The sequence below is a fragment of the Silurus meridionalis genome, chromosome 5, assembly GCF_014805685.1.
Source record: "Silurus meridionalis isolate SWU-2019-XX chromosome 5, ASM1480568v1, whole genome shotgun sequence".
Lineage (NCBI taxonomy): Eukaryota > Metazoa > Chordata > Actinopteri > Siluriformes > Siluridae > Silurus > Silurus meridionalis.
Window position 1 is genome coordinate 6,874,090 of NC_060888.1, and position 124,020 is coordinate 6,998,109.

The 124,020-nt window shown below is 38.7% G+C and overlaps 8 protein-coding genes across 11 annotated transcripts; 5 read left to right on the forward strand and 3 right to left on the reverse strand.

The window, feature by feature from the left end:
- The first annotated feature begins 662 nt into the window (after positions 1 to 662).
- si:ch211-159i8.4 (matrix-remodeling-associated protein 5) lies at positions 663 to 11,285 on the forward strand. Its single transcript, XM_046848941.1, is given in 7 exon segments — positions 663 to 856; positions 1,215 to 1,344; positions 1,643 to 2,033; positions 2,922 to 3,119; positions 3,122 to 6,172; positions 7,117 to 8,020; positions 8,545 to 11,285. Coding segments are annotated over 7 exon segments (6,777 nt in total). The 3' UTR covers positions 10,454 to 11,285.
- A 1,972-nt stretch (positions 11,286 to 13,257) lies between these two features.
- Positions 13,258 to 16,651, forward strand: rab33a (RAB33A, member RAS oncogene family). The gene is made up of 2 exons (XM_046848945.1): positions 13,258 to 13,636; positions 15,943 to 16,651. The coding sequence occupies exons 1-2, from the start codon at positions 13,388 to 13,390 to the stop codon at positions 16,387 to 16,389; spliced, it is 696 nt and encodes a 231-aa protein (XP_046704901.1). The 5' UTR covers positions 13,258 to 13,387; the 3' UTR covers positions 16,390 to 16,651.
- Positions 16,652 to 22,822: 6,171 nt separating this feature from the next.
- On the forward strand, positions 22,823 to 28,148 carry selenot2 (selenoprotein T, 2). The gene is made up of 6 exons (XM_046848946.1): positions 22,823 to 23,155; positions 23,733 to 23,843; positions 24,898 to 25,024; positions 25,187 to 25,274; positions 26,552 to 26,698; positions 27,343 to 28,148. The coding sequence occupies exons 1-5, from the start codon at positions 22,941 to 22,943 to the stop codon at positions 26,671 to 26,673; spliced, it is 663 nt and encodes a 220-aa protein (XP_046704902.1). The 5' UTR covers positions 22,823 to 22,940; the 3' UTR covers positions 26,674 to 26,698; positions 27,343 to 28,148.
- A 1,837-nt stretch (positions 28,149 to 29,985) lies between these two features.
- On the forward strand, positions 29,986 to 35,230 carry rnf4 (ring finger protein 4). The gene is made up of 8 exons (XM_046850540.1): positions 29,986 to 30,118; positions 30,531 to 30,611; positions 30,802 to 30,925; positions 32,662 to 32,738; positions 32,857 to 32,869; positions 33,107 to 33,230; positions 33,486 to 33,537; positions 34,479 to 35,230. Exons 2-8 carry the CDS (start codon positions 30,600 to 30,602, stop codon positions 34,626 to 34,628), a joined length of 552 nt encoding a protein of 183 aa, XP_046706496.1. The 5' UTR covers positions 29,986 to 30,118; positions 30,531 to 30,599; the 3' UTR covers positions 34,629 to 35,230.
- Positions 35,231 to 39,083: 3,853 nt separating this feature from the next.
- fgfrl1a (fibroblast growth factor receptor like 1a) lies at positions 39,084 to 79,794 on the forward strand. The gene is made up of 7 exons (XM_046850332.1): positions 39,084 to 39,560; positions 39,873 to 39,970; positions 58,932 to 59,204; positions 75,760 to 75,837; positions 76,958 to 77,242; positions 77,937 to 78,290; positions 78,501 to 79,794. Exons 2-7 carry the CDS (start codon positions 39,907 to 39,909, stop codon positions 78,890 to 78,892), a joined length of 1,446 nt encoding a protein of 481 aa, XP_046706288.1. The 5' UTR covers positions 39,084 to 39,560; positions 39,873 to 39,906; the 3' UTR covers positions 78,893 to 79,794.
- Positions 79,795 to 87,986: 8,192 nt separating this feature from the next.
- On the reverse strand, positions 87,987 to 97,884 carry LOC124386246 (probable E3 SUMO-protein ligase RNF212). Of its 4 annotated transcripts, none has more exons than XM_046849975.1 (13): positions 97,707 to 97,884; positions 95,847 to 95,958; positions 95,266 to 95,327; positions 95,092 to 95,166; positions 93,448 to 93,504; positions 93,308 to 93,366; positions 93,162 to 93,221; positions 92,985 to 93,043; positions 92,355 to 92,388; positions 91,458 to 91,500; positions 91,157 to 91,220; positions 88,880 to 88,949; positions 87,987 to 88,388 (listed from the first exon to the last, which is right to left on the reverse strand). In XM_046849975.1, the coding sequence occupies exons 2-13, from the start codon at positions 95,953 to 95,955 to the stop codon at positions 88,238 to 88,240; spliced, it is 843 nt and encodes a 280-aa protein (XP_046705931.1). In that variant the 5' UTR covers positions 95,956 to 95,958; positions 97,707 to 97,884; the 3' UTR covers positions 87,987 to 88,237. The 4 variants fall into 4 exon arrangements, with proteins under 4 accessions (XP_046705931.1, XP_046705930.1, XP_046705929.1 ...); XM_046849974.1 differs by having other exon boundaries at positions 92,355 to 92,415; XM_046849973.1 differs by having other exon boundaries at positions 87,987 to 88,385; positions 92,355 to 92,442.
- Positions 97,885 to 98,885: 1,001 nt separating this feature from the next.
- si:ch211-255i20.3 (transmembrane emp24 domain-containing protein 11) lies at positions 98,886 to 102,322 on the reverse strand. The gene is made up of 5 exons (XM_046848801.1): positions 101,946 to 102,322; positions 100,944 to 101,038; positions 100,738 to 100,863; positions 99,324 to 99,470; positions 98,886 to 99,220 (listed from the first exon to the last, which is right to left on the reverse strand). Exons 1-5 carry the CDS (start codon positions 102,073 to 102,075, stop codon positions 99,071 to 99,073), a joined length of 648 nt encoding a protein of 215 aa, XP_046704757.1. The 5' UTR covers positions 102,076 to 102,322; the 3' UTR covers positions 98,886 to 99,070.
- Positions 102,323 to 102,442: 120 nt separating this feature from the next.
- spon2b (spondin 2b, extracellular matrix protein) lies at positions 102,443 to 106,173 on the reverse strand. The gene is made up of 6 exons (XM_046848800.1): positions 106,016 to 106,173; positions 105,269 to 105,512; positions 104,844 to 105,067; positions 104,331 to 104,522; positions 104,056 to 104,239; positions 102,443 to 103,217 (listed from the first exon to the last, which is right to left on the reverse strand). Exons 2-6 carry the CDS (start codon positions 105,495 to 105,497, stop codon positions 103,030 to 103,032), a joined length of 1,017 nt encoding a protein of 338 aa, XP_046704756.1. The 5' UTR covers positions 105,498 to 105,512; positions 106,016 to 106,173; the 3' UTR covers positions 102,443 to 103,029.
- Between the last annotated feature and the right edge of the window lie 17,847 nt (positions 106,174 to 124,020).

Genomic DNA, 124,020 nt, shown 5'->3' on the forward strand with positions numbered 1-124,020 from the left:
TGTAATTACGTATCCAAAGTACTATGATTTATTATGGCTATTATGAGTCAAACACTGATTGATATTTATTAATATTATCATGAGCCCAAAACCTTCAAAACTATTTGCGCAAATGAGGCCACGGGTGTTGTGGCAAGTTTGAGTCAGGAGTTTCTTTCATCATTTATTCCTCTTAAAATGGTTTGCTTGCTGTTGACACTGAACTGTATGTTGATGATAAGTAGATACCACCAAGCAGCAATCAAAACAAGTTTATTACGGAGCGTGCACTTGAACCTGACTGGTGGCTTGCTGTGTGTTTGACCAGTTAAGTTTTGTAGTTGAGTAAAAAGTTATAGATTCCAAAGATATTTGACTATGAAATGAGTAAAAGTCTCCCCAAATGGAAATACTTCAGTAAAGTACAGATGCCTAAAAAGCTACTTAAGTACAGTAACAATTTACATTTACTTTATTACTGTCCACCACTGTGTGATATTGACATTTCAATTGACACACTTCCCTTATGGTTCTACACAACAACAAAAAAAAAATTTCTTACCAAGTTAGCATCCTGATAACAATATACTCTTGTGTCATACCACTAGATTTTGTAATCTGTGCATGAATGTATATTTACATTGATTTCCCATCCACAGGCTGGATGATGGCATGAAAGAGACATGGCTCCTCTGGGTGTCTCTGCTCCCTGGCTGAAGGCAGCATTGTATCTGCTGCTCCTCATTTTGCCTGCTTGCGTGTGTGTGTGCCCGAGGTCCTGCAGCTGCCCCAACCCCAAAGAGGTGCACTGTACTTTTCGCCATCTCCTATCTCCCCCGCGGAACCTGCCCAAGGACACAGAGCGAGTAAATCTGGGGTAGGCATGATATATATATATATATATATATATATATATATATATATATATATATATATATATATGTGTGTGGCCACTTGCTCTTTACCGTATAAGATTCAATAAGATTTGTTGTGTGCATGCATTAAAACCATGAAAACGCTAAAGAATGCATAGTGCCAGCATGAGCTGCTAACTAGGAAATGACTAGCAGCTAACACTGGCGCTTAAAATATTTTTAAATTGTTTAAAAAATGTTGGCATTTGAAAATATATAATTGTAGCTAATGTATTTTGCATACTTTCATACTTATCAGCATTATCTGACTACAAATGAATCTTTTTCTATTCTTTTTCATGTAACATATCTCCCATGAAGCTATAATAGCATTGTGGCTGTGGGGACGTCAGATTATGGACATCTACACCAGCTAGAGATGATTATGTTGCATGGGAATGAGATCAGCACTGTAGCTTCAGGATCTTTTTACCAATTACGTTCCCTCCAGGTGTGTGTGTATATATATATATATGCATATGTGCATGTAAGCTTTCTTGAATATGTCTGTGCATGCAGAATCTATAACAACTTTGTCATGAATATGTTTTAATGTGCAGAAAAATACAGCATTTTTATTTCCTTCTTTCAGGGGTGTTCAGATTTATCCACAAATATCCACAGGTGTGGGTCCTGCTTGTTTGGAAGGAAATCAGGACCCACACCTGCCCTTTGTGGAAGACTAGACACCACTGCCTTAAGTATTACCACAAAACTTTCATATATGGTACAATTGTTTTTCCTTATAGATATTGAAGCTGAGTTACAACAGGCTAACAAGAATAGAACCCAGTATGTTTGAGGGCCTGACAAGCTTGGTTCGCCTTCATCTAGACCACAACCTAATTGATTTTATTGAGCCTTTCTCTTTTAATGGACTAACATCACTGAAACTGCTTCAGCTGGAGAGCAACAGGTTGCAGGATCTTCATCCACACACGTTCACCACAATCTCTCTTCTTGGGACATTCTGGGGTTCAGGCCTACGGCACCTGTACCTAGCAGACAACCAGATAGAGTACTTGCTGCCCGGTACATTTCAACACCTGAGCAGACTTGAAGTCCTCTCTCTGCATAACAATCCGTGGACTTGTGACTGCCAAATCCTTTGGCTTTTAGAATGGCACAAGAAACATGATGGTGAGATTTCAACACCTGCCATTATTATCATGTTGTTGTTCTTTATTTTGGTTCAAGTGGGCTATAAGTGTTAATCCTGCTGCAGTATTTAAGCTTATAAATTTAAGTTCACTCTTATATTGTAAGTGTATTCATTTGTATTCATTTATAAATTTATTTTAGTCATTTATAGTGGGAAGAGAATACCCCCTACAAAAGTACTAAAAGAATTGAATCACTAATAATTTAATCAATAAACCAATCAGGCATAACTTTATGGCCACTGATCAGGCATAACATTATGACCACCTGCCTAATTTTGTGTTGGTCCCCCTTTTGCTGACAAAACAATCCTGACCCATCAAGCATTAACAATAAGTTCTTTAGCAATTTAAGCTACCAAACACATGGGCCTGCCTTCTCTCCCCACGTGCATCAATGAGTCTTGGTCGCCCATTACCCTGACGCTGGTTTACCACTGTTCGTTAGCACTTTTGATACATACTGACCACTGCAGACCAGGAACAGCACACAAGAGCTGCAGTTTTGGAGACGCTCAGACCCAGTCGTCTAGTCATCACAATTTGGCCCTTTTCAAACTCACTTAAATCCATACGCTTGCCCATTTTTTCTGCTTCTAACATGTAAACTTTAAAGACAAAATGTTCACTTGCTTGCTTAACATATAAAACTCTTAAACTTTCAACATATAAAACTAACAGTTGCCATGATGAAGAGATATTTAGTTTCATTCAAACTATAGGTCAGAATGTTTTAATGTCAAAATTTTATGCCTGATCGGTTTATGTACATAAAAGAAAAAAAAAAAGCATAACAATTGCCACAATTATTTTCCAAACGTTATTTTGGTCAATGGATTTACAGAAAAAATGCTCTGCTTCCTTACAGGAGTGATTAGGTGCAAGAAGGAATCATCCAGTGAGACTTGTGCTGTCTGTGCTTCACCACAACCTCTTAACAACAGCCAGATTTTCCAGCTTTCAAAACAGCAGTTGGCCTGTGACAGGCCTTTGATACAATCCCCACTGAAGCTGGGCGAGTATAGTGCATCAGAGGACCAGGAACCAGACCTTCCATACACCAAGGACTTGAGCGTCCACTGGGCCACTTGACGTTCATGTTGTCTGACAGCCATGGGAACAGGGCCCATGTGGCTTGTGATGTAAACCATCCAGTTGAAGGAACCTCCATGGTATGGGAGAAGGTGAAAAGGTCAGATGATGTGGCAGTGAATGTAACCTTATTAACGCTGCTTGAGTGTGAGATTGACAGGGATGAGCTCCAAAACCTATGGAGACTTGTTGCATACTACTATGAAAGTCCAGCCACCTTGGTGCAAGGAGCGAGGCATGAAAACACTTCAAAGGTGACCTTTCAGTACTCCCAGGTCTCAAACGAGGACTCTCCTTATTTTACTGAACTCAAAGGACATTTAATGGCTGAACCAGCCTGGTTGTTGCAACCAAAGGTTACAATTCAGTTAAACAGACACAAAACAACAACAAAAAAACTGGTCATGAACTTTTCTACATTTATATCGAAGCAGATCAATGGACGAGGAGAACAAGAAGATATCGTCTCTTCTTGGGCTATGATTCTAAGAGGAAACCTGGGAAGGATTCAAATTGTGTTGGAGCACTCTGAGGCCATTCTTAACTGTAATATACTGAGTTCAGGGCATCTGACAGTTGAGTGGATGCTTCCAGATCTTACTACTTTGGACAAAACAGATTCCCACAGAATTACATCAGACCACAACAGATTAGTTATCAAGAACACAAGCTTGTCTGACAGTGGACTCTATCACTGTTTTGTGCGTACTGAGACAGGAGTAGACATTGTTTCATATAGGCTTATGGTTAGGGAACGTCTTCTCAGTCCTAGTGACCTAAATGGAAATAAAATTTCTTTGGAGAATGGAGAATACCTTAGTCTTCCCTGTTCAGTTACTTCACCACAGCCAATTGAAACAAGATGGTTCCTACCAAATCATCAGATTCTAAAGGCATCCATTGAAATGGGTCGAATCTATGTGTCACAAAATAACACTCTGGTCATAAAACAAGTAAAAAATGAAGATGCTGGGGAATACAGCTGTTTAGCTGCTAACATCCATGGAGCAGATATGTTGTCTCATTTGGTTGTTTTAACAGATGAAAAAGAGGAAGACGTCACAGGTGTTAGCGTGGTCAAGGGTAAATCACCACTGTATGGCCAGGAGGAGGATGCTGAGGGGTCAGGATACCAAGAAATCAAGCAGTTCACTGTTACACAAACACCACCCAGGGTACTCGGAAAAGATAGGAATGCAGGTGGACCTCATCGGCAGGGTTTTAATAGAAAAAAGATCAATGAGAAAGTGAGGAAACCAAATAAATCAGTCAAACAGCTTGATCCAGGCCGATGGGCACAAATCTTAGCAAAAGCCAATGCTAAAGTCTTGACTGTGCAACCAGTAACAGCTATGACAACAGCAGCCACAATAGAAGTGCAAACAACAACAACAACAACAACTACACCCACTACAACCAGCACAACTCCAACCACTGCTGATCCTGTCACTCTTTCTTTTACTACCAGTGCTACTACTAATAGTCATAAAAATAATTTCAATACTAGGCAGATGGTACCGTCCAGTAACAGAAAGCCTACAGACCACAATTCACCACACCAAACAAATGTCCATCAAAATCCTGATGATTTAAAAATGTCAAAAATGGCTTCAATAAACCTTTACTCAACCACATTATCTCCTATTAGTTTAAACGTGCGACCTGTGACAAAAATTGAGAAACCAAAAACAGAGGAAAAAATAAGGGTGAATAATCGCATACCCAACACAAGACGAAGACCACAACACAGGAGAAGACCTCAGTCAAGAAGGCCACAGAGACCAATGCGTCCCCCACCAACAGAAGTAACATTCACAACTGTATTAACTACAACAGCTCCTGAACATCTCATCACCATAGACACTCACTCTGAAACTACAAATCAGAGACCTGAAAGAAAACCACTTACAGATTCAGATATTTTAAGTGAACATGGACCTCAAATCAAAAACAAAGTAGACATAACTGTGAAGTCTCAAGCTAACAAAAAATCTACATTACCAAAGGAAATAAAACTTACCACTACAACTTCTGAGGCTCCTGTTATGCTAGTACTAACACAAGATAAGTGGCATGGACAAAAAAACATTGAGAACATTTATTGGAGTAGCAGCATAGCAAATAAAGAATATAATAACCAAAAGATCACAAGTACAAGTTCTCCTACTATTCAAATCACTAACATTAAACCTCCTGTATTTCACAAAGAGCCAACAACCACAGACAAACCAACCCTGACCATAAGCCACAGAGTGGAAATTCCATTAAATAGACCTGAAAGTCCTGGTTTGCCTGTCCACCCTTGGTTAGCTCAAAGAAAAAAACAAATATTAATTACACCTAGGCCGTATACCACTTCTTCCTTATGGACTTATACTAAACGCATTCCAGCCTGGCCCAGAGTTCATGAATCACAGCATCAACCTTCAGAACGAACCTTGCATTCAGTGCATTCAAGTGGAAGGAATGCAGGGTTCACTAATCGGCCTGAAATCACAGCACAAACAGCGAACCCCACACCTTACATCCCGCGGTCATCAGCAACCCCCCTTCCAAAAACTGTAGTACCACAAAGTAGCTCATCCCATGTAAGGGACTACTTGCTCTTTAACAGGCTTCGAAACCGATACCGACAATCCCAGATTGACGCCCAGCGTTTAGCCCAGTCGGGAAAGCTAGTTACTTCAAAACCAAGAATTTACCAGCCCACTCTAAAACTACATCCAGCCCCAGATTATCCAAGTATATACAAACCTGTAACACCCCCGTCAATTATAGCAACTACTAGCAAACCACACTCCACGGCCAGCATACTATATGGCAGTCGCTGGCACTACAGTAACTTTCAACCAAAGAAATTGAGCACTGCTCTGCCCTTTCCAAACCTGATGGGGAGTGGTGTCAAGCCAAGAATAATGACAGTTGACTCAGCTGCTGTGTCTGCGCTGGCGGAAAAAAATGTTCTGCTGCGTTGTCAGGCATCAGGAGACCCCAAGCCTGTTATTTCCTGGACAAAAGTCTCTACAGGTAGGTAACCAATATGAATACAGGGTATACACTATATGGCAGACATTTTGTGGATAACTGACCACCACATTAATATGTGCTTTTGAATATTACATTCACTGGGGATGAAGAGAAATCCTGCTTAAAAGATTTTGAAAAATAGAATGTGGAATTTGCCAATTTAGGCACAAAACCATTAGCAAGGTCAGGCACTGATGTTTGGAGAAGAGGTCTGGGGTGCACCTCTGAGCATTCCAGTTGATCACAAATGTGTTCAGTGTGGTTGAGGTTAGGGTTTTGTGCAGGATACTTGAGTTCTTCCATGCCAATGCTGGCAAACCGTGTCTCACACTGTGTACATTGTAATTGTCATAAAAACAGATTTGGGCTAGGCTAGGAAACTGCCATGCCATAGCATGCAAAGACATAACGCAAATTTGGGTGCTTACCACTTTGTGGTGAATGTATGAGAAAAGGCCCTTGGGTGTGATGTTCAGGTGTCTATAAATGTTTGGCCATATAGGGTACATACACAATATATAATCTGTAACAAAAGTGTATGATAGTTGATTATACACCAAACAGGCATAACATTATGACCGGTGAGTGAATAACACTTTTCCCTTTATCATGGCACCTGGTAGTGGGTGGGATATATTAGGCAGCAAGTGAACCTTTTGTCCTTAAAGTAGTTGTGTTAGAAGCAGGAAAAATGGGCAAGAGATGGATTTGAGCGAGTTTGACAAAGCCCAAATTGTGCTGGCTACACAACTGGGTCAGAGCATCTCCAAGTCTTTCAAAATTTTCACAAAGATGAACCATTATACATCAGAATTTTACAGCACCATAGTGAGAGTTGTGCAAATTTTAAAACAATACATTATATACACCTGTTAATTTGTGTCTGCTTATTCCTCTTAATACAGCAACAGTACTCAGGTTCCCTTTATATATGTCCCATACAGGTGCTACAATTCAAGCCAGCACCAAACATGGACAACGATTTGAGGTTCTTCCAAATGGTTCCTTTGTCATAAAGAATGTACAGTTGCAGGACAGAGGTCAGTACCTTTGTACTGCACAGAACAAGTTTGGCTCAGATCGCATGGTGGTCACTCTTATTGTACAGACAGAACCTCCCAAAATAGAGGGCCCCAAATACAGAGAAGTCTCAGTGTACATGGGGAAACAAATAAGCTTGGATTGCATTGCAGTAGGCAAGCCCCAAGCACAAGTCTCCTGGATTCTTCCGGACAGAACCATAGTGCGGGACTATATGCTTCCTGATCGACCCATCTCACTTTTTCCAAATGGAACACTCAGCATTCAGTCAGCAAACTTTTCCACTAAAGGCAACTACAAGTGTATTGCCAGTAATGCAGCAGGTGCTGACACTCTGACCTATCAGCTACACGTTGCAGCATTGCCACCAACGATCAAGGAAGAGTCCTCTGAGAGTTTACACATTAATCGTGGAAGAAGTATCTCTGTACACTGCACAGCAAAGGGAGAACCTGAGCCTCTTCTTAAATGGATTCTTCCTGATGGTTCTCAACTGAAACCTACACAGTTCATAGGGCGGCGTGTCTTTGTTTTCCCTAATGGCACACTCTACATCAAGAGTCTCATCCCTGCGGATGCAGGAGGATATGAATGTTCGGCCACAAATGTGGTTGGGCTTGCTCAAAGAGTGGTAAAGCTGGATATAAGGCAGGAGTCTGCAGGTCTTTGGAAAGGTCCGTCTCAACAGCATAGTGTTTCGGCTATGTATGGTTCTACAGTGTTCCTACATTGCCCTGAGTCAGCTGACTACCACAGAGGTACGGTGTGGAGGCTGCCATCTAAAACACTGTTGGAACATCAGTACAGGTATGAACATATCGCAAACAAACAAAGTAAACAAAGAAACATTTATATTAGAGTTTGAATTGCATTATACTGTTATTCTATTGCATAACTTTCTACATAAATACTTCACAAGCCACAGGCCCACTAGTGTATCAGGCAGGATTCTGGACAAAACACAGCGGGTCAGAGATAATTGAAAACACACCTGTTTATACTGGAAAAATATATCGTCATTATTGTTATTCAAACAATGTCTGAAAACCATTAAGCAATCTATAGCATAGGACAGGAAACTCAAATAAATTTGGCTGATCCAGACATAACAATAATGATGTGGCACACAGGAATTTCAGTATTTATTGAACTTCAGAATCACTTCACATTGCATAACTTGCAACAATTGCAAATGCATGCCTCAATTTTACATAATTTCCTGCTGAACATGTAAGAAAACTATTCTGCAGATGTCCTTGAATAATAAAATAACAACAGTCATACAATTTATAAGAGACATTTTTACATTGTGCTTTCTGATTTGTCTCTAGTCCCTTCAGACACATCAATGCTTTCCCTAATGGTACACTCAGGATCCTGCAACTGACTGAAAAAGACAGAGGAAGTTACTTGTGCATGTATCAAAAGCCCAATGGAGAGGATATGGAACTATTTGAACTCGAGGTCCTGATGAAGCCACCTAAAATAAAGAACATGGGCGGTCAACAAAAGAGAGTTACAAATGGTGAGAACTTCCTTGTGGATTGTGTAGCTTCAGGTCTTCCAGATCCTGAGGTGTCTTGGAGTCTCCCTGATGGAACGATGATAAACAATGCTCTCCAATCAGATGACAGTGGGACTCGCAGCCGTCGCTATGTTATATTTGAGAATGGGACACTCTTGTTGCCACATATGGGAAAAAGCGATGAGGGTGATTACACATGCTATGCAAAGAACAAACTGGGAGAGGATGCAATGAAAGTGAATGTCCAAGTTGTCCAAAATTCACCCCGAATTTCCTCCAAGGACCAGGTTTTTCTCAGTTTTCCACTTGGCCAATCAGCCCATCTGAAGTGTGATGCTACTGGTGAACCTCTACCTGCAATTATTTGGATTTCACCAAATAATGAATTGATAACTTTATCTTCGGTCAAATATCAAATACTCAGAGATGGAACACTGATCATAAATAAGGTCACTTTGGCAGATCAGGGCAAGTACACTTGTGTTGCAAGAAATTCTGCTGGTGATGACATTAAGAATGTAAAACTCCAGGTAGAGGTAAGTGAGCCATATATTAATGGAAAAAGTGGACGAACTGACAGTAGACTTTTGGCAGTGTCCTATCAGACAGTTTTGATGCACTGCAAAGCCGATGGCATGCCTGAACCCCAGACAATATGGACGACACCTTTTGGTATGTCTCTGCCTGTACCTTATGTCGGAGGCAGATTCCAAGTGCATAAAAATGGTACTCTTGAATTGCGAGGCATCCGGAAAACTGATGAAGGCAAGTTTCTGTGTGTGGCCAGAAATAACCTAGGAGAGGCCACCCTAACAATTGACCTTGAAGTAGCATCACTTGCTGAAAAACCAAGCTTCCTTATTCCAAATATAGAGGTGCTGTCTCTTAAACCTGATGAAAACGAAATCCTTTTACAGTGCCAGGCTATGGGAAAACCCAAGCCAGAGTTTGTCTGGATTCTGCCCAACAGCACAGTGCTGGTTCCAGGAATGAGACTAAAAAGATTTGTTCACTCTTTGGAAAATGGCAGTTTGCATATTATTCAGCCAGTGCCCAGTGACAAAGGTGTTTATCGTTGCTTGGCCAAAAATGTTGCAGGACAAGCAGAAAAACGCTACGCTCTGGAACCTGGAAGGAAGCCTCAAATTCGAGGTACACCATCACCTATGAAGATTTCATATGGACAGACATTAAACATGCCATGTACAGTGGAAGGCTGGCCCCAAGCAACTATCGCATGGACTCTTCCAAATGGTTTGGTATTGGACAGGCCTCAAGTTATTGGACGAGTTGCCTTTCTATTAAATGGAACCCTTCAGCTTAGGGAAACTGCAAAATCTGATAGGGGTACTTACATTTGCAAAGCCACTAACACATTTGGATCATCAACACTGTCTTATCCTGTTACTATTATGGTACTTCCACCACAGATCACTATTGCACCCCCATCCATCATAAAAGTGTCTAAGGGTTCTCCAGTGACACTAAAATGCATTGCTTCTGGTACTCCTAAACCAGACATTTCATGGACCCTGCCTGGGCGTACCACACTTGTGCCCAATAATCGCTTTACCTCATTAGGTGGAATTTACATGACAGAGGATGGTAGTTTGGTCATTCAGGATCCTAGTCTTATGAACTCTGGAATTTATAAATGTAATGCTAAAAATGCCTTGGGAATGGATTTCAAAGCAACATACCTTCAGGTGAACTAAGCATGTGAAGGAAAAAATGCGTTAATCTGAAGTTAAAACGGTTTATAGATATGGACATTATATTCCTGTAAACCAGTGTAAATAGAAAGCTGCGATTCATGTTCCTGGAAAAATCTCAGCAGTTTACAAATGGGCATTATCTTTCTTTCTTCTTAAAAAGACTAGCATGTATTGTTGTAGCCTTTGGTTGGGAACCAACACTCTAACGTTCTGGAGAACCCATGAGATTTTTTTTTTTTTTTTATGTTTGTATTTAATTTATGAAAATATTAATTTGTACATGGAATTATTCATCTGCCGTTTAGACACTTACGCATCATTGGTTTAAAAATGGAAAAAAAAAAAATGATACACAAGTTTGTATTTTCATTTGAATCGTTTCTGCTGTTTATATGCAGTGTAAATGTATGTCCAGCAAACAGCATCAGGATGTAATCCATCTACAACAACACAGCCTTTCACTGTTGGAGTAGAAAGGAAGCCTTGTAGGCATAAATGTTACCATTGTTCTGACAGCTCTACCAAAAACTATACACAAGCAGCCGATTCTGTAACAGAATAACTGCTAGAGAAAAGGTTTTGGATTGGCACATTTTGAATGACCCTAATAGAATAATTTGAAGTGTAGCTCAAAATCAATAATTAAGTTGATGTTCTGCTTTTTGTGAAAATGTTTATTACTGCTGTTATGTTGTAATTCAATGTGAATAGTTTATCATTTTGCCAGATGGCCTGAGCAGCCTCTTATACTATGATTACTTAAAGAATGACTAACATTATGTGATTGTACTCATAATGTGATTGTTTAAAAAAAAAAAATGAACGCTTACAGTTTGACTGCCAGACATGGGGTATTTTCTTTTTTTTATTAATACCAAGTTATCGAAGCTGAAATAACTGATCAGTGAGGTGGTCTCATGAGTGGCATTTGCCACCTTTGAAATAAGTCTTGCAAAATAATGGAGCTGTAAGTACATCAAACCCAATACGTTTACGGAACTATAGATGAAGCAAATACATTAATATTACAATACAGTTTTAGATAGACAAACAGACAGACTGTAACAGTCTAATGTTTGGACACACTGTTTCTTTTAGTATTTTATTTTGTACATTAATGTACAATAATATGAATAGTTTTAAATACAACCCACGAAAAAAAGAACACATAAATATGTAGTAAAAATTCATTTTTTTGCACATTTTGCACACTCTTCACATTCTCTCAGTCAGCCTCATGAGGTAGTCACCTGGAATGGTTTTCCAACAATCTTGAGGAGTTTCCAGAGTTTTTGTTGGTTGCTTTTTCTTCACTCTCTGGTCCAAATCATACCCATCCACCTCAACTGGATTTAGATAAGATGATTGTGGAGCCCAGGTCATCTGATGCAGTACTCCAATAGCTACAATACAATAGCTCTTACATAACCTAGATGTGTGTTTGGGGTCATTGTCCTGTTGGAAACAAATGATGGTCCTTCTAAGTGCAAACCAGATGGGATAAAATGTCACTGCAAAATGCTGTGGTAGACATGCTGGTGTGCTGAAGTGTGCCCTCAATTTGACAAAATCCCCAACAATGTCACAAGCAAAGCACCCCCGCACCATCACACCTACTCTTAGCATTTATAGGATTTAGAACTAAAAATCTCAGATTTGGACACATTATGTTAAAGGACAGTTTTCCAATGATCTAATGTACATTTCTCTTGTTTCTTTGCACAAGTTTCTTTTGAAGTAATGGTTTCTTTCCCACCAATTCGACCATAAAACCTGCAGTCTCCTCTGAACAGTGGATTTTGAAATATGTCTGCCACTTAAACATTTATGAAAATTGTCAGTTTCTGAGGCTGGTAATTCAAATAAACTTCTCCTTTGCAGCAGAGGTAGCTCTTGGTCTTCCTTTCCTGGGCAGAACTCATGACAGCCTGTTTCATTATTGTATTTGATGATTTTGGAGATTGCACTTATGAATACATTTAAAGCTCTTTTGAAATTGTGCAAATTCAGTGAACTTCCTTTCTTAAAGTAATTAACTGTCTTTTCTTTTTACTGAGGTTTTCTTGCTATAATATGGATTTGTATAGTAGTTGTAGTAGCACTAATAGGGCTATAGCCTCTGTACCCACCCTTTCCACTGCACAAGGCAACTGATGATCTAAAGCACATTAAGATACCAAAAAATGTCAGAAATGAACTCTTGACAAGGCACACCTGTGAATTGAGAACCATTTCAGGTGACTACCTTGTTTGCTATGAGTCGCATAGCATGCTATGAGAATGATATGAGTTTGCCAAGCTGTCAAAGCCAAAACTTTGTTGTTTAACACTTGTTTTGTTTGCTACTCAATTCCAAACGTGTTCTTTCCCAGTTTGGATGTCTTCAGTAGTAATGTAAAATGTTGACGATAATAAAAATAAAAAATAAACCCATACTAAGGGGGAGAAGGTGGGTCCAAATTTTTGACTCTTATACTGATAAACCTTTGACTTTTGACATGTTCTCAACCTGAAGGACCTGAAATATCAAATGCACTGCATATTTTAGTGTTTTTCCTGTTTCCAACACAGTTGAAACAAAATGTAAAAAAGAAGAAGTTTATTTGCCACAAATTAGACCACAGAGAAATTCTTGATCATTTTTTATAGTGCAGTGTCAGCCATGATACATGGAATAGGGCTAAGGGCCTTGCACAAGGCCCTAATACATAAATCTATATGCATTTGAGACCATATTCATCTTTTCAACATTGCACTAATGGTCATTCACTTGCCTGCCTTGAACGAAGGAGCGGATCTGAGCCCAAACTGTTCTCCTTCATCCGTCCTCCACCAGAAAGCAGATGCCGCCGTGCACGAGCACGCGAGGGCGGGCAGGCGTGTGCGCGAGGGCGCGCGCGCGCGTGCGTGTGGGTCGAGCATCACTTCGCCGCGATGGCGAACGAAGCGCACGGGCGCGGAGAAGGAGCCGGTCTTGCGTCCGACTCCCTGGAGCTCAGCACGTCTCTCGAGCGCAGCGTGCAAACGCGCATCTTTAAGATCATCGTGATCGGCGACTCGAACGTGGGCAAGACGTGCTTAACGTTCCGCTTTACCGGCGGCGCTTTTCCGGATAAGACGGAGGCCACGATCGGTGTGGATTTCAGAGAGAAGGCGGTCGAAATCGAGGGTGAGAGGATCAAGGTGGGTCAATGGAAAAAACAAATGCGTGCATAAACAAAACGAAAGGACGATGCACCATATCCATCATGTTGCAATGGATTGGATGTTCGCTTCCGTGGAAATTTTACTTTCTTTCCCTTTAGGTTTACACTGAGATTCGCGTTGCATTATTGAATAATTGATGTTTGCTTTAACAATGAAGGTCTACAAAATACCACTTGCCTGAAAGCATGTCACTGTTAAAATGATGAACAATCTGTTCATATAGTGTTTTCATGCATATACTGCATTGGCAAACCTACATCAAAATACCAAGCACAAACTACTACAGATACTGATTCTGATGTTTATTAAACCCTAGATTCAGGTTGACATTAGATCATCGATATCGTCTTGGTGTGTCACCGCTTGAGTCAGCTTGGAAAATCACTATCATGCAATGTTTCGTTTATCTTCTGTAAACATTTGATTATGTTCGGGATGGTGATGTATCCAGATCCATAACCTAGCCCTAAACTTAAAATAGAAAAACAATTAGACCCTCATTTATTGTAGCATTCGTGTAGCCAATCCACCTACCAGTAAGTGGAAGAATCCAGAGAATTCAGAAGAATCTCACATAAATACAGTGAGAACATGTAAAGCACTGAAAAGATGGTGTCTTGGAGAAGTGGAGTTGTAATGGTTAAGGCTTTGGATCACTAACCAGAAAGTCAATGGTTCAAGCCCCAGCACTACCCACAACATTGTTCTACGACCTCGGTCATTTGTACTTCAAGCTATTGTGCTTTTATACTGTAGGTGCTGAAACAAGTACATTGTAGGTTTACTCTATATCAGTGGTCCCCAACCTTCTTTGCGCCACGGACCGGATTAATGTCGGACAATATTTTTCAAGGACCGGTTCAGTGTCGGACAATATTTTTCACAGACCGGCCTTTAAGGTGTGGTGAATAAATATAACAAAATAAAATGATATGACCGGCATAAAAACTGGTATTTTCTCAATATAATAATAAATGTGAATCCATAGTGTTGTTTTTTGTCGATTTTGCTAGCTTAGGGGTTTTAATTTAGCGTTAATGTATTATGTGTTAGCGGCCGGAGCAGCCCCTTTAAGAAGGTGGAGGATGGAGGTAAGACATGTGACTGAGGCATCTTGACATGCATCAAAAGTGATGCATAGACAGATGCTACGACAATCCGGTCATTTTCCAAAATAAGACATCGTTCAGAATCAGATAATAAATGAAACGGAAATAATGTAAGTTATGTATTCTTCCTGTAGGTTCCCCTGGTGGTCTAGTGGTTAGGATGCGGCGCTCTCACCGCTGCGGCCCGGGTTCGATCCCCGGTCAGGGAACCAACCGCAGCCACTTTCAGTGCCGGGCCCAAGCTCAGATAAATGGGGAGGGTTGCGTTAGGAAGGGCATCCAGCGAAAAAACATGTGCCAAATCAAACATGCGGAGGATCCGCTGTGGCGACCCCTAATGGGAGAAGCCGAAAGAAAGAAAGTTTATGTATTCTTCCTGTGTGGCCCGGTACCAATTGGGGGGTTGGGGACCACTGCTCTATATAATGTTTGTCATGTTATCCTTTACATTTATAGAATTTGCCAGACGCTCTTGTCCAGAGTGACTTACATTGATCTCATTTTTACAACTTAGCACCTATGGGGTTAAGGGCATTGATTGAGGGACCAGGAGAACATTACCCACAGCATCACCATTTTACTATCTCCGTAATTTGTACATCAAAATACTGTGCTTTAACCAGCTCTAACTAAAGCTGAAAGAGGTACCATTATGCTATTAGATTTATACTATTTGGTTCAAGCCATCTTTCTACTATACTTTGGTCAAGTTTAATATTACAAAAGCGACATCCGTCCATGTTGGTGGCGCAAGATCTTTTAATTTGACTTAGCGTGTCACGGCTTGAGTCAGCTTGAGAAATGACATTAATATGGAGAACCTTTAGTTACATAATGTCCAGTGAAAACTGCATATTCTTCTAAAATGCTATTTATCTGGAAGGGTGGCTTTGGGGTCCTCAATTTGATCCTGAGCACGTTTGTGGGTTTCTTCAAGGTTCTATACGTTTTTATTTGACCTGCCAAAAGCACTCAAGTAGGTGGATTGGTTATTCTAAACAAGCTGTAAGCTGTGTGTGTTTGGTGAACTGTTCAATTCAAAATGAATTCAACTCATCATGTCTTGGAATAACTTTCCGATCCATTGCTCCATTGACCATAATGATTCTACCCACCACACACCTGAGTTTTCTTTTTTTTTTTTGCCCTCTTTCATCATATTTGTGCGTACAGGTGCAAGTGTGGGATACGGCTGGACAAGAACGCTTCCGCAAAAGCATGGTGGAGCACTACTACCGCAACGTCCACGCCGTCGTCTTCGTCTACGACGTCACTAAAATGGCCTCATTTGAGAACCTGAAGACGTGGATCCAGGAGTGCAACGGGCATCGCGTGTCGGCCTCGGTGCCCCGTGTCCTGGTGGGGAACAAGTGCGACCTGGTGGATCAAATCCAGGTCCCGTCCAACATGGCGCTCAAGTTTGCCGACGCACACAACATGCTGCTGTTTGAGACGTCCGCCAAAGACCCCAAGGAGAGCCAGAACGTGGACTCCATTTTCATGTGCCTGGCATGTCGTTTGAAGGCCCAGAAATCTCTTATCTACAGAAATGTGGAGAGGGAGGATGGGAGGGTGAAGCTCAATCAAGAGCCTAATCCTAAGACTACCTGTCCATGCTAAAGAGCTGTGAAGCCTAGAATATTCTAATCCTGTTTTCCACACCAACTGAGACTAATGTTGATGGCTGCAAAAAAAAAAAAAATGTGCCTGCAACTAATGAAGTTTTACAGTGAGGCTTTTGTTCTGTCTTTTTGTCTCTTTGTTGGAACCTTTGTTAACCACAGACTACAGTCATTTAGCGTTTGATTTGTTGTACATACATTTTTAAGTGTAACATTTCACCTAATATTCGGAAATCGAGATTGACGTTCATATATCCAGTCAACAATGTAAGATTCATCTGTATTCATTTGTGTTCTACGATTATTGTGGATTCATGTCCCAGCACACATCAGCTCCAGAGATTATTGAGCGCAAGAAGGCATACGTACCAGTATACATGGTTACTTCATCTAGTCACAAAATGCATATAAATAGAATCAGGGGTCTAATTCGGGTTTACGTGAGCTGCGTATTTGTATTTGGGGGTTGTGATTGTGATTTTCTTCGCAAATTAATAATTATACTGAATAGTTGCATGTACAGATTTCGGATATTCTCAATAATAATAATTACCAATGCATGTTTAAAGTGTGAGCTGACACATAGAAGGAATATTAGGAGAGTAAACGCTATTGATAGTGTCAGCGAAAGAAGACGCCGCCGTTCCACACGGGCTGGATGATATGCTGTGAGCAATATTAGCAAGAAACAAGCTACCCTGTCACTGTTATAGCACATCCTCTTAATTACGTTGCAATATTATACAGTGTGGCCAGCAGTGAACCGTTTGTAAGAGCAAAATAATTTGTTTTCTGTGTCACGCTGCCAAATGTATCTAATTAATTTATGACGAATGCCAGTCATTTCCCCGAAAACAACTCTGATTCTAGAATCTATTCTAACAAGGTTGTCGTGTTGTGGGTTTATTTTTATTGAGATTTTCCAGAAATATTTGTGGCTGTAAGTACAACTCAGCATACATCAGTTTTAAGGCTGAGAAATGCATTTCTTTACACAGGAAACAATCATATACAAATGTTCCATGTTCCAATAAGGGTTCACTGAAAGTAAAGTCAAATGTGTTGTGTGTAACATTTCGCTTGATAGTTATAGTTATTGTCTTCTGCATAAGCAGAGTGTGTGTTGTATTGTATGGAACTAATATGCGAGTCTCTTTTCCAGCATCTATTTGCGATGCATTATTTATGCCTCCTGACCAAGCCACTCACTGTATATTACTTGTTAGAATAAACTTTCTTTCGGCTTCTCCCATTAGGGGTCGCCACAGCGGATCATCCGCATGTTTGATTTGGCACATGTTTTTACGCTGGATGCCCTTCCTAACACAACCCTCCCCATTTATCCGGGCTTGGGACCGACACTAAGAGTGCACTGGCTTGTGCAACCCTAAGGGCCGCAGCGGTGAGAGCGCCGCATCCTAACCACTAGACCACCATTGTTAGAATGCACTGTAATAATGTGCTTTCAAACACTAGTACAGATGTTCCCAGATGGTTCGTCTTACGATTTTTCGATCTTACGATGACGATTAGCAATACAAGAAAATAGTAAAAATATTCACTATTTTGCTGCACAGGTACGATACGTTGGAGGCGCAGCTGGGATGATTGCATCTCTCGCCCTGTGAGATGCCCCACTCTAGCTAGTGGTCAACAAAGTAAAGTTGTCTGTATTTTTTCTGTTTTAAACGGTTTCAAACAGCAATTTTAGTGATAAAAGCATGTCTTCCAAGCGCCTAAATATGTCTCCTGCGTGTAGTAAAAAAAAAGAAAAGAAAAGCCATCAGTTTAGAGCAGACAATTTAAATTGTAAATGAACATGAAGCAGGAACGACTGCCACAATCATAGCATTATCTTCAACTGACGATATTATTGACTTACGATGGGGTCATCGTAACATAACTCCATTGCAAGTAGAAGACTACCTGTATTCAGGATACACCCTTTAATTATACGTTTCTTGGTATTAAGTAATGCCAGGCACACACTGTGTGATTTTTTTAATATTGCGATTATTGCTTGTCAGACTGTACGAACATGTAACACTGTAGGATCTTAGTTCTCATAATGTCAGACTACGACACACAAAAACTGACGCGCACAAGAAAAAGAAATCCCAAGTTTCACCTAATCAAGATGTGACACGTTCAGACCCACGTTCTCTCGCTAATGGTAGCTAGCAGCAAACAAAACAATCTGTAGTGTTTGGTTAATGACATGCCTTGATAATAAAAACATCATACAAACACCTTTAAAACTCATTCAGTTTCTCTTCTTGCTATACTGCACTGTCACGCTAATTGCATCATCGGGTTCGGCGCTCATAATGGTTCTTGGTTTGATTGACGTCGTAGTAGAAGTCACACTGCAGGACAGCATCTGAAATCTTCTGACACTGGCAGAATTTCATCGGAGGAAAAAATTATCGCAGCACCATTAATCATCTGTCGGTGAAGTTGTCGAACCTGCGACTACAGATTTTATAGGATTTTTTACATTTGTTATAGACGATCAAATCGTGGCCAAAATCGCAGTGTGCACCTGGCTTTAAGAAATAAATCATCCAAACCATTTTTTTTTTTTTTTTAAGCATAATCAACAGCAGAGTGATGCACTTTAGACCTAAAGGTTGTTCGTTCAAATCCAAGCCACCCTATGCTGCTACTCCCGAAGCACACAGCAAGGCCCTTAACACCCCATAGCTGGTCAGTTGTTGGAATGAGATAAATGTAATTGCTCTGGATGAGGGTATCTGCCAAAATTCCATAAATATGTGATAAAAATTCTCCAATATAAGTGCATCCTGAAGTGTTTTATTCCAGTATTACCACAGACAATTGCCTAATGTTTTAGTAATTAAATAATACCATGCCACGAATTCGATCACATATCCATCATTCAGAACATTGGTTGACAGTTTATCTGTACTTTACTGAAGTATTTTTATTAGGGGCACTTTTACTTGAACCTCACTACATTTCAAATTGAATATCTTTTTACTCAACTACATTTTGCAAAATCAGCCTTTTTATTTATGAGGATAAAAATGTAACTGGTCAAACACTCAACGAGCCACCAATCAGGGTCGAGCGCACGCTCTGTTTTGAACTTGTTTTGATTGGCGCTTGGTGGTATTTACTTACACTAACATACAGTTCAGCATCAGTTCAACAGCAACCAGAATATTTTGAGAGGAATAAATGATGGAAGAATCTTCTGACTTGAACTTGCCACAACACTTGTGACCTTATATTTACATGATTTTTTTTTTTTATGTAAGATTTTGGGTTCATGATCATTTTAATAAATATCAATTAATGTTTGACCTCTTCTTCTTTTTTCGGCTTCTCTCATTAGGGGTCGCCACAGCGGATCATCCGTCTCCATACCACCCTGTCCTCTACATCTGCCTCTTTCAAACCAACAACCTGCATGTCTTCCCTCACCACATCCATGAACCTCCTCCTTGGCCTTCCTCTTTTCCTCCTTCCCGGTGTCTCCATCCTTAGCATTCTCTCACTGATATACCCCATGTCCCTCCTCTGAACATGTTCAAACCATCTCAATCTCGCCTCCCTCACCTTGTCTCCAAAACCTACATGCGCTGTCCCTCTAATAAACTCGTTTCTAATTCTGTCCATCGTCGTCACTCCAAAAGAAAACCTCAACATCTTCAGCTCTGCTACCTCCAGCTCCACCTCCTGTCTTTAGTCAAATCACTCAACATTTGACTAATTAATACTATTCTATTAATAGATCGGTTTTAATAAACTGAGTTGATTAAGCAAAGAGTCTTATGACAAAAATGATAATAGGAAGATTCCAGCCATAATAAATTCTAGTACTTTGGACAATTTGATAGCAAATACTTTTGTACTTTTATTCAAGTGAAATTTTAAAGGGAGCACTTTTACTGGAGTAATAGTTTACTCAGTGTACCACAATGTGAATTCCTTATATATACATATGTACTTGTCCACCTTATCTACTAGAAAAGGCTTTGGATTTTTTGTGTGTGGTATATGAGGCAGTGACTTCAGCTTTTAACTCCGAATTAAACCCCCAACTAATAATGAATCCCTGGGGTAAATATATAAGAAATTGCCTTTCATGCCGTTATTCCATTTCAGTCATGAAAAAAAGCATGGATATTACAGTAACAGCTGGTTGCCACCTGATGGTGCTGTAGTTAAATTTTCAAAAAAAACAACTGTCAAGTCATGGAGTTTCCTGGCTGCCCCACAAGTACTTGAAATAAAATAGCTTGAAAATCTTACTGAAATCCCTTGAATACCCAATCCATGGGGAAACATAACATGGCATTCGATTTGACTTTTATTGCCTTCAAGTGCTTGTACTTTTCTGCGAAAATAATTGCCTTCAGTGATCAATGCTGCATTATGTTTGTCAATTATTCAGATTTGTTTGTTTGTTTGTAAGGAAGGAAGATTTCCATTTGCTGTGCACGTGAGCGCTTTGATCTTTTGCAAGTAGGAAATAGGAGAATTAGATGGTACTGTATCAAGCTTTAATCAGTGTGGAGTTTCATTTGTCCTCCCAATGTCTCTGTGGGTTTTTTCAGGGTTGTCCAGTTTCCTTCATTTTTCCATAATATGGTGGTAGGTGAACTGGCTATAGTTAATTGCACCTAGGGGTGTGTGTCTATGTGTTTATCTATTATATCTATCATATGAAAGGGTGAAGTCATTTATATGAAATTACTAAAGAGCATTTCGTAAAATCGTACATTTATTTAAACCCAAATCTCACACAGCATCAGGTGATGCAGCAATAGCTGTACTACGTTATCGCCAGCAGAGGGCGCCATAACGAAGCGCTGTGAAAGGGCTCGTATTTTGAAGCGTCTTCATCCCGAAATTTCGCCTAAGGGTAAGGAGCTGTGTTGCCACACCCGCAATATTCCCTCAAAATGCGCACAGGTTTTCATATATTCAGGTCCATTCATCTAAAAGTACTGAGCTCGTGTCTTATTCTAAATTTTGAACTGCACTGTAAATTCCTTATTTGATTATTTATGTTTATATTTTTTGAGTATGATTAAAAATAAAATGAATACAGCAAAAAAACCATTGACCTTGATGAAAGGCTACAGGACCACTCTATATACCACTTTGTATAAATGTTTTCTAGAACACAGATTAATTTTTTAGTATTGATTGGTCACATTCACTTGGTTACATTAAAGATGCTCCACATAAAGATTAGATTTAATCAAGATATGGTAAAAGTGTTATGTGACATTTATGGAAGGAGCCTGAAGTGTCAGTGTTCTCAATAGTCGTAGTATGTTTTCGAGAAAATGACAAATATTTAGGATTTTGCAATGTCTGTTTTTTTGCTATCATGAAAAATTGGATATTTTTCTCTCTTTAGATAAAAAGAAGGCTGTTGATGAAACACTTGTTTATAACTGCTAAAACATAAGTGATAACGTGAACTAACATGTCTCCTGGAACACATTTTATACAGAATTTTATACATTAATACAGTAAAATGATCCTTGGCTGTGGTATAAATAGAATAACACTCAAGAGATGACCAAACTAGGGCTTATTGTGACTTTTGATTTTTGTATTTATACATGTATAGAGAGAAAAACAAAGGACACAGATACAGAGCTTTATTAATGATTGTATTATTGAATATGTTATTTGTTTAATTTTTAAGATGCAAAAAAAAAGTTAGGAAATTAATAAAAAATCATAAATAATAAAAATGAGCTGTGTATTTCATTGCATTTTGGGGTTTTCATGGCAGCAGTGCAGATGCATTTTTATTCGCTAAATAATCACCATCCTGCATGGTTGCATGTTCAGATTTTGGATATTCTCAATAATAATTACCATTGTTGAAATTGTGAGAATAGGAGAGTATAAATGTTTACAACAAAATAAGCTGTGTTTACACAAAAGCTCTGTTTACAAGAAAGTATTTTATTTATTTATGTTTACACACTATCACCTTCAAAATAGTCCCCTTCCTGACACTTCTGGAATATGTCCTGAAAGCGTGTCGAAGACCTTCTGCTAGATCTCTGCAATGGTGTAAAAAAACGTGACCTTTGAGCTGAAGCTCCATCTTCAGGAAGTCCACAGGGGTCAAATCTGGTGAATTAGGGGGGATGCGGAAGTGAGATCATGTGGATAGTTCTCCGACGATCATCATGCACAAGTTGCCGAATGGTTTCGACATTTTCGGGTTTTTAGCTCATTGAAGATCTTGAGGTTTTTCTTCTCTATAGTGCACATGCCACTCAAAACACCTCGAAAGACTCACTGCAGCATATCCGTATGTCATGCGCCGCAGAATTTCGCATCTATTCTTTGTTCTGACATGAAACTGCACACATGGTAACGCACATGGTAAGCGTTAGAGAAAACACCCTTTCTGGTTTGGGGATTTTCTTTATGCGCATATCTGGCAACCCGTCAAGCTGTCAGTACAGGCAGACACGGATCCTGTGGGTGAAGTTGTTCCTCCTGTAAGTGGCCTGGGCGTCGCACGTAGATGCGGTTTTCCGCACAGAAATGGCCGAATATAGCCACACGGGCATATTAACGGCTCTGCTGCTGTTTACGGCTGTGACGGTGAGAGATATTTATCTCGGTCGTACTGCGACAGAGCAGCTCGAGCAGCAGGCCGCGAAGAGCAGCATGGCCTCCGACGGCTTCCTGGAGCCGAACACCCAGAGGCAGAACAAGCCCAAATTCTACATCGGGCCAGTGCTGAAGTTTCAATACTGGTGAGAGCGTTAAACGTTAAAGAGCCTCTCTTTATTATCATCAATAAAAACTGAGGCCGGGTCCCTAATGACCGTCTCTCTCATTTTAACTACACTTCATAGTGTACAGGCGCCGTTGTTTTTCTACCCTGTGTAGTGTACGAGTATAGGAAGTAGACAGCGATTTGGGATTGAGCCCAAAATGGCGGCCTGATGTACAGTGTATGGCTGAGCAGTCGTTCAGACGGGGTTTAAAATCTAAATCCACATTTGCGAGCTTACAAAATGTCATATTTAAAAGAGGACATTCTAAAACGTGGATGAATGCGTAAATGCAGCGTTTATAACAGAATGAATTTAGTTAATACAATAATAATAAAGCATGCTATGTACAGACACGCGCATGCGTCCTGAATACGGACGCTTTATTACGCGTTAATCCTTTTTCTCCCATCGACAATCAAGGAAAAAGCGTAACGTGGCTTAATGCGATGTTTACTGAGTTTAAGACACGTTTTAGAATGTCCCTTTGAAAGGTGTTTTTCTGGGGAGGAAAATTGTAATGATGTATAATAATAATTTTCATGTTTGTTTACAGTATTTCCTGAGGGTACAGTAAGGTGTTCCAGGAGTACTCCCGGTCTATCAGCCAGCTGTACCCGGACATCCGAATCCACGGGGAAAATTATCCTCCCAAACTCCTCAACAAGTCAGTTCCCAGTCCTACAGTCCTAAAGCTGTTTCAGATATCCTGAAAGAATCTATAAAATACCGGTGGTGGGACATCAGGGTCAACAAGGCCTTTTTTTCCCCTGGCTTAAACACCACCAGAGTCAATGACGTACTTATTAATGTATTTGTTTTTCCATGAATGTGTTAAAATACTCCCAATAGTCTGTTCTCATCATTTCATAGCTTTTTTCTTGGTTGTGCTGTTTTCATGGAGTGTCTGTTTGTATCATATTGTTGCCAGGGTCAAAGGAATCTCTTGAGGCCTTCAGAATCCACAGTGCCTGTAGTGTGAGAAACATGTTGCTTGAAGCTGTTGCTTTAACAAACCAGATTGTGTGTTGGCAACACCAGGGCCGTCTAGCAGGCGTACGACAACCTCAGCATTTTCACCGCCGTGGATGGGAGGATCAGAGAGCGTACAGGGCTAGCGAACCGAAATCTAAAGCAAACGGCCCAAATATTTTTATTTGTATTTTTACAATTGCTATCAGAGAAGGAAGAAATTTATTCGGTTGCATGTCATTTGCAAGGCCATTTTCAAGAGAGATTTTTTTTTTCTTTAGAAAAGATGGACATTGTGAGGAAAGGGTGGCCGAAACACTCCAAAAACAGATGTTAAGCTTTTTCAAGAATTATTTATACATTTGTCTGTAGAATTTGCACAAAATACACAATTTGTCTTGCAGATCATTAAAAAAAAAAACAATCTCTTGAGTTTCTGTGGTCAGAGAACTAAAAAAAAAAATGCACCGAAAACCCAGGGGTATTTTATGAGGTGAATGTTGGTGCTTGTGTTAGAGATGATGTGTGCAGGTGGTGCAGCTGCGGCTACAGTGAAAGGAGACTTGTTGAATTGTGTTAATTGGGTTTCTTGCTTTAGTATTGGCCTTTAATCTCAGTGTATGACAAACCCGTCTCTGATGATATAGCCATGAGGTCATAATGATGCTATTAATAGATGGATTGATGGTGGACTTTTCCTTGAACTTTTTTGTACATGAAAGCCTTTTTTTTATGTTTGATTCCTCCAGATATATCGCAAATTTCATCTCCTATTTTAAACTGCTCGCCATTGCCCTGATCGTCACTGGACAGAATCCTTTCCAAATGCTCGGCGCGAACACACCAAGAGTTTGGTCCTGGGGTCAAGAAAATAAGGTAAGAAATGCCCCGTTCCAAGTATGTGTGCAGTAGGTGTTCTGATTAATGTAGAAAGTGGCACATAGGAGCAGGGAGGTGATGTAGGGGAAAATGTGATGCGCTTCTCCTTAGACTGTTGACATGCTTATGTCTTATAACTGCATTTGCTTTTTCTTTCAGATATTCTCATGTCTCATGGTGTTCTTCCTCAGTAACATGTTAGAGACCCAGTTATTGTCTACAGGAGCATTTGAGATAACGTTAAATGGTATTGTTCTTTTTTTTTTTCTATTAATGTTTATTTTCTGAAAGGTTATTTATTATTATTATTATTATTATTATTATTTATACAGTTTGTGTGTGTTAGTGGATATTGACTGAAAGGAAAGATTAGTTGGAGTAATGACAGTTGAGCAAAACCAAGTGAAAGTTCGACCAATAGTGGATTTTACTGATAGCTAGGTTGGATGGTACTTGCTAAAAACCAATGAATCAACCGATAGTTTTAAAAGTGAATACTGGATTTAAAAAAATACATACAAACATAACACTCCATGTAAAATAGTACCGAACTTTATTACAAAATACTTTGTAAATCATGAAAATGTACCAAATTTAAAAACAAAATGAATATATTAATTAATAAATAGAACAATATAATTAATAAATGAATAATAATTAATATAGCGCTCTCCGTTCAGCACGCAGTCTCACATGTAAAGACAAACAGCATGTGGTGTCAGTGATTCGCCTCTAGAGGCCGCTCATTTAATGGCTTCTGTATAGATTTTTGCCCATTGTTCCAGCAGTGGTCTAGTGGTTAGGATGCGGCGCTCTCATCGCTGCGGCCCGGGTTCTATCCCCGGTCAGGGAACCAACCCCAGCTATTAGGGTTGCACAAGCGAGTGCACTCTTAGTGCTGGTCCCAATCCCGGATAAATAGGGAGGGTTGCGTTAGGAAGGGCATCCAGCGTAAAAACGTGCCAAATCAAACATGCGGATCCCCTAATGGGAGAAGCCGAAAGAAAGTTCCAGCAGTCAACTATCGGTGCAGATTAATCTGTCGATATTTAGTCTTTGAGATTGTGCGTAGTTTGTTATATTTAGCTTCATAACACTGCTGGAAAATGCAAAGAGAGTTTTACTGTGCTGTAATGTACATGTGACGAGCAAAGAGCCTCCTCTTAAGACCTTTCATTGCAGTAATAAATAGTAATTTTCTCACTAATGCCTTTTTATATTTCGGGAAGTTAATAATATCAACAAACTTTAGCGCGTTTATCTGCACTTTCGTTATGCAAAGTGCTTCACAACATTTATTAAAATCAAAAACACATTTAATCTGTTGAATAACATGAAATAAACATGTCCTTCCATATAATGTCACCTTAAAATAATTGTTTTGGTAAAACAGCCCATTATTGTTCGCCTCAGAGCATGTGCAGTGTGATGCATTAGAAGATCTCATGAATGAGGCCAAAACTACGGTCAAAGTGTTCAGCTTGCGTTTTTTTTGTACTTCATACACTCTTGTCATTGTTTTAGATGTTCCCATTTGGTCAAAGCTGCAGTCAGGATATGTACCAAACATCCAGGAGCTCTTCCACATTCTGGACAACCACCTCAAGATGAATCAGGCCGACAACGTCAAATTTGCCTCGCAGTAGCACCGCTGTTCAAGCTGAGACAGAGGCAAGTGTTAAGGCCATTAAGCTGAGGCCTGCTTCCTGTTGTTTTTTTTTTGTTTTTTTTTATAAATACACTGAGATGATTTTCCCTGATATCACGATTGAATTGAGGCTGACATCATACATGACGCATAACTGCATGCATGCCAAGTGCAGTCAGTCTCCTCTATGCAAAAGGTAAAGCAGTTTTAAATGCAAAACATAAAACCGCTTGTCATGTTTTTTGTTTTGTTTTTTAAGTTTATTATTTTTTTTACATTTTTGTACAGCAACGTTTTTACATTTTTAAAACATTTTTATATAAAAAATGGGTAAATAAAAGGTAAAATAATATTTTATATTATCTTTATATATATATTCTATAAAAAGTTTTTTTATATATATTTATATCCACACACACACACACACACACACACACACACCCCTAGCACACTTGTGTATGTTTTCAAGTAAAAAAATTATATCAAAGAAAAGTGCATGGCAGCGACTAAACAAACTTGTGGTCTGCCACTTAATACATTTGTGAGGCTTTGTGAGATTTACACCATTTTCCACACATAAAAAGGATTACATTCGTGCTTCACAGGTGCATGTAAACCTCATTATACATTTAATACAAGCCTTAATAATCTTTTCTTTGACGTGCAGGTGTCTGGGGCTGTTTTTCTGGGCAGAGGGACCGTGGACCATGGCTTAATGAAGGCCTGCACTGCAAACAGCTTGCTGTGGGTGCAGACTGGATGCTCCTGCCATCACACACCCTTCCTCTGGCCAGCGACGCACTCCTCCAGACTGACTCGATCTCTGCCGGCCAGCATGCTATTAGCATCCGTGGTGTGAACGTCATTCACGAGTTGGACGCACTAACCTTTTGTTTTTAAATGCTCAAACCAGAGATTTATGAGCAAGTATGACCAAATATGTGGAAGTCAGAAATGTGTCATTAATGTCTCCCATTGGTCTGCAAATGTTTGAATCATCATAGATATGTTTGTCAGGTGGCGCCATGTATACAGGATCTTTCGCATATATCTACATATTTAAATTATGTTGGATCACTTCTTCAGGGTCAGGGAAATATTTGTGCCGACGTGCAATTTGTTTACTATAACACTTTTAATTAAAGGTGTAATTTGATCAGCTGAGCCGGGTTTTGATGGGGAAACATGGTATCTATTGGGATCCGCAGGTTCATTCTGTCTCTTTAGTTCTTCAATCTTTTTGTAGCAATGTTAAGCTGCCTGTTTAGAAAAGGTGTTGTAATAATATAAAAGGTACTCCTCATTTTTAAAAGCTTCAATTTTTTTATTTTTTTTCCCCCATTTAGGTGGAGTAATGAGAATCCTCTTCTAATCTTAGTCATGAAATTGTAACCTAGGTGACATTTTGTTGGAATTTAGCTTGAGAGCACTGAAATTTGATCATTGTTTCAAAAAATAAAGACTATAAAAATGTTTGTGCATTTATCACATTCACATTATTCCTCTATCAAAATTCTATATTGAGGGTATTAATGTGTTAGAAAAAAAATTATTAAATTTAGTGAGAATGCAGTATGAAAGTTTTTTGCGATACCGACTCTGATTTCTTGTGCTGGATTGATACACACTCTGATTTATTCTTACTTTTTTAATGGAAAACTGCTATTGTTAAAATCCACTTTTTTCAAATAAAATGTAGCCGGTCCTGGTAAAATTTAACAAGCTTAATTAAAATTGCAAATTTGGGTTACTGTATTTAAAGAGGAGGTGAAGCTGAAGGTAGCAGAGCTGAAGATGTTGAGATTTTTGTTGGGAGTGATGAGGGTGGACAGGATTAGAAATTAGGTTTATTAGACGGACGGCGCATGTAGGACGTTTTGGAGACAAGGTGAGGGAGGCGAGATTGAGATGGTTTCTACATGTACATGGGGTATATCGGTAGGAGAATGCTGAGGGTGGAACCACCAGGAAGGAGGAAAAGAAGAAGGCCAAGGAGAAGGTTTATGGATGTGGTGAGGGAGGACATGCAGGTAGTTGGTTTGAAAGAGGCAGATGTAGAGGACAGGGGGGTATTGAGACGAATGATCCGCTGTGGCGACCCCTAATGGGAGCAGCCGAAAGAAGAAGAAGGGTAACTGATTTTCGTAAAACCTTAAAAGAACTACCAGCCTGAAATTCTATCATTGAGGGGTTTCTATTGCATGTTCTTTTTTTTCTTTTTTAACCAAACAAAAAAAAGAAGATTGGATTGGATAAACCAATTAACCATATACCATCCCACTTTCTTTCACTTTACATATATGTACCTTTTCCTGCCAGTCTCCATCTATCCAATACTTCCTCACACAGTCCTAAATGTCTGCTATCTAATTTTCTTTAGGTGTTTACAGGACAAGATAACAGGAGGAGATACCATAAAAATGACCACCAAATTGATCTATATTTGCTATTGTCTATGCTTTTCCCATATGTTAAACATAGGTCAAGGAAGATAATCTCCTGATAAACGTATCACAGCCAATCCTAACATTAACAACACCAATCACTACATCAGTAAAAACTCATTTGAAACATAAATAACAGGCAATTTTTCTATCAAACATGTTTATAAAAAGGGTGTCAGTAGCCCTTTCCCCATCACTGCTACAAGTTTCCAGCTTTGACACTGATCTTGGGTTACTACATTTGTGATGTTTTGCATGTTCTCTGGGTTTCCCGGTTTCCTTTTCACCTCCCATTGACGAACTTGGAAGTGGACTGCAATGCCGCTGTCTCTAAACCATAAAACATCGCAGGTCTCACCACAGTCCTATAAACTCTCCCTTTCACTCTTACAGATACCCTTCAATCACAAATCACTCCTGACACTCTTCTCCACCCACTCCACAATCCCTGCACTCTTTTCTTCAGACAGGAGTCTCCACGGACTATGATGTTTGCGGATTATATTGTGATTTGTGGTGAGAGTAGGGAGCAGGTTGAGAAGAGCCTGGAGTTGTGGAGGTACATGCTGGAGAGAGAGGGAATGAAAGTCAGTAGGAGTAAGGCAGAGTACATGTGTGTGAATGAGAGGGAGGGCAGTGGAGTGGTGTGGTTGCAGGGAGAAGAGGTGGAGAAGGTGGAGGAGTTCAGGTACCTGGGGTCAATAGTGCAAAGTAATGGAGAGTGTGTCTCGAAATCTAAATACTTTGTAAACAGTGGCCCTGATAGATGTTTCCCTGGACACCGATAGGTGTCAGTATTAACCCTATGACTTCTTCGTGTTGTCTAGGGCTGTATCCTAAACAGCTGCACATTAGTAAAGCAGTGCACTAATTCTGACACGGGAATCTATTGTGTTAATCCCTAGGTAGTGCATAGGGGATAGGGTGCGAAGTGTGATTTAAGATGTATTTGCATTTTTTGAACCAGAAGCTGGCTTTGCTTGTCGAGGATTTGTACAAGTGTGTAAAAGAGAAATCTTATATATATATAAAATATAGATAGTCATTTCAGCCATATTACTGTTTTTATTTTTCAAATATATCGACGTTTGGAAAATTTTGCGTGGAGGGAAAAAAGAATGAAATAAACCAGGAAGCAAGACAAAGCTTTGCAGGCTAACATCTTAGCTTTGCTGGAAGTGTGTGATTGTTAGCTGTTGGACCGGAAGTAGATTTTACACCGATGTTTCGATTGAATTTAGTATAGAACATGATACTGGAGATAAAAGAGGTTATTAATATGAGCCTCTCTGTGTATTCTCTATGCTTCCTTTAAGAATATCTAATATGAGCCTCAGTGTGACATGCTAGCTACATCTAAACAGCTCTATCCAGTCAATGTCAATCTAACAACCGTCTGTTCTGCTTCTAGGTTTTGTACTGAGATCAGTGAACATTTCGATCTTCTCCACGTGTTGAGAAACGTCGTGTCAAATCAATCATGAGCACCACGGTGAGTGATTGCTTGGCCTTGGTTGCTCACGTGACCTAATGGCGTCCACGTGACTTGCCTTGATCACATATAAGCCATGCGTGTGGGTTGGAGTCTGCTTTTGCGGTTTGTCTCATTTAGGTTACCTCCCCTCTGGGGGTCGTCTGATCTAGCCCATTTTCATTTAATATTTATGTATATTCTGTTGTAGACTCAGAGGAAGAGACGAACAAGTTCCACTGCATGTTCCAGACGAAACAGCAAAAGAAGTAGGATGCAGATGTCTCAGGCCTCAGTGGAAACCATTGACGTTCTAGAAGGCACCAGGTTAAGCAGTGAGTGGAGATCTTTTCCGGGTGGGACGCTGCAAATGGAAGGCAGTTTGTATCCAGACATAGAAAGCGTTTGGGAGAATCGGTTGCTTCTTCGCTGAAAGATGATCGCGTTCACGGGGACGCAAACAGGGACTCCAGGGCTGATAGAGAACACTAGCTGACTGACTGCTTTGAACTAATGTGGATTTTCCTTGTATATCATTTTTATTTAAGCTGTGTATTGCATGTCATTGGCCAAACCCAGATTTTGCTTACAGGTCCGGCTGTGCCAATTTGGTGGTGCATAGATTCAAAGCCCAGAATTTCTCTCCTGAAAGGAAAGTTGATGCCAGAGGATTGAAAATACAAAATGTCTGATTCAGGCTGATTTCCCAGCTATTAATAGACCTGAAGTCAATGACATGAAGATTAAAAAAAACTCTAGGTGACTTTCATCATGTATAACCATCTGTAAAATACCTGCTTCAGTGGTCTAGTTTCAGATTTTTGTTCCTGATTTTGTCTTCTACAGTTGTAGTCGGTTCCAATTAAAGGTTCAACTTCACGTGAACCTGTTCATGCTTTTCTGCGCACCAGGGTTGCAAAGAGGGATTATATTATGAGGTGGTATCAATGTTTTGAAATGGTCCCTTGCACAGCAATACAGCACTTTCAGGGTTCCTGCCACTTCTGGAATATGTCCTGAAGTCTTCTTTTTTAAAGCGTGTCAAGCACCTTCAGCGACTCGAGCTGGATCTCCACAATGGTGTCTAAACTAAGTCGACAGAAACCAAATCTTGCGAGTAGGGTGGAAGCAGAAGCGCGATCGTGTGGATCGTTCTCCGACGATCGTCATGCACGGGGTCGAGCTCGTTGAAGGTGAAGATGATCTCTCTTGACGCACGCACGCGTCTCAAAACACCTCGGCGTATGTCAAATGTCTCCGTGGCAGATTTGCTAAGTTTAATGCAGGATCACTTGGCACCATTAGTCTTGAAAGTTTTTAATACCACCTCATAATTACCAAACCCTTACTATCAGCTCAGACCTACATTCTCACAGCACTGGTTTTCCACCTGCAGAACCTTTACATGTAAAATCAAGGCTCTTGTGCATGGAATATTCCAGGGCTTTCTGAGATATTCAAACCACAACCATGTGCTAAACAGTCACTGAAATCCGGTTTCAGTTTTATTTGGATGTTTTATGCAGGCGTGAGAAGAAGCTCATTATTATTTATTTTTTTTATTAATTCTTTACATTTATTGGTATAAAGGTGGCGAAGTACTTCTATATTGCAAGTGATGACAGGAACAAACGTTCTCACATTTTACAACATAAAAATGTTGCAGTATAAGAGGAATTAAGCACTTGGCTGTTGTTAGAAATTTTAGTGTATCATTTCATCTGGTCATTGCTTTCCTGTAAGAACATGTGCCACAGACCCCCCACCTCACCCCCCAATTCATTTATTTGCCTACTCGGTTGAGGATTATCAGGGCGTCAGGTTCTTTCAGTTCCTCTATTCCTCTATTTAAGATTTTCAAAGTATTCCAAGCTAGCCAAAAAACAAGTGATTGTATGGTTTCAGGATTTCTATAAAATTGTATTGTAGCCAGAACATTTAAGGTCACGCTGAACAGGGTCAAAGCTGATTCTGGGAATCGGTTTCCTCACGTTTGGAGCATGTTTTTAGGAGAGTATTTTAGATATTTTAGCCTTGCTTATTCATATTTCTCTCTTGGTTTTTTTCGTAGGTGAAGATGTAGTAGATTTAACCTGTGAAGGATCAGAGCCAGCTGTGGTTGATCTTACAAACAACGATTCGGTTGTGGTGAGTTTTCTTTTACCTCAGTCTCAAACAAGAAGAACTTATTACTTGCCTTTTTATTTAATTGCTTGTTCTTCTCTTTGCTCCTGTTCAATTCTTCTGATCACCGGGCAAAACCCAGCTTTTGGATGATGGTAAATTTCCTTGTATTATTTAATAAAAAAAATTTATAATTCTAAAAAACTGCTATTGAGACATTATTGCCTGGAGAATTTAATAGATAAAATGCAGGAATTTTTCAGACCAGCTTGTACAACACTGTGTGTGTGTGTGTGTGTGTGTGTGTGTGTGTGTGTGTGTGTGTGTGTGTGTGTGTGTGTGTGTGTGTGTGTGTGTGTGATCTTTTGCCATTTGCGGTACATCTTTTAAAGGTACACAGAGCAGACGTATGCAGGGCACTGAAAGTTACGTGCTGAGCAGCGATGACGAGGAAGAGCCAAGTCAAAGTCTTAATCCAGCTCTTCTGTCATCGCTACACGCGAGCGCAAGAGCCAGGTAAACCTCGGCCCATCGGGTTGGGTTTTTATAAACTCCGGTGCTTATTATTCTCTACTTTTGTTTTTCCTTTTAAGTTAGAGCCCTTTGATTATCAACGTTTTAGTTTGTGTGTAATATAGTGTGGGTTTTTTTTTTCCTCCATTGTCATAGTTTGTCTTTGGTTTGTTGAACGAAATCATTTAAAGTCTCATAGAGGGAAGATTTTGGAAAATGTAAATGATTCAAAGCATTGGTATATTTGCTCTTGTTCAGGTCTACGCCTGGAGCGGTTAGTTGCCCTGTATGCATGGATGCTTACACAGAGGTAAATATGACCTAACGTTCAGTCAAGTTGACCACACAGGGACTTCTGTTCCGCTCTCGCTCTCTGTTTGTTTAAATATTAATGTGGAGTTTTAAATATCTTTGGAAATCTTTCCAAATTGATAATAGTAAATATTTTAGAAATATCAGTTTGTGGTGTTTCTAATACTCATTCTACTGGATTTGAATTGTAGGTCTATTGTAGTATTGGGTCTTGAATTTGAGGCAAAACAAAAAGGCCCCCTTCTATATTGTATAAATTGTGCTGCCCTTGTATGTATTCTGATACACGAATGACTAGATTCGCTTTTGAAATATGAAAATATATGAACCGCTGCAGCTTTTGTCAAGCTGGATACAAGTCTTTTGTTTATAAATCATTAGTCTGTGATTCGGTATTCGTAAAACTACCGTAATTTTGGAAAGACGTGTCCTTCTCGAATCGCAGTCGTAAACCTCAACCAAAAGCGTTATTTGCATTTTGATAATTTGTATGATTATAAGCAATTAAAAAACTTGTGTATTTTATTACTTATAGAGCATTTAGTCAATGTCCTTATGCATTTCAGCTTAGTGCTTTGAATTTTCCATTCTCACTGTATCTTCATTTTAGTTCACTAGGGCAAGGACTACAGTACCTTTTTTTTTTTTTATTTTTTTTTTTTTTTTATTTTATTTTTTTTTTCCTAGTATTGATTATGGGGAAAAAAACTGAGCAAATACAAGCCCAGAAAGTAAAGTATTCCATGATTGATAGAAATTAGTGTCCAGAGCTCACGTTGCTTTTCGCAGCGATCAGTGTTCCCGAAAATTGAAACGCTGACTTGTGCCAACATTAACACCAAAGTTTGTTCCTAGAAGTCCTAATGTTTGTGTATCAGGAGTTACTTTGCATCTTTTATTTAAACTTTTTTTTTTTTCCTTTTCTTATTTTCTTTCTAGATCATTGAGAGCGGAAGGCTCATGGTCTCCACCAAGTGTGGCCACCTGTTCTGCAGCCAGTGCATCCGTGACTCCCTCGCCCGGGCTCACAACTGCCCAACATGCAGGAAGAAACTTACTTATAAGCAGTATCACCCTATCTATATCTGAGACACAATGGGACGTTACGGTTTCACTGTCCTGTGTAACCAGACCTGCACTTTTATGGCTTATCTGTCTGCCAAATTCTTTCTTACAAAACACAAAACACAAAAAGCTGCCATGGTACAACACATGAGCTTCTAAGTATCATACAGTAGTGGGTTTAAGTCCCCAAAGATGCATTCATTTGATCAAGGACCTGGAGACCAGTAAGCAGTGCAGTTCTTTGTAAAGTATTGCTTTGAATGGTTCATTTCTGCCGAGTAAAATATTGGTTTCTATCGTGTTAACATGCTTTATTGTATTTTACAAATGTGTACATAGTTAGGACAAAGCAAAGTGAACGCTTAGAAATGATGCGTATTGCTGCATACTGTCCAGGTCATTGTCTCTACAGTATATCAAGTAAGAGCTCAGCTCAGTCCAGCCCAGACCAAGTTTGCCATCTGCTTTTAGGTTCTGAAAGTCGCAATCTGTCGAACTAACTGTGTGCGGTTTGTTCTTCCATGAATCCATTCACTGTAAATATTTGTATGTATGAGTGTACAAAGATGTAGTAAGTTAACAGTAAAGGAATGTGTAAGTGTATTCCAATAAAAGATTACAATGCCTTTTGGTTCGCTTGTAGTAATTTTTATTTTTTTTTGTATGTGATCTGAGGAACACCTGCAAGCGCTTGCCCGTACTTCTGAAGGCAGATACATGTTAATCAATAAAACCTAGCGTCTGATATTTGAAATACTGATCTTTGTGTTTTAAAGAACAAAATATCGTTTGCACGTGTATCGACTTGTTTGCGATTGTGACAAATGATACCTATGATTATGACTAACGAAGGAAAAAATTTCGTTTTTTTATTTTGCTTACTGTTTCCTACATTGCCCCTTAACGATTTGATGATAATAGCACCGCTTTAAATTCATATCTGCTTAAAGATTAGCAATGTTTACACTGTTCAACACCCTCGCCTTATCATTTGTACATCCAACTGAAATGTTATACACTGATCAGGTGTAACATTATGACCGGTGAAGTCAATAACGTTTCTCTCTTCATCAAGCAAACATTTTGTCCTCAAAGTTGATGTGTTCAAAGCCGAAAAAATGGGTACGCGTAAGGATTTAACAAAACCTAAATTGTGATTGCAAGACGACTGGGTCAGAGCATCTCCAAAACTGCAGCTCTTATGGGTTGTTCCCGGTCTGCAGTGGTCAGTATCTATCAAAAGTGGTCCAAGGAAGGAACAGTGGTGAACTGGTGACAAGGTCCAACAGACAAGCTACTGTTAGCTCAAATTGCTAAAGAAGTTTATGCAGCAAAAGGGGACCGACACAATATTAGGCATGTGGTCATAATGTCATGCCTGGTAGGTTCAGTGTTGATATTAGTGATTGCAGTGTGGTGTTTTATAAATCCGTTCATAAATAATCTCATAATGAGCATAATTAGAAAATGGTGAGAAAAGAAGCTTGTTTTTTCTCTCTTCTCAGAGCCTGCACTGAATGTTCTTTTGATTTCTTTGGCCCACAAGTGCTAACTTCTCGCAGGAATACCAAAAATACAACAATAAACCAAATTAGTACCAGAATTGCTAAATTCACCACAAATGTTTTAATATAAGCACATTTAATGTGTTTCAGGCGGAATTTTCCCTTAAACCCATTAACATCAACAAGCAGATGTGAAGCTCTGTGTCGAAGTGCCACAAGATGGCGCTGTGGAAAAGCAAATCAAGCCTTTATGTGTAAAACTTGGGAGAAAGAGATCTGTTTTTCTGTCGGTTATTCTGCTCTCAGGATATTTATACTTATACTATCAATTCCTGACCTTCGTATTGTACTGTATTTTTGGAAATGAATATAGGAAACATGATAATTTTGGATAGATTTTTGCTAAACTAGCTCAATTTCATGTTTCCAGTAATCTGGTTTTCTTTTTTTATTTCTTCTGCCAAAATATGTGATTGAAACCTATCAATTAATCAAAATTAAAGCTCTTCCATGGGAAAAGAATAATATATTTATTCAACTATAATGTCTTATGCACATGATTCAGATTATACTATATAAATGGCATTAATTATAATCTGGCATGTTTATTTACTGGGGTTTTAATTAAATGCGATTAATGTGAATAAAATTAATTTAATTAATACAAACATGCTATATATACTAATATTTGAAGGGTTGGACACCTTCTCCTTCATTAGTTACGCTTTTTTTATTATTATTATTTTCAACATTGTAAATTAATATTATGAAGGAACATCCAAATTATGAAGGAAAATATGCATGGAATTATGTAATAAACAAAAAAGTGTTAAATAACCCGGAATATGTTTTATATTTTAGATTGTCTATAGTAGCTGCATTTAGCTTTGATGGCAGCTAAGCACACTCAGTGTTCTTTCATCAGATTCACAAAGTCACCTGGAATGGTTTTAAATACATAGGTGCGTTTTGTCAAGAGATCATTTGCTACATTTCTTGGCTTCGTAATGTGCTTTAGACCATCAGATGTCTTGTGCAGAGGATATGGTGGATAGTCAATAATCCTATTAGTGCTACTTTTACTACTGTACAAATCCATATTATCCTAAGAAACACTCAGTTATGTAAAAAGCGAACACAATCCGTCATTACTTTAAGAAATGAAGGTCAGTCAAACCAAAAAATCTCAGGAACTTGTATACAGAGTCTCCAAAATCATCAACCAAGCTTATATGATGACTGACTAAGGAAAGAAATCTCAAGAGCTACCTCTGCTGCAACGGATTCATTTATCTGAATTACCAGCTTCATAAACCACAGATTTACATAAATGCTTCTCACAGTTCAAGTGGCAGCGTGTTCCAACATCTGCTTGGTTGAATTGTGACAAAGGATCCATTACTTTGGTTGAATAACAAACACAAGAAATGAATATTAGAACAGTGGAAAACTGTCCTTTATCCAAATTTGAATTATTATTTTTTTGGTTCTAACTGCCATGTCTTTGTTAGATGTAGAGAGGTTGAATGGATGGTTCCTGAATGTGTGGTTCCCTTTGTGAAGCAAGAGGAGGAGATGTGGGGGTGCTTTGCTAGTGTCACTGTTGCTGAGATAGTTAAAATTGAGGGCACAATTAAGCAGCAGGGCTACCACGGCATTTTGCATCAACATGCCATCCCATCTGGTTTGCAATTAGTGGGACTATCATTTGCTTGCCAACAAACAGGACAATAATCCCAAACACACCTCCACAATCACCCAATCTAAATCCATTTGAGATGATTTGGGATGAGTTGGACCAAAGAGTGAGGGGAAAGCAGCCAACAAGTACTCAACACCTCTGAGAAACTCATCAAGATTGTTGGAAAAACAGTGGCTACCTCATAAGGCTGACTAAGAGAATACCAAGTACCAATTCGGAGAGGTGGCAACTTTGAATGAATCGACATAAATAAACCAGAATATGTTATATAAAAGCGTAATTTTCTTGGTTTAATACATAATTCTATACGTATTCTTTCAAAGTTTGGATGGCTTTAGTATTAATGTAGAAATGTTACAAATAATAAAAATAAAGAAAAACTACTAAAGGTGTTATTTTTACTATATATAACTTATATGTTGCATATAACATATTTTATTTATTATTTTTTATATATTTTTTTCCTATTGTTCTTAGTTTTTATAATTATTAGAAACATGATGCACTTCCTAGACAAGCAGCTATGAGTTTATTTGATATTGTTTGTATACGAAATATGAAGATGTTTGGCAATGTTTTCCATTGAACAACTTCATCCATGTAATGCATAATGCAAATTTAGTTTACATTTTATATCTCTGTGTTTCAAATATTATATATTTACACAGCCATTTATCCATCCGTCTATGCATAAATACATAATTACATATACATTTAAACTTACCCATATATATATATATATATATATATATATATATATATATATATATATATATATATATATATATATATATATATATATATATATATATATATATATATATATATATATATATATATATATATATATATATATATATATATATATATATATATATATATATATTATAAGTACATAGGTAAGTTTATATGTGTCTGTAATTATGTATGTATGCATAGACAGATGGATGGCTGTATATACTGTATATATTTATATATAGTATATATATATATATATATATATATATATATATATATATATATATATATATACATATAAATATATACCTACAGTATGTACAGTATTAGGTTGTGTATTAGGTTTAGTAATGGAAAACAGTGCAAATGTCTTCGTATTTTTTATATAAATGATATAAATGATAATCATGACAGGTTTTTAGGGCAGTAAATCATATTTTCAGTAGGAAGTGATTTGGGATTCGGCCATACTCTACTATCGCCTATAAATAACGTGTTTATAAATCGCTGCGCTCTGATTGGTTGTAAGTTGGCGGCGGGGGCGGGGCGTCGCCGGACTGTTCAGCGCGGTGTGACGGGAGAAACTCGTGCTGCTTTAGGGCTCAATAAGCGGTTAACGGGAACGTGTGGATTCGGGAGTTTAGGGCTGAGCTTCACTGCTGTTTATTTGCTGCTCGTTTTGGTTTCGCAGGAATCATCCCAATAAGAGCGTTCATTAGTAGCACACAGAGAAAAAGGAGGGCAAATCTCGACCTTTCGCCACATGTGAACTACATGCTCAGAGCCTCCGTTTACCGTGCGCGCGAGGCTGACGCGCAAATATACAAACAGGGTACAGCAAATAAATTTAAAAAAAAGAAGAAGCAATAACTTTGGATTATCTTGCAACTTGGATTTTGGATATTTCTGGTACGAAATACTGAACAGACCAAACTCCATTTGCCTGGAAAGATGTGAGCCTGAGATTTTGTCATCATTGAGGAATAAATTAGTGAATTTTCTCAACACTTGGTAAGTTTTTATTATTTTTATTATTATTATGATTTGTATTTGTATTTATTTTGCATGAAATAATCTAGTTTGTGTAGTTTAAGATTAAAGGAATTAAACAAACAGGTCAGTTTTCACACTGATGTTCCTGTTATTTCATCCTCGATCAATGAAAACCATCTTATGACGTCACACGAATATTGTTCCAATCAATAGTTTAATAATCCAATTAATTAAACTGCCTGCTCGACTCTACTCAAAAGTGAACCTCTAATGAAGTTATTATCTGTAATGTAAATGGTTGAAAATATGTTTATTTTTTTTTCCAAACAGATTGAAGAAACCCGAAGTCTTTTCTGCAGACATCATGGATCTCCTGTGGGTTGTTCTTGCTTTTCTTGATCTTATTTACATCACAAATTGTGCTCGAGGTGAGTAAAAAGTTTTCCGTCTCGTTTTTTTTGTGGTTAATTAAAGAATTGTCTAGACATAGAAGGTCGGTGTATTGTACAGCCAGAGACGACTGATTATAAAACACTTCATAATATCGGATTTGTATGAATCCTTCATCAAATTCATAAATACAAACCCAAGTTTTTGTGTTACATCATATTTTAACACAATGTAACGTTGCTTACTTATAGTGTGTTCCGGTTGTAAGATAATCCAGTGATGATCTGTACTATTAATTGATTATAGACGAATGGAAAATTCTGGAAAGGAGAAATATTCTGATAATAATCATACTAAAATAATCTGAGAAGGTAGTAGGTAGAAGAAATTACACTTTCTTCATTTAAAAAAGTAATGTAAAAGTTATGGAGGAAAAAATTGATACAGAAGTAACGAAAAAACCTTCTACGCAAAAATTTGTTCTGCAACATTTGATGTGGTTCCTGTGACTGATAGTTCAAGATGCCTTTCATGAAAACCATAAGAGGATTGCGACTATTCGAGGAGACCAGAATGACAATTTATTTCCTGTCCCCTCCTCTACCTCCGTGAGTTCACTTCATTGAAATTCAGCCATGCAGGTTTCCTTGAACCTTCCTCTGGAGTTCAAGACCAGGTTTAGAGCTGCGAGGCCTTCAAAGGCTTTGTTTCACAAAATGCGATCCTCTCACATTAGCCAGTCTCCGGCCTTCCTTTCTTTTTTCTACTGCCTGGAACGAGCCATCGTTTCCATTCAGTGGTGTCTGAATGCAGGCTCAGGCTGCTGATGGGAAGATAGCACAGCTCAGTGACTCCACTCTATCAGGGCTGCAGGTGAAGCGTGAGCCGAGTCTCTCTTTTTCTTGCCCTTAGCATACGTCTCAGACTCAACAGCCTGTCGCTGAGACTGGAAGAGGAGCAATGGAGGGGTGAGGAAGTAGGGGGAGGCCAGAGGAAAGAGCGGAAAAAGAGAAAAAGAGGGAGAGCAAGAGAATCCGAGTAGATAGCATCTGCGTCCCAGAACAATGTGGCATTCACGGTCACAGGGCCACAGTCTTCACAGAGATGCATCTCCTAAAGTAAACAAAGATGTCACAAGCAACGCGATTAGATTTTTGGTCATGTTTTTTTACCGCAAGTTTTTGGACAGATAGTCGCATAAATCAGCAGAGACTTGTTGCCTCGATGGTATCGGAGCGCGTACCTGTGGGCACATTTGATATGTCGCACTTGATATGGACAAGGAAAAAAGGAGTAAAGAGACAATAGTCTGTCTGTTTATCATGTAAAGCACCAACCAAATGGTGGCCATGGGGACCAGATGTTAAACAGTGGGCGTTTTTGTAATCTGGTGTGATTCGATACGTCAATCATAAGTTTGAAAGATTCTTATAAATCTGTTTATTATGCTTAAGCAAACTTATTTATCAGTTTTTGAATCTGTAGGTTCAACAGCAAGAAATTTCTTGACTAGCGAACAAAAATTCTTGTTTGGCATGAACTTCTATTCATATCGGGTCACGTCAGACTTATATTTGTAGTGTGAGCTCCTCGTTCCCCCCTACACACGTCATCTGGTTAAGACGTTGCTTCTGATTGGAAGGTCACAAGTTCAAACTCTAGTAAGTCCGATATAATGTGCAGGACTACTTCACCATATGTTGTGACGTAACATTATCTAACGACATATCTGTTATCTTCTTTGGGGAAAATAAAAAGGTAGAATATAATGGTGGACAAATGTAGCTACTCTGCTGAGGAAGTGAGAGAAGGCCACAGTGTTCTGCACATTCTTGTGGTTTGGTTGGTCCAAAAATTTCATTCATGCAAAACTGTTTTGCAAACATCATGTAATAGATCTATTTGTAAAGAGGGGGAAGAAAATCATTGATCAGCTTGCTGAGTGAAAGTCTTTTCAAGTGTGGTTGCCAAGGTTTTGACTAAATCATTATCTTTTTTTTATTGCTTCTATATAAACACAGACGCACATCGTTGCAAATGACTAACATTTTCCATTTGCTTGCGGAAGGTCGTGTTCGCTCTCGGCTCCCGTAGAAATGCTCGAGGAAAAGTTCAGCTTATGCAATGCTTCCGGACTCGAAGCATCTTCAAGCGAGACAAATTAGACTCTGGCTCCATCCACTCGCTATTCCAGCTAGCGTGAGTTTGTGCGTGCAGTGTGTATCCAAATCCCAACTGAGTCACATTTTGGCCAAACATGCTCGAAGCATGTTTTTAAAGTCCCACATGGAATTTAAGCAATTTGTTCACACAGCAATAAAATCGAGCATCATTTCAAGGCACAAACGGTTTGTAAGGCTTGTTAGAGGAGTTTAGAAATGGTTGTTTCTATGGAATTCGGATCGAGCTATGGTTGCTTGCGCTGTGTATTCTCACACACAGCGTGTTGCTAATCATTTAAAGGTCTTCGGGATATGAGGCTAGACATGCAGTCATTAATTTTCTCCACCCAGAAAGAGCACAAATCAGAGGCGAGAGTTAAAAAGCGCCTTTTTTTTTTTTTTTTTTTTTTTTTTTGGAGCATGTTCGAAGGCGCCAATTGTTGTGTTTACACTGATCTCGACCACCCTTGAAGCAAATATTTTAAGGAGATACAAATCACAGGCTTAGCAGAGCACTCGATCAAACAAATAAACTTTCAGTCATGTAAAGCGTGCTTAACTGCGATGGGGGGGACGTTTCGCATCGAATGGAAACAAATAAATAAATAGAGCAAAAAAAAAGGTAAAAGCCTGACAGAGAGCTGGACATTTGTTCCAAGCTCTCGTTCACTTTCCCTCCCTCTTCCTCTCCCCAAGCTCTCTCTCTCTCTCTCTCTCTCTCTCTCTCTCTCTCTCTCTCTCTCTCTCTCTGCTGTTTATCAGCAGTGAAAAGCCGGGGGGAAGTTCATTTAGCCGTGTTTAAGAAACACGGTGTCACAGTTGGCAGCCCTCATTTATCTCCAGAGCGTTACTTTAAGGTTTTAGGTTTGTCAAAACAACGTGATCTAAAAAGCTGACTATTAAGGATGGCGCTATACATTTTTCACTTCTTGTCTGACGGAGCAGTGACTTGTCTCATTCTGTTAATGTTAAACACTACAGAGCCTTACACCCTAGTAACGATTAAAGGAGAGATTTATCGCTGTAAATTCCCTTGTCATGACTAATGAATAAACAAAAAAAAAAATTAGGTTCTTGGATGATGTAAAATAGGATTGTTTTTATATATATTTATTTTGCGTCAAATAATAATAATATCTATCTATCTATCTATCTATCTATCTATCTATCTATCTATCTATCTATCTATCTATCTATCTATCTATCTATCTATCTATCTATCTATTTATTTTTATTTGACGCAAAATATATATATATAAATAAATAAAAAAATCCTATTTTACATCATCCAAGGATACCATTTTTTTCAATGGTCCCATGTTACTTTTACCAGTCTGGCAAACAGTAAACACTGAGGAAATCACAGCTATATAATGTAAATGAGCAAGCGAAAGTAGAACGTGTCGAAGTTCCCCCCCCACCACACACACAAACACACACACACACACACACACACACACACACACACACACAAACACACACACAGATAGAGTAGGAAGTCGAGACAAAACTGTGAAGGAAGGCAATAGGAAGAAGTGCTGTTAAGTGGACCCAATAAAGCAGTTATAGAAAGACCAAATGCTGTTTACATAAGCGCTCTGTTTGTGGCACCTACTCTCATTAGCAATAGACTGCAAGGGACATTCTTCTGTAATGAAGCGGAAAGACATTAACCGATAGAAATCTCTACATTGAGGCCCAGAAACGTTCCTGTCGAATCAGACCAAACCACTGCAGATGAGCCAGATAAGATGATGAGGATCATGAGTTTGGGAAGTCATTTGGAATAAATGTAATTAGAGGCCGTGTGGGACACAGGGGTTTTAAGCAAAGTCCTAGTGGAAGTGATAGGAGAAGAGACATATGGTGGCTCTTTTGATGGCCGATGGAGGTCCGTTTGGTCTTTTGAACAGATGAAGGCTTCCTCCATTGGCCTTGTTGCCTTGTCATGGCATGATGCTGGTCCAGGATCATGTTGCTCTGTGGGGGAGGTTCTCTTTTTAGAAGAAAGACAGAGCGCTCAAAAGAGTATTTTTCTAACCGTTTAACTAAACAACACATCATAATGGAGATACGATGATTTGGGTGTTCTTGTGGTGAGAAAGAAAAAAAGAAATGGATATAAAATGCATAAAAAAAGAAAGATATATCTATACCTGAAAATTCATATATACATAAATGAATATATTAATAATAAAATGAAAAGTCAATAGTATATGAAAAAACGTGAGCAGTTTTTGTGATTTTTTTTTTTGAGCTGCTGAGAATCGAACAGCAAGTTTTTACCCCTTACTCACAAACGTTCCTCTGCACTTACGAGTGTACAGGAATTAAGCCCTGACACGTCAATGGCTCATTGTTGTGGGCTGGTGGTCTGTGTTTGGCCAGTCCTCTGCGGAAGAGGTCATAGGTCAGAGCAGACAACTAGAGAGTGGGCCAGGTTAGGTCACATGCCTGACCCCTCACCAGAGGTCTTACAATAACATGTCAGGTCTCCCCTTGGTGTACGCCTGTGTGTCCTGTTTTTCGATATTGACGTGTTCCCTTCCGCCATTCTTTCGCTCCCCTGCGCGCCCCCCCCCCCCCTTTTTTTTTTTCCCAGCTGTTCTTTTGGGTGAGATACAAATGAGATGTTGAAAAGGCACCGTCCAACTGGAGACAGCTTTTCTTGTTTTCTTTGGGATTTGGCATGTCAGTTTGTGTCGGGGCCTGCTTGCTTCCAGCAGCTGTGTATATGTCATGTGTTGGTGGAGTGCTCAGCAGCAAGAGAGAATGCCACGCCAGCCTCAAACAAAACAAGGCACGCACATGATTGATGGCTTTTACCTCTTAGGCTTGCTTCCCCCTTAATGCACTTCTTGTTGACACGCCGTCTTTCACAAACATTTTTTTTTCTTCACAGCAGATTCACAGATTCACAGTGGTTAGGGCAGATTGGCGTTTCTGCAAAGTTGCAAATGTTTAAGGTTAGACAGGGGACTTATCAGTCAAAACTTTTCTCACAAACTCCTACATGGAGGAATTTGGACCGAATGGGATTTGGACTCAGCCATATGACTTCTAGGCGTTAGCTGTAAGATTTTATGTATATATGTAGCAAGCATTGTATTCTGTCCTATATTACAAGCACTTCAACAACTTGTTGATTCGTCGTCATTAAATCACGTCGATCCGTTGACTTTCTTTAACTGAAACACAAACGCAGCTGTGCACTGCCGTCATGAGCTTTCCGAGGAATTTCACACGATGAAAAAAAAAAGTTATCTGCACTTTATCTCTACAGTATCTTTGTGAAGTTATTTTCAAGTGACATTGTGGGAACATGGCCACTTTTCATTTCATTTATCTCGATAAACACAACAAGTGGCCTGGCATGTTTGGAAAGCATGATTGTGGATGTTGTAATAGGTTTACATACTGTTAATTACAAATTAATCAAAACGGTAAGCCTTGATTAGTTTCTACGTAAGTGGTAGGGTCAAAAATATGTTCCCGTTGGTGCTTTGTTGGTTCTTAAAGCAGGAGCTTGGTCCTTGAAGCATAACCAGGGGGCCTATGATTGTATAGATACATAAAACCTGTGAGACACCACTTTATTTTAACCTAATGTGTTGATTTGTTTTCAATCCCAGAGATAAGATGACACTACCAATAAATTCAGTGGAAATGATTTTAAACATCCTTCAGGCTTGGCCTTCTCCAGTTTAAGAGCATTTTGTAGGAGTCTCAGTCACTTATTTAGAATCTACATGCTCATGAATGTCTTTTGGAAACATAACCTATAGGTATAGGCTTCACAGTATTACATAGTAAATGCAGCACTCAGGCTACGCCCTCTCGGCAGCTCGCACAACGTTTTTAGGCCTATTGGGTACGTAACCTTCTGCCCCTGGTAACACCATGTCGTCTATTTGTTCTATGAGCCTCATCATATATTCAGCTACTCCAGACATATCCTTTACAAGGCCATAAGATGTCTGTACATCCTCAGCCTACGTACACAGCAACGTTGATATAGCTTCGTCATCTGGTGGAGATTTGCACGGATTCGCAAATCAGGGGGTTGAAAGAACTTTTCTGTGTGCCAGGTGTTCTGCTTTCTTCTCTCGCATGTACGCATGTGTTAGCAGTGTCAAACCACCTGTGTGTAATTGCTCTAATGGTTCGTTTTGTTGTAATCCTTTTCTGTTTGTTTAATAGTCCTGGATCAGGGTTATTTATACAAATTCTTTTTTTATTTATACTCAGTATCAGTAATAGTGCAGTGCAGCGAACCTCGACTGTCAGTGGCTTTTCAGTTTTTCATCTGTCGTCCCATTGAAAAGCAAAGCCAGCTGTTGAGGTCAGAGCCCAGCAGTTGGAATGTGTAAAGTGTGTGAGAGTTGTGGGAGTGGCTCAGGCCCCTGGGAATCCGACGCGATGGCAAGCATGAGTGTGAGAGCCGCATAGTTCTGGCAACCCTTCAGCTTTACCAGTCCACAAACACGGTGCTTATAACATGGCCATGGGAAACACACACCACACAAATGGCATCCGCAGAAATCGCGGCAGTCCTCTCTATCCTCCAGAAAGAAAGTTCTGGAAAGAATGCTCTTGCACCTGTGGGAGTCCTCATCTGCTGCTGGCCCTAGTATGTCTCTCATCCCCATGAAAGATCTGGCTTGAGATGAGATGAGCACTCGGCTAACACGTGTCTGTGTCAATTACGCAACCTCAAATTCATTGTCCACTAAAGTACAACTGTATAGGCACAATAGGGTATTCTCAGTAGAAAACAAAATATGGCCTATGTAACAAATTGTAGTGAAGTACACTTATTTTTTTCGTCTCCACATTAAAAATGATGTCACCCACAGACGCAAGGAGTTAATTTAAATTAATGGGTGATGTAATAATTAAATTCCTCAAATGTCACATGACAATAGGACCACCTGATATGTTTTTGTTTGTAATTTCGTTACCGTTTATTTAACATTAAGAATTGTTAATTTTTTATTTCACATTTTTCACAGGTAATAAAAACTTTATTTGCGGTCGAGTACAATTCCCTTACTGGTCTACTTCTAAATATAAGGGCTCAGCCATTTCCTGGCTCATGATCATCATTCTTTGAGAGGGAAGGGTGGCGAGAAAACGATGCCTTGTGAGGGCAGAAAAGGTGAAAGAAGAGTGAAGGAGTGACCCTTTCAGTGCAGAAAATAACTGTAAAGTCAGACAGCAGACCTGTGCAGCGCAAAAGGGGGTAACATTCAGCATGTACTGACAGGTACAAGTGCTACGACGACTGATTCATTAGAAACAATCTTCCAGGATTGCTGGCCATGTGAGCAGCGCGATTTTCAATGGACACTTTGTCGGGCCCGGCCGCAGCTCTCAGGTCATGAGTATTCTTCTCTCGTGGCGCCACAATGAATACGAGGCGAAACCGGGGGGATGGGAGCCAGGTGGGGCACTGATGGAAGTGCTACATGTGTAATTTTATCCAGGTACCTCACGTATCCAGGGCCCCTTTATGAAATCCCTGGGCTGTAAATGCCTACCTTGAAAACATCATTGCATCACCCCGCTGTTTCGCTTTTCCGCATTTTTAATCTCAAAGCAACACAAGGCCTCGTAATATTTCACAGTGCGCGTTAAGAACAAATGCGAGTCTGCACCTGGCACACAGCCCAAATGTAAAAACATCATTGCTCTATCCACAGCTGCCATTTTCTGATTTTAGGAGCTTAGACTGGAATGTTCTGTAGTTCTCCTAATCAGACCAGGCTAATAACTTTTCTTACAACTTCAAGTCTGTATGACCAAATGTCCCTGTCAACATTATACCTCTGTATTAGATGTCAGTTTGTTTCCACTGGCTAGCGCTGCACAGCGTGGCTCTGGCCTCCAGCAGCCTCCTGCAGAACGTGTGGACGAAACCTTTTCTGACACAGACCTGTGCAGAGCAAATTGAGTTAGTCATGGCTGAGGCACGGCGTGGAATGTGGGAGGCTGACAGAGTGAAGGAGGAAAGGAGTAGGATAAAGAAAGTAAGAAAAAAGAAAGACTCCGGCAGAGGGCATGAATGGCAGCCGAGAGCTTCTACGTGCAGCAGCAAATCGCGTTCTTTATTGTAGCCTGAGGTAGCATAAAAAGCTATGGCTAATTGTATTGGATTAAATTGTCAGGGTCACGGCTAGCTGCCTATTGTTAAGAGGAAATTTCTATTAGATGCTCCACAGTCATCAGCGCATGCAAGTGTTTCCCAAGATTAAAATATGTTCTCAAACATTTTCTCTACAGCCAGAGACTCCATAAACTGAAACAAATATGGCCGACCAACCTTAGATTTATTTTACAAACAAGCTATTTGTAAAAAATTGGCTTATTTAAAAAACTAAGTAAAAATCATATAAAAAATATATATAAATAATATAAAAATTTGAAGATTGAAATCTGTACAGGAGCGCATACTGTTGCCGTGTTTTGGCTAAATGTAGAAAGATTTGTCAGAAAAAAGTCTAAATAAGGAAATTGTAAAGAGAAAAAAAAAAGTTGTTTTTTTTCCCGGGAAATGTAAACAAGTATTCGCTTTCAACAATACTCAAATCAAACATAACTATTAATACAATATTTATGTAAGGAACAGAGTGCAGTTATTCCAGCTCTGAAAATTAGATTATAAAAAAATAAAGCAAAATGTGCTGATCTTTTCTCGATGTTTTATGCTTTTGCTAATTGCTGACTGAAGCAAAAATCTGAGGTAAACATGCTTATATTAGAGTTTGGTTTGGCAAAGGCAAGTGGTGTACAGATGTCCTGATAGAGCGCTCAACATTATCATAATAGCTTCCTTGTTTTTCCTTATTTGTAGAAATCTGGACCATTCCTAAGACCTTGAGTATCGCAAAAGTTTATCCCGTTGCTCCTCGAGAAAGTTTTGCCTGAGACAAACTGTTGTTTATCTCAAGGTTGTTACTTCAGCGCAGATAAAGCAGCGCTCTACAAGCAGCCGAGTCGTTCCGCTTAACCCGTGTTTAATTTCCGCGGGCCGTTCGGGTAATCAAATATTGACAGTTGATTACAGAAGAGAGCTATTGCAGGTGCAGCACCAACTATCAGGACGAGACGTAGCGGATAAGGCCACTGAGGAGTGTGTGCAGCCAAACACACCAGTTTTTATCAGCACGTGGGAGGCAGCCGCGGTTAAACATTAGCTATGAAGATAGACCCTGCATTCGGCACAGCCGACTGTTTTGTACTTAGTTTAGTTTCCTGCGTTCATCTGCAAGTCTCTTTCTCTTTGTCTCTCTCTCTTTCACTCTCTCTCTTCCTCTCTCTCTCTCTCTCTCTCTCTCTCTCTCTCTCTCTCTTTCACACTCTCTCTCTCTCTCTGACATGCAGTCATTTTGAAATCCGAGTGCACGAGCACATGGCATCTACTCTTAGCTTTTCTTTTTCCATTAGCACATGGCATCTACTTAAAGACTTTTTCCGGCTCCTTCAAACTCTTGTCATCGCTTCGGTCGCTTTTTGTTTTTTTCCTTTCTGCCATTTATCCTAATCCTCACCTTGACCTCTGTCCTAACCCCAAGCCATAATTTAAACCAATGACACATCTTTCACAACTCTCGGCCCCATGAGCCACGCAATTCCCCGTCTTCCTGATTCCAAACAGTTGCCGGTTGTCGGGTAACGATACCGTAACAGTTCACAAGTTTAGCAGCAGGGTTGAAAAAAAAAACAGCAGGGTTGTAAAAGGGTCCAGAGAGCCGATGCTGAAGATGAGTGTGCAGTCTGCGGTGCAGCAGGCGACCATTTATAGCCATCTGTGTTTTCCCACTTTGTTGTACGCTAGAGATGGTGTGTGTGTAAATGTGTGTGTGTGTGTCTGTGTGTGTACTGTGTATATGTCTGTGTGTGTTTTTATAATTTGGTGGCGACCACAATTTTTCCCAAAAAGAAATAAATGTGGCAATTTTAACTAAACTTTTATAATAACAACTTTTAATAGTATAAGTTCTATTAAATTTTTTTTAATTAAATGATAAGAATTTACTTTTGGCTGCTGAGGTTATTGTTGGGGATAGATTTAGGTACAGCATTCTTTAGCTGTGTTTTTTTAGGTCCTCACAAGGTAGTAAGACGTGTGTGTGTGTGTGTGTGTGTGTGTGTGTGTGTGTGTGTATGTACAATGTACTCATGCCCCACATTCCCTGCCTGTGTGAGCTGTTTGTCTGCGCGTCCGAGTGGAATTAACCTCCGGACTGCCAAAGGGCTCACATGCACGCGTGTTTCTCTGACTTCACTAAGTATATTTGCATGATATAAGGCCATTTCCTTTGCAGTTTGCACATACTGCCTGAAACAAAGTCGTCCGTGTTTTTTCTTTTCCCCTTACGTGTACAAACCAGAGATAGACCCTAGCGATTGTACATACGAAGTGTCCAGGCAAGAACGCTGGAATTTCTACCACACGAGTCAGTCTTCATCTCTGACGCCACTATCACCGTGTCCACTCAAGGTGAACGTTGCTCCTGGTCTAGTTTACTCTTTATCTGCATTTGGTGAAATATAAAACCCCTGCAGCAGCCTTATGAGCAACCATAGTTGTACACTTTATTACTTTGTTTTATTTATTTTTTTTGTCGTCAGTATGCAACAAGGATCTCATCTTTCCAGCGTTTTTTTAGAACCGAAGGTGGATTCGGGAATATTTTTTCAGGCTCACTTTTTTAATTTCAGTACATCTGGATAATTATCATCCAGGCCCAAGTTTTCATCCATTGAGTTCCCATAAAAAAATCTTTATAACCTCTGAAAGTATGTTGTCCATTAAAAACTCCTCCAGGTTCTTGGCTTGACAGTTTAAAAAAAAAACAATGCCTTTGAAACATTTTTTTAATGCTTTTCAGCACTGTTTTTCACACTTTTATTGCAATGTCCCATTTTTTTGTATTTATTTTTTAGGTTTAACACTCATACCAGAAAAGACAGGTGTTGAACAAGACATTTATGGTCAGGGTTAATTTGGAAGGACAGACGTTCCTTTGTTTCAAGTTAACCTGTGGCTGTTACACAAGGTAGTACGAAAAGTTAACATCTTATAGGATAAAGGAAATCTGGACTAAGTCAGGGTGTAGCTTTAATGATGTTAGGACTGGTCTTTCATTTCCTTGACATGTCTCTAACACATAGCAGAAGTTTTTTTGTCCCCTCCAGGATTTATTGTATTTATTCTCTTAAAGAGATCATGATTACGGTTGCAATGAGATGTTGTTTGACTATCTATCTATCTATCTATCTATCTATCTATCTATCTATCTATCTATCTATCTATCTATCTATCTATCTATCTATCTATCTATCTATCTATCTATCTATCTATCTATCTATCTATCTATCTATCTATCTATCTATCTATCTATCTATCTACACTGTATTGCCACAAGATTGCAGACAACTAGTCATAAGTATGGCAATTTTTGAACATCGCATTCCACATATAGTCCCAACTTGCACTTATAATTTCTTCCACTCTTCTGGTAAGATGTTACACTAGATTTTGGAGTGTGCTTGTGGACATTTGTGTTAATCAGCCACAAGGGTGGTAGGAAAGATGTTGTAGGTGAGGTGAGGAGACCTGGGGTGCAGTCAGTGTTCCAAATCATCCCAAAGGTGTTCAGTAGGGTTAAGATCAGATCTCTATAGCAGGCCGCTCAAGATATTCCACTCCAAACCATGTTAACCATATCTACATGGAGCTTATTTTGTGCACAGGGGCACTGCCATGCTGGAACGGGTTTGGGTTTCCAAGTTCAAGTGAATGCACTCTCTAATTTTGTGGTAACAGAAGAACCACATATGGTAGGAAAGGTCAGGTGTCCCAATACTTTTGTCTATAAAGTCTATCTACACTGTATGATCAAAAGTATTGGGACACCTGACCGTATCTATCTATCTATCTATCTATCTATCTATCTATCTATCTATCTATCTATCTATCTATCTATCTATCTATCCATCCATCCATCCATCCATCCATCCATCCATCCATCCATCCATCCATCCATCCATCCATCCATCCATCCATCCATCCATCCATCCATCCATCCATCCATCCATCCATCATTTTCACTAAGCAAAACTGAACTCTGGACACTTATTAAATCATAATGGCAACCATTGTTCATACTTGCACAAGTATTTGTTTTAAAACATGGAGACCGAATAATGCATTCGTATTTGGTTACATCCCCAGTACTTATGGGGTGATTTGGCATTAACTTGGACCAAATGCATGCCACAGTGTTCTGTGTTTTTTGCCTTTGTGTCCATCCAAGCAAAATATATGTCTTTAAAGCCTCCTGTGATGTATTGTTTGGCTTTGCATGTCTACAGGGAAACTCGTGTTACTACCGGTGAATTAGCAGTAATTCAATTAAACTGAATTGAGAGAAATTTGTAATGCAACAAGTGAGATTCCGAGCCAGATGTCGAGAACCAAAACACAGACTCCATCCTTTTAACACAACAGCATTTGGATCAGTTACTGATTACAATTTGGCACGTTCTAACAAAATGCCATGGAAATGTTTTAGACGAATGGGTTGTATTCTTTAGTAACTGCGCGTTCTCAATCCGTGTACATTCCCCTGCCCCGCCGAAAGGCAAAAAAGCAACTGGAACTTTAAAAGCTTTGTGGAATTTGCTGACTGGCCTGCGTGGCAACTTGATCCACTCATCGCCCAACACCCTATTGGCTTCTGGTTCTGAGATTCCCAGAACAGTGTATGTGCCTCTGAGGAGTAGTTGCAAAGAGAGCGAAGAGCCAAACCCACCACTCGAACCGCCTTAAAAAAGTATTCATAACAATGGTTTCTGTGCTTTAGCTCAGGATGTTTCAGGAAAAATTCACCTTTCAACTGCATGCATTGCTAAAGCTCATACAGTAATTTGTATTAATCCCCCCACCACCCCCCACCCCAGTTTCCAGTAACGGAGGTGTGACCACTGTACTGGTTATCACTAATGGAGGTGTGGCCTATGCTTGTAAATCTCAGTAATGGAGGCATGGCCTTTCACTGGATAGTCTCAGCAGCAAAGGTGTGGGCTTTGCTGTTTAGTCTCAGTAATCAAGTCAAGTCAATTGGCCTTCTTGTCATTTCAACCATATACATCTGGGCCAGTACAGAGTGAAATGAAACAGCGTTCCTCCAGGACCATTGTGCTAAATGACAAAACACAGGACTACAGGAGACAACACAAAACTAGCCCAGGATTTTGCTGCCATCTGATAATTAGTCTCAGTAATGTAGGCATGGATTGTGCTTTTTTAATCTTTGTAATGGAGACATAGCTTATGGCGATTTGTTTTCGTAATGATGTGTGGCCTGATTTGTTTCAGTAATGAAGGTGTGGCGTATGCTGATTTGTTTCAGTAAAGAAGGTGTGGCCTAATTTGTTTTAGTAATGAAGGTGTGGCCTGATTTGTTTTAGTAATTAAGGTGTGGCCTAATTTGTTTTAGTAATGAAGGTGTGGTCTGATTTGTTTTAGTCATTAAGGTGTGGCCTAATTTGTTTTAGTAATGAAGGTGTGGTATGATTTGTTTTAGTAATGAAGGTATGGTCTGATTTGTTTTAGTAACTAAGGTGTAGCCTAATTTGTTTTAGTAATGAAGGTGTGGTCTGATTTGTTTTAGTCATTAAGGTGTGGCCTAATTTGTTTTAGTAATGAAGGTGTGGTCTGATTTGTTTTAGTAATGAAGGTATGGTCTGATTTGTTTTAGTAATGAAGGTGTGGCCTGATTTGTTTTAGTAATTAAGGTGTGGCCTAATTTGTTTTAGTAATGAAGGTGTGGCCTGATTTGTTTTAGTAATTAAGGTGTGGCCTAATTTGTTTTCGTAATGAAGGTGTGGCCTGATTTGTTTTAGTAATTAAGGTGTGGCCTAATTTGTTTTAGTAATGAAGGTGTGGTTTGATTTGTTTCAGTAATGAAGGTGTGGCCTGATTTGTTTTAGTAATTAAGGTGTGGCCTAATTTGTTTTAGTAATGAAGGTGTGGCCTGATTTGTTTTAGTAATGAAGGTGTGGCCTGATTTGTTTTAGTAATGAAGGTGTGGCCTGATTTGTTTTAGTAATGAAGGTGTGGCCTGATTTGTTTCAGTAATGAAGGTGTGGCCTATGCTGATTTGTTTTTGTAATTAAGGTGTGGCCTGATTTGTTTTAGTAATGAAGGTGTGGCCTATGCTGATTTGTTTTTGTAATGAAGGTGTGGCCTGATGTGCTTTTGTAATGAAGGTGTGGCCTATGCTGGTTTGTTTTAGTAATGAAGGTGTGGCCTATGCTGATTTGTTTTAGTAATGAAGGTGTGGCCTATGCTGATTTGTTTTTGTAATGAAGGTGTGGCCTGATGTGCTTTTGTAATGAAGGTGTGGCCTATGCTGGTTTGTTTTAGTAATGAAGGTGTGGCCTATGCTGATTTGTTTTCGTAATGAAGGTGTGGCCTGATTTGTTTTAGTATTAATGTGTGGCCTATGCTGATTTGTTTCAGTAACGAAGGTGTGGCCTATGGTTATTTGTTCCAGTAATGATGTGTGGCCTGATTTGTTTTAGTAATAAAGGTGTGGCCTATGCTGATTTGTTTCGGTAATGAAGGTGTGGCCTCTATGCTTGTTTGGTAGCCTCTGTGTCTATTTTTACATCAAATTATAGTTCACATTGTCTTAATAGGGCAGAAGTACATACTTGTGATGAGATTCTATATATACATTTTATAATCTACCTGCTATTAAGCCCCATTAATCCAATGGAAGGTGTGTGAAGAAGCGAGACTAGTGTAAACATATCCAGCCCTAAGCCTCAGGGTAGTGTTAACTGTCATGCTTAGCAATTGGTAGCAATTGACCTATTGACAGCAGGGGAAATGGGTGCTCTTTACCTGTCTGGAAGAATCGAGTGCAGTGTGTGTAAATGGATTATCGTTATCATTCTGACTTGTCCCCCGAGGCAACGTCAGAAACACATCCAACGCAGGTCAGAGGGAATGAGAGCAAGCGCATAGGGACAAGTCAGATGGAGCTGGAGACTAAGCACACACCTTCTTCAATATGTTATTGACCCACATTTTACAAGTTAACACTGAGCAGAAATGTGACTAATAGCATAAAAGTATCTGTTCTGAAACACCCTAGAATGGAACATGACAATGGGCCAGGCAATCTGGACTCTACAGAGAAAACCACAAAATACCATTTGAACCTTGTGAGTTTATTTTTGTTAGTTCCTGACATGAATTGTTTCCATTTAAAAAAAAATTGTTCTGCTAGTCTTATTGATAGATGTTTTAATCCTTCGATAAATTATAGCTGGTCCCACTCATTGAAACGACCAGTTTTGTTCTCTAGCGTGTTGTATTTATTTGAAATGGAGTGTGTATGAAAGACTCCATCACTCTTCTGAACGCTTGGCGCACTCCACAATGGTCTATTTGGTATTCGCCATGTAGTTGTTGGCCCACAGAACTTCTCGATGGCAACGCAAAACCCTCCTGAAACCCCTCTCATTCCGACGCTTCCCGGAGGGAGACCCTTACTCAATCTTGCATACTTTTAAAGAGATGTTTTCTTTGCACCCGACTCAACTTTGGCTTCGCACCATTTTGGCTCAGGTTGGTAAATCATTTGGAGCTTGTGGAACAGGCCGTTTAGGACATAGTTAGATCCTCAAACTCACCAGAGCCTAAAGCGTATTTATGGGTTGCACAAATTCTCCGGCCCTTGCGATTGATGGGTGTTAAGGAAACTATCATAACGGGAAAACATAAAGGTGATTTGTCCCTCTTGACTCTCGTACTTCAGCTTGGGTTACATTTTTATGCCGGGTTGCAGATGCAAGCTCGCTCATGTAATCCCAGCCCTATTGTGTCAGCCTGGGAAAATCATAGCAGGCAAGTCCAGATGGTTAAAAAGCATACCATAAATCATAGGTTGGAATTCATTTACACTTCCGTTTTCATTTTGCCCAGCCACATTACCATCTTTTAGAAAAAAAAACCCAACAACCGGCACTGGTTCGATGTAATTGCTTCAGCGCTGATGAAGTTGAGACTCTGAGCAAGTAACTGCTTCAGTATTCACTGTAATGCTTTGCCAAGTTATGTAAGAGTTCAGTTGAGGAGTTTGTGTACTATTCACCAGTAATGTGACTTTATTTGGGTCTGTATTAGACCAGTCTGAAGAGAAGACTACTAATAAATGTGCAAATAAGTCGCTGTTAATATTGTTATTCTTCCATTTTTGCGAATAATCCAGTTTGTATTGGCAATGCAAGAGCGATTTAAAAAAATAAAAAAAAATGAATAAAAAAAAGTTGAGTCAGGAAGTTGAGCCAGGGTGAAGGATCCCCTCCTTTGTCACAGGCCTCTTCCTGAAGGTGAAAAAAAATACTGGCACTTTAAGTAACGTTTTAATCAAAGGTACTTTGGAGCTCCGGAGCATCTCCGGTGATCGTGATGTTGCCAAGAAAAATATTTTTGCATTCGATTTCTTCAAGCAAATAGCTCTATCTCTCTGGCTCAGTGCTAGACTCTGACTTTTAAGGACAAAACCCCAGATATAGAATGTCCTGGCAAGGATCTTTCAGTTTGGAGAGTTGAAATGCCTCTTATGTTGGCCTCTTGCTGAATCCAGTCCTTTTGTGTTTTTTTTTTTCCTGTCATTAGTGGACATACCAGACATGCATGTTTTGCTACCTTAAGCCAGCAGGCCATAAAAGGCTAAAGGAGATATGGGAGGCTGCATCTTTAAGGCAGATCCCCAGCGCAAAAGCCTGAATGAAAAGAGACGCCTGCTAATGTATTGTGCTGCAGGCTGTGGCGCAGTCATCTGCAGCAGAAGGGAATGTGTTTAGGTTAAATGGACAAAACAGATTGCCTTTAAAAGATTTAGCCCTTCGGTTCTTCCCTCTTCCTGTTCAGCCTTAATTCCTTCTCCACACACACACACACACACACACACACACACACACACATTAGCAAACCCTCCACCCCCCAATAGACTCATTGATTTGCTCGATTTACTCTGGCACCATAAAAAATCTTCATCCTGTCATGCACTCCTGATATTTCTGTCTCACATTCCATGTGAAGGGAGGAAAAAAGGGCCACGGGTAGCTGCAGACAGCTGTACACTGGTTTGTCCATTAATCGCCGCTGTGCTGGGACAGAGGCTGAACAAGAGAATTGAGAGCAGCTCGCGAAAGTATGGGGCCTTTTGTTTTCATCCGCACACCTCTGATCTGTGAAACGCGCCACGCTGTCAGCCCCCGGGCCCCAAAACCCGGAGGAGAAGCCTTGGGTCTAACCCACAGGCCTTCTTCTGAACAGAAGGCCGGGAGCAAAATGCTCGTAAATCTGCCTGAAGAGTGGGCGTACAGCCTTCCAGGGAGAATGAGAATTCAATCTGGGGGAACGACACACCAGGAAGGTTTACTCGAGGTTTGCGTCTTGATGAGAAAGCCATTTGCCGAGTGAAAAGGGAGAAGCGGAGAGGAGGGTTACATCAGACTCCTGCCTGTGACTAATTTCTTTTTCACACTTTGAACCTCCATTTGTCAAAATGTCAGCTACCCCACTTCCTCCTGTGAGAAGCAGTAGTGTGATGTGGTCAGTCACGCTTATTAACTTGAGCAGTGCCTCACTCACCTTGATGCGGGACCTCATTTTTTTTGTGTGTGTGTGTGTGTGTGTGTGTAAAACATGTGTATTTAAATTAGGGGTAATGGTGGAATAGTGGAAAAATGGTAGTCAGCTTTTATTTATATATATATATATATATATATATATATATATATATATATATATATATATATATATATATATATATTTTTTTTTATTGACATAAACTGAACTGAAAATCCCCTAAATCCTGCCTTACGTGCAAAAAAGAAGTGCCTGTGCAAATCACTTCAGATGTATAAGACAGAAAAAGGCATTAGTCTTGTGTAAACAACCGCTATACACGACTCCCTCTGCTTTAAGAGTAGTGCTTGTAGCGAGTATTTACAGGTTCTGACCCTTCTAACCACGGAAGAGCCACCAGCTAAGGAGTGTGCAAACAGCGCTTGCCTGCATAAAGCAGCAAGCCAGGGAGACATGGCTGGCTGACAAGGGACTGTGGTTACAATTTCCCTGCAGACATAAACAGTGACACTATCAATTTCCTGTCTTGAGTCTCTTAACAGGGAGTAAGCAAGGCTGTGCGTGGGCCAGGGGAAAACCTCTTTCGCTGAGCCGAGCCAACGCTACTTAAAACTAAGCCTAGCTCGACACTCGTAAGATCTGGTGTGCCGGGACGGTGTTTAATGCTGGATGTAACGCATTCGGAGACGAAAACCGGCTAGTCCCGGACATTCGTGTTAACCACATCACTCACATTCTCAGGTTGCATCGCTTTGTCAGCAGTACTGAAGGATTTGAAAGACGGTACTATTTCCAGAAGAGCAACAAATTGTGTCAGAGGCGGGAAAGCTAGATGCAGGTCTGTCACATCTCAGAGTTGTCAAGGACTGGGTGTCTGTGTATCCTTGCCAGGAAAAATGAGTGTTAATAGACTGAGACTTCTCTGATTGCACACATAACATACTATCAGATGAGACTGGATGTTGGTATGAGACGTTTATGATTACAAATCTGTAAACATGGTATAAGATCAAGACCTTATACCATGAGTGTCAGTGCACTAGTATACTTATGTTCCTGTACTTACACCCCAGCATACTTATGTTCCTATAAATCTTGCCTCGTGTTTTCACTCAACACGAGTCGTTAACAAACGATCGGTCTGCCATCTGTTCTCAGGTCCGCCACGCGTTTCCGAGAAAGTGGTGCATCGGCAGACGGTGCGGATCGGACGCACCATGAAGCTCCAGTGTCCGGTTGAGGGCGACCCGCCGCCCCTCATCATGTGGAGCAAAGACGGCCGCAATATCCACAGCGGGTGGATGCGCTTCAGGGTCACGCATCAAGCGCTGCGCATAAAAGAGGTGGAGGCCGAGGATGCCGGTACCTTCAACTGTAAAGCCACCAACGGCTTCGGCAGCGTCAACATCAACTACACCCTCATTGTGATCGGTGAGTCTTTTTTTTTTTTTGAGCAAATTCAACAGGACGAGATCAAACTTGCGTTCTTTCAATAAAATTGTAACGCACATCCGAACATTTTTACTGCGATTCCACAACCACAGTGGCATCTGATCCTACAATTCGAAGTAAGAAATGAGTTATTTGATATTCACATGTGACAGATTTTCTAATCCTCTTTTATAGTCCAGTTTAAGAGTTTCCGACCCTCATTACTATGCGAACTCTAGTTTCTCATCATAACCTGCAGACAACCAGAATTTTTTATTTTAAAGGGCACAATTCATCTGCTCAAATGAGACATCCACTGGACGATCATTTCTGTTTTGGAAAAAAACAGAGAGTGTGTGTGCTGCATGAGTAAACTGGCCGTCTGCCCAATTAATCGAGGCCTAAAGAACCAGAGAAGGTCTTGTGATCCTATAAGCTTTCTCTCAGAACTCTCGAGTACGTGAACCCTGGTCCCCATTGAGAACGATTTGAAAATTTTATTATCCACAGCACAGGCTTAAGTGCTGAATAGCCATTTTTCAGCATAATAAAATAAACACAAAAGACAAATAAAAACAATGGATGCAATAGTCAGTACTATAGAACAGGACTATGGTTTGGGGGTTTACAGTGATCTGTACTATCTCCTGGACTGAACAACCTCTAATTTGAGGGCGGAAAATGTCTATCGCAAGCAGCGCCAAGTCTAAACGGAGAGCCCCGCTGTGGGCCTCTATCGGGGTTAGTTTTATATTAGCCAGGCTGAGTTAATTATCCTTTTATTTTGTTCTCAAATAAAGCTTTGTGTAATGTTAGACAAAAAGGGGCTGAATTGTGGGTACTGAGCACATCCTCACTAGTCAATAGCCTGTTTGTATTGCAGCATACAGTCAATCATTAGCAAACATTCACTATTCAGAGGAACTTCCTCACCCGTCTCAGGAAAGTCGTGCCTAGTTGTGGGAATATTCTACGTTTCTACGTAAGCATTCCTTTTTATAGCTAAGAAGAAAGAAAATACAATAAGACCTACGGTATTGGCACAAAATTACAGGCCGCGTGAAGGTGCTCAAGTATCGGCTGAATAAATGACAATGGGTTCCTACAGAGGTGCTTGCAAGGCTTGAGGCTTTTAAACCCCCCCCCCCAAAGAGCCCCTAATGGATTGGGGGTTTGGGGGGCAGCTGCCACGATGACTTCAGCTGAGCAGCTGCAACCGCTGTGCCTGGGCGCCTGAGTTGCACCAGGACGGCTTTGATGCACCATTATTGTCTCCGCCATGCTGGTTAGTCAGGGCCCTTGAACTCCTTCTTGTTTTAGAATGTCTTTGTTGCACCATTGTGTGTGTATGTGTGTGTGGGTGTGTGCAGATGGGTAGGAAGGGTGCAGAAGGATGTGGCATCTAATTATGAGCAGCAAATATCCCATAATGAGAGTAATATGTGAAAGTTTTGACCTTGTAAGGACATTTGGCAGGTCCTCTTTAGGAAAACTGCTCCTCGTACAAAAAAAATAAAGCTTTTGTTTTAAAAAAAGAGATAAAAATTAAATTTTGGGTTACTGGGGTTAAGGTTAGGGGTGGAGGTGTATGCATGCATTAGTGTGTATATAATTTATATTTATTTATTTATTTTTATTTTCGGCTTCATGCTACAATATAAACTCACTGGCCACTTTATTAGGAACATTTATACATCTGTTCATTTGTTCAACTTTTTTTGTCATGCAAACGATCCAGGTCAGAAATTTCAGTTAATGATCACATGAAAGATCTTCTGCTGAGGAAGCTTATGAGACTCAAGGTGCATTCTGTGACGCTTTTCTGCTTACCACAGTTGTACATTGTGCCGATTTGTTACTATAGATTTTTGTCAGATCAAATCAATCTTATGTCTCTCATCAAGTTGGGTCCATACACAGAATTGACTTTTACTAGATGTTTTTTTGTTTATTTTTATTTTTTTCATACAACTCTGTGGAAATCAGTTTTTGGAATACAGTCAACCCCCGATAATTCACAGTTCGGAACTCGTGGCTCGGAAAATCCGCTGGTTCTTATTCGGAACCTGACTAACAGCAAGTTGCCGATTTTTGCAGGAATCCGCAGCGGGACTGAATGTCCAGGAACGTTGGGAATACCATTTTAAACTATGTTTACTAAACAAATTTTTTAAACACATTAATGTATCAAAGTGACAATATCTAGATTCATTACTATAGGGGCTGCGGGGATGTGTCTAAAATTCTTGGTTTTGTGGAAGTCTTAAAATGTAACCCCCGCGAGTTCCACCACTGTACCACCACGGGACCACTGTATATTAAACTACCAAAAACTGGTATGAGCAACCATGCCACAGTCACAGAGAACACCTTGACTGAATATTAATTAAAGCTCTTGGACTTGGAATAATTATATGCATTGATATTTAAATAATTTCAAGAATGAGCAGATGTTCAGGTGCTTTTAATAAATTATAGCGTGTACATCTATTAATTCCTCAGTCATAGTAGACATTGTAAATGGAAAAGTTTCTATGTCATATTCACCTTTAGTCAAAAACCCTTATAAGAGCTAGTTTATATGAAACCCTGCCCTGTCCTAAAGAAAACTGCAGCATTTTGTTGAAGTGCATTTAACCCGATGCAGTGAATGTGATTATTTGTTGTTGATTACATTAAAAAGATTTGAGTGTCCATCACTTTACAAGCACCCAGTTTATCTTTGCATCTTCCAAAAACCAATGTAAAGGCAGGCAGTACGTTCGTCAACAGGTTCTCTCTTGTTGACATCTGCATTGAATCTACCGTATGGAGAAAAAAATACACCAACTAAGTCTATGTCCAATTTTTTTTTTTTTTTCTTTCTTTGGAGAAGCTTGATGGAGACTTATGATGTGTGTTTGATTTGTAGAAACATGACCTGAAGGACTTATAGTAATAACTGAGGGATTAATAAACTGTCTGAGAAAAACAATATCAAGGCTCTAAAAAATTGATTTAAAGCGAAAAGACTACAGGCTAAAAGAGGCAAATCAAATCAATTGATTCCATCAAAAGAAAAAAGATAGGTATTTTAGATTGACTGAGCAGGACATTTAAAAAAGACATCATATATATCTAATTTGAAATACTTCAAATTTTTTTTTGTCCAGTTATATAATACTAAATTTATTATTAGGATTTGGAAAACATTCCAGGAGCTGCTTGTAGAAATCCGGATCATTCCACAGGCTCCACAAACTTTCTTACAGACTTATAATAATATTGTTCTAGAATGACACATCCGTTTTGGCAGTTCTGGAGGGGGGGTGGGGTAGGGGGGGTTCCGTTTGGTAGCATGTAAGGCGTTTAAAGTAAAGTGGTGCCACATTTTCAACTATTGAACCATATTTGAGCAATAAAACCTGAATGCAAGCATGGAAGTTGATCCGTGCCTTTCTCCACGTCTGTGGGTGGTCTCTGTAATTAGTTCAGACCGCACCTGAGCCCCAACCGTTTGTTCTTTGATATTATCCCGTTCGCACTCACAAGAACATCCGACACCTTTTTTAAATTACGCCTTGCCCGTCTTTCCCGGCTCTTAAATTCAATTTCATTTGGAGAAATATTTTCTTTTTTTTTTTTTTTTTTTTAATTTTTTTTTTTCACCACACAAAAGCTCCTCTGTTTGCTTCCGCACTGAAATCGGGCCCAGTGTTGGGCAATGACACTTGTTCAGAACAGGAAGAACAGCGCAGGAATTCCGTATTTATTTTTATATATCATTTGTGTCAATGGAGTAATTTGTTTGTTTTAGTGCTCAACTCTACCTCGCCACTTTTTAAACCACTGGTTCAAGTGCAACTTTTAGAAGACAAGCATTGCTACCAGCTTGAGACATTTTCAATCTGGGATTTAAAATCCTAGCATCAAATAATCCCCAGCCTTCAACATCACACCTCAAAAATAATAATAATAAGCAAAAGCACGGAAAAACATCAACATCATTAAAGATTGATATGGACTGGCAATGAGGGCGAACTACGGCTGAGCTCATAGATGGATGGATGGATGGATGGATGGATGGATGGATGGATGGATGGACAGACAGATCTTATAAAAAAAAAAAAAAGAATGAATACAAAGATAGTGAAAATAACCCAAAATGAAATTATATTGTGATAGAAACCAAGCAGGTTCGAGTCTATGCACATGGAGAACACATGAAAACCAACTTTCTTTTTTAAAGTTTTTGCCGTTCGGGTGGACCAGGAGGCAAAAATTCTGAGTAATAATAATGTTTTCTGAGGTATCCGTATACCCGTGGACAGGGCTTTAAATTAACCTTAGAATAACAGTGTGTTTTTGAAGTGCTGGAAGTGCTTGTGTAGTCCACCCTGGATTTTATGGCTTAGTGATCGAATGTCCCAGTGAGGACTGGAGTCCAGTGATGATAGGACTCATTAGTAGCCTTGCCCTTCTTCGAGCCAGATGGGAAAGACATTAGCATCCATCCATCAGTGGCAGTGCTGGCTCTGGGAACTGCTTTTACTTCTTATAGATCCCAGCTATACACTGCTCCCCGTCCTCTAAACGTGATCTTTTTTTCTTTCCATTTCCTCCACCCACTCGTTCATGCTATCCACGTTTGATGACAGATTTATTTTCCCTGTTTGTTTACTGATCGCAGAGTCCAGCGTTCATATTTTTTAACAGTATGGTTGTTAAGGCGAACTGGAGATGAGGTTCGTGTTGTTACATCACAGGAGGAAACTGCATCGCTGGCTAAACTAATGAAAAGAAAGCTAGCCCTGAGAGGGGCCAGCAGAGAGGGTCATTATACGATAGCGTTTGAAAAAAGACCGCTACAGTAATGGTTCGTGTTGCTTTTGAGGGCTCTTGCCAACATAAACCGGCTACCAAAAAGAAAACAATGCATCTAAGATAAATGAGATTTACTCCTTGTTTATGAACACGGTGCAGACGTGATTTGGAGTAATTGCAAAATTAAGACATGTAGGAAGCTACAGAGAAGTCCCTGGTGATTTATAGTGATTTGTGGAGCTTGTTTGGGCCTTAGAAGCTGCTGCTCAGCCAACATCTGGTAGTGATCTTAATCCAGGAAAACTGAAGCTTGAGATATCTAGTGATCTGAATACAGGGCTTCCCTTAAGACTTCCAGATACCCTGAGGTGGTCAGTCTGGTAGAACAAGTTCATCAGTTTCTGTTCACCTTAGCAATAAATTAGATTTTTTGCTGGGAAATTTAAGGCTTTTGTACTTATCAGCTAAAAGGGTTTTCTTTGTACATGTATTTTCTTTTTGTGGCAAAACAGCTGATACAGAACCGTAAGATATAAAGTCAGATTTTCCGCATTCTGATCTTATCATCCCTGTGACAGTGGGTTTTATCAATACTTCTGTACTTCGCGGATCTCCTTATCTATTTTTCTGACTGGCACGCTTGAGAGCGGCTTCGGGAAATATTTTTCCTGGAACGTAATTATTTGAAATCTTCCAAAACAAAATGAGAGATTTACAAGAACTGTGAAAACAGACCTGTCATTTCAGAGCTGACATTCTCCTTCCCTTCTGGCTGCTAAGGCTGAATGTGCCGGGCAGCCGGAAACCCCGAAAATTTCAAACATGATATCTTTGGAAGCAATTTTGTGAGAACGCACACCAGAGCTGTTTTTTTTTTTCCCGCGTTTTGCACGGAACGCTCAACAAAGTCGGAACATGCTCATGTTTCACGGCATTCATCACAGGAATCTTTGGAGGAGAACTTGAAAGAAAGTTGTCCTTCTGCGCTGGTCGATGAACGTGACGAGAATGAGAAAGTCCGCCTGCGCTCTCCCTAATCTCTTTTCTCTATGCACTCCTCGACACAAGTGTCAGATTCCACAGCTGTCTTGGGGCAGAACCTAAGAAAACAGATCGCATGGCGGCCCGATCTCTTGACCTTCGCGGGCTCCCTTTCGAAATTTTTTCCGATTAGATATTAAACGTATTTTCCAAGCAGATTAGAAAAATTACATTCATGGTTTAAAGCGAGAAGATATCCGGGGTTGAGTTCCAAAATAATCGCAGCTTAATTGCCATAAAATTGGAGTATCTTTTTTTTTTTATACAGATGTCCTTTTGCCCTTATACATATATTTTCAATACAAGGCATGAGGTTCCCAGGAAAGAACTCTGTTGGTTCAAATAGAGAATAATAAGTCATGGAACTGGTAAGAAAAGAGGAAATAGGTGAAAAGAGAAATACAAAACCCTTCTTTTGCCTGCCTTTCATGTGTTAACCAACTTGTTATGGCAGGCTACTCAGTAGGTTTGTCTTCGTTTGTACTTTGCTCAGCTTCAGTGGTCATGTGTCCACTGGCCTGCCAGAAATCAGGGTCTGTCAGAGACGAGTGACATGCTTGGTGAAGCGAGGCCTAGATGGATCAGGATTTTAGAATAGAAAGCAGGAAAGAACACAAAATACCCTTTTTAACTTGTTTTTTTTACCCATTGTTTCACCAACTCCATTCCCAGTTTTTCTGCAAAAGCATGGCTTGGTTCCACTCCCCCTTAAACCAGAAGGGAACTTCATGAGAAATAGTAGCTAATGCAAACAGAAAACAAGAAAAGAACTAACTCTGAAAACATAGGACTTTTTACGCTAAAGATTTCAAAGGCTATCCAGTTACAATTTTGCAATGTAATACTCTTTTTGCTTTGATACTGGTTCACCAGACAGACCTTATCATATATAAACTTGGATAACCTCTCACTCCTCCAAAATACGCTACAGACAAACCTCAGGAAAAAGGATTAACATGTCCTTGCGCTCCAAAAGTCTTCATCGGAGCACTTCATGTATTCTGAGCCTTATATTCATCACCGGTGAATCAACATTTCATTTGTGAGTCAGGATAAACTTGGGAATGATCCAGGTTTTCTTTTTTGTTTTTTTTCTTTTTCTTCTTCATCAAAGTACCACCACCACCACCACCACAAGCCAAACAGATCCTCCCTCTTTTGTATTGTTACTGACCTGCTCATCCGGAAGCAAGGCGGAGGAAATGAAGATGCCATTTTAAGCGCACAATAATGCGTGTAACACAGTGCTCGTCTCTCTACAGGTGGGGGCAAGCTTGAGTTTCAAAGGCATTGGCAAAGGGAGCCACTCAAAGATCCGGAAAAAGGGGGAAAATGCAAACAAAGCACTCAAGCGGCTAGGACCGGACCAAAGTTATAAGGCTCGGGATTACATTTCACGCCTGCCTGTTTGTGAAGGCTTTAATAGGCGGAGGCAGAGTCTCAACACAACCCACATCGCCGTTCTGCTCGGTTTCAACGCGTGGCGAGAGACGGAGTAGACAGGAGGTGCCGTCTAATCTGTAGGCCAAGGAATTTTGCAAAAAAACGCATCTTGACTAGGCGTGTCAGCTATGATTCATGTCCAAAAAAAAGAGAAAGTTGAATATGAATATCGTCAGCTTGCTTCGAGGCAAAGCGATTGTGAAGGGATTGACTCGAGATGAATCGGCGGAAGGACGCGAAGGGTCACGACGTGCGTGATCTTCCACACACGCATCTGGTGTAGAAAACAAAAAAAGTGCTTTTAAACTTCGAAATGCTCTTCACATGTCCTTCACACACTAAGGCCTGCTTCCCATCGCATGGGCGCTTGCAGAAAATCTTCCCCACAGGATGGAATGCTTTGTTAATTTGTAACACCTAATTGCCTCTTTGCGATAAATTGGGAAGGCATTTGTTTCACGTGGACTCGCTTGTAAAAAAAAAAAAAAAAAAAAAAAGGCAGAAAGAAAAAAAGTTTCTTTTTTTTTTTTTCACCTGCCCACAAAACATTCGCCTTGAAGACAGTTAAATTACACATTTATTTAGTCATTTTACTTTAACAGGTTACTCTGACATTAAGACAAGACAGGGGAAAAGTGTTACGCATGTTAATGAGTTCACATCACTTTGTCTGTGGGTGACTTCAGGTATTTTGGTGGTGCATAATGGATTACTCAGGAATATCCTGAATAGCAGTGTGTTCTTCACAGTAAGACGAGGCAGTGCTGTTGCTTTCTTTTGCGATGTATAAAAAGGAGAAAATGTTCCCTGCTTCCTTCTCGTCGTTCTTTGTCCTTCGAACTCTTTGCCACAAAAAAACTTTGCTGTGTATCTCTGCGCAGCCTCAAAAGGCCCACTCGAACATAAAGCTTCCATGCGTTCAGATGCCTGACCATTCTCATGGACCTTAAGCTCTTCTCCTCTTCAACCATGGACACTTGAAAATGCAAAACAAGGGACGAGGGAACCTGCGATGGAATGGGGATTTTGCAATCCTGAAAAGCATAGGGGCATTTTGTCCCTGATTAGCAGCCAAAGAAGGGAGAGCGTTTTTGCTCTGAAAGGAAAGCTTATAGCTCATTATAAGCCGGCCAGGATTAAGCTTGTTCCTCCATTGTTCCCTGAGGAGCTCCTAGGGGGCCGACGCAGAGGGTGGCGCCTATATCCTTTTGAGCCCCCCGCGTCTACACACCTACCCCGAGTTTCCACCCTTTTAACGACATATAATAGCGTTTTCTCCGCGGCGCTGGGTGACCGGTACAGCGGTGGAATCCTCTCTCATTAGAGACTTAGGTCTTTGTTCGGATCCCTCGCCATCCTTTCTTTCAGCCGACTGCTGATTATCGAGCCCTGACTGCACGGTGGCGCGACCCGTACAAAAGGAAACAAGTGGAGTGTGGTCAGAGAGAAACGACGCACCAATTAGTTCAGATGTGTTCGAGGAGAAGACACTGCCTCGTCGCAGGGCTGCCTTTGAAGTCTCTCAACGCTTTGTTTAGCGTGACCTTCAATGTTTTTGGAGTGCGCTGCTTTTTCGTTTCCTTTTCCAGAAGCTGATTTGTTGCCGTGTTTGTTCCTTTCGGGAAAAAAAAAATCAAACGGCACAGTCGCTTTGATCACAATGTAGAATAATCCAAACCAGTTATTATTAACTGTATAACTCAGATGCGATGTTTTTAATAGCGTTTCATGCTTTTGATTGAAGGAGCAGAAGGAGAAACACTAATGCACTGCAGACATTTTTATGTGTAAGCTTTCCAGATATAAATGCTAAATACACGTCATTCATTCATTTTCTCGAACTGGTTTCTCCTTGTCAGGGTAAAGTGGATCCTATCTGAGGAATACCAGGCATGAGGCGGAAATACACACACTCAATCGCACACAATTCATGTACAGAGTCACTCATCCAACTATTGGCATGTTGTGTGAATTTAAAGGATGTTTTTCTGTGCTTTTTGTCCCTGCCTACGCGCCTGTCTGGTCATTGGTCTCTTTCCTATCGTGTACACCTGTTCTTTAGTTTAGCCTCTTTTTATTCCCGCTTGTTCTTTTGTATTGTTGCAAATCTAGTATAGTTTACTAAACCTTGTCTAAACATGGCTTTTGATTCAGACTGATTGTAGAGTTGAGTTTAAGTTCATGCACTTGCATCCTGCCTAGGGTTGGAAAAATCCAGGAATTTTCAAGACGTACCAGTAATATATATGAACTAATGGGATTAAACTGGGATTTTACAAAAATGCAGGTTAGCCAATAACTGGGAACTTAAATGTAGTTGAACAAAAACATCTTGCAGGATAATCTTAGTTAAAACAACCAGATTTGATGCAATTTCTTTTAAGATTTCAACCCTGCACATTCATCAATCACATGCACACAGAACACTTCCTGCAGTGTTATTGAGGCCACACCCCCTACATGCACTGTGCTTTCCTCCATGACATAACACAGATCAATTCTTGAATCCTGCACACAATATAATTTCAGTATTCACATATTTCTTTCAGCTTCTCCCATTTGGGGTTGCAACAGCATCCGTATTCGTGATCCTCATGTTCAATTTAGCGCGTTTTTACCAATTATCCGGGCTTGGGACCGGCACTAAGAGTGCACTGGCTTGTGCAACGATTTCCTGACCGGGAATTAAATCCGGGCCGCGGTGAGAGCGCCGAATCCTAACCACTAGACTACCAGGGAACCCAATTTCAGTATTCAGAATTTCTTTAAGTTTTCTAATTCATTCACATAAATTCCTGTTAAGTTTCCAACTCGATGAAGATGAAGTTCGCATGGAAAGTTTTCCGGTCTTTGCAATCCTGATCCTGCCCCATCCAGGTTCAAAGTTGGACCAGTATCGATTGAGACGCTGGAGCTGTATGAAGCCGCCATTATTTTATTTTTTTATATTTGTTCTGCATTTGATCTTATATTAATCAAATGAATAATACAAGGCCTGAACTTTGAAAAAAAACAAACCCTCCTGGTTTTACACCTTTGAATACTTTGACACATTTTAGGATTGTCCATCGCCTCTTGACTTGACTTGACCAACACACTAAATGATGCGTTGTAACGGAAAGGTTAAGATGTGGAATCAGTGTGGAAGACGTTACACATCCCTTATTTTCTGTGACGATGTTCTTTAATGTGGTGATTAAACCTTAAACTTTGTTCAATCTCTGTAGCTTTTGAGGTGCATACAAATTTGAGAATAGGAACACATGATTCAGGAGGGTGAGTAAGTCTTTGTACATGTGTTGCTGATTGTCAGAGCGAAAGTGGCTCGCGGTGATTTGGCACCAGCTCTCCTTCTCTCAACTCCTCCTGTCATCTTCAAAACGTGAACTGGGTGCCTCCGCACAGCCTCGATGAAAGTATGTGTTGATGGAATGTATCTGGTATTACCAGCGTCAAACTTCTCTATAATACTCTGCATTCGCGATTCCTGTTCAAAGCTGTTTTCATTGGCATGACCTCAATATGCAATTTTTTGTTTTGTTTTTGTTTGTATTGTTGATTGAAATGTTGGAGTAGCTCAAACTCCTTAAAGATTTCTACAATGGTTTGGAGGCTACAACCCATGAATCACAATCTTGCGTTTGCCAAGAACTGAAATGAGACTAAATGGTCTGAAATTAGGAGTAAATGTTCTCTAAACATAAAGCATCGCAAAAAGTTCAATTTGTCAAAGTATAGCATAACTTAATTTTTTTTTTTAAAGAAACACTAGATTTTCTTCTTTGTTCTCCAATGAAAAGAATAAAGAAAAATTGTATGCTTTTATTTTTTATTTTTAAACACCGGGTGTTTTTAAAGCTCATTAAGTCTCCTGGCTACAATTCAGCATTTGATTAAGTTAAAGTTTCACTGAATGAATTTCACTCAAGTAACCGACACCTCCGGGTTTTACACCTTTTAAGGCGTCGTTTTTATTCCGAAACAATCCGGTCCGAACGAGCGCGAGTTCAGCGTGCAGGGGCGGAGGTGTCTGTTTCAAAGGAGGCTTGGTGCAATCAATATCCGAGATATGTTAATTCACTAAACCTCCGTCCTGCTCTTGATGTTTGCTAGAGTTACAGGCAGGCAGCTGGGGCGAGTGGGTGAAAGGGGGGCGGGGGTCAGTGAAAGCAGGTGGGCAATGTCCAGCACCCAGAAATGCCACCAATCCCCTCCTGCTTCGTGCCAAATTGTGATGTGCTTGAGATGCACCTGATATTTAACTCAATTAGTCAAAGTATTTTGTGTTATTCTCCCTACTGCTTTAGAAATAATGAATACAATTGGCATCATTCTTGTACAATTGGCTATAACTTAACTAAAACTCTCTCTCTCTCTTTCCCTTTCTCTCTTTCTCTCTCTTTCGAAGTGTTTGTATATCGAGACACAGATAACACTCCTGACACAACTCTCCTCCTGACTTCTCCAAGCATGTAGTTTGTCCTTACATTCACTTCTGTTCCTCATCCCACATATACACCCATCTTTAGAAATCTCCCTCCTTTAATATTTCGGCACGTAAAAACGAAGTGCGAACACGATATAAAGCAGCCGCCCGGACAAAGGTATGAAGGAAATGTGCTTTCCAACTGCTGCTGCGCGCTGAGCTTTGCGAAGAGCGAGCCAATCGAGAACTTTTACTGCGGATATGTGCAGAACATGATACTTAACTCGCGGAGTGTAAACCTCTAAAATATATCAAGGTCGACATTTACGGCCCGGTTTCCACATGCTCGCAGTCTCCGCTGTTAAAACCCGTATTCTGGGATAATAGATATAATAATAAAAGATGCATGTAAAAGAGAGGATTCAAGTAAGTGGATGTCACGGTGTTAAAGGAATCGAGCGAGGAAACAGGCTAACATAAAGACTCTGTTACGCTGCCTCGCTGCAATTGATCCTGCCGTGTGTATTTTTGCTGAGGCCTCAGACAGCATGGCCCTCTAATGATAACATGTTGTTGCTTTCTTAAACACTGCTGTGAGAACATCAGCATGGGGTCCTGCATTACCCTGGGAGGAGTTTGAAGAAGGTGAAAAAATGCCCCTGAGTGGTCACTGCCATACCGGCTGAAGCTGTGATTACAAACCATTGTGATCTTTACCCGTGCTAGGATGTAGACATGTTTTGAGTGTTTGTTAAAAGGACTGCTCACTATATTAACAGGGTTTCTGCGGTGTCTTAAAAAGTCTAAAATAAAGACATCTATATTTTAGGTCTTAAGAAGTCTTAAATTTGCTGATAACCGCACTTTAGAACGTGTTTGTTTGCTAGTTTTTGTGGTTCTGTAGTGTTTTTTGCTATTCCGAATTTAATTTGCCGTATTAGGACAAAAATTAGACCACCATGATACAGCCAATTCAGCTTTCTGCTATTGCCGCAAATCTCTCTTGGATTGTATCACAGACGTAAAAACTAGTTTTATTTTTCAGCTATAGGGAAGTGCAAGTTTAGCGATTCTTGGAAAGTATTTGTGTGTGTGTGTGTGTGTGTGTGTGTGTGTGTGTGTGTGTGTGTGTGTGTGTGTGTGTTGTAAAATAGGGCTTAAATTTCATTCTTATGGTCTTAAAAAGGTCTTAAATTTGACTTTTATTTCAGGGCAGCACATGAGAGCATACATGCCATGATCGGACGTCGCTGTGATTAACACTGGAGAGATACTAATAAACCAGGAAGTATGGGCAGCGAATTTGACTTCTAGAGCTGTTAACATTTAATTGATATGAATTTTTTTTTCCCGAAAAAATATCGGGGATGTACGACAGCGTTTCAGTTCCACCTTAAAAAGAATACGAGATTAGATTACGAGATTAAAGTCATAGCACTATTAGAATAAGGTCTAAATTAAGAGAATATAAATAAAAATAAGAGAATGGGGATGATTTGATTCAATAGATTCTACTTTAGCAAAGTTATAATTTAGTAAACGGACCCTGCAGCGGTTACGTAGAAAAAAACTCGAGGAAATTGATTCTTTTGTGCAGTCTAAATGATATCCATGGTACTGCGATGACTTTACTCTCGGAATCTTTTCTTTAAAGTGGCAATAAAACCCCGTCATAGAGATGAATCTCAAACGAGCACATTAGTGTTGTACAGAAACCTAGTTGGTGTCCAAAATGGCTGTGTGCCAAAGCGCCATGGCCTAATGCCTAATGCAGGCTTTACTTTACCCCCTCACAGGTGGGCATAATTACCACTGATGGTCTGTGATCAAACCAGAACCAGGATGAGACATGAATCTCACACATCGAACAAAGCCATACATACAGACAGCATTACTTCCTCGCAAAGTAATCACAAGCGTATGTGTTTTCTAAGCCTTGGGTGTATTAAATCGAGCCTGTGTTGCCTCAGTCCACCACTTCCCTACTTCCCTGAAATGATCTTGGTGATGACGTTTCGAGTTGAAAAGAAGGATCCTGTCAAGGCGGCATCCTTCCTCATGCCTTCAATGCTTTTTTCATTTTTTTCAATGAAAAAAAAAGTTAGTCATCTTCACTAACTGCTTTATCCTGGTTGAAGTCACGGTGGATTTCGGAATTTGTCTCGCTGTAAAGTGAGGTTACATAAACCTAAAAAACTTCCAGTTTTCCTTACTTTAGAGCCCTCTCAAGCCTATGTACTGTTATACCTTTGGGAGACAAATCCCCAAAATCTTTGCTACAGTAACTTTCCCTATTCCCCAGATGCATTCTTGATTCCTAAATGCCCGAGGCGGAAAACAGCATCGACTACAGTCATTATCTTCTCCCCCTGCGCCAGTAATCCTTAAAAGAGGAAAGGAAATGCTTAATGCAAGGTCAGTCCTTATTTGCCGGAGTAAGGCCTTTTAGTAAAGCCGTCTTGTGCTCCACCGAAAAGGAGGCAGACTGTCAGGGATTGTGCCAAAGCGAGAAGGACTGTACCTAATCACGCTGCCTCTGAGTCAATAGGAAGGTGACGTTATGGAAGAAGTCATAGTCAGAGCCTTTGTAGGAGCTTGGAAAATGATTTCAAAAGCTCTTTGTTACTTTTTTCGAAAATTCCCCAGGTGCCGCGTTCTACATTTGTATCCTAATTTGCGAGTTGTTGTAGACTCTGCCTTAAGTAATTCAAATCAAAGTGTAGAGAATATTAAAAAGGAAATGGTGATGTATTCGTCCAACAGATGTTTTAAGTTCAAGAGAAAAAGGTGGTGACCCTGTCAGAATTGGGTGAGCTGAATTATGAAAGGTGTCGCGACTTCGAAAAAGTAGTGAGGTGATATTTGGGCTGCTCGACTCGACTTGTAGTGTGCTCTGTCTGGTGTAACGCAGAACGCTGGCTCAATAGCCTCGGATAAAAAGTGCTGCAAGGATCCTCTCGTCTAGTTGAACATAAATACGCTTGACAGGCAGTTAATCTGTCAACTTGTCAGTTGTTATTCATTTAGGAGTATGACTGTAGTCTGTAATGTAGCAATGTCTTCACTGTGACCACGGCTCATAAATTTTCACCATTTGGAGCTGGCTGTTAATATGAAGCTGTGTAGCACCAAAATCAGTAATGGTTTCCATAAGCTGCGTGCTGTAATTCAGTAAATCAAAGCCAAACTAACAGCAAGTCCACCATTCCGACACTCCTTCAGAGGCCTCGTTTATCGCTCGTTTATCATTGCCGACTCGGCCAGGACGTATACGAAGACGGAATAATAAGCATTCGCAACATGATTATAGGTTTTAATTAGAAGTGGCTGCAAAAAAAGATGGATGCAAGGACATTCCTTGAGAACTTCACACGGCCAATCGAGAACTTTATTCAAAAGGGACATGGATTGCTGGCTTCGTGATCCAGCTAACTAGCGGCTAGATCTTTAGCGCACCACCTTGAGGGCCCCTGAACATTAAAACATCTGACAGACATAATCTTGGAGAAAAACAGGGCTTAGCGTGCTCAAGTTTCCCGTCGAACAAGGCCTGTTTTCTGCACTCGTCTCTACAGCAGATGTAAAAGCAAACACATGGAGGGGTTATCCAAACAGCTCCATCGCTCGGCTAGGAACCGTAAGAACGGCAAGCCGTTGGACGTGTGAAATGTAGCTCACCGCAGTGTCAATTGTACTTAATTAAAGGGGAGCAGAAGTTTGTTTAGAAATTTGAACACCCGAGCGCTTTCTTGACTTTTTTGCACTAGATTTCGTTCATCGTCGCAGCTCAGCCAGCGGTTAGGAGCTTTCGCAAGAATGTATACGTTATTGCAACTTTGAAAACTGGCACACGTTCTAACCCGAGGGCTCCAACTGCTGTTTTGGCGTTAAGGAGACGTTTTTATGAATGATACTAAACATACATACTATGAGCGTCGAAGCGGGTCTGCGGCCAAACCCGGAATCCATTGTTATCAGTCCAATAAAAATTTCTGGGTAATTGTTCTGATGAGGATAAAACCCGAAACAAAAGAGCTATGTGCTGCTGAGGCGCAGCAAAGGGGAAGAGTAGGGTTTTGGAGAGCAATAATGAAGCTGTAAGCTTAATGGGCCAAGTCTTTTCTCTGCCCAGGTTGGAGCCTCTCCTGCAGGAGCATTAAACAGCGTCCACTCTTAGATCAAAACTGCCTGCCGACAGGTTCAAAGAGCTGACAGCTCTGAAAATGCCAGTCATGTGTTGAATGGATGAGCTGGCAGGAGGGGGGGGTATGTAACCAGAGCAGAAAGGCCCTAAATTTCCACTCGCCATCCCTCCCCATTTGCCTCTTGAAGCTTGCTTTTAGGAATTAAACAAGTATCCCACAGAACGGAGGTCTTTGAATCGCCTGCACACTAATCACTAGTCTTTATGTTCTTTGTTTTCATATCGTTGACTTGAATAATTCCTGCGTCTTTATTTCTAGTGAGCTTCCCTCCCTACAGCAGCATGCAACATTTAATCCAGATTGCACTCCAAAAAGCATCTCAGTCTCAGGGCATGAATCATCTTGCGAACTGATAAATCTAGGACATTTTTTTTTTTTTTTTTGCTAACATCGAGTCGTACAGTTTCGTTTGGCACCCGTAGGCCAATTAATCACACGTAAGCCATAGCACAGCTCTCAGCTACCGTGTCATGTTATAATTCACTTCGCTGACTTATCTCGGGCCAGATTTATGTTTCGGTCAAAGCCGAAATCCGCACACGCGCAAAAAAACGGCATCGCGTACTGGAATGAGTGCAATGCAGAGGTGTGCTTTGATATGTAAGCTTCAAAGTTGCTGTCTTCTCTCTCTGCGCAGATGACTCGAGCTCAGGGAAGGATGGTGCCAGACCAGCGGGAGATGCCGAGTTCTCCACCGACCTGTCAGGAAAACTGGGTAAGGTGCTAGAGCTCTCTGATCGTCCCTTTGAACTCCTTTTATTCTTATTAGCTGTAATTGCTTCTCAAGATCAAGAAGGAATCTTTTTCTGTTCGCCAACAAAGTTTCATAAAGCAACTATTTTTTGGGCTTACGGTCGTATGGCATGACTTGAGGTCGCGCATCAGTTTTCAATTGTAAAACATGAATGTGGTTCGGTGGAAATAGCAGGCATAAATTTTGGGTTTTTTTTCTCTTTTCTTTGAGTTATTATTTTATTACAACTTGCAAGCTGCTCTTTTTCCATGCAAGCAATTAGAAACATTTACATCATTTGACGAACAATCAGCTACATTTAAAAAAACACAACAATCAAACCTTGACCAATTAGGACACAGCCATTATTGTCCTACCCTACATTGGTATACTCTCCTCCAGCTTTAGACTTGGGTTTTGCTTTGGTAATTGCGTTTGACAAGCGAAAAAGCAGGCTATTTAAGTATCGTGTAAGGGGGGAAGCATTCCATTCCACCATCCAATTCGATACGAGGTCTGAGCCGTAAACACACACTGAGCACCGCCGCGCTCAACGGAGAGACAGTCCCGAGTTCACTATTGTGTGTTCTGTCCTGCTGTTTGTTCGAACTCCGCTGTGAGTATAAACAGCCAGCGACGAACGGCCTGGTAAAAGTTCAGAGCAGCTGCTGTTTGCTTTGTCAAATTGCCCTCATGTGGTGGCGCTTTCACTTCAGCCCTTGTGTGAGATGTTTTCATTGAAACATTATCAGTGTTGTGAAAAATTACATGGTGCCTTCAGAGAGTCTATAACCCTGGATCCTAAACCCTGCAAAAACACTTACTTGGACTAATGCTGGTATTTTAATTTTTTGTGCTGAATTGGCATGGTGTTCACAAACAAGTTATAAGGAATATTATATTGGACTTTAATAGTATCTCATTTAGAGTGTTGACTTGAATGTTACTCATATTACAGCTTCAGTCCGATGAGTGGATTAGTAATTTTTGCTAGAGGTAGCCCCCCAACATGTATTACGTTCCATTAATTCTAACATGCAGGCATTTAAAAAAAAAGCTAGAAAAATCTTCCAGTTCTAAAATGTAGTTTCTTTTGTTACAGTACGGCCCCGGTTCACTCAGCCAGCCAAGATGAGAAAGCGAGTGATAGCTCGGCCAGTGGGCAGCTCGGTGCGGCTAAAGTGTACAGCCAGTGGAAACCCCAGACCTGACATTGTGTGGCTGAAGGACAGCAGACCACTCACCCCCGAGGAAGTGGGCGAGAGCCGCAAGAAGAAATGGACGTTAAGCCTAAAAAACCTTACGCCGGAACACAGCGGCAAATACACTTGCCACGTCTCGAATCGCGCTGGAGAAATCAACGCAACCTACAAAGTGGAAGTCATCCGTAAGTCATCTGCTTCTCCCCTCTGAATGTGCTTGTCTCTGAAACGCGTCGGACGTGATGTGTCAGTTTGATAGACCTGGCAGGGAAAAGGTGTCTGGTTAATGTGCAGTATCTGCTTTTCATTTGTTTGTTTGGCCCAGAAACAAAGGGTTTTTTTTAAAAAAGACCGGATCGAGTTCACAGCAGATTGATGTTTTCTGTCACCCAAATTGAGAACATAAAAGTCAGCTCAGGATGAAGTGGCCAGAGTGGAATATGAGTTGTGTAACAGAGTTTTGTGATAAACGCGAAATTAATTTGGATCGTTGTATAGCAGTTTATGCCGAATAATACATCTTGAGTAATTATCGGCCTTTTGGCTGCTGTTTGGTGGAAAGTTGTAAGGCTTTATTAACAGCTTCGTTACTACTGAGTGGTTCGACTGGTTTAGTGTGCAGAACTACGACATGGTTACTGTTTGGTGGTAAATTTAGAGCGCTTGAAAGATTCTATCCATCTCATTTAGCATCTGCTCTAGATTAAATCCCAGCTGTGCCTGCTGACTTTACAAACACACGTTTCTAAAAAAGCCCTGCTCCAAGCAAGGGGGAGGTGAAACTTGGGCTTGTGCAAAAACGTGGCATCTCTATCTTTGCCAATGAACCTTTAGGTTAATTATTAAAAAACAATGCCTTTTTTTTTTATCTATCTACAGAGCGCACCAACTCTAAGCCCATCCTGACTGGTACTCATCCTGTCAACACGACAGTAGACTACGGCGGCACCACGTCTTTCCAATGCAAAGTACGCAGTGACGTTAAACCCGTTATCCAGTGGCTCAAGAGAGTGGAGCCTGGTGACGAGAGCAAGTACAATTCAACCATCGAGGTTGGAGAGCACCGATTCGTGGTGCTTCCCACCGGGGAGGTGTGGTCGCGGCCTGACGGCTCCTACCTCAACAAGCTGCTCATTACCCGCGCCAAGGAAGAGGACGCCGGCATGTACATCTGCCTGGGCGCCAACACCATGGGCTACAGCTTCCGCAGTGCCTTCCTTACTGTCCTGCCTGGTCTGTATCACTTCTGTACCTCAAATCAAAGAAAAATGAAAGGAAGTGTCAAATGCTAATTGATATAAAAGGAAACAAGCTTTGATGCATCGAATTGTTATTTCAAAGAAATAAAACAAAGAATTGTATGGAATGGATTGTAAAATTTTCTCAATAGCATCAAAATAGGAACTCATCATTTCTAACTTTAATCTCCTCTTTGTGTTTTAGACACCAAGCCCCATTTCCCGCATATCCCTGCCGTCTCGTCCCCGGGGCTCCCCTGGCCCGTCATCATTGGCATTCCTGCTGGCGTGGTCTTTATCCTGGGCACCATCCTCCTGTGGTTTTGCCAGTCTAAAAAGCACTGTTCCTCAGGAGCCATCGTCTCCGCCCAAGCCAACGGCCATCGCCAGCCTCCTCGAGAGCGCCCACTGCCGGGAGCCGACAAGGACTGCATGGGCTCCGTGAGCTACGAGGAGTATCTGAATCAGCAGCAGCAGCAACAGCTCCTGCTCGGCCCCAAGGTCTACCCAAAGATCTTTACAGACATCCACACGCACACACACTCGCACGTGGACGGGAAAGTGCACCAGCACCAGCACATCCACTACCAATGTTAGCCTCCTGACGTCTCGCAAGGCTCCTGTTCAAGGTCTGCACTTCGTTTGTCCCTCAATAGCGACCTCACCAGTAGCAGTTTTTTTTTTTCTTTGCATTGTTCGGACCATTGTGCGGAACTTCAAGTGAAGGTGAACGCTCGCCCAAGCTGCACCACTGATTCTAGAGAACGCGAACCCATATGCAACATGAGCCAGGTTAATTCGTACAAAAACTTTTATCAAGAGTACACTTCCACATGTTAACCACGAGACGAGCCTGGAGCAAAAAACCAAGAAGATGCAATCGTTTCACACAAAAGTATACAGAGAAACACATTTTCAGGTCAGTTCCGGACATTATACGCGCTAAACGGAAAACAAAAAGTGAATGTATTGCCTCTTCGACGACGCATTGCGACACCGTCTTTTTGGCTTTGTGAACAAACGCATCTTCGACCAGTCGGCTGTAATGCTCTTTCACAGATGGACTTTGTGGATACGGTTTCCATTAGCACCAAATTACAGTGAGAATTAGTTCTTTTTGCTGCAATCTAAACCGAATCGCCCGTCAGTGTAGACGTTTGCAGGTATACACACTATTTTATTAAATCTACATATGCCAAATTTGGATTTCCTGATGCTAATAATAAGCCCTTTACTTGGAAATGACTGCATGGAAGTCTATACACGTGTACATGTCATTCATGCCGAGTTTGTGGGCTTTCACATATCAGTTGGACTTTCATTTTCTGGTACATGAATGTGCATTTTTAGTTTTTGTTGTTGCAAATGTTGTTGGATATTTAAGTGTATCTCTTTTAAGTGTATCTCCACTTATTGGATAAATAACAACACAAGTGCCTGTTTTTTGTTTTTTTTTTCCTAAGATTTGAGTGATTAAATGTTCAGGTACGGGATAATAATACCAATTCCTTTCTCTCAGGTGGCCCTTTTTTATTTCACTAGGACATATTGCTATTATTTTGACCACTACATGAAAACTGTGTAAAATGCCTTTGACTGCTCGAGTAATGGCAGCCCTTTATGCATTTTTTGGTGCTAGGGCTTTAAAATCAGACTGAGGCAAAACAATTTCACCCCGCGAGGTGCGAGAAAGCCGATCCCAGTCCAAACGTCCCTGCGTGTTTTTTTTTTTGTTGTTGGTATTTTTCTGTAATTACCCGAATGTGGAAGTGCAGAACACTGCCAAGTTTTGAATCTATATTTAATGCACTTATTCCACAATTTCAGTTGTAGTTATACGAACATTTAGGATGTTTAGGAATCCCTCAAAATGCAAATCCTGTAACTAAAACGTTAACAGGTGTAGTTTATTTATTTGCTAGCATTTTTTTTTTTTTTGTGTGACCTTAAATTGGGCATTAAATAAATGTTTCAAACCAAATAAATCAAGATAGATGATGGTTTTATTTTTCTTTATTTTTATAGCTGCAATGTAAGCTATGTAGCATATATCAAGTGTAAAATATTTATATGTGCAGTTTAAAAGAAGTTAGTAATTAGTTATCTTTGTATGGACAATCTTGTACAGTCAGGCCTCTGTTTATGTGGTAAAAAAAAATTCATGTTTGTCACATTGAAACATTTAAAATCATTTTATCATTGCCAATAAAATGATAAATCTTTTATGGGGCTCAAAATGTCTTGTTTTCTTGTTGTACACCGATCAGGCAAAACATGATCTCTTCATCATGGTACCTGTTGGTGGAAATGTATTAATAATATATATATATATATATATATATATATATATATATATATATATATATATATATATATATATATAAAATGATATATATTCATGGCCTTTGCTCAATACTTTTTGAGCAGTTTCTCCTATTCTTTTTTGCAGAACCCTTCAAGCTCATTCAAGTTGGAGGAGGAGCGTTTTCAAATACACTTCTTTCACTTTGTCATTATAGGTTATTGTTTGTACATTTTTAAAGAAGATAATGAATTGAATCCATTTTGGAATAAGGCTTTAACGTAACATAATGTGGATAAAGTGAAGTGCTGTGAACTTTCCGTATCACTGAATTTAATATTGCTGATCACTAATATTACAAAACAAGGGGGAAAAAGTATTTTGAAGCTAATCACAGCCCTAGCTGTACTTTTTAACTGTCTCTACCACTCTACATTCCTCTCTTTTTGTGCCGTTTTAATTGAACAGCCATTCAGGTAGCGGCGAGCGCCTTCATTGATTCACACTGAAACGGAAACTCTATGCGTCTGTGCAGGCAACACCTGGGAATACCTGCTCACTCCTTTCAAAGAATGAGCCCTCTGTTTGCGTTTCTGTCTTCTTTCAAACGGACAGAATGGTTCCGCAACAAAGCGGCTGTTTGAAAGGCTGAAAAATAAAAACACGCCCCTTTCTAATAATGCGCAAAAGCAGTTCCCTTTAAATGTTTACCTTGATGGTATAAAAGGGAGTAATGCAGAAACAGAAGAAGAAAGAGACAGCAAAATAGAAAGAAAGAGAAAAAGAATGAGAGATCGAGGGAAAAAAAAAAAAGAATCTGCAAGATGGGAGTGGAGCCAAGGCCTTTAAAGTCTGCCACAGAACCGTGACAAAAGCAGCCTAATCTCGGTGTTGTCTTTCGGCCCTTTCTTTACACATCCTGCCAAGGCTGCCTGAGAGGAAAGGAATCTCTCTGCGGCCACGCTGACATCACTCAGGCACGGGGGTCATCAAAGGCACGTCCGTGCGGGACATCTGCGTCTGCACGAATGGGTGAGGAAGAGCAGGCAAGTCCTGTGCTTGTCCTGCCCTATACCTGTTCACTCCAATCAATAACCATCCCCCCTCGCTGGGACCACCCTAGAGGATGTTAGCGCTTCGTAAACATTTGGAGTCACGTGTTAGTCCACGGGAAACATTTCTGATAGCGCTTTGAAGGTCCTGGGTGAGGAGGAGGAGGACGATGATGAGCTGGATTTCATCTGCCTTTCATAAATGCCACTCGGTGATGCGTTGAAAGAAACCAGAGCGCTGGAGGAACACAGAGAAAACACTCATGTCGTCGTCAACAGGTGGTAGAACACGTTGCTCGCATTAAACTGCAGCCTTCCGAGAGTGTCCTTTTAGTTTAGCTTATTTCCTGTAATTACTCAAAGGAGTGCAGGTCGAGGCCACGTATATTGTCTTTCACTTGCGTAATTGCATTTGGTTAGTTGATCTCAGGTGCAGTAGAAAGTCATGTGTACAGTACTGTGAGTGATATGGGAGACATTATTACATCTGTTGACAGGCTTTGTTAGACGGCCAACGCTGGAGATAAAACAGCACAAAGGTTACGGAAGAGGCAACGAGGAAACACTGAGCAATCACATGAAGAGGACTGCTTTCGTTCATAAGGAGTCCTCTTCTGGATGAACTCTAGACCTTCAGAAAACAGCACAGTGCACTACAGGAAGCACAGAATAGGAAATATTGTCTCCTGTGACGTCAAAACAAATGCAAAACATCTATCTATCTATCTATCTATCTATCTATCTATCTATCTATCTATCTATCTATCTATCTATCTATCTATCTATCTATCTATCTATCTAACTAACTAGCCAACTAACTAACTAACTAACTGATTGCTTATATTGCATTTCTAAAACTACTTCTGACCTTAGACCCCTTAACAAGTTTATTTGTTGCCTCAAGGCAGCAATGTGCAGAAGATATGTACAGGTTATGAGTCTAACTCTAGTGCTTCCTGTCTTCCTGTGAGCAACTCAATCTCGCTGTACTTTATTATGAGTGCCAAATCAGCCCCATGTGACTACTGAGAAAATGTTACCCTGCTCCGTTTTCTGACAGCAAAAACAAAAACATCAGTGCAACACTGCACGGAACCACAAAAAAAAAGTTAAAAAAAAAAAAACCTTACCTGCAAGCAAATAAGTGATTCAAGATGTTGTGGTTAGAACTTTGGTGTGTAAATCATTTCATTACTATTGCACAAAGGCTCTCTGTTATATAAAAACAGCCAAGGTTTTGGAATAATGACTTTCGGAGGTGCTTGCTTTATCTCTCCTAGGTGGCACGTCTCATTTGTATGGCCTGAGGGTGTACAAAAGCAAAGGTCTGATTTAGATTTCTTTTCCATAAAGACACAATGACAGCTGGCCCAAGGGCCTGACGCTCGCTCTCATTGGGCCCCAGTGCAGGAAATTACCCCAAATCCCTGCCGAACCCGAGAGTTCATGCATGTTTCATGTGTACAATAGTGTCTGTTCACACCTAGGCCTTTACACGGAGCTGTGTGTTTCGATGAACTACTGGAGTGGCGCTCGTTGCTGTAGGCAACACAAAGGGAAAAACACACACTCACACACATGTGACTGTAGGTTACTGGTTTGGGCAAATCATGGCATGTGAAGTGATGATAACAACTTTCTATTCATATGCATCTATTATCTGGCATGCACTGCAAAGAGCACAAAATCCTCCAAGGCAGACATACACAGAGAGGCAGAGAGACAGAGAGAGAGAGAGAGAGAGAGAGAGAGAGAGAGAGAGAGAGAGAGAGAGAGAGAGAGAGAGAGAGAGAGAGTAATGTAGATATGGTAGGTATAGAAGACACAGTAATCAATCATAGGGTTTACCCCATATTGTACACAATGGGGGTATATACACTAGTCAGATGGTTGACGAATACATTCACTAGTTGACGCTGTGAAAAAGAACAGTAAGGCAGAAAGACAATAAAGAGAGCAGACCAAATATAATTTTAGAAAATACTACATAACACTGCTGGGAAAAGTATTTATATGAATTACCACTTTGGCATCACTTTGCATGATAAGAAGGCGAAACTGGCTTTATCCCAATCCTGCCATCTCTCAAAGGAAGTTATTATTGTTAAAACTCAATCATTTTAATTTACAACAACATCCTCGAACTGTGGCAGAATCAAGTCCATTGTTACCAGCACTGGGTGAAAGAACACTTTCAGAGCCACAAGTTGCACAACACTAACAAACTCCAACTCCCACAGCTAAAGTCAATTCAGCAGCCATGCCGCCACCTCAAGCAGGCTGATTCAGAATTGTTTACGAGTGCTAAATCTGACAAAGATAAAGGAGAGGGAAAAAAAAACAACAACCAGACAGTAAACATCGTGTCCTTCATATATCGTTTCCGCACCATGTCGCCCGCTAAGTTTCAGAAACAACAATTTCAGCTCGTCCACAAAGGTGAGGGTTTTGACAACTGGCTCATCTATAAAAACTGCAATATGATACACAGCTTTAGAAGCTGTGTTTTTAATTTTCTGGTTAGATAGTTCAAAACAGTGGTCCCCAAACTTTTTTGCACCACGGACCGGTTTAATGTCAGACAATATTTTCACGGACCGACCTTTAAGGTGTGGCGGATAAATACAACAAAATGAAACGATACGACTGGCATAAAAAGTGGTATTTTCTAAATATAATAAACATGAATCCACAGTGTTGTTTTTTGTTCATTTTGCTTCCTTAGGGGTTTGAATTTAGCGGTAATGTATTATGTGTTAGCGGCCGGAGCTCCTTTAAGAAGGTAACGAATGGAGGAAAGACATGACTGAGGGAAGCATCATGACATGCATCAACAGTGAGTCATAGACAGATGTGGCGGAGAGAATCAGACCACTGGTGTAAAACACCTTAAAGCTGGATATTGTGGCAATTACTCTGAAAAAGATGCCTAGTCAACTATTTTTACTAATGGTCGACTAGGCAAATCAGTAGTTGTACAACCCCTAGTACAATCATATCTGATAGAGAAAAAAAAATAATCCACTACTACCTAAGAGCCATTGCTAGATTACGGAGCATGACAATCAACTGCTAATTCTATGCTTAGATTGTGTTCTGCGTCACACTGAATAAAAACGCCTGCCAAAATGAATAAATGTGACTGTAATCAGATGTTTATTGTATAGTCCTGTGCCAAAGTTTGATTGATTTGGTGCCAATGAAGTTTGGCACTTCCTCCTAATGTTGTTGTTGGCAAAGCCTTTCCATTCTCCATTTAAAACTAGTACCTGTACATGGCCAAAATCGACTTGATTCCGGTCATCTAAATTACCTTCAGTTTGTTTAGCCATGGTGCAAATAACTCGCAATTACTCTCATTTCCATCTTGAACCCAGTTCTCTGATAAAGTACATTATTGCTCGAACATTTGTCTACCGCGTACCATTATGCCGCACGATATGGACGATTTCATGCACTACACGAGAAGCCATGTGTGTGTTTGTTTTTAGTGCTTCATTGTCTGTTTGATGTGGTTATGGAGTCCAATGTTTGCTTTAACATTACTGGGACATGATTTTTTTCTTGTGTGGTATTCAATATGTTTTCCTTTTCTCTCTTTCTGTAGTGGTCAATGTGTCTGATGTGGTCATGTCTGATTCTTTATTTATGCTCATTTGTTTTTTTTTCACAGACGTCGTATATGAATGTATTTATGTTTAACTTTGCTACTTGGAATCAGTCAACCGCCAACTAACCATATAATACAAATCAACAGTAATTATTGAAAAATCATGGTTCTGTTTGTTTTAAAAAGCGCAAAGGAGGGAATTTTGCTCGCAAACACTAATTTGTATGACTCTTAAATCCAATTATACGTGTAATTATTTAGAAGTTCAGAATAACTGCTCTCTATAAAGCAGGCACTATTAGAAGTCACTTTAAAGCCGAAATGCTTGTGAGTGGTACTCTAGCATTATATATCCAGACTAAATTTATTCCTCTTGGCTAAAAATATGGTTATTGTTATTAGTCGTTCTGGACCTGCAGCTTTTCAACGTTCCTGTCGAATCGAGTCCACTTCTCACATCCAATCTGCTTCACCATGACTCCGTCATGAAGAGCGTTATGCCTTACTCGATTGCATGCCTCGCCATCTGTATGATACAATTAAGCCATTGTTCAATCTCCACTCAGTCTGAGGAGGCTTAAAAAGCTCAACATATGTAACCTTATGTTCAATTGCGGCCATTTAAGTGGCTCGTCAAGCTGCATTTAGAAATGTGTAACTTAATGCCCGGCCATTGATTTGCAGCGGCGCCGTAAAAACACGTCGGAGAACTGTGCCAGCTTTCATGGAGACGTTTTGTTCCTGTCTGTCTTTGGATTGGATCTCTTATTTTAAGTCTATTTAGAGAGTAATACGGACTGCTTGAGATTTTTTTGCTGTTTGAACTCCAAAGCCAGAGGCAGGTTGGCCCATACCAACACAACTTCTGCATTTGGAGCTAATAAGAACCAGGTGTGTGTGTGTGTGTTTGTGTACGTATGCCCATATTTTAGCTATACACACTACCACGACTACTGCCCAACCCTCCCTCTAGCTCCCTCTATAGACCCTGAGTGCAATTGCACAACTCTGTAAAATTTTTACTGCATTGTAACAACTTATGATTTTTACCAAAACAAATATAATGGATGATTTTGGTCACTCTGTAGATTTTACATTGTCTTAATAGCACAATTTAATAAGCAGAATCGTCCGAGTTTTAGTTTTTGGCTGGTTTCCTGATCACCAGGTTTACCAGCATTTTGTGTTTCCTTTGCATTCCATCGAGGTGAGCAGCCTGGAAATGTAACCGCCTGCAAAGATTTTTTTTTTTTTAACTCTGTTGTAGTAATTGTGGGAAGTGATTATTGTGCATACACTCTCTCTCCCTCTCTCTCCATAGACACATACATACTATACATCTTACTACCCACATGAGGACTGTCCACTGACATAATATATGATGTAGCTTATGAATGCTAAGTCTGATTTTACATTGAATAACAAAAAAGAAGACCCAGAAAACAGCAGCATTTCTTGTCAGAATATGCCAGTCAGACAGGCCTATCATTGTGGGCACAATCAGTCCCCATCATGACATAAAAACATGCCTACACACATGCACAAAGTATACCACCACATCAGGGGGGAAAACAGCTACCAGATGTGCCATTACCCGAGTAAATCTTACATGCACAGAGGTAAGACAGAAAGACATTGTTAAGTGTAGAGTGTGTGCAGAGCGATTTGTATTAGGGTGCGATGCTATGAATCAGAAGCAGATCACTTAGAGATCACAATCTTTCTACAGCACCGGTTAACTGAAGAGAAATGTTTCCTGTGATTGAACTCAAGAAAAAAAAAAGTTTTGTTTTATCTAACGGTGTAATTGTGTTGCTAGATTTTCTCATTTTGTATACCGTTTTCATTTGGATGTGCAATACAAGTATGCCTTAATGCGTTTTTCCCAAAGCGACCCTCTCCCAATCGGGAATGTCCAGCGGCTAAACCAACTTAACCGTCAAAAGCGTCCATGTAATGACAAAACGTTCATAAAATAACAGCTATGTGCAGCATATGAGTGCTTGCCATCCCGCTCTTTAAATCTTAAGTGCAGTTGTGACAGGCTGAACTGTGCGCTGTAAGGAGACACTTTTATACCTGAAGGCAGTACAGGGATCAAACAAAGACTTCCGAGGTTGCGCTAATACGTCGTGTCTGCCATGTAACACAAGCCATTTAGAGCGATGACACAATTATGTTTTGCATGTCTTTTCACACAGCAGTCTGATTCACCACATGCCTTACAGGGACTGTAAGTTGGACAGGGCTACTGGAGTGACTCATACTGGCTCAAAAATACGATTGGAGTTTTTTTTTTTCCCCTACATATTTCAAGCACAATATCAAAGACGTTTCTCTTAACTCACTTGACAACTTTAAAATGAGTAATTTGCCAATTTTCAGCACAAAAAAATGCAGACTGCTCTTTGAGGAAGTCGAAAAAAGAGCTTGACGTTCATTTATGCCGCACAACGACGGGAAAAAACTCTGTCCGACTCAAAGCAATCAATTTAATATACGAAATCATTAATGCACAACCAAGTTTTAAGCGATTCACTGATGGTATTTAGGAGTTTTAGAGAATAAAACACGCAGATTCACAGGTGCAGCTGACATGCAATGAATCATACTACAGCATATTAAAATCCACATTCACAGCTCACAGGTCTGTGATTGATTACTGCAAACACGGGCATTTTAGGAAAAAAAGAAATAAAAAAAAAGCACAACACATAAAGGCGATTATATCGTACCCTGAAGCCCTGTTTAATATAAACCTATTGTGGTTTTGAGCACAGGGGAAGCTACAAATTGTTACAGTTGGTACGAGAAGGCATGCGTATGTATATTCTTGTTCGTTTGCAGATGGAAAAACGGGACGCTGTCTTCAAATTGATCTGTTGTGTTTCCAGGGTAGCATCATAGTAAATCTGTACAAGAATAGCCCCCTTGTTCTTTAACCACTGGTGATATTTTAAGATCGTTGATACAGTATGTCAGGGCGGAGGTCCCATAGAGGACACGGAGGGGTATTTGTAAGTCGCTGGCATTTTGAATACCGGCATTTCCCACGGCGTTTCTCTGCAATACAATGTGTTTGTGGAGAAGGCCAGCATGGGTTCCTTCAGGCTAGTGGAACAACCTCTACTGAAAACACAGACAAAAAAAAAAAAAAAAAAAACATTTCACAGATTTAATATTTCATTCTAATATATACTCAGTGGACACTTTATTGGGAATGCCTATATACCTATGCAGTTAAATAAACCTAAGCCAATTGTGTGGCAGCAGTGCATAACATCATGCAGATTCCAGCAGTTTGGGGTAATGTTCACATTAACCATCAGAATGGGGAAACATCTGATCTCAGTAATTTTAACTGTGGCTTGATTGTTGGTGCCAGATGGGCTGGTTTGAGTATTTTTATAACTGCTGTATACTGTTCCTAATAAAGTGATATATGCTAGATATGCAGCAACACACACACACACACACACACAGAAATATATACAGTATATATATATATATATATATATATATATATATATATATATATATATATATATATATATCAACAGAGAGAGAGAGAGAGAGAGAGAGAGAGAGAGAGAGCGAGCTTGTGATCTGGAGAAAAATACCTGACATTGGCACTTTTTATTGAGTGGCCACCCAAAGTGCTCTGACTGGCTGTTCTGTGAAGAACAGTACCTAAAAAAAAAATAAAAAAGATTATTACAATATTTTAGAAGAACATTTCCCAGTTTACATATTTCTTCCGATATACATAGTTTGGCACAATTACAGGAGGTCTCTGATGTTTTTTGTTTTGTTTGTTTATTTTTTTAGGCCAATTAAAGTTCAGTAAAGCAACAGACCTAATGTTTTTAAAACAAACCTTTAAAAAAAGTACATGTTAAATAAAAAAATTATAATTCATAGTGTTAGAAATAAAATGTGGAAACGTGTTATGGTTTATTTCCTGTTGGAAGGAAAATTAATTGTGCATATCAATGTGTAATGTCACTGTTATTAACAAGGCAGTATATCAAATCTAATACACTATAATATTAGAGTTATTATATACTATTGGATTGAATATATCTAATGTCTAGCACCTAATTATCTAACACATGTAAATTGTAATTATTTATTAATATGTTCATATCATATGGAGGGTCGAATGGTTTAGTCAAAACATACTAAAGACTAAAAAAACACTGAATTAGCAGCTTGACACGCATACACACTTCTAATTATAAATACACGGGGAAAATGTATCGCTGTGCTATGAATACGTGCATTTTAATTTTATGAATAATTTTACTGCTAACCTAAATAAGTCTCTTAGCCATTTTACTTGTTTAACTGTTTGTAGGGGAACATTCTTCCTACCACAGCTGCTTCACTGGTACCGTGCAAGGCAAGCATCAAAGACATTAAAATGTCAAAATGATGACTAAAAGGTGAAAGATTGCCTTCTAAGCATAACGTTCTGAATGTTCCTGTAATGCAGCTTAGTCATTACAGTGCACTGCTACTATATACACACTCTTACACCTTTTACTCAGCAGCACTATACCCAGAATCAAAGCCTGGTCTATTCTCTGGATTAATTCACTTTATTTCAATTGATTCATATAAAACATGATTAAAAGTGATTTCAACATGACAGTGTTTACATTTGATAAATCTCAAGTGTCAATTTGAAGCCACAGATGAGTTCAGGTTTAGTTTATGTTGTGGCAGATGGCAAGTTTGTTTAGTCTCTGCCTCGCACTTTATGCGTTTTTTAAAAGTTATTTTTAAAACATACACAACAATGCCAGGGGTATAAAAAAGAAACTGGAGTTAGTGTAGTGTCACTGTGGCTACTCACTCTGTACCGGAAATAAGATTTGTTTTGCGCATGCATGAAAACACTAAAGAATCAATAGCGCTAGCAATAGCCCCTAATCAGGAAATGGCTAGTGGCTATAGCTAGCTCTATGGATTCAAGATTCAAGTTTTTTTTATTTGCCACAAACATAGTTATATGCAGTATCCAACTTGCAGTAAAATTAAAAGAAAAATTTTAAATCTTGAATCCATAGCGCTAGCTATAGCCACTAACCGCTAGTCACCTTCTAATTAGCGACTAACACATGTCGACTAACACATATTGATTCTTTAGCGTTTTATGTTCAGATTCAAGAATTTCTCTTAAAAGGAGAAAATCTGCACAACTCTGCATATTGAGGGAGTGAATGAACGAATGACGACTGGAATAATGAAGACATTTGTTTAATTATGCTGAAATAAGAAAAACAGATAAGTAGATCATATCTTTAGAAAATTTAATATTAAATGTAAAACACACACACACACACACACACACACACACACAAACACAAGTACATACACATCTGTATTAACCAAATAGGGTTAGTTATTTAATAAAGTTTTTTCTATTTATTACATTTTATTTAATCAATTTCATTTGTGCCAATTTATTTAATTACTTAATTTAATCAATATAATAAAAAGGTGTATTGCATTAATTTTATTTATTCTATTTTTATAAAAGACATTTTATTTAAAAAAAGTTTTAAAAATGTAAATTGTTCAAATGTTGATGATCACAAATATTAACAGTAATTAACTTTTAATAAAACATTTCAATCTATTTTATGTCTCTTCCCCAACCGTATTAAAATTTAACCAAACCGTGACTTAAAATCCGAACTGTGAATTTTGTGAAAACACACACACACACACACACACACACACACACACACACACACACACACACACATATATATATATATATATATATATATATATATAACTATTTATTTAAATACTTTTCTCACAGGAACTGTAAAAAAAAAATCTGGAAAAGAAACTGTCATCAGCAGAACAATATTTGACAGACTAACCTATCCGGCCATCTTGTGGTGGGCTGATGAGACAAAGTCTGGAAATGCTTCCAGACATTGAGGCCTATTTGGGAAAGAAAGAATTTAGAGAAAAATTATGGTTATGTCAAGATAATGATAAATTAGACTTGCGGTAAACACTGAAGCATGTTACACGGGAACTATAATAAAAAATATGTAAATTCCATCGATTCAGAGAAAGAATAATGAAATTATTTGGGCATGGTTTATTCTAAAAATATATAAATATATGTTTTAAAAAAATGAAACTTAAAGAAAAAAAATTTAGGAATCAGCTTACTTTACTGGAAAAAGCCCTGCTGTCAATATCCATGTTTTCAGCCCTGATGGAAAATAATTACATAAGCATCACAAATAGTTGATGCTGATTTCCCAGCACGTTTACTGCTGTTCGCAATATGTACCAGTCAATTCTGGAGCGCCCCCTTGTGTTGTTATTTAGACTGCTTTAACATCAGACTATTACACTCAATTCACTGCTCTGTACATTTATCTCTATATGGGTACCACATGACATTACAGTAAACTGTTTGTATAAGAACCCACAGCAGACATAGCAGAAGCCATCCAGACCATTACGGCATTGTCAATGCTCTGCTGTAGCTCTGAGGTGGTCGCCAGATCCATAAGAGCTAATCTTATCCAAACAACCTCAGACTACTACAGTTCTCTGATGAATGGAGGCAGGATATGCAAAATTTACAGGGCGAGAATCACCTTCCTGCCTTGACGTGCAGAACTACTGTGGCTTTGGAACAGAGGAAAGTGCTGGAGACAACCCCCATAGTCTATGTTAACTATGTCCTGATTCCCCATGTGTCAACCATTTCATGGGGGGTGAATGGAAAGATTGTGGACTGTTCAGGAAGTGCATTACAGTGTATTTAATTAAACTAAATGACTGAACATATATTCTCAGAGTTTTTCACTGGATCACCTGAAAGTGCATTGAGTGGATCGTTTTAAATGCATAATGCATAAATTAAGTACTAAATACGCCACCAGCTTAAGCATATGGAATTCATTTAATGAACCAGTCCCAATCATTAGGGTTGTGTATTATTTCTTACATAATTTAAATCAGCATTAGATTATTTAAAGAAAGCCTATGATTAATTCTGGAAGCGTAACCTGTAGTGCAAATAAGAATGTGTGGTTCAGTGTACATGGTACTCACAGACTGGCACTGGAGGGCTGGCGAGAGAGACACACTGGGGAGGAGTAGGGGATTTTTGTCACTAATGAAGTTGGAGAAGACGAGTACCCTTAATAATAATAATAATAATTAACAATAATAAAATGAACCATCACAAAATGCTCTATTGTGTTACAGGGGTATATTGTTCCTTTTTTTATTTATACCGTAATCTTCACCTGTCTTCAGCATTATGTAATTTCACAAGCTGTTTTCCTCGTGATCTCAGTTACCAACAATGTCAGAAAAACTTCTTATTTACCAACATATATCTTCCTATTATATTTATAAGCAATTACAATATACTAGATAGGAAATTTAGCTAATATACATTATATATATAATTTAGGATTTAGCAGAAACAGATTGTCTTTCTTCTCACAAAAAATAACGGTCTTTTTACAATTTACTTTCTATTTTCATTTACTAAATTACATTTTCTAAAAAAAAAAAAAAACGGAATAAGCTAAAACTAAGAATGACTGGTGCTTTTTTATGTTTAAATTGAATTATACAGTTGTATACAAGTCTACTGCAAATGTAAATTTTTTGTTGCATTATATTTTATTTTCATTAAGATTTTATGGACAGTGAACACATGTTATGCTTTACCTGGTTTGAAATGACTGGAGGCATGTAAATCCCTGCTGGACTGAAATCCAACTCTGGAACTGGATAAATAAATAAACCATTTAACTAAAAGTATAGCGCTGTATTCTGTATGTCTTTTTGTTTTTCAGGCCATAGAAAGCTCTTTAAATAGCATTCTAAAGCTTTAGGAAGCTATACCTTTGTTGCTGAAGAGCGACTTCTAACTTTAATATGTAAGCCTTCTGCTCTGCGATTTTTCTGTGTGGAAAAATGAAGAACATTTCGCTAAGATTCAACAATAGTTTATATTTCACAGTTATATTCCATCTAATCGAAATTCTTACTTTGACATTTGTTTTATTTCTTGCTGCATTTTCACTAAAGCCTCCATCATTTTTTCACTCTATTAAACACAAAGATAATTCTATGACACATCTTACAACAATAGTCTAAAAAAGAAAAAGCAGCTTCAGATAACTCGTACCTTCTGTTGATAGTGGGCTAGTAATCTTTTCTGGTGCCTTGCCTGAAACTGCAAGACCTAAACAGTAGAAAAACTCAGATATTCCATGCTGTGTGAAAGCCCAAGTGTACTACTACTAATACTAATACTAATACTTGATTGGAATAGTTTCTTATGTAATCAAATATTCAGAGAATAACCTTCCAGAAGGGGGCGATAGTGAACAGAGAACACAACATGCAAGCTGTGTAGTTCAACCGATTAAATGTCTAGATAATTTGTAAAAGTGAAATGTAAATGTACTCCTTTACAGCTTGTTTAATGTTCACTTGTGTTTCTATTACTGCTGCATGCAGGTGTGCAGAGGATAAAAATAACTGAAGGTGATTACAGCAAAATAGAAACATTATTGTTTGTAATGAAATTATAATTTAAGAGCTGTGTCTGGGCACACTTACAGTGCATCTGGAAAGTATTCACAGCGTTACATTACAGCCTTATTCCAAAATTAATTACATTTATTATTTTCCTCATGAAAGAAGTATGTTGAAAATCTTTGCAAATGTATTAAAAAATTAAAAATCACATGTACATTAGTATTCACAGACTTTGTTGAAGCACTTAAAGTCTTTTTGAGATTGATGCTACAAACTTGGCAAATATTTTTGGGCAGTTTCTCCCATTCTTCTTTGCAAAACCCTTTGGGTTGGATGGGGAGCACAGCCATTTTCAGATCAGTCAAGGACCGTCACAGAGGTGTACCTTAGCTGCTCCTTTATTATCTTGGCTGGGTGCTTAGGGTCGTTGTCTTGTTGAAAGATGAACTGTTGTCACAGTCTGAGGTCCAGAGCGCTCTGAAGCAGGTTCTCATTAAGGATGTCTCTGTAGATTGCTGCATTCATCTTTCCCTCAATCCTGACTAGTGTCCCAGTTTCTGCTGCTGAAAAACATCCCTGTCTGAGAGTCCTTCAAGTGCCTTTTTGCAAACTCTAGGTGTGCTGTCATGCGCCTTTTAATGAGGAGTGGCTTCCGTTGGGCCATTCTACCATAAAGTCCTGATTGGTGTAGTGCTGCAGAGATGCTGGGGCTCTTTCAGAGTGACCATCTTGTTCTTGGTCACCTCCCCGACTAAGGCCCTTCTGCCCCAATCGCTCAGTTTGGCCGCTTTAGGAAGAGTAATGGTGGTTACAAATTTTTTCCATTTACGGATGAAGGAGGCCACTGTGCTCATTGGGACCTTTAATGCTGCAGAGATTTTTCTGTACCTGTCCCCAAATCAGTTCTACAGACAATTCTTTCGACTTTACATGTACATGTTTTTTTTTTTATTAATTTGCTGAGATTTTCAGGTTTTCATTATGGTGTATTGTTTGCAGAATTTTCAAGAAAATAATGAATTTAATACATTTTGGAATAAGGCTGTGAATACTTTCCGTATGCACTGTATAATTATATCCAGTTAACCAGGTTTAAAATACTTTTACGTGATAAGTCCTTAGATGCATAAACACTATAGAGATTTTACAACAACTTGATTATTAATAAAAGGAAATGATCGAGTAATCATCAAAATGACCAACAGTGACAACCCTAACAAAGTAACTAGTAAAGGCTCAGGGTAAAATGAAAGCAGACAGGCACATACATGAGTGTTACCATGTTTACCTTGCTTATCTCTGAGAAGTATTTGACTGCAGTAGTGCTGATATCTGAGAAGAGAGCTCTGACCTCTGAGCTGCTCTGAAATAAAATAAACATATACTTGTTATATAATAGAAATGTAATAGAATATCTTTTAGCAAAGCAACCAGGGGGACAATAAAAAGAGGTGATACTTACTTTGTCTGACAGCAGAGACAGCTGACATTTTGTTTTGCAGATCAGACACTCGCCTTCTTTGCCTATAGAATAAACTACACTGTGACTGATGGTCAACAAATAGCTAAAGGAAGTAACACACACCTTTCCGAATTCATACTTCAATGGCATACAGTTCTATCTTGACTGTGTCTAATTTGAACCAAATTTACCATTCAATGACCCGAAACATACGTCTATGCTCTGTAAGCATTATTTAGAGATCATTCAGAGACATTATTTTGTTATCTATCACGTTAATCATATTGAACTGTTTTGGAATAAATTGGATCGTAAGGGAAGAAAGAAATATCCAACTAGTGAAGAACATCTTCGGCAAGTTTTACATTGGCGTGGCTAATGTTTGGAGAAACAAACTGTCCAGATGCCAAGAGTGTGTAAAGCTGTTGTTCCTGATTATGTTTTTGTACCAACATCTGTACAACTTTGAAAAAAAAAACGGACTTATACCTCAGAGTACAGTATGTGTACCTTATAAAGTGCCAACTCTTTGTAAAGCACTGACATAATCAAACTAAGTTAAGCTGCTAGATATATATTACCTTTTTGAAAGCATATGTTGCAGAAAATATGGCCACAATTTGTCAGAGCAAGTTGGATGTCCGCTCCTGGAGGCTTAAAGCACGAATTACAGCATATCCACTGGGACATAATCTGCATGACAGTGTATAGTTATACAGAGTATATAACACTATACATATATACAATCTATATAGTGTACATGGGTAAGCTTATTTACCCATCTGGACCTACAATACCTACAATAGATGAGGTACAAGTCCTAAGACCACTGTACACTGCAGACTGCAGATATGCAATGTTCAGTGTTGCAGACATTAGACATGTAATAATGAACCTGAATGTGAATGGATATCATAAAATAAGGTTGTAATAAGTTAACCTAATTTGTAAAATGATTGCTATATTGTCTGCGTGCCATTTTGATGGAATGAAACTAATCAGTGTCACAAGCAGCTCGGTGGTTAAATGCAGGTGTGTCTCGGTAATAGCCCAAAAAAATTGTGTACGTCAGCGAATGTCATAATTGTAAACGTTTCTCCTGGCATTCGTTTTCTTGTTTTCATCCTTTTAGAGGGGAAACATTTTAAAGTCGCATTATATAATCACTGCAATGCGTTAACGGGGTAATGAGGTAAATGTTGGACTCCAGAACGTGATGTAGTTATACGACGCAGCTGCGCAAAGGCTTGGCTATTTAACTACAAGATGATGAAACAATGCCGCTGATGGAGAATGGAGAGAAGTTCAAACGTTGGAAGGTGATCTTTTCGAGTAGTGTGTGCAGATGTGTAGGTGAAACAGCAGGAGAGACTGAAGAACTAAAGCGTTATCATAAAATAAAGGCAAATTTCCAATGGTGCCAAACGTCAGTGGATCAGTGGGTAGTCAAATATCATTCTGGGTTATATAGGAAACCATGTTAAACATGCTCCTGACCAGCGATCCTGTCTTTTTCTTCTTTCCAGATCCACCCAATTAAAACTGGCCTACTTCAGGATGGAGTTCTCTTTATTTGAAAACCTTTTACTGCAGCTGAGAATGGTTCCACATGAAGAGCTTAAAGATCCACGAAGATCTCTTTAAAGCTGCCGGTGCCCCAGATGAGGACGAGTGTCTTCTGAGTCTGGTTCCTCTCATTGTTTCTTCCACATACCATCTCAGGGAGTTTTTCCTCGTCACTGCTCATTAGCGATAAACGTATAAGCACTAACAGGTAAATATCATTTTATATGCTCTATATCTCTGTAGAGCTGCTTTGGGACAATGCCCATAGTTAAAAGCTCTTTATAAATAAAACGCAATTGAACCGAACATCAGTGGCAGTCAATAAAATTATCAAATAGAAGACTTTGTGATTCAATTACAAACAATTCATGTATCCATTAAACATCACATAGTAATGAGTATTTTTTTATTATTTGTAAAAAGACCTGAAGGTAAAATAAACACAAATTCTGAATGTTTATAAAATATATTAGGACCAATGAATGTTGTCAGTAATGTTGTTGAGTTGTTTATGACATAAGGCTTATTTCTTTGTTTATGACATGACTTTACTATTGTTTCTTATAATTATGATCATTCTTACAATAAGTATAATTAATATACATTTTACCTTTTGGTAAACATTTACCCAATGTTTTTGGTACATTATTCTAATGTATACCTTCACTACAAGACAGGTGTAATAGTTTATAGAGAGATATGACTTAGGGAGAGTATCTTAGAAGAAGAAGAAGAAAAGAAAGAAGGAAATATATATATATATATATATATATATATATATATATATATATATATATATATATATATATATATATAAACTTAAAAGACTTAAACCTAACCAGTTTAAATATTCAGCTATCTTGACACCTACTCACCTGTTTATTCCAGGTTAGACGACTAGCTAGCTAGCCGTATGTTTATACTACTGAAAATAGATTATTAATGTGTCCAGACGTTTATTTTCTGAATAAAATGTCGAAATGTCACAGTTGGTTATTTCTGTAAGTTCTGTAGGTTAGAACTCATTCAGCAGGCTGCAGTTTGACCGCTGAAATACACTGTGTGACTTTGCAGTATCAAAGCGCGCGAACGTGCAAGGTTGGGTTGCCAGGTCTCTTGGAATCCCACTCCTTCGTTGTCATTTCTCTGGTTGTGTGGTTGTGTTGTGATGTTTTGTTGTTGAATTTGGGTTTATGTTGTGATAATGTTATGATGGATTTAAGCATGTGCTTTGATAATGTTGTGTTGTTGAATGCGTGTCGTGTTTATGTTGTGTTGTTGGATTTCTGTTTGTGTTGTGATGTTTTGTTGTTAAATTTGGGTTCATGTTGTGATAATGTTGTGATGGATTTCAGCTTGTGCTTTGATAATGTTGTGTTGTTGAATGTGTGTCGTGATTATGTTCTGTTGTGAAATGTGTTGTTGGATTTCTGTTTGTGTTGTGATAGCATATTTTTCACTTTTGAGTTGTTTAAATGTCTCATTGTTGGATTTGGGTTTGTGTTGTGATAATGTAGTGTTGTTGGATTTGGTTTTGTGTTAAGATAATGGGTTGTTAAATTTGTATTTGTGTTGAATTAATGTTGTGTTGTTGGATTTCTGTTTGAGTTGTGATGATGTGTTGTTGGTTTTAGATTTGTGTTGCGATAAAGTTGTGTTGTTGGATTTCTGTTTGTTTTGTAATAATGTTGTGTTGTTGAATTTGTGTAGTTGCCTTTGTGCTTGGGTTGTGATAGCATATATTACAGATTTACTTTTAAGTTGTAAAAATGTCTCGTTGGGTTGGATTTATGTTGTGATAATGTGTTGTTGGATCTGTTTGTGTTGTGATAATGTGGTCATTTTGTCAGATTGTTTTTGGCCACAAAACATCTTATCACAGCATCCCCACAGTGAGATTTATATTTGTTTTTCATTTGAATTTTGTTGTTTGCTTTATCACATTAAAGATGGGAAAAAACTCTTGGTTTTATACATTTTAAGAAACATAAAGGGAATTTGTGTGTACTTTTTGTATCCACTATACCTAGTAATAAGCCACAATAACTAGGCAGTAAGAATGTACAGCAATAAGACTTTATTTGTCAAGACCTCAAAAGCAGAGTTAAGAATAACACTTAATGTATTAATACAAATTCTACATAGTCATATAATAAAGATTTATAAATGAAGATCGGCTAATCTTTGGAAGTTATGCTAGCCTTGATCATAGGTAGCTTCTTATTAAGTCATATAATTGTTAGACCAATTTCTTTTTGATGAAAAAATTCTTTAAGCTTCTCATTTGCCAGAATCCTACAGTGAGTAGTAATGAGGTCTGGATTATTGCCCACCACAAAACATTTCCATTTGTTTCTTCACTGATTTGTCGAAATGTTTCCTCACGTTCCTGTGATTAACAGTTCAACAAAGCAAAGTCAATTCAATTTGCACTAAGTACACTTTTTGCCAATGTGGGCAGAAAAAAATTGCTTTTGTTGTTCCATCATTACCCTTTCGAAGTCTTGCTGCTTGCTGATCAACTGCATCTGGCCCATCAGGTGCTTGATTTTGAACTCCACTGATTCAAAGGTGTCTTTGGTCTTGGCAGCGCTGGGATCGATGGTTTCCTCAACCATCTGCACATCTAAATGCACTTTCTGTACAAGGATACAGTAAGGTTTCATTTATAATGTAAATATTTTGCGCTACACTAAGACCTATCATGTGAATTTCCAGTGAAACTAACATCAAATCAAAACTTGAGCAAAATAAGAAATATTTTTTACGTGAAACAAACAATAGTGTTACAAGCATCTGTCAGTAACGAGCGATACAATATAATGTTTTAGTCAGCTCACTCAGTGGTATCATATACATCTCAAAATAGGACCAGCAATATATTGTATGTATGATTGTTTTTCATGTTTTTTCACTTTGTTGCTTCTGTTCATGGTTTGCAATTAGTTCTACACAAATCTCTGTAAGAGTGCCACCTAGTGGTGATTCTCCAGTCAGGTGAACAGTGTTAGAAGTAGGGTGGGCCATGAAAAATTAGCCAAACTATAAACTACTGCCAGACTCTTTGCTCTCTGTCTGCCGACTGTCCGTCTGTCTGGTGACGGAGGCGGGATACTTTTCCATGGCCCACCCTGTATGACATGTCCAGAAATAGACCAGTCTAGCCAAAATAAAAATAACAAACGCACACACACACACACACACACACACACACACACACACACACACACACACAAATAATTGCCACACAACAGTGCCAGTTATTTCAATTAATTTCAATTGTGTGTTTGTGTAGCACTTCATACAGTACAATATGCATAGTTATAAAGCAGCATTACAGATGTGGCTGTAGATTTATATTAAGAAACAAAATACCCAGAGGTGACCATGACAGGGAAAATCTCCATGAGACAACATTTGGGGGTTGGAAAAAAAGGTAGACATTATCCTTTAGACATTGCATTTAAAACTCATGGATATTGTGTAAGCAAGAAACCTTAAGAAGAACCCAGTTCAAAGATGAACCCATCCTTATCTGGATGATACTGGATATTCACTATATTCACTCTATTATTACTGAGGTTATTGGCTGTTAATAGATGGACACTAGAGTGTTTGTGGCAATTGTAGCCATTTTAAGAAATGAAACATAAATAGAAACAATAGACAACAATAGACAAATCCTCCTCTCGAATTTAACCATCTACAGTAACCTTATGTATCTTTATGTGCCATATGTACCTCTCTTCTATTTCCCTTGTCTCAGACTGAAGAAGCTGCTCAAATGAGTAGTGAAAAGTTTTAATCAAAGTCCAATTGACTTGACTCAACTTCCAGATCCTGGAAGAAATATTGTGATGTATACAGTCATGTAGGTCACTTACAATCAGTTTTGGTCTGACTTACCAAACGCTCATCTGCAAACGTAGAGAATCTTGTCATGTTTGATTTTACACACAGGAAATGCTGACCAGAGTCATGGGATGTAAAGGTGAATTTTCCATATTTCCCAAATCGTTTCATCAGCAATACCTGAAAACATTAACTCAATGTAGTCAAGTAGTTTAAAAAGAAGATCATTTAATTTACCATGTAATGAAAAAAGATCCAACCTCAAGATTAGGGTCTTTAACAGTGACAGTTAATCCAAGGTGTGAGTGAGGAGAGTGGCCTTGATTTTTATCCCAGGGTTCTAATAAGATATATCCTGGAGGGAAGACAACACCTCATATTTGACTTTGTAATGTTGTTTTGTTCATTTGACTGAATTAACTGTTGATCCTTGATTTAAAAACAATTGTTATGGTGAATCGTATTAGGAAGAATTGTGTGTTTAACATTCACGAAAATGTGTACGAAAGAAAGAAAGCAAGTGAGCAAGCAAGAGAGACTATATATATTAATATTTGCATTAATGTTTACATTCGCAAATTACTTACTTACTATGACTTATTATATTATATTTCTCTGATGATATAAAAGCAATTTTGAGCTATGCTTTATTAGAAAGTAATTAACTTTAAGCATCACACCACCATGTAGCTGATTATTTTAAACAGCAGGCTTTATTTAGTTGGTTTTCTTATTTATTTATTTAAAAAATGTGTAATTGATACTGTCATCAGATCAATGCATCCTGTGGCACCAGTGCATGTTTAGACTGTTTCTTTCCAAGATTTCGATTTGTTTCTATGTTACAGCAATACACTCGAAAATACAACATTAATATTGATATATTTTTATTGTATCATAGTTTTGGCATACATTATATACTATATAACTATTATAACTATATGTAAAAAACATTAAAGAACATATAAAATGTAGTAAATTACTTTGCTATTTAGAACTATTGTTATTTCTGTGTGGTATGTCTAATAAAATCAGCTTTAAATACACTATAGTATTTAGTATAGTATATATAATATTAAAATAGCACAAAAATAGCTATATTTATTCTATTACCTATATTCCTAATGCACAGCATCAGCCATGTGACTATAACAGTGTAACAGTACTATACCCTGGAGGTGAAAGCTCAAAATGAATCGAAGATACGTTGAATATTGTAAAAAACAAACGAATAAAAAACAGTTTCCGTAAAAGTTATTCACCTGTAACAAGGGTGTCCCCAGGAATCTCCTCGATTATACACTTTTCCCTGTGCTGTGACAAATCAAAGAACATTGCTAGAGTCGAAATAACCAGGCATGATATCAGAAAACAGGTCCGGGTTAAACCCATGGTGGTTATTGTTATAATTTCAAAATGAAAAATAGTTAAACTAATGGAATACTAAGAAACGTTCAGAATGTCTGTATTATAGCTGTGTGTGTGTGAGCATGAGAGCAAATGTGTGAAATGTCCACCTGCCCAGCTTAGTGCTACTCAAACAAGGTTAAAAGAACGATAAGACCACAAGTTTAGAGATAATAAAGCACCCAAACGGGTAACCTAGTCACAGTCCTGCTTTGTAGAGTATAATGATATGCAATTATAGTTTTATTTTAGGAATTTTGTACGTTTGTACATTTTTTAATAAATAAAAAAAAAAGAAAGTAATCACTAAAGGTGAAAAGCCTGGGTTTGGTTATGAGCAGTGACATACGAGTTAACAGGAAACAGTTTATTTGTTTATATTTACAATTGATATTTACAGTTTATTGCATTGAATGCATAGACATTTACCACACAAAACACATTAGAAACAAGTAAGCACCTTTCTAAGAGTACATGACTTGATACTGAAGTGTAAGCGCTCAATCATTCCACCAGGGGGCGCCAGTTCATATAAGTTCGATAATTTTCCATACGTTCAACATAAAAAAAGTCTTTAATAGCACCTAAATTGTAATATAGATATCATTATAGCAAATAGATAATAAACTGCTGTCCTTTGCACACTTTTTTTTGTCTCCAGTGAAATATATTGAGCTAATGTAAAGGTGGACAAACAAAAATATCACAATATTAGAAGACATTTCTATAATACATAACATGTAGGACATAACGTGTATGACAAACTCAATGGGAGCAAAGCAGTAGTGTTGCTTAAAAAAACCCTGAAACACATATACAGTTACATTATAGCTTTTATAAACGTTGTCTTGTCACTGTGAATCTGTAGTCCAAACCGGATTGTGCTTTGAAAAAAGGAAAAGGTAAAATAGGAAATGATGGATGTGATGTCACAGACTCTCACTCACAGGAGTCAAGTAAACAGGTTCTCTCCTCCTCGAGAGGTGGGCAGGCAGAGCCGTTGTTAGCAGGCTTTATGTGAATGTAGCGTGTACGATATCTAATGCCTTTCTTTTTCTCCGTCCCACACTCACCTTTGCATAAACCCCAAGGGGACCAGGCAGACACCTCACAGTCAAGAGGTGTATCTGAAGGACAAATACAATAGAAATATTAGAATCATGAAGTCAAAAACGTTTATTGCAAAAAAAAAAAAAAAAAAAGTGCCCTGTTTTCTGTTAGATGTGTTCGATAAGTAGCTTTATGCATTACTTTGTTTATTGATACTATATAAATAACATGAGTCTGTCAATTGCTGTTCATAGTTCATACAGCAAATCAAACAATATGTGGATCCCCTTTTTGCCACCATCAGATGCTAAATTGAAAACAAAATGTTCATTGAAAATTGTTAGATACCCTTTATAATGAAAACCAAATGGGAAATATTATGCAAAGGTTCTTTAACGAAACCCATCCACAAGTTACAGCCTTGTAAAACATTGATCACTATGACATATTGAAGTTGTTGAAAAAGTGGGAAAACAGAGGGTTGGCACATGACGAAACAAGCATGACTGGACTTGACATTAGGTTTTGTTTCCATGATCAACTCTTCGTGACTGCTGAGTTGCAGAAAACTACCAAGTGGACCGACCCCCATAATCTTGTTTGGATTTGTTGTTTTGGTCACCATGGGGATGGGTAAATGTTGGTTTTTTACTTCTTTTTTTCAGTGACACAATATGCTACAAGCCCAAACTGGATTTCCGTACGTTCTCTCCAAAGAACATGAGTTGCTTTTAAACTAATTGCAGTATATATTTCAGTAAAACTAGATTTATTCGATTAAAATGCAGCATATTAAACAAATTAACTTCTTGGAAAGAATTTTGTTGTCTGTTCCTTAGTTGGAATAAGTAATTTTGCATATTAATCCATTTGTGGAAAAAAAAAAGGTATTAAAATATCCTATAATTTACTTACTTATAAGAGACTCGACTATTTCGTTGCCAGTGAGAATTTGATTCGATTGTGTAGGCGCAATCGGTAAACTAAAAATCTGTTTTCTCTCAATCTTGGTGAGTGTGACCTTGGCAATCGGGGGAAGATGTCTCAGACGTGGATAGTAGAACGAGTTAACAGGGTGACTTGGAAATGATGATGTTATCTAGGAACACAAAGAAAAAAAACAGATTGAGATGTGGCCAATGATCTAGACTTTGGCTACTGAGAAAGATAGTCTGTCTTCTTGTAGTTACCTGTGTGACTTTGTCCTGAGGAATAGTCTCAAATTTGGGTGAAGAAAAAGTGAAGCCACTGTCTGTGCCAGCATCATAAGGAAACAGATCAAGGCTAATGTTTTCTTTCCAGCGATCCCCATCACAAAGATTTAGACTGTCTACACCGATAAACCAGTCTGGGCTCGGGACAAGCCTCATAATAAAAGACAACTGTGAAACAAAAACAGAATAAAGGTAGCATTTTAAAGCGTGAAAGCAGCAATAAAGATTTGACATGCATCATTTTAAATGATATCCTATTGATATGCATCCATTGAAACTGAATATTCTTTGTCTTTTTGGTCCATGTGAGTTGGTGCTGAAGTTGCATGCAGTTTTACAGTTTTTTTGTGTATTTATTTGAAAGAGTAATGTATAACACCTTTCAAACATAGTGTAAAATTTGCTTTTATTGACTTTATAGCTTATAAACCAAAATTATAAAAAGGAAGGTGTGTCTTTGTATTGTACAATATATCGACTTGAACTTACAAAGTTGTGCCTGGCATACACCTCAAACTCAGTGCTTGTCTGGCCTGAACCTCCAAGCACAGCTGGCGTAGAAAAGAGACCATATACACTCTGGATGCGCTCCCCAGCTGCCTCCACCTCCTTAATCAGAGTCCAAGCCTCTCCTTTTTCAGAGAACTCTCTCACCCCGTTACTTGCGTATTCGTTTTTTTGCCAGATGTGATAGTCTGAACTGTGGGATACTCCTAAAAACATCATAAGAATCATTTTTTAATACAGTATTATTATAAATATGTAGTAAACTGTAATCAAACAATGTAAAAAATACATATAAAATAATTGAGCAAAATGTTTTTTACTTAGCTACAGCATTCACAGTGTTCTCACTTATAGCTGTAGTATGCCTGAGAATAATAATAGCTTGACATTTAGAGTATGCCACTCACCAATCAGTGGAGACCACTGAGCAGGAGGCCTGTAAACGGGGTACTGCTTGGGGAAGGCTGTCTGGCTCCACTTGCCTGTAAATGTTAATCTGTACTTAGCTGTTGATGGTGCAGTGCAAATCGAGTCAACTGCACTCACAGGCATGGTGGCGATTCCACTAAATTCGGTTGCCATTAAGGTGAAGCACCACAGCAAGCATCTCATACAGATGGCTTTCATATTTTCCATGGTGGTGATAGTGTTCTAACAGAATATTAAGATTAAACATAGTCAGCTTTTGTCACATATGGCAGACATATAAATTATCTGACTCAATTAAAAGTGTGCTTGACTTTTAAATTTATATTTACTACCGAAGATTTAAACACAATTTCTGAAGACCAATTTTGTACAAATTGTGCAATGGTTTGGAAGCAAAACAATTTACGTTTTCAAAATATGCATACCAGACACAGTTTCTATCTATCTATCTATCTATCTATCTATCTATCTATCTATCTATCTATCTATGGTCATTCTCTATAAACCTATATATTTTATATAGCAAAAAACATTTATTGGCTGTATACTATATTAAATATACACTCTTAAAAGCATGGTGTGGTGTTAGAGTCTCCTTTGCAAGATTTACATTAGGGCACATATATCCATGCAACATGCTGAATATGTAAATTTGTCTTGAGTATAAAAAAAGAATTTAGATTTTTACCGAATGTTTGATTAAACAGATCATGAACATTACTTACTGGCTTTGCAGAGACAGATGAGCTTTCTGCAGAAGTGGAGGTCACCTATGCCTGGGCTGTCTGAGAGAGACTGCGAGACTTGATCACGCCTTTCAGCTATTTATGCTTTTCCACAGACCCTTCAGTCTAACCATATCAATAACCTCCTGACCCCTCCCAAAAACGAGCGCTCCATCCTTCATCTTACAATTCCATGCAGGGTTCATTCACAAGCACGCAACTGCAGTTAAATATGTCATAGTTGGAATCGAGAGACTCTTTTTTTCTTTTTTTTGTCTTCCTCCTGGGGAAATGCTTGAGGGAAATCATAGTGTAGAGCTGTGTTGTCTTTTGTTAGAGTGAGACGGAGAGTGAGAAGGGTGGAGTGTGCTGAATCGAGTGTGGAAATAGACCTGGCTTCTGCTTCTGCAGTGTAGGTACTGCCACTAACCCTTAAGCTAAATGATCCCGCATGCCACCCACAATTGCTTCCACATGCTCACGTTTTGGCAACCTTTTAACAATCTATCTCTAGTTTCCTAGCACTTCATTTCCAGTAAGATGCGTGTGTCTGTGTGTTCTATACTTCAGATTGTTCTCTTTAAAAAGAAAGAACTGGATTTAAAAACCTTTAATATACAACATGCTGTGAGTCATTTTTGCTTCATGGATTTGTAAAATAGATTTGATGGACATGTGGTGTGATGCTTCTGTCATTGTGAGGTCATTTGGTGTCAGTCATCTCTGATTATTCATTCAAGCTGTGTAAAATGTCACTCCATGTGGTCAGTGTGGGACTACTGCAGAATGGGGCCAAAATATGCACACACACATATGGTACCCAACATAATTACTATGAAGATATGCAAAAAAAAATGATGTATTAGAAGAATAACATAAAATAGTGGGCTAGTATTTACACCCTTATAGAAATCCTCGCTGGCTTGTAAAACAGTGGTGATTTTTCAACATGTATCATAGTTGGACGTATTTAAAATGAATGTATGGTTGGGTCATATGTTAAAAGCTCTATCTATGGCCAAGTTTGAACCTCCTTGCAGGGGGACCCAGATGTTGGAGTGAAACTTTAATAAAATCCACCCTGCTCTGAAGCTTTACACCTTTAATCCACCAGGCTCCAAAGCATCAAATCAATTTACTCATTGCCATATTTTACAGCCGTGATATTCAGTAGGTTGATTCTGGTCCAGATCCAGACCTAGAAGAATTTTTTTTTACAGACCAAGTATAAAATCTTGGTGTAAAAATAACACTTTGCAATACATATAAAACACTGCATGCTCTACTTTCATTTCCTCCAGTCACAAAGCCTGTCAATCAGATTCCCTGCCAACAAACATAACTGACACAGGCTGTTAGTTTTATAGCTTGCGCTAGTCAAAAGTCATTTATAGATGATCAGTAACAGTAGGCTAATCATGTTTAAATAGTAAAATGACATGTTTAAATTGCTCAGTACAAAGAAAAGGAACTGAAAACCATTCATTTAAAGAAGTAAAGACAGAAAAATAAGAATATTTTTCCCTGCATGAAGCATAAAGACAGTTGACTTTTTTCAGTAATAAACTGTGGCCATTCTGAAAGGTGGTAACATCAGGTGCCCATCTTCCCCACAGAACTTTGAGGTAAAAATGTAATCATATCAAGCTACAAACAGAATATTTATTAAAACAAGGACACAGCAAGAGCAAATAACAGATTCTACAAATAGAGTTGTATGGGTTTTGGGCAAAAACTACATTTGTGATAATAAGGTGTATGTCTACACAGTAAGCAGTTCTTCCAAACAGCATGTGGTTCTGGAGGTGCTCTTAATAGTTGGCTTCCAAACTTGTCAACTAAACTGTGCAATTTTAAAACAGCATTCTTTGGGGCCCCTTTAGCTCTTCCACCATCCTCTTCATTGTGTGGGTGTAGATTGTGCTTATTGTTCAAATTCCTAGTAAAAGTTCAACCTGTTTAAACGTGCAAATAGATTTTATGTGTGTGCAACATGTGTGTACAGCATCATACTGATATCTCAGAGAAAAAGCCCCTACTGTTACATTCCTTAACATGTATTAAAGTCGAAGGCATGTGCCAATACCACTTGATTGAACCCCAACCAATAAAGCAGTTGATCAATGCAAGGCATTGGGTCTGAATCAAAATAAAGATAATTTGTTGACTTTGAAGTATACACAAAAACAGACTGGCCCATCAAATTTGGGCTCCAACACGAATGTGTTGTTACAAACACTGTGGAACTCTTGATTATTCCCATAACCCTGCATATACTTTTTTTTTGTGTTTAGGTAACCAGTATCAACAACTACACACAACCACATCAGTTCCCCTTGTAACCTGGCAACTGGTGTTCTCTGGGATGGTGAGATGTGATCTCCACAGGGGACAAGTATAATTTATGCTGGATTTACCATATATTTACAACGTTTGGATTTACCTCCTGTCACAGCTCCTCCTGTGGTTTGTAAGAAGGAGCTTTGTGAAGCTAATGTTTGCAAAGCTCAGAACTTTGTAAAGCTAATGTAGTACCTGTGATAATGCTAAAACCTGTCCAATATTTCACATTGTGGTTGTCCCCCAGCTGCTGCATGTAAGGGATTCCAAAAAGCTGTGATAACAGGTAGCACTAACAGTTTTTCTGGCCTGTTGGTCAACATGCTACAAGACCATCCGCTTTGTACTGGAAGACTGCAGCCCAGATGTTTACATGGTAACAAATGCTGGGTGACAAGCTGGGATTCCCTTGATTGCAGTGGGATAAGTTACAGCCATTGAGTAATTTGTGGAGGCCATCTTTATAAGTTTTATATGTGGCATTGGGCATGGAGATGTTCTGGGCCTGCAAAGCATGAGTGCTTTAAAGCAAAGCTGCTGCTCATTGAGCTGGTAAACTAGTAATTGATTTTGTTTGGTGGAGATTTACTAATCTCTACAAGTGGAAAGACTTTAATGGTGGCATGGAAGTCTTCTTTAAATCCTAGTTTTCGAACTACCGTAGAACCCTGGCGTGTGAGACTAAGAAGGAAGACTCAGGACACAGGCTGAACATTAGCTGGGCTCCAGGCTTGTATTTATTCAGGCCCTGCTTTCCAGTGCACTTTTAAAAACTCAACAAATCTAAACCAGCTCAACAGAACCAGATGCAGCTTTTGCTCTGTCAATTTCGAGTTCATACTCTGTCTTTGTTTGTGTGTGGTATGAACCACTCAGCCACTCTCTCTGGTTACAGCAGTTACTGATAACACAAAGAGACAGACATAAGTAAACTGACATTAATAAGGCACAGGTGAGAATCATCATCCATTACCTGCTGGTTTGACCGATCCCCTTTCTGCTGATGCACCCACTGCCCCATTCTGAATAAATTGCATGTTTACAACATCCCAAGAAAGTCAGTAATATTCCAAAAGCTCAGTAGCTTCTAAAGTGCAAAAACCAGGCACAATGTCACTGAGTTTATTTTCCTCTTATTCTGATGTTCTAAAAATTATCTAAAGAAATAGGTTTCTCAGTTGATTATTTGAAAATATGAAATATTTCTGTGCAATGTTCACTTCATACAAAAATATTTTCTCATTTTTTTAAGGGTGCTAATAGTTCTGCAAGGTACCCCCAGTGCCCTCCACAATTATTGGCACCCCTGTTTAAGATGTGGTCGTGGACTTCAAAAAATTCTCCTTTTTTTTTTAAACAACATAGAACCCAAATGCAAAAAAAGAGAAAAATCCAACCTTTTATTTAAGTACATTACTTTGGTGGTAAAAAAAATCACACATTTAGAAAAAAAAAAAAAACTTGAAATCATGTGTGCCACAATTATTGGCACCCCTGATGTTAATACTTTGTACAACCTCCTTTTGCCAACAAGACAGCACTTAATCTCCTCCTATAACATTTCACAAGATTGGAGAACACAGAGAGAGGGATTTTTGACCATTCTTCTTTGCACAATCTTTCTAGATCATCCAGTGTCCTGGGTCCTCTCTTATGCACTCTTCTCTTTAGCTCGCCCCACAGGTTTTCGATTGGGTTGAGGTCTGGGGACTGAGATGGCCATGGGAGGACCTTGAGTTTGTGACTGCTGAACCACTTTTGTGTAGATTTTGCCACATGTTTTGGATCATTATCCTGCTGAAAGACCCAATGACGACCCATCTTCAGCTTTCTGGCAGAGGCCATCAGGTTTTTATTTAAAATATCCTGGTACTTCAAAGCGTTCATAATGCCATGCACCCTAACAAGGTTCCCAGGGCCTTTGGAAGAGAAACAGGCCCACAGCATCACAGATCCTCCACCATACTTCACGGTGGGCATGAGGTGCTTTTCGGCATACTCATCTTTTGTTTTATGCCAGACCCACTTAGAGTGTTTGTTGCCAAAAAGCTCAATCTTAGTCTCATCTGACCAAAGCACACGATCCCAGTTGAAGTCCCAGTACCGCTTAGCAAACTCCAGGCGTTTACGTTTGTGAGTGTTAGTGAGAAAAGGCTTTTTCCTTGCATGCCTCCCAAACAGCTTGTTGGCATGTAGAGAGCGTCTGATGGTTGTTTTGGAGACTCTGTGACCCCAAGATGCCACTCTTTGATGCAATTCTGTGACGGTGAGCTTGGGAAATTTTTTTACTTCTCTTACCATCCTCCTCACTGTGCGTTGTGGCAAGATAAACTTGGGACCTCTTCCAGCCTTGTTTGTCACTGTTCCAGTTGTTTTAAACTTCTTAATGATTCCTCTGACTGTAGATACTGGCAAGTTAAGGCGAGTGGCTATTTTCTTGTAGCCATTGCCTGACTTATGAAGGTCGACACACATCTGCCTTACTTGAATGGTGTGTTCTCTTGTCTTTGCCATGTTGACAAATGGGTAAGAGAATTAGGCCTCTGTGTCACGTCATATTTATACCCCAGGGAAACAGGAAATCATGAATTACTAATTAAAAGTCCCTAGATACCCTGACCAACCTTAGCAACTACAGGAAAAATATATAAAAAAAACAATTAAATTTTTCAGAGGAATTGTTAGGGGTGCCAATAATTGTGGGACACATGATTTCAAGTTTTTTTTTTCTAAATGTATGATTTTTTTTACCACCAAAGTTATGTACTTAAATGAAAGGTTGGATTTTTCTCTTTTTTTGCATTTGGGTTCTATGTTGTTTTAAAAAAAGGGAGAATTTTTAGAAGTCCACGACCACATCTTAAACAGGGGTGCCAATAATTGTGGAGGGCACTGTACCCACAACAGGAAAAAGCAGTACAGGTAGACCCCAACTTACGACGTAGATAGGGACCGAAAAAACGGTCGTAACTCCATCAGGTCTTAAGTCGAGAAGTGTGACTACTCTTTGATGCATTACGACGCAGACATAAAGAGGCACTGTAAACACATTTACTTTTTTACATAGTGCAAAGTGCATTTTTACATAATTTTATATACATACATATATATATATATATATATATATATATATATATATATATATATATATATATATATATATATATATATATATTTATTATTATTTTTTTATTGGAGTTGACCGTATTTCTGGAATGTCGTTAATTCGAGTGGTCGTAGGTTGGGGTCTGACTGTACATGAAAACAGGGCATTCCACGTAAATGAGAGGAAGTAGTAAATACCTAAAATACTGTTCTGCTTCACTTATAATGAGTATTAAACCTGCAGATTTATTTTTAAATAAGTCATTATTTTAATGCCAATCATGCTATTTGTTTCACTAGTTTCTCTAAACATCCAGATAAAATATATGCATACCTAAAACAAGAATCTCCATTTTTTCTAAGTGATCTAAAAGTTAAATCACTGGCCCAATTAACTCCATTTAAAAAACCATTGACTCAGTGTTTCTCATTATAGCCAGGTGCAAATGTTTAATTAAATTGAACATAGTATTTTTGTCACATTTTGATTGAATGCAAAAAAACGCATCTAGGGTTAATATCTAAGAGTTGTACCTAATTATAACAAATTCGGCCCAGAAAACCTTTCCTGATTACTGTCACCTGTGTGGAGTTAGGTTCACACATGTCTTTTTCCGTTGTAATCCCCACTAGTCTAAATACTGTATATTACTTTATTTGTTACATGTGTTTCCAAGTTTTGTTTGTGCATAAACAGCAAATCTAAGATGTGGGTCCCCGTGGTTTTCCAATGTGCTAGTTTTTACCAGATGCTTGTTCATTGTTCTCGATCCCTCTTGTTCTCTATTTTCGAATTCTACTTGTCCATCTTCAATACTTTCCTCGTATCCTGGGTTATGAAATTTTGATGCAGTACTTAAACACCATAGAATATACTGTAATGCACCATAGTAGTTCCTCCATAGCCCTAGAAATCATTTTGAATTTTTTCTTTTGTCCTGTCACTAGTGTGAGCACTTTTATATTTCAATTGCATGCCACTTGAAACCCTTGAATGATAGTGATTATAATATTAATGAACATTAATGACTGAAGGCCCCGAACCTTTAGATTTTAGATGTACCAATGGAAATGCTCTACATATTGCTTAGTCTAGTAGTAACATTTAACACTGAATTCTTTGCTAGATGCTTTTATGCAACTAACCCAAACTTCACTTCAATAAGAAATATATACAAAAGCACAAATGTATAGTTCTGAAATCATACATTGAACCAGAAAAATATAACATACCATAGGAAGTGACTATACAGCTGTTACAGATGTGCTGTGTTTAACCTTCTGTTATAGTTGGCTAAAACTCTGCTTTTGCAGCAAAAAGAAAATTATTCATAGAAAGCAAGTCCTAACAGCCTAAACATCTGTGCAGTAAAAAAGAAAAATATTTGATACAGTTTGGTGTTACATAAATACATTATTCTAATATATATATATATATAAATATATATTGTGTATACGTTTTCCTCTGGCCACACTTTGGCCTTGCCAGGTGGCTTTGAGACAGACTTTTTTCCCCTCAACATGGGAGGTTTGTGTTGATCCTCAATAAAGTGAGACTAATGATATTCCCATTCACATCACCCAGCATGACACTGTCTGCCCACAAACCGGAGGTATAAAGAACAAAATTTATTATTTCCTAAAGTGATATTCATTTGTTCAGTGTTGCATAAAGTACTATCTTCTTTTTAGGCACTTATTAATTAATTTATTATTATTATTATTATTATTATTATTATTATTATTATTATTATTATTATTATTACTATTTTTGTTTTTTAATTTTTTTATAGTTTATAGTATAATTTTTATTTTATGTAGTTGTCTAATTTAGCCATAAAAATCTTTAGCATTTTGAAGGTTCAGTTAATTATCATATATATCTTGTTTCTGCTCTGCCTAATATTAATTTAAACAGCTGTCTTAAACAGCATATTAAAAAATTGTCCGATATCCCAAAATGCTTTATTTCAATTATACTACACCAATTTGTCAATAATTCGATTTTTTTTATTTTATTTAAGAAAGTAATGTAATTTCATTAACCATTATTACACTTATTGCCATGGAAAACCACTTAAAATCACTTATCTTAAGCTATAAACAGTTGTTTTCTCATTAGCTTCTTTTTTTCTTTTTCTTTAAATAATAAGCAGACAGAATTTTTTTCCAAGTAAAATGTCTAGCTGTTTATTATTATAAACTTCTCAGTATCAGTAAATGTATATCTTTATAGAACATGTTTTTCTTTTAAAAATTCATATTTTATATCTGTCTGCAATATAGGTCACTGTGAATTAGCTGCTATTATAGAAACAATACCTTTACAGTTTTTCTCAGCTGCTTTATAGCATTTTGAATCATCCTTAATATTTGCAAACCAGTAAGTGCATTCTCAAAACAATGTGTACAAATAGCAGAATACATTGGATTTCTTGCAGCAGCCTGTAGTTTTCTTAAAATCCTTTGTACATTTCTCAAAAGTAAGTATTTGAGTCAGTGAACATTTCATTCCCATCAGAATGAAAAATCCCTTTGCCATTGTTCACAAACAAGATCATCAAAATGTTTAATCATGTGGTCAGTAAGACGGTGCATAATTTTAGTATTGTAAATGTATATACCCCTTTTTCATGTTGCTGTGTACCTGTATTATGCAATGACAATAAAGTTCTATCTATCTATCTATCTATCTATCTATCTATCTATCTATCTATCTATCTATCTATCTATCTATCTATCTATCTATCTATCTATCTATCTATCTATCTATCTATAGTACAGTGTTTGTGGAAACTTTGCACCAGTTGAGTTTAAAATTAAAAACTTTAAAAGTGACAGAGCAAACATGATCATAGTGGATATTGTAAGCAATGCCACAAAGTAAACAGCAGATAGTGAATGACATTAAATTGGCAGTGTGTATGAATGTGAAATAGTGGATTTTAATAGGGAAAGTTCAGATATTTTGCTCAATGAGCTATTTGTAAGACTGTCTCAGTGCAGTGTTGTACAGTGTGAATGCTGTTGGAGCAAATAGCCTATTGTAGCTCTCCTATCCACAGACAACCTGAATAAGTCTTCTGCTAAAGGAGCTCCACTGTTTTGTAAGTAGGTCATGGAGGGAGTGCTGTTTATTGTCCAGAATGGCTCTGAGTTTATTGAGTGATACAGAATGGCTCACTTAGTATTATACAATCTACAATATTAAAGTATGCATTTTGTAAATGGTTTTGGTAAACACAAGTGTTTAAAACTTGGTCAGGTAACATTTGCTTTTACCTGGTAATGCATGAAAAGAACATACTTTTTATTAGTTTGAGTCTGTGTATGAAAATGTAAATAACCTTCTGTTAAAATGTTAAACATTTCCAATACTTTTCAGTTGCATAATAATGGTTATGAAACCTAGAAGGCGGACTGTTATGTACTTTTTACAAGAACATGCAGTATTTGACTGGCTATGTTCATGATGTCAGTCCAGTACTGGCCTGTGTATGAGTTGACCTATCCTGTGCCTTTGGTATACTAAATCATTAGATTAATGTAGCTTAGCAGATTATAAAAAAGAGTATCTTCCTGATTTGGCACAGTTATGTTGGATGCAGAAAAGTTACATGAACCTAGCAGCATGCCAATTTGTTTGAAAAGGAAATACTTTGTTCCACTAAATCCTCAATTCAAAATCTTTTATGACACTCCACCTATCATATTATTTTCTTTTTCTCTTTCCTACTGGCTACATTTTGCCTAAACTAAACAACGATTACTTAGTAAATTCATTATATAATACATTATTCGAAGATTTTTCTATACTATAGTTATCAATAAAGTTCAATTCATTTTTATTTGTATAGCACTTTTAACAATGGATATTTGCCCAAAGCAGCTTTACAGAGATAAAGAGGTTATGAAGTATGGAGTATATAAGTTTAGTGCCTATAAGTTTATTCCTTATTAGTTTATCCCTAATGAGCAAGCAGGGGAAACTGTGGCAAGGAAAGACTCTCTGAGATGGTATTTGTAAGAAACCTTGAGGGGCACCAGACTCAAAAGGGAACTACATGGATCTTTAGGCTGTTTGGGTGGAACCATCCTCAGCTGCACAGAGTGGTCTCCAATTGAAGAAAACTTCATTCAGGGGTTGGGCATTGGGATAAATCAGGCAGATCAAAGTAAAGAAAGGGACAGGAGCACTAGACAGTGGTACCTTAGGAGTGTGTTTAACAAGAGAGAGAGAGAGAGAGAGAGAGAGAGAGAGAGAGAGAGAGAGAGAGAGAGAGAGAGAAAGAGAAATAGAGAAAGAGATTCGAGGGGTGACAGGTTGAGATAAATAAGGATTATTAAGTATTCCTATTGTTACATAAAAAAAATCCAGTTATAATTTGTATAATTGCATAATGTTACTCAAGCTTATGCAACAATTACTCATTCCTTATTTTCTCCTGTGCAGCATGCATATTTATATATTAGATAATGATTTGCTGCTCAGTCTGTTTCCAATATGTTGCTTTTTACTTAGAAAACACAGTTAAGACATCATAGAAGTGAAATTTCTTGCATCTGAGGTTTTTACCCCTGTGTCACAATACATTGTTATGCAACAGATTCACCCAGGATTTCCTAATGGGAATATGGAAATCCTCCGTCTGTTAAAGGTCTCCTAACATTAAAAAAATAAAAAATAAAAAAAATAATAAAATAAAATCATATATATATATAGTACAGACCAAAAGTTTGGACACACCTTCTCATTCAAAGAGTTTTCTTTATTTTCATGACTATGAAAATTGTAGAGTCACACTAAAGGCATCAAGGGCTATTTGAAGAAGGAGAGTGATGGGGTGCTGCGCCAGATGACCTGGCCTCAACAGTCACCGGACCTGAACCCAATCGAGATGGTTTAGGGGTGAGCTGGACCGCAGAGTGAAGGCAAAAGGGCCAACAAGTGCTAAGCATCTCTCAGGGAACTCCTTCAAGACTGTTGGAAGACCATTTCAGGTGACTACCTCTTGAAGCTCATCAAGAGAATGCCAAGAGTGTGCAAAGCAGTAATCAAAGCAAAAGGTGGCTACTTTGAAGAACCTAGAATATGACATTTTTCAGTTGTTTCTGTTACCCGTTTAAGGGCTGGGAAGCCTGAATGGGTGAGGTGAATTAACCACTTCTGCCGGCTCTGTAGAATGATAAATAAAACGCTGTGAGACAGGAGTACTGGCTGTAAGCTCCGGCAAAGTTTAATTAACTCTGAACACCCGGTGCAGTACCTTAGTTAAACAGCGCTAAACGCCCTCTACAGGAAACAATAATAACAGCAACATTTTCTTTACCCACAACAAAGAATGTAACAATGAATTTACCCATCAATAAACAAATGTTGAAGGCATCATTTATGAACAACACAAAATTTTAAAGGGGGTGTCCTTTTTTTCCTCTTTAATTTTAACATCTATACATATATATTTTTTTCAACCTACTACATTTCACACTTTTTTGTTATGTATATAATTCCATATATAATTCCACATGTGTTAATTCATAGTTTTGATGCCTTCAGTGTGAATCTACAATTTTCATAGTCATGAAATTAAAGAAAACTCTTTGATAAGAAGGTGTGTCCAAACTTTTGGTCTGTACTGTATATATATATATATATATATATATATATATATATATATATATATATATATATATATATATATATATATATATGTCTATATCAGTTTTGTACATCTGTAGACTGATATTCTTGCCTCTTCTTCTTGGCAAAAATTGCTTAAACTCACTAAGATTTTAGTAAACAGCACGTTTCTCAATCAGATTAAACTAATGCATTTAGGTTCTTGGTGTTTTACAGTCCATTGTAGCTTTGTCAGTATACCTAGAGGCACATGTTTGCAGACTGAAGCAGGTTTCACAAGCATCCTCTTAAGGTGTACATATCATATTATAACAGACTGGAGCATCCTCACGATATGATGCTAACTCCACCCATGCTTCACTGTTAATGAGCAGTGTTGGTTTCTTCCAAACATAGTGCTTTTAAAGAAACCTTTCATTACATTCAACATATAATTATACATACATATACATTGCTGTGCAAAAGTTTTAGGCAGGGGTGAAAAAGATTTAAGTGTGAATATTCATTGCCAATCATATGCCTCCCTGATGGTATTGCATGATGGATGTCTCCTGTTACAGCCAAATATTTCACATTTTCAGAGCACCATCTGCCAGTTTTCTGCACCCCAGGTCCTGTTTTATTGCATAATTGAGTTGCTTCGCTTTGTTTTCATGTTGGAGATATGGCTTTTTGGCTGTAATTATTCCATAAAGTCCACTCCTGACCAGACTTCGCCAGACAGTGGATGGGTGTACTTGGGTCCCATTGATTTCCGCCAGTTTTTTGCTGATGGCACTGCTGGACATCTTCTGATGTTGTAGGGAAGTAAGAATTTTGTTTGTCTTTCATCTGCTGCATTAAGTTTTCTTGGCTGACCACTGTATCTACAGTCATCAACAGTGGCTTTTTCTTCTTGCTTCTTTCAAATAGCATGAACAGCACATCTTTAAACCCCAGTTTGCTTCAAAGTCTTTGCCTGGGAGAGACTTTGTTGATACAATACAACTACCTTGTGTCTTGTTGCTGTGTTCAGTCTTGCCATGGTGTATGACCTGTATGATGAAACTGTCTTCCACAACCTCACCTCAGTAATAGAGTTTGGCTGTTCTGCTTCCAGTATTAAGCCTCCTTCACAGCTGTTTCTGTTTCAGTTAATAACTTTGTATCTACCTACATATGACATTGCTTATCACTAGCACCTACTTGGTACAGTATAATCGGTCAATCATATACTGATTAACCTATTATTTTAGGACTGTGTGTGTATATATATATATATATATATATATATATATATATATATATATATATATATATATATATATATATATATATATATATATATATATATATATATATATATATCACATACATAAGAATTCACAGCCTTTGTTCAATATTCTATTCTATTCTATTCTATTCTATTCTATTTTATTCTATTCTATTCTATTTTTTGTTGAAGCACCTTTGCCACCAATTACAGTCTCAAGTCTTTTTGACTATAATGCTACAAACTTGGCACACCTATTTCAGGGCAGTTTCAAACAAACTTCTTTCATGTTGTGATTATGGGGTATTCTTTGTCAAATTTGAAGGAAAGTAATTAATTGAATCCATTTTGGAATAAGACTGTACCATACAAAAGTGTGGAAAAAGTGAAGTGCTGTGAATACCTTCCATATACACCGACCAAGCATAACATTATGACCACCTGCCTAAGAATGTGTTGGTTCCCCTTATGCTGACAAAACAGTCGTGACTCATTGAGCATTAACAGCATTAACTTCTCCAGCAGTTTGAGCTACAGGAGCTCGTCTGTTGGATTGGACCACACAGGCCAGCCTTCGGTCCCCACGTACATCAATGAACCTTGGCAGCCCTTGACCCTGTCGCCGGTTCACCACCATCACAATTTAGCCTTTGTCAAATTTGCTCCAATGCTTAAGCGTGCCCATTTTTTCTACTTCTAACACATCAACTTTGAGGACAAAATGTTCACTTGCTGCCAAATATATCCCACCCACTAAAAGGTGCCATGATGAAGAGATAATCATATATTTTATATGTGTGAAATGAATTTCCCTTTATTACTTTTCATTGCTTTATTAAATTTAAGCCTCAGCTTTTTGGAATTTGGAATACCAGCTTCTCCCCATTGAGTTACCAATTCTTGCTAGTTAACAAATCTTGCTTGTTTATTTGAAGAGTGTCTTCTTCTTGATTTTGCTAATAATGTTTTTTAATTTTTTTTATTTTATTTGGATGTACTATAAAGTTTCTCTTCCTTTTAAATAGTGAGTAGGGAAAAACATTACGAAATTCACTTTGTAATGTAATGTTTACAGTCATGTGTACCACTTGCTGCCAGAAGAATGAGCTCATTGTGACTGCATATCAGTTGGAATGTGATGTCTTTATGTGATCTAAGCTGTCACTATGGGAAGAATACTTTGAGGAGCGATTTATTGCTGTTGGTCGAAAGCCAACAACTCCTTTGCTATCGCACAATGATGAAGCTGTATTAGCTATACACTAGTTTATTTAAGCTTTAAGACATGGAAACTTGGCCACACAGATGCAATGTAATCAAACTGCCATGAGTAATAGGAATTGGTTTAAATGATACATTACAGACGTAAACATAAACTGAAGTCAGGAGGGAATAACACTCGGTTTGTGCAAGAAACGCAGAAAAGTTGGGTGTATTAAATAAAAACAACTAAATGTAAAATGAAATAACGACTTAAAAACAAGCTTTAATTAATACAAATGCATTAAAATCTTAAAGAAATCACTTTAGATAAGTATCCATGCCCTTTGTTTGTTGCTTTGCAGAAGCAGTTTGGCAGCATTTACAGTTTGAAATCTGGGTACGATTCTACAAGCTTTGTACACCTGGATTTGGGCAATTTCTCACATTCCTCCTGCTAGATACACTCAAACACAATTTGACTGGATAGGGAGCATCCTTAAAATGCCATTATTAGGTCTCCTTACAGATGTTCTACTGGGTTTAATTCTAGGGTTTAGGTCGGCCACTCAAGGACATTTAAAACCACTCCTATATTGGGGCTTTGTCCAACTAGAAAGGTCAAACGTTGCCCCAGTCTAAAGTCACTAGCACCCTTTATGGATATTTGTATCTTGGCTACTTTTATCCTTCCCTGAAGTCTAACAAATTTCCTCATCTTCACTGCAAAGAAGCACCCATGTCCCCTGATGCTGCCACTACCTTTAGTTTGATTTGAGCGAGTTTGACAAGGGCCAAATTCGTGATGGCGAGACGACTGGGTCAGAGCATCTCCAAAACTGCAGACCTTGTAGGATGTTCCTGGTCTGCAGTGGTCAGTATCTATCAAAAAGTGGTCCAAGGAAGGAACAGTGGTGAACCAACGATAACATACATTCAATGATTAATTAATTATTTCTGAACTCCTTGTCTTTCCAGAAGGTTCTCTTGTCTATGCAGGGAGCTTCTAAAACTTTTGTATCCCAGTATCAATGCATCACCAAGGCCCTAATAAACAGTCTGTTGATTCCAAACTCTTCTGTTTAACAATTATAAAGTCCACATTTAAAACATAACAAATAGTTTTAATCCCATTCTCAGATCTGACTTAAATAATTTTGATTCCAGCAGCATTTTATGGTTTGGTTTTTAGTCTGGCATACAATGTAAACTGTAGGACTGTATGTAATATGTACTTTGACCAGGCATGAAATATGACACTAAATCATTATGACAGGTCAAGTGAATAACACTGATTATCTCTTTATCATGGCACCTGTTAGTGGGTGGGGTATATTAGGCAACAAGTGAACATTTTGTCCTCAAATCTGATGTGTTAGAAGCAGGAAAAATATAAGGATTTGAGCGAGTTTGACAAGGGCCAAATCGTGATGGTGAGACAACTGGGTCAAATCATCTCCAAAAGCCCTTGTGAGATGTTCCCGGTCTGCAGTGGTCAGTATCTATCAGAAAGTGGTCCAAGGAAGGAACAGTGGTGAATCAACGACATGGTTATGGGTGGCCAAGGCTCATTAACGAGTGGTCCGATTCAACAGACGAGCTACTGTAGCTGAAATCGCTTAAGAAGTTAATGCTGTTAATGTTTGACAGATCAGGAATAAAAAGAGGGACCAAAACATTATTAGCAGGTGTTCATAAGTTAAAGCCTGATCGGTGGCCATAATGTTATGCATGGTCGATCTAAATGCATGTTTAGAAGATTTGCCACAAGTTGACTTCAGCAAACTTCCATCTCAATGCAACTGAAGTAAGCTCCTAAGTGGTCTAGAAAAGCTCCAGAAAGAATTCTATATGCCAGAGTATAGAGTTCTAGAGTTTCTAGAGTTAGTGGCTGAAAGCTAAAGGGGCGATATTGCCCCTGCACATTGGGTAGAAAGGATGGTCTACTGCTTTTCTCATGTCAGTCACAATGACAGCAACCATTCCTGTTGTCTGTAAACGCCTGTATGCAGAACAGGAGAGATACCACTTTCCTGAAAATATGTTACACTGTCCTATAAACAGTTGTTCCAAAATATGTTGCTGGCAGTCTGGTTTTGTATGCACTGGTTAAAAAACGTGTATGAGCTTTCAGCCACTCGATGACACAGAAAGGGAAGAGCTGGCTGTTGTATGGGAATTGATTAAACCATTTTACAGTAAATGCACAAAAGAATAAAGTGTGCATTTTTACCTTAAATAAATTCTCTACAATTCTAAACATTATGCTCTGATAGACAAGTCTATGGGGTGAGTGTGGAAGACGAGGCTTTGCTTGTATTTATTGTAAAGTCAAAAAATACGTGTTTTTTTAAAAATTACAAAATAGGTAACTGAGGTAGTTCGTTTTGGGGGGAGTTTTAGCAAGATATACTTCAGCATAGAATTGAGAAAAAGATTATAGCACAATTTTTCACATGAATTTGACAGTTTAACTCCAAGTCAAATAAAACCACATAAAATTGGTATGGGACAAGTTGGTTTCCTCAAATGTATCTTCAGTGTTATTTTTCAAAGCGATGCCAAGAAACATGAGCTTGTCTCAGTTGGCGTTTAGTGGAGGTAACATCCGATTGCTAGTCATTGACACTCATCCAGTCACTTAGGAAAGGAAGTCTGGAAAATTCAGGTATGAAGCATGCCAGCGGCTGTCCAATTCAGCTGTTAACACTACAGAAGCTGCAACTTTAACAAAAAAAAACGTTCTCAGTTTTCTTTCCCTGCAGCAACCACAGTGAATATAATAATAATAATTCATTAAATTGATTTGTTTAGATAATAATTCTGGGTATCATGAATGGACTTTCCAGATGTGATGTACAGGTAGTATAGACTCGGTAATATCATAAAATTTGAAATGATGTCTTGATCTAACATTTCCTGAATTGATTTAGCATTATTTCATATTATTTTATTTAAATAACACATGGAGAAATGAATAAAACTATACTATTGTGGTCAAAATAACCTAAACTTAGAAATGATAAATAATATTTTATATCACTTTAAGCTATAAATGATGCATAAAGACCTAATTTATGTAGGTGGATGCACTATTACTCACATTATGTGAATTTTCCAATTTGTCTCTGCTAAATAATTAAACTTAAGTCATGGGCTTAAGGTAAGGCATGTTCTATACCAAACTACTTGTCATACTTAAAAAAAAAAATTATTTGGTCATTGGTTTGAAAACGATAGTCTTTATAATATGCATAATGTGATGTCCTCACCAGCAGGCAATTTAGTGAAATAGACACCAGACAACAATGATCTGACCGAGATAGAGTGGGATTATGCAAACAAATTAGGTAATAGCACTAGTGACAGAAAATATATTTAAATATATAATATAATTATTACCTGCAGCTCACTTTTTAACAAAAATTATATTATATGTAAGCTAATTTTCCACACAAACCCAGACAACGAATGATGACATGAGCAGAACATTGACCGTTACTTTAATCACAGGTCTATCCACAGGATCTTGATCGTATAATATGACATGGAGAACACATTATTGTATAATCTGTTATAGACATCAGACAAGATGTATTTGAATTACGGTATCTTGTACACAGTGTCACATGGAGTAATATTAAAAGACCATTGTGATCACAAAGTAAAAAAAATCTACCTCGATGGATCTATCGTATCTTGGGCCATGAACTGTTATGAATCGTGTACTTGAGTCCAGTAAATTTTGGGAACGTCATACTTGTTTTACTATATTATTTGTCCTGAAATAATTTGTGCCCTCGATATATTAATTTTTGACCTTGTCACTTTAGAGGTTCCTAACAGGACAACAGGGATCAGGTGTGGCATGTTAGTCATGCCTCTTCTAGCACATACACAAACACCCCTCTCCATACAGACCCACACCCATGTAATACACTTCAGATACATGACACTATTTCACGTTGCCATTGAGTTCTTTGAATTATATAATAACTTGGTGTCTTCTCCAGGATCTGTCCAGTAATAGTACACTGCCCAGATGTTCTTTGAGTGAACGTTATGACATTATGAGTGAAAAACCAGAGGTGATGCATATGGAGCCACATGGCTCGACAAAAACTTAGAACCAGATGTTGGAAATAACATACAATATCATTACACTTAATTGTCTTTGTGGCACATATGTGGAAACAACTATCTTTGCATGTGAATAGCTTTTGTTATCTTTGGTCTGAGCTTTATTGAGTGTTTTATTGTGAGTTGTCTTCGAATAGTGTATGTTCCAGCCAAGAAAACCGAATCAGATTTGAAAGTACACTAGATCAAGTTCAGGATATCCAAAAAACCCACCAGTGAACCCATAAAATTGAGGATACTTACTTTACACCTACCAACACTAGAAGTACATTGCAGTTATCAGACACCAGTACAAACTAATAAATATCTTCCTTTTCTTGGAATTCC

Coding starts and splice junctions, on each gene's coding strand:
- rab33a (XM_046848945.1), top strand. CDS start 13,388: ATGGCGAACGAAGCGCACGGGCGCGGAGAAGGAGCCGGTCTTGCGTCC. Junction 13,637..15,942: donor TCGAGGGTGAGAGGATCAAG/GTGGGTCAATGG, acceptor TTGTGCGTACAG/GTGCAAGTGTGGGATACGGC.
- rnf4 (XM_046850540.1), top strand. Junction 30,926..32,661: donor AGAAGGCACCAGGTTAAGCA/GTGAGTGGAGAT, acceptor TTTTTTTCGTAG/GTGAAGATGTAGTAGATTTA. Junction 33,231..33,485: donor CACGCGAGCGCAAGAGCCAG/GTAAACCTCGGC, acceptor GCTCTTGTTCAG/GTCTACGCCTGGAGCGGTTA.
- fgfrl1a (XM_046850332.1), top strand. CDS start 39,907: ATGGATCTCCTGTGGGTTGTTCTTGCTTTTCTTGATCTTATTTACATC. Junction 75,838..76,957: donor CGACCTGTCAGGAAAACTGG/GTAAGGTGCTAG, acceptor CTTTTGTTACAG/TACGGCCCCGGTTCACTCAG. Junction 77,243..77,936: donor CTACAAAGTGGAAGTCATCC/GTAAGTCATCTG, acceptor ATCTATCTACAG/AGCGCACCAACTCTAAGCCC.
- LOC124386246 (XM_046849972.1), bottom strand. CDS start 95,955: ATGTCCCAGTGGATATGCTGTAATTCGTGCTTTAAGCCTCCAGGAGCG. Junction 93,367..93,447: donor TAGCCCACTATCAACAGAAG/GTACGAGTTATC, acceptor TGTGTTTAATAG/AGTGAAAAAATGATGGAGGC. Junction 91,221..91,457: donor GCAGGGCTTTTTCCAGTAAA/GTAAGCTGATTC, acceptor TTTCCCAAATAG/GCCTCAATGTCTGGAAGCAT.
- si:ch211-255i20.3 (XM_046848801.1), bottom strand. CDS start 102,075: ATGGGTTTAACCCGGACCTGTTTTCTGATATCATGCCTGGTTATTTCG. Junction 100,864..100,943: donor TTAAAGACCCTAATCTTGAG/GTTGGATCTTTT, acceptor TAATGTTTTCAG/GTATTGCTGATGAAACGATT. Junction 99,221..99,323: donor AGCAGCAAGACTTCGAAAGG/GTAATGATGGAA, acceptor TGTTAATCACAG/GAACGTGAGGAAACATTTCG.
- spon2b (XM_046848800.1), bottom strand. CDS start 105,497: ATGGAAAATATGAAAGCCATCTGTATGAGATGCTTGCTGTGGTGCTTC. Junction 104,240..104,330: donor CTCAGGACAAAGTCACACAG/GTAACTACAAGA, acceptor TTGTGTTCCTAG/ATAACATCATCATTTCCAAG. Junction 103,218..104,055: donor AATAGTCGAGTCTCTTATAA/GTAAGTAAATTA, acceptor TTTGTCCTTCAG/ATACACCTCTTGACTGTGAG.